Source organism: Nicotiana tomentosiformis, chromosome 4 (genome assembly GCF_000390325.3).
Source record: "Nicotiana tomentosiformis chromosome 4, ASM39032v3, whole genome shotgun sequence".
Lineage (NCBI taxonomy): Eukaryota > Viridiplantae > Streptophyta > Magnoliopsida > Solanales > Solanaceae > Nicotiana > Nicotiana tomentosiformis.
Window position 1 is genome coordinate 129,408,438 of NC_090815.1, and position 144,179 is coordinate 129,552,616.

The window sequence follows — 144,179 nt, forward strand, 5'->3', positions numbered from 1 at the left end:
CAGGAAATACTTCTATAAATTCACGAACAACTGATACTGAGTCCATTGAAGGAACATCCGCACTGGGATCACGAATATAAGCCAAGTAGGCTAGACACCCTTTCTTGACCATACACCGAGCTTTCATATAAGAAATAACCCTGCTGGCAGAATGACCAGGAGTTCCTTTCCACTGTAACCGAGGTAACCCCGGAATGGATAGGGTCACTGTCTTGGCATGACAATCCAATATAGCATGATAGGGTGACAGCCAATCCATACCCAAGATGACATAAAAATCTACCATATCGAGAAGTAGAATATCCACACTAGTCTTAAAACTACCAATAATAACCACACACGAACGATAGACATGATATACTATAACAGAGTCTCCCACCGGTGTAGATACACACACAGAAGCACTCAGAAAATCACAAGGCACAACCATATATGATGCAAAATAGGAGGACACAAAGGAATAAGTAGATCCTAGATCAAATAGAACTGAAGCATCTCTATGGAAAACTGGAATAATACCTATGATCACAGCATCAGATGACTCGGCATCAGGCCTAGCTGGAAAAACATAAAATCGGGGCTGAGCCCCACCACTCTGAACTACGTCCCTGGGACTACTTCTAACTGGCTGGCCTCCACCTCTAACAATCTGACCTCTACCTCTAATGGCCTGACCTCCACCTCTAGCTGCCTGACCCCTACCTCTAACTAGCTAAGCAGGCGGTGAAGAAACCGGTGCCGGTATGATGGCACACGAATCCTGCCGAGATCTGTTATTCAAACACCTAGGGCAATATCTCCTGATGTGACCAATGTTCCCACACTCATTTTGATGTCGTGGCTACTGAAGATGAAGCAGACCTGAACGGGTCGATTAACTACCGTAGTGACTCCGGAGTGGTGGTGCACTGATAGGGGCTGAATGTGCATTAAATGTCGGCTACCCAAAGTAAGGCATAATAGGATTGTGACTCCCTGAAGCATCGGGAGATGCCTGAAGTGCTGAATGAAATGGTCTGGGAGGATGACCCCTACCAAAATTACCCCTGCCTCCAATCGAGGCACCACTGAACCACCAAACTGACGAGGCCTCTTATCAGGCCTCTGCCCTCTCTCCTATGCAAGAACCATCTCGATCCTCCTCGCGACATTAGCAGCCGCCTGAAAGGAAATCTCACTTCCGGTCTCCCTGGTCATCTGAAGCCTGATAGGGTGAGTGAGTCTCTCAATAAACCTCCTCACTCTCTCTCCCTCATTAGGTAGTAAAAGGATAGCATGACAGGCTAAATTCACAAAACAGGACTCATACTGAGTAACAGTCATACTGCTCTGTTGTAGACGCTCAAATTGCTTGTGGTAATCCTCTCTCAGCGTGATAGGAAGAAACTTCTCCAGAAATAGCTGAGAGAACTGCTCATAGGTAAGTGCAGGCGATCCAACTGGTCTGGTCAATGTATAATCTCCTCACCACCTCTTTGCAGAACCCCGTCATCTGAAATACAGCAAAATCAACCCCATTGGTCTCAACTATACCCATATTTCGCAGCACCTCATGGCAACGGTCAAGATAATCTTGTGGGTCCTCAGAAGGTGTACCACTGAAGTGTACTGGAAAGAGCTTAGTGAACTTATCCAATCTCAGTAAGGCTTCAAAAGACATGGCGGGCCTATCACCGGTCTGTGCTGCAATAACTGGCTGAACTACCCCAATTGGCGGGGATGTTGGAGCCTGATTCTGGGGAGCCATCTGCTCCGGAGCGGGAGTAGTGGGAGTTTGTGCTCCTCCCCCAGCCTGTGAGACGGCTGGTGCCACTGGAAATGTACCATTCTGGGCCACGCCCTCCATAAGACTCACCAATCGGACTAGAGCATCCTGAATCACTAAAGTAGCTATGAATCCTTCCGGGACCTGAACTGGTCCAACTGGTACATTCTGAACTAGAACCTCCTCTGGAAGATTCACCTAAGGTTCCACAACAGGTGTTGCTGCTCGAGCTCTAGACTGAGCTCTACCTCTGCCTCTACCTCGACCTCTAACACGACCTCTACCCCTGGCCATAGTAGCCACCGGGGGTTTTAGTCCTTGTCCATCGATAGATGTATTACGTGTTCTCACCATCTGCGAGAGAATAAGAGTAGAATGGTTCAATCATCGATGATAGAATAAAATCGCACGACAGGATAAGAAAGAAGTGATATTGTTCCTAAACTTCATAGCCTCTGAAAGATAAGTACAGACGTCTCCGTACCGATCCTTCAGACTCTACTAAGTTTGCTCGTGGCTCGTGAGACAAATGTAACCTAGTGCTCTGATACCAACTGTCACGACCAGAAATTCCTACCTTCGGACCATGATGGCGCCTAACATTTCACTTGCTAGGTAAGCCAACGTTAGAATAATATTATCCATTTTAAAATAATTTTTAAATTTATTAATAACAAAGAACCAAATGCGCAAGTAAAGTCTGAAATGTAGTGAATAATTCATAAAAATAACGGTGTCTAAATACCATCCTAGGATTGGTGTCACAAGTGCATGAGCTTCTAGAATAATACAAATAAAAGTTTGAATTAAATAAAGTTGTCTGAAAGCAAACACATATCTAAAAATAAGGTAGACAGAGACTTCAAAATTGCGGACGTTGTACAGTTATACCTCAAGTCTCCTATGGGTAGATGAAATCCGAGCAAGTCTATGGTAAGCCGTTGGGACCAACTCCGAAATCTACACAAGAAGTGCAGAGTATAGAATCAGTATAACCGACCCCATATACTGGTAAGTGTCATGCCTAACCTCGACTAAGTAGTGACGAGGCTAAGGCATGTCACTTACAATAACAAGTACGCAATAATAGTAATAAAAACAATAATAGAAATAAATCAGGTAACTCATTTTAACAGTTGAAGCCAATTCAACAGTCATACCAATTAATATTTTCATCAATTTCCGTTGCAACGTGCAACCCGCTCTTATAACATATTCATTTTCAATCCTAGACATATTTATTTTAATCAAGTGTATATACATATATATATATATATATATATATATATATATATATAGACTTTTAAATAAGTCTGTTGCGGCGAGCAACCCGATCCCCTAATATGGACTTTTAAACAAGTCTGTTGTGGCGTGCAACCCGATCCCCCAATATGGACTTTTAATAAGTCTAATGCGGCGTGCAATCCGATCCCCCAATATGGACTTTTAATAAGTCTGTTGCGGCTTGCAACCCGATCCCCCAATATGGACTTTTAATAAGTCTGTTGCGGCGTGCAACCCCATCCCCCAATATGAAATTTTAATTTGTCTGATGCGGCGTGCAACCCGATCCTCTAATCTGTTCATTTCAATCAATTCTGTTACAGCGTGCAACCCTCTCCTTTAATATATTCATTTACCAATTCTTATCAAAATAATTTGCCCTAATAAATGCAATAATTAATATAAAATTATAAGACAACAAGCATACAATAATTATAATTTAATTATGAAACAACAATGACAAATAGCAATTTATTATGAAAATCAAGGAGAACATAGGCAGTTTAATATTTAATATGCTAAATGTCAAGTAGCAATTAAGATACATAAATCAAATAAACATATAACAATTATTGCAAGAATTCAGAATTAATATTTGACAAAGAATAGGAGAGAAACAATTATTATGATAATTAATTCGTATCTTAAAACAATTTAAGATGTTTAAATAATGAAGCAACCAATTAAATTGACAAAGTATAGGCACTCGTCACCTTGCCTATACATCGTTGCACATGAAATTCACATAGCAAATAATTCAGGGGTTCTATTCCATCAAGTCAAGGTTAACCACGGCACTTACCTCACTTTGTAATTTCAATCAATTACTCGACCACAACCTTTCCTTTTAAATTTATCTCCAAAAGCTTCAAATCTATTCACAAACAATTCGATATACTCAATACGAATCATAGAAATTAATTCCATATGAATTTACTAATTTTCCGAATAAAATCCGAAATTCACTTTAATAATTGACAATGGGGCCCACGTTTCGAATCTCGGAAAAACTTACGAAATTCAAACACCCACTCCGATACGAGTCCAACCATACAAAAATTATCCAATTCCGATGTCAAATGGAAATCATAAATTTTTATTTTTGGAAAGTTTTATAAAAATTTCAATTTCTACCATATAAATCCGAAATAAATGATGAATATAGATATGGATTTATGAAATATAATCATTTTTGGTTATAGAACACTTACCAAGTTCAAAGTCAAGAAAAATCGCTTTGGAATCGCCAAAATCTGAGACTCAAATCTCAAAAATGAGTAAAAATGGCTAAAACCTGATTTTTATGTGTTATGTCCAGCATTTCTGCTTTAGCGGAAATTTGACCGCATTTGCGGTTCCGCTTCTGCAAAGAATTGACCGCATGTGCGGTTTCCGCTTCTACGGAAAATTGACTGCGGGTGTGTGGCTAAAATTTTAGATTTTTCCTTAAGTCCAAATTTTGATCCGTTAACCATCCAGAATCCACCCGAGCCCTCGGGTCTCCAAACCAAACATGCACCCAAGTCCTAAGATATCATACGAACTTGCTCGCGCGATCACATTGTCAAAATAACACCTAGAACTACGAATCGGATACCAAATCAAAGGAAAATTTTCAAGAAAACTTTAAAACTTATATTTTCACATCCGGACAACCGAATCACGTAAAATCAACTCCGTTTCTCACCTAATTTGGCAGACAAGTCATAAATATTATAGTTGACCTATACCAGACTCCGAAACCAAAATACGGACCCGGTGTCAATAAATCCAACATCAGTTAATTTTTCATCAAAATTTCTTATCTCGGGCTAGGGACCTCGGAATTCGATTTAGGGCATACGCCCAAGTCCCAAATCGCGATACGGACCTATCGGAATTGTCAAAATACTGATTCGAGTCCGTTTGCTCAAAATATTAACCAAAGTCAACTCAGTTAAGTTTTAAAGCTCTATTTCACATTTTAATCCATTTTTCACACAAAAACTTTCCGAAAAATTATACGGATTGCGCATGCATGTGTTGGAATGATAAATAGTGATTTTCGAGGTCTTAGAATACAGAATTATTTATTAAATTGAAAGATGACACTTTGGGTCATCACAATGATAAATTCTAGTCTTCTAGATAAACATAAAATAAAGGCAGAATAGCCCTGTACTTGTTCCGCTTTATTATCCTGGTGCCTATAATTCTCCGAGTTTCATTCGAACACTTGTACCCGATCAAAATGAATGATTTAAATCCCTCTAACCGTTGACCAAGCTTATGTGGCATTTGTTTTGTGTATGCACGCGTAAATAGAGCGTGAGCCTACAGTTTATATATTTTTTAAAAGCAAAACTCAAATATAATTAAATAAAAAGTTAAAGAAAAATAGAACAATAAAAGTAAAAAGAAAAACACCCCCTCCTCCCATCTTCAAACCTATCCAGCACCCCAAAAAAGTTACACTACCTACCACCACCTTTTATATTGAATGAGGTAAATGTGACCAACGTTGGGTTTAGCAATTAGGGCTTTTTTTCCTTTCTATTCTTTGACTTGCAATGTTGAAGGAAATGCAAATTTCAATGAGTTACAATTACAGCATTATAAAACTAAAAATTCAAAAATAAAGAATTCGTGGATTGATTCATTGAGCGACTAATCTTGAGAGCTAAGAGGCATTGGTTCTGGCGGATGAGTTTGCGGAGAACGGCAATTAAACCATTCTTGAGCAAATGCATGATTTTGCCATTAAATATTTGCTTCGATGAAGGTCAAGAAGACGATGATGATAGCTATCAGATTGTATGAAAAATTGGGACCTCTTTGGGTAAAAAAACTGTGGTTTGAGAGAAGGAGTTGGGATCTCTCTGCTGCCTTATTATTTATGCAACCATTTCCTTAACCCAAAAAATTTAAATCCTAATAGTTTCACAAGCAGTAGTCGAGAAAAAGAGAGAAGAACTTCAAGCAAATGAATTTGGAGGAGAATTTTCCTGGAGGTTCTGAAAATAAAGAGATAATTTGTGAAGTTGAAAAATGGCGTGGAGGAGAAAGAGAATCTAGTATTAGTAAAGAAGAAGATGATGATGTGGATATATGTATTTCACGTAGATGTGGATATATGTATTTCATGGCAAGTGAGACTCACCCATATTAGGAGGGTTTAAATAATTTATTTTGATGAGTACAAATGTTCAAATAAAACTTCGTGAAGTAGAGGGACCGGGATGAAAAACAAACAAACATGGGTCTACTAGGCTATTCTGCCCAAAATAAAACTAGGCTACTACACTTGCCAAGTTGGAGTATTGAAGTACCACTGGATTTCATTAATTGAAGGACTGATTCTCAACTTTATGCCTAATGACTTCAAAAATGGTGGGAGTATTGAAGTACCATATAAAACAAAAATTTTATTACGCAAACCACCTTATACGGAGGCAAAAATATGAAAACGGTAAGCATAACTTCTCCGATATGCAAAAAATGCTACCTTAACAATGTATAATCAACACAAGAAACTGAGAAATCACAAAATACTGCTTGTATTATGAGTAAAAATAAAGAAAGAAAACGGTAAAAGTACTACGACTACAGACGACAATAATAAAGAAAATAAGGCTAGTTTCTAAACTTCTCCTTCTATCGGGAAAACACTTGTTTGCATTTTGGTTAAACAGTCAAGTTCCATTATCACCATGGCGCATAAGCAAATACATAACAAGTACAAAAATAAAAAGAGTAAAGGGATAACAGCAAAATAAGGGAAAATGTTAGGTGGAATTTTTTCAACTCCGATCACTACTGCGAATAAAGAGATGAAACATAGCGAACCAAAAACAAGCGCTAAACACTCATAGACATGCAAAATCTTCTCACGATCATTAGGAAGAGCCATAGCTGTATATAATGATTAATATGACGAATATCTCAAGTATAATATATATAGGAGTTATAAAAGGGAAAGAACCCATGTATATATATAGTCCTAGTTGAATTAAATAACTGACAAATGGAATATGTAGGAGGACTTCTAATCCTAGTTGAACTCCAACATGTTCTAATAATTCTTTAAAAATCAAGAACCAAACAAAAATGTAAGATTTTCTTCTTTTTTTAAAAAAAAAAAAATACTAACTAAAGGATTTTGAAAGAAATTAGTAAAGCACGACTCCTCCAGACAGAGAGTAATATTTTTATTCTTAAAAAGTACGCTAATATTAACACCAAAGCAATCAAGTGGAGAATAAAAGGATTTCTACTACTACAGGACTCCAAAGTCGTGCTAGCTGAGGGGAATTTTGTTTAAGATTAGTTTTAATTGCCCTTTGTGCTGATCCACAATTCTTTATTTGCAATAAATTACATTTGATATCTCTTTTATAAACTTTAAAAAATATATTTTAAAGTCAAAAGTGACATTGTAAAATCAAATCAAACTGTGTTATACTGTAATATAAAATAGACGAGAAGTATACGTTTGTTATGTAAAATTTTTATGTGGCTACTAATTTTGCGATACCAATTGAATTTGGACCCACTGTTTTTTAAAAAAATAATTGATACCCAATTTTTGGATAACTTCATATACATATACTTTTGTGATGTTGTTTTCTTCTTCTTTGTGCTTCGAGTTTTTTCTCCTTGTTCTTAATTGCAAAATGAGTTTGTTAAATTTATTATTATTTTGATAATTTAATGATTGAAATTTGTTCTTTATGATATTTGAAAGTTATATTTCAAATTTGAGCTCATTTGGAGTAGATTTGGACATTGAATCGTGTATTGGATTGTTAAAATTCGAAGAACAAGTTTATGTTTTAGAACTTAAGATTCAAAATCTGAAGTTGCATTCAATAGATTGAATTACTTAAGATTCGAATTTCCAAAGTTGCATTTAAAAGATAGAAGAACTTTAGATTTAATTTCTAAAGTTGTATTGAAGAGATTGAACGACTTTAAATTCGAATTTTTGAAGTTGCATTTGAAAGATAGAACAATTTCAGATTTGATTTCTGAAGTTGCATTGAAACGATTGAACAACTTCATATCGGAACGAGTACACTTTGCAAAATTTTGTGTAGTGTAAGTATAACTTCAATGGTAACCAAAAAATGAGTGTATATGAAATTGTCCCCTTTTTCATTCACGCGTGCGTGTGAGCATTATTTATTAAATAAGTATACTTGCTCCATTCTTTCACTCTAATAGCAACAGTGAGACAATTATCATCAAAAGGAAAATAACTAAATAAGGCCATCTTTTATGTTAAAAATTTTCAATTTAAATGTTTGAGTAAATAAGGCCACCTTTTATGAATTTTGATGGACACCAATATGCGAGCAATTCAACTGTATTGATTGTCGACTTTTTGCCTAATGAATTCACAAAAGGTGGGGACAATTGAAGCACCAAACAAAAGAAATGTTTTACTACCCAAACCACCTTATATTGAGGTTAACTATATCCGATCCCTATTAACAAGCTAGCACTCATATCATTAACTGTTTCTGTAACACTCTATAGTAGTAGTATTTTATAGCCGCCCACCTAATTTTGTAAACTAAAAATAGCCGTCAAATGTATAATATATGTAACATTTATGTATAATATATATGTAATTGTGTATAATTTATGTATATTGGCTAAAAAAAATAAACATTAAATCTCGTAGGTTATTTGTGTAAAAATACCCAGCTTCAATCCATATGAATACGATCATATCTCATGTATATTCATCAAAGTTCATGTAAGGGTGTATTTAATTTGTAATGTCAAGAAATATTCTTGTAAAAGTAGTTGTCTTCTACATAATTCTCATATAAAGTAGTTTTTGAAAAAAAATAACTTTTAATATTCAGTTTATGAGAAGTATTCTAACCGTAAGCATGAAGCAGAGTCTGATCTCCTCCACTACTTCTCTATACTATCTTATGTTTGTGTCATTTGACCATTAATTATTTCTTAAAATCTTATAAAGGCAGGATGTGGATATAACTCGAATATGCATTTAAATTGTTCAAGGCAAGTAGAATTTTATTACCAATAATTGTCTTCACAATGATGCAGGATAATCTGCTGCTTTTTTCCCCAAAGAAAAAAAAAAGAAAGAGTAGTGATGGTGAATCATTTGTATATTTTTTCACTTTATTGTAAGATAAAGTGGATTTCATGTTCAAAGTACACAAAGAACTGTTGAAGTTAAAAATATTTCTTTCTCAAGTAGAACTGTCCAAAGCAAAATATTAATGAAGAGTCACCAGCCTCTAGAGTATTGAAGTAAGAGATGCTTTTGTGGCTTACTGATGCTCTAACGCTTGATAAAAAGAATTATGTACCTTACTACTTTGATCAATCTAGTACCTTTTGTGAGCAGTACTACATTTGTCTACTATATATATTGTAGTCTCTCCTTAAAGGAAACATGAAGCATAATACATTAAGACACAACATAAAATCAGATGACTCAACTAGAAAAGGTAAGAAAAACCAGCAGATGTCAATAATACTCGGTCTTTCAAAAATTTTCAATGCTTGCAGATCGTCATTAAATTCAACTGTCTTTACCATCTTTTCTAAAGTATTCTTTTCTGCTTCTCTTCGTTTATGCAACTTTAACTTCTTTGCCTCTTCAATCCTTTCTGCTTTTCTTTGTTTCTGCAACTTTAACTTTGCCTCTTCAATCCTGACTTTCTTTAATTCAAGTTGCTGCTGCTTTTTCTGTAGCTTTTTTCATATTGTAAAATCACCTTTAAGAAATAATTAATGGTCAAATGACACAAACATACGATATTAACTTAGCACCACAGTCATCGTGGCATTAACCGACGGTTCCATTTAGATGTCACAAGTAACCTTAAGTCAATGAGGAAGCAAGGTTTTTAACTTGTCCATTAAAAAATATTAGAAATTTGTCTTCAAAACATTGTTTGGTTATGCATCGGACTGAACTTTTTTTATATATATTTTTTTTTGTTCAAGAGAAGTTTCAACTTTAAAAATGTGACTTTCAAGTAAAAATTAATTTTGTCAGAAAATTGAAAATTTTCTAAAGTAAAATACATATCCCAACATAATTTCAAATTCAAAGTGTTATTTTTTAATTTAACTCCAAATACTATTTTTTTTCTTCAAAACATCACATTTTTATGTCCAAATACATAGTAAAGTCCATCTAAACTTGTTGCTCAACCGGGGGGAGGGGATTACTCTTATTTAAGAGGTGTGATGTATATTATTTTCCAACCATTAAAGAATTACGTGAAATTTACTCTAAATATATATTATGAGTTGTTTGTAATAAGAAAAAGTGATATTATCGCGATAATATATGGAATATCTAAAAAAAAATTGATTGTATTTTTCCCAATATAATCAATATCAGGGCTACAACTAAATGAAAAACTGTTAATTCTTCAAAAATCTTTTTCAGAAGTTCTTTAAGAAACTCAAGGCTACAAGTAGAAATATAAAATATTTAAGTTTATCATTTTTAAAATCAAACACATATTTGTATTATATTGCATATATTGTAGTTTTATTTTAATGAACCAAATATTTTCTAGTAAAAGTATAATTGCTTAATAAGTAATTCTTTTATTATGTAATCCTGATAGTAGTATTATTCCCACATTACAAAATTCGATAAAACTTGTTTAAAAATCGACAACCCCAATGACACCATAACTAACCTTTGCATCTTCATAATATAACACGCAAAGTAATAAGCCTAGATCTCCGTTGTCATATGACTTCTGTTTCTCCCGTTACTCCTATCTCCTTCGTGGCTAAGCTTGGATAGCAGATACACAGAAATTAAATTAAGGAGTGATTTTTAGTTGTTGAAGTCGATGTATTTTGACTAAAACTTATTCCCTATATGTCACGATCCAACTTTTCCCTTCGTGAGATTTCGTGACGGCACCTAATCTCTAAGGATAGGTAAGCCTAACAATTGCGGAATAACTAAAATAATAAAAGAAATAACGACTAAATTTCAATAGACATATAGAACTGAAACTGCCGCTCGGCATGTACAAGTAAAATCAACAACTCCAAGTAAAACAACTCCCAAAACCCTTTGTAGTCACAAGCCACAAGCTCTAAGGAATGTACTAACTGCCTCTATACATCAACATATAAGAGAATAAAGAAAAAAGACAACATAAGGATAGAGGGGGATTCTGAGGTCCGCGGACGCTGGCAGATATACCTTGAAATCTCCAGGCAACAGCACACACACTCTACTGATATCGGGGTTGTAGGAGATACTTGGGTCTGCACACAAAATATGTACAAAAGTAGTATGAGTACACCATAACGGTACCCGATAAGTGCCAAGCCTAACGTCGGTAGAGTAGTGACGAGATCAGGTCAGGGCCCTACTGGAATATAATAATTTAGAGCAGAAGATACAGTGATATAATGAAAAGGCCGAGAATTTAACAATGAGAAAATTACAGAAAAATAACAACAGAGCACATAGGGGTAAACAACAAGGGCGCTCCCGAGCTACCGCCTTGTAGTTCCAAAAGTAAATACTCAACAGGGGAGCTCCCGAGGTACCGCCTTGTAGTTCCAAAAGTAAAATTGCAACAGGGTGAGCTCCCGAGATACCGCCTCGTAGTCCCAAAAATAAATATGTACCTTCTCGTAGTCCCAAGAGTAAACACACAACTTGTAACCGATGGAATAACGAATTTACCCCAAGAAATCCTACAGTTAAAGACTAAATAAAAAATTAAGGAAAACGGGAATTCAAGTAAGCATGTTGCACAGATTTCAAGTAAGAATTTAGACACGTAGACATGCGACATTAGGCTAAACATGATAACTACATATGCTGGAATAATTCATTTAAGATAATAACAGGATATTACTTAGCAAAAATCGGATTTTCAATATTTAGCCTGTGTACGCACTTGTCACCTCGCGTACACGGCACTCACATATCACAAATTGTTATAACAGTACCAAATCCTAAGGAGATTTCCCCCACACAAGGTTAGGCAAGTCACTTACCTCAAACCAAGCTCAATCAGTCAATAAGAATACTCTTTCCTCGACTTTCCGACTCCGAATAGCCCAAATCTATCCGAAAGCAATTTCATACTATAATATAACTATAAGAATCTAATCAAATTAATGAAATCAAGATTTTAACAAGAAATTAGAAAATCGCCCTAGAAAGTCAACCCGAGCTCACATCTCGGAATCGCGTAAAAGTCACAAAATTCAAACACCCATTCAACCACGAGTCCACCCATATCAAAATTATTCAAATCCGATATCAAAATCTCAATCAAAACTTCAAAATTCGACCTAAGAACTTTCTCTCAATTTTCCCCAATTTTACACCCCAAATTACTATATTAATGATGTAATCAAAGTCATAATCATAAAAATTAACCAAAACTAGGTAAGAATCACTTACCCCAAACACTCACATGAAAATCTCTCCAAAAAACGCCTAATTCTGAGCTCTCAAGTCCAAATGGTAAAAAATGACATAAACCCTCGATTTTGAACTTTTAAAATCTGCCCAGGTATTTCCTTCTTTGCGAACGCGGAAGCTTCCTCGCATTCACGAAGCACAAAAGGCAACTGGACAAAATTCCCTCTTACGCGAATGCGAGGGTCCACTCGCGAACGCGGTGAACACTACCCCCAGACCTTCGCGAACGCGGTGCTTCACTTGCGAACACGTGGGCTTAAAGCCTAAGGTCCACTCATATGCCACTCTTCTTCGCAAACACGTGGTCCCATACACGAACGCAAAGAGAATTCTTCACCTGCCACCCAGAACCCCTTCGCGAATGCGAGTCCCCTCTCGCGAACACATAGAAGGAAACCAGCATCAGAAGCACCAGTGATTTTCTGCAATCCAACAAGTCCCGAAATATTCCGAACATGATCCAAATCACACCCGAAGCCTCCGGAACCTCAACCAAATATACCAACAAGTTCTAAAATATCATACGAACTTAGTAGAGCCCTCAAATCACATCTAACAATATCACAAACATGAATCGCACTTCAATTCAATCCTATTAAAACTAAAAAATTCTAATTTCTACAAACGACGTCGAAACCTATCAAATCACGTCCGATTGACCCTAAATTTTGCACAAAATTCACATTTGACATTATGGACCTATTCCAACTTCCGGAATCATAATCCGACCCCGATATCAAAAGTCCACTCCCGGTCAAACTTTTTTAAAAATCCTCAAATTTCCAATTTTCGCCTAATGACGCCGAAATGACCTACGGACTTTCAAATCAACATTCAAATGCCCTCCTAAGACCAAAATCACCATACATAGCTATTGGAACTGACGAAACTCCATTTTGGAGTCATCTTCATACATGTCAAACTACAGTCAACTCTTACAACTCAAACTTCATGCTTAGGGACTATATGTCCCATTTCACTCGGAAACTCTCCCGAACTCGACACCAAGCACCCCGAAAAGTCGAGTAAGCATAAAATAAAACAGAGGGAGTAATAAATAGGGGTATGACCGGCCGGGTTGTTACATCCCCCCTCTTAAAATAATCGTTTGTCCTCGAACGAATATAGAGACATACCTGAAGTGGTGAAAAGATGAGGGTAATGGCTGCGCATATCATACTCGGTCTCCCAAGTCACCTCCTTGACTGGCTGGCCCCTCCACTGAACCTTCACTGCAGCAATGTTCTTCGACCTCAACATTCGAACCTGCATGTCCAAAACGGCCATTGGCTCCTTAACATAAAACAAATCCTTGTCCAACTGGACTGAGATGAAATCTAACACATGAGACGGATCGCCGTGGTACTTCCGGAGCATAGAAACATGGAATACTGGATGAAATCCTGCTAGACTTGGAGGCAAGGCAAGCTCATAATCAACTTCCCCAACTCGCCGCAATACCTCGAACATGCCAATAAACCTTGGGCTCAGCTTGCCCTTCTTCCCGAACTTCATAACACCCTTCATGGGGGAAACCCGGAGCAAGACCCGCTCCCTAACCATGAATGCAACACCGCGAACCTTACGATCTGCATAACTCTTCTGTCTGGACTGAGCTGTGCGAAGTCGATCTTGAATCACTTTAACCTTTTCCAAAGTATCCTGAACCAAGTCTGTACCCAATAGCCTAGCCTCGCCCGGCTCGAACTAACCCACTGGAGATCGACACTGCCTACCATACAAAGCCTCATACAGGGCCATCTGAATGCTCAACTGATAACTGTTGTTGTAGGCAAACTCCGCAAGTGGAAAGAACTGATCCCAAGAACCCCCAAACTCCATCACACATACACGGAGCATATCTTCCAGTATCTAAATAATGCGCTCGGACTGTCCGTCCGTCTAAGGGTGAAATGTTGTGCTCAACTCAACCCGAGTACCTAACTCATATTGTACGGCCCTCCAGAACTACAATGAAAACTGTGTACCCCGATCAGAGATGATAGAAATCGACACGCCATGAAGCATGACAATCTCGCGGATATAAACTCGAGCCAGCTGCTCAGAAGAATAAGTAGTCATCACTGGAATGAAATAAGCCGACTTAGTCAACCTATCCACAATCACCCAAACTGCATCAAACTTCCTCTGAGTCCGTGGAAGCCCAACAACAAAATCCATAGTGATCCGCTCCCATTCCACTCTGGAATCTCTAACTTCTGAAGCAATCCACCTGACCGCTGATGCTCATACTTCACATGCTTGCAATTTAGACACTGAGTTACATACTCTACTATGTCCTTCTTAATTCTCCTCCACCAATAATACTGCCTCAAGTCCTGATACATCTTCACATCACCTAGATGAATGGAGTACCGCGAACCATCTATATTAGGCACACATAGCCTGCCCGGCATCCTCAATGCCCCATCATCTCCAATAGTGACCTCCTTGACATCACTGTGCCGAGTTGTGTCCCTAAGGACAAGCAGATAAGGGTCATCATATTGACGCTCCCTAATACGATCATAAAGAGAAGACTGAGAGACCACACAAGCCAAAACTTGACTCGGCTCAGAAATATCCAATCTAACAAATTGATGGCCAAGGCCTGAACATCCAATGCCAATGATCCTCCCGACTCTGGGAGTACACCAGAATGTCATCAATAAACACAATGACGAATGAGTCAAGATATGGCCAGAATACGCTGTACATCAAGTGCATGAATGCTTCTGGGGCGTTGGTCAGCCCAAATGACATCACAAGAAACTCGTAGTGACCATACCGAGACCTGAAAGCGGTGGCTCCCGAATCTTTAACTGGTGATAGCCTGAACGCAAGTCAAACTTGGAAAACACTCTGGCACCCTGTAACTGATCAAATAGGTCATCAATACGAGAAAATGAATACATGTTCTTCACTGTAACTTTGTTCAACTGGCGATAATCAATACACATGCGCATAGAACCTTCCTTCTTCTTCACAAACAAGACTGGAGCACCCCAAGGCGACACACTGGGCCGAATGAAGCCTTTATCAAGCAACTCCTGTAACTGCTCCTTTAACTCCTTCAACTCGAGTGGAGCCATACGATATGGAGGAATAGAGATGGGCTGAGTGCCCGGCAACAAATCAATACCAAAATCAATATTCTTGTCGGACGACATGCTCGAAAGATCCACTGGAAATACATCTGGATAATTCCTCACTACTGGAACTGACTCAACGGTAGGGGTATTAATACTGACATCTCTGTCATAAGCTAGATACGCATAACACCCCTTGTCACCCATTCGCTGAGCCTTTAGAAATGAAATAACTCTGCTAGGAGCATAATCTAAGTTACCTCTTCACTCTAACCGTAGTAATCCTGGCATAGCCAGCATCACGGTCTTAGCGTGACAATCAAGAATAGCATAATGGGGCGACAACCAGTCTATGCCCAAAATAATATCAAAGTCTACCATACGGAGTAATAATAAATCGACTCTTGTCTCAAAACCACTAAGAACAACCAAACACGACCGATACACACGGTCAACAATAATAAAATCTCCAACAGGTGTAGACACATAGACATGAGAACTCAAAGAGTCACGAGATACACCCAAACACGGAGCAAAATAAGATGACATAGAGGAATAAGTGGAGCCTGGATCAAATAAGACTGATGCATCTCTATAACAGATCGGAGCAATACCTGTAATGATAGAGTCGGATGCAACTGCCTCCGTCTGAGCAGGAAGAGCATAATATCTAGCCTGACCACCCTCTCTAGGGCGACCTCTACCTGCCCGGCCTCTACCTCGAGCTGGCTGAGCAGGTGGAGTGGTAGCTAGTGCTGTAACCATAGCCCGAGGACGCGGTGGAGCACGCAGTGCCTGAGTAGACTGGGGAGGTGCACCCCTACCGAGTCTGGGGCAATCCCTAACCACATGGCGAGTGTCACCACACTCAAAACAAGCTCTCGAATGAATTAGTTCTATAAGAAAATACTACATTTTTTAATAAAAATCCGAAATTAACTAAAAAATGGCCTGTGGGGACCACGTCTCGAAATCCGGTGAAAGTTACGAAATATGAACGCACATTCAACCACGAGTCTAACCATACCAAAATGACTAAATTCTAATAATGATTCGACCCTCAAATCTATCCAAAAGGGTTTTCAAATTTTTCCAATTTAAATCACCAATTAAATGTTAAAAACAGTGATGGATTCGGGCAACCTAACCAAGATTGAGTTAAGAACACTTACCCCGATATTTTCTCTAAAAATCTCCCAAATATCGCCTCAATCCGAGCTCCAAATCGTTAAAAATGGAAAACGGGATGAAGTCCCATTTTCAGAACTTAAACATTCTGCCCAGGCTTTTACTCATCGCGGTCGCGAACATCCACACACGATCGCGAAGCACAAATTACCACTACCCAAATTAACTCTACGCGATCACGTATATCCTCACGTGATCACAGAGCACAGAGTTCCCAGCTCTACGCGTTCGCGAGTCACAAGGTCTCAAAGCTACGCGATCGCATCCTGCTTCACGCGATCGCGAAGCACAAAACTTAGTAACCCTCAATTAACCTTACGCGATCGCAAATAATGCCATGTGATCGCGATGCACGGCTTGCCAAACCTACGCGATCGCGGTTGACCTCACGCGATCGCGAAGAATAAAATTAACACTATCTCAACTAAGCCTACGCGATCGCGTCCCAATCTTTGCGATAGCGAAAAAGGTTTAAAATACCAAAAATCAGCAGCTACCAGCAGTACCAAAATGAAGGAAAATACTCTGAATACCATCCGAAATACGCCCGAGTCCCTCGGGACCTCAACCAAATATACCAACAAGTGCTAAAATATCATACGGACTTAGTCGAGTCTTCAAATACATCCAACAACACTAAAAATACGAATCACACATAGATTCAAGCCTAATGAATTTTGAAACTTTTAATTTCTACAAACAACACCGGAACCTATCAAATCAAGTTCGATTGACCTCAAATTTTATACGCAAGTCATAAATGACATAACGGAGCTATAAAAATTTTCAGAAATAGATTCCGACCCCGATATCAAAAAGTCAACTCCACGGTCAAACTTCCAAACTTAAATTTCTATTTTAGCCATTTCGAGCCTAATTTCACTATGGACTTCCAAATAAAATTTTGATCGCGCTCCTAAGTCCAAAACCACCATACGGAGCTGTTGGAATCATCAAAATTTTATTTCGGGGTCGTTTGCACATAATTCGATATCCGCTCACTATTTGAACTTAAACTTTTTTATTTTTTATCAAAATTCCATATCTCGGGCTAGGGACTTCAGAATTTGATTTCGGGCATACGCCCAAGTCCCAAATTACGATACGGACCTACCGGAACTGTCAAAACACTGATCCAAGTCTGTTTGCTCAAAATGTTGACCAAAGTCAATTCAGTTAAGTTGTAAAGCTTTAATTCACATTTTAATCTATTTTTCACATAAAAACTTTCTGAAAAATTTTATGGACTGTGCACGCAAGTCGAGTAATGATAAATAGTATTTTTTGAGGTCTTAGAACATAGAATTAATTATTAACTTTAAAGATGATATTTTGGGTCATCACATTAGATGTGTATTATTTGGTATAGCGGGGCTCTGTCCCGACCTTTATGACATTTCTGTATCCTTAGAGGCTTGTAGACATATGTCGTGTACGTGAAAGATTGTACGGCCTTGTCGGCCTATGTTTTGAGTTTATAAATGATCATGTTGGCCTATTAGGCCCGTATGTCATGTGTATATGATGATGTAATAAGAAAGATACGTTACGTTGGTACTCGGTTGAATAAGGTACCGGGTGCCCGTCGCGGCCCATTAGTTTTGGTCGTGATATAAATGTCACAATAGCTTGCTAGTAATCATATTATAAGGCCAAATACATAGACTGCCCCTTAATGTTGACAGCAAAATCCATTTAAACACCTCAACTAACCCCTGTACTTATTAGACGCTCAAACACTCACCGAAGTGTACCTATTGAACCCTTCATGCACATGTAGCACAAAGAGTGAGTTTCACAAAGAATAGCTGAAATGTATTTTTTTTTTTTATATTTACTATTATCTTTCTTCTTCTTCGCTCTCATTTGTCGCCTGAATCAGTCATCTTCACATTTTCAAGCTTCTCACCAATTTTCTTTTTAAATCCTCTAGATAACATTCTTCTTCACAAAAATTATAAAATTTACACAACTCAAAAATTATATACAATAAAAAATAATATCTTGAAATTGATAACAACATCAGTCTCTCCGCCACGACCAACCACCCTTGCTTCGTCCTCACTCCACTCTCACCAAATATTTCATCAATATCTGCTCCATCTGGGAAGAACTCAGAAGCAAAAATATTGGACTATTTCTAATTAAATCCAAAACTAAGTGCAACATATCTAAAAAATGTCAATTGACCCAATTAAATTTTAAAATTCAATACAACCCACTTCAAATCAAGCGTTATTTTCTTCAATTTCCTTGTCTTCAAGGAGTTTGGTGTTTGATTTGGAACAATTAATTTATTGGAAAGCAAGTTGAGACTCATTGAAAGACGATAAGCTTTGTTACGGGAGGAATCCAAGGAATCATCAGTATCGATTTTTATCGCTGGTTTTCTTCATTTGTTGAGGCATTATTATAGTTGTCATTTGTTTAGGTGTTGCAAAACAAGAACTTGGTCGTATAATATGAATTCTAGCATAATTTGGTCTGAAAATGAGGAATACAAACATACTAGTGCATGATTGGGTAGTGTGGATCTTAAAAAGCAAAACAAGAACACTAGCCAAATATAGTCCTAGAGTTGAATTATATTACTAACAAAAAGAATATGTAGGAGGACTTCTAATCCTAGTTGAACTCTATCAACTGTGAGAGAATAAATGGTTTGTGTTGATTAGATTGTAATTGGTGTTACTTAATTTGAATATACGAAGATTCTGAAGAGAGATCTAGGTAACAATAAGTAACTGAACCATGACTATTAGTATTAATTATATACATTGCATACACCACCTTTGTTAACCCAAATAATAGTATCGCATGGATGATTTAAAATATATTCAACTTATTTTATAAGATACCCTGTTTGATATAACAGGATTAACATATACGGTCAAACCTCTTTAACATCCTCATTTGGCCCGTTTGATATAACACGATTAACATATACAGTCAAACATTTCTATAATATCCTATTTTATATGATACCATGTTTGATATAACACGATTACCCCGTTCGATTTAACACAATTAACATATATAGTTTGATCCGACTAATTTTTTCTAAGAGTATAATACATCTTGGAAAAAACTGATCAATTCTAGTCTTCTAGATAAGCACAATTTAAAGGGTAATTAATTAGAACTAATCTAATACCAGTGGCGGAGCTAGAAGCCCGCCTACGAGTTTAGCCAAACCTAGTAGCTTTTGCTCAAATTGTATATTTATGTTAAGAAATTCATTAAAACTGAACAAATATTAAATTTAGAACCTAGTTGTTAGTATTTGACGTAACCCATAAAGCTGAAATCATGATTCCGACTATGTCTAATACACTTTGCACGAGTTGGAGTACCTGACAGGACTGGAAGTCCTTTATCTATTTTTATCTCTCGAGTTTATGCCTAATGAGTCAACACAATACGCAAAAAATGCTACCTTAACAATGTATAATCAACACAAGAAACTGAGAAATCACAGAATACTGCTTGTATTATAAGTAAAAAACAAAGAAAGTAAATTAACGACAATAATAAAGAAAATAAGGCTAGTTTCTAAACTTCTCCTTCTATCGGGAAAACACTTGTTTGCATTTTGGTTAAACAGTCAAGTTCCATTATCACCATGGCGCATAAGCAAATACATAACAAGTACAAAAATAAAAAGAGTAAAGGGATAACAGCAAAATAAGGAAAAATGTTAGGTGGAATTTTTTCAATTCAACTCCGATCACTACTGCGAATAAAGAGATCAAAAATAGTTGGTGTCACATTAGTTCTAACGTATAATTCGTACAGACCGTAAAATTTAAGATGGATAGTTGGGTTAGTCCGAATTGATTCAATAGCTTTTCAATCTGTAGGCAGAAAAATCACATCTCTTTTATCTAGAAGAAAAGCGAAACCAACATTCTTAATTAATAAACTTTAGATGGTAGAATCTTACTATTTACCAATTTCATCCACCATAAATTATGTAACGAGACATAACAAATGCAAAAGAAGCATATACATCTTTAGATTAACTTAGTGTTGATTTGGCGCCCGTTTGGATTGGTTTAAAAAAGGTTTTACACATTTATCCATTTTTAACTATTATTTTAAAAAATAGCATCATTTATTGCTTATTCCATAAAGAGCACTTTTTTTTTCATTATTAGCATATTACAAAAATTAAGCCCAACATTCATCTTCTTCACTCCATTTTTTAAAATCTGATGCATATGTGAATGCCACCTAAATTCAAGATGTATTGATTTATATGTCTTTTATACTTTGTATACCAAGTATCACTTTAATTCAAAATATATTTTTTTATATATAATTTTTATATATTTATTTGTGAAGTGCCATCTTATTTTAAGATATATTTTTAACGTATATTTAAAATATATTTTATAGGTCAAGTGCCATTTTAATTCAGGATGTATTTTATATAGGATGTATTTTATATATATATATATATATTTTGTATATTTATATGCCATCTTAATTAAATTTAAGATATATTTTTATGTATATTTCACATGTCTAAGTGTCATCTTAATTGAAGATGTATTTTTTATGTATATGTTTTGTATATTTATATGTGTTAATTCAATATTTTTTTTAATATACATTTTGTATATATTAACGTATATTATTATCGAAGTAAGATCTTGATATTAAGAAAGGAAGGAAGAAGGAAGAGAAAAACTTAAGAAAGATAATTAAAAAGAAAACGAATGGAACAAATTTAGAAAATATATTGGCTTCGGTAGAAAATAAAATTAAGAAGATGAAGAAAAAGAAGGAAAACTAGTAGATAAAGAGAAAAAAATGCATGATTTTTGTACAAAGAATTATTGACTTTCCATTCAAATTGCTTATGTTTAGAAATTAATAATTAATATTCCTATTTTAATGGAACTGTGTGCTATAAATATAAATATTTTTCTGCCACAATTATAATATTGAATTTCATGCTACGAATTTATTATATTTCTTTTAAATTGTAACAGTTATGTTTAGTTCCCTTTAAGTTTTTATGTTTATGTAATTAAAAAACAAACTACTGTATTTCAACTGAATTACAAAAACTGTCACGTGATACTCACGTGTCATGTGGCTCTCTGGTTTTAGGGTTTTAGCATACAAAAGCGTCTCTACGGCTAAAAATCAGAGTTCCAACATACTCTCTGTGCCGGAGATTACTACTTGTGTGTAATCAATGGGGAAGAAGAAGTTCATCGACAAGAAGAAAGCAGCTACATTCCAGTTATTCGCCCGCGATTCCTCGGATCCGGTTTACGAATCCGGACCCTCCGCCGCCACAGACAGAGTATTCGTCAGAGTTGACAACAATAACTACTCAATCGAAAACTTTGACGCCGATGAACACAACGGTGATGACCCGAACTCAATCTTCGCGGATGCTCCGGAAGATGAAGATGGTTGGGCCGGGTTTTCGGGTACCCGAACTCAACTACCGGATGATGTTAGAAAGGAGATATTGGAACTTGGGTTTCCCGACGATGGGTATAATTATTTAACTCACTTGAGGGAGATTAAGAATACTGGTGGCGGCTCTGCTTATTATGAGAATCCCAAAGCTAAGCTTAATGAGCTTCCACATGATGTTAAGGTTCGTTAATTCTATTGAATTATTGTATAAACGCATTTGACCTATAAAATTAGGACGTTATATTTTTTGTTATTAAAGCTTCACTTTTACTTTTTCTGCCTAAATATGTTAGCTTTGGTTGAATATTTAGTCTAATTCATTAGTATATATAATTATGCAGAAAGAATTATAGATGAGTTTAAATGGAGTAACATGGTTCATATATCCGACCCCAACTTGTTTGAGACCGAGGCATAATTGTTGTAGTAGTATTGTTCTGTCTTATGTAATTGTACAGAGTTAGTAATGAGATGTCAGCTTTGATTGAATTAGTTTGATTATACAATTAAGTATCCCTCAATTGCCATTTGATTGGCACGTGGATATATAAAATCCTTTATACCATTCTGCTCTATTTGAGGTTCTATGAATATTATACTCATCAAAATTGTACCTTTCTCGGCCTTTTGGCTCGGATCTGGGTAGTATATGTTCTTACCAGTATACTCATCTAAAGGGAGAAAAAGCAAAGAATGTTTAATGAATTTTAAAGGCGTTAGCTTTGTGGCTTGTTATTTTAAGTTAACAAATTTTTGGTTTTGGCTAGGCATATGATGCTTCAAAAGTCGAGGTTGCGAAAGTGAATGATGATTACAACGAGAAGTCTGTATACAATGTGGCAGCCAAGACAGTAGGGGTAAGAGTTCAGAAGGCATTGGATCCTGAAGTTGCTGCCTTACTCGATGACAGTGATTTGTCACATTTTGGGTCTGATGTGGAGGATTTAGAATTAGAGGAAGATTTTATGATTAAGGCAAACCTACACGATGGGGCAGTTAATGTGGAACTTGATGACAATTTACGCTTGCCAGAGAAATCGAACCTTGACAAAGTAGGACGCAATGATACAGCTGGGCATGTACAGAGAAATGAGGCCAAATTTGCAACTTTTGAAGAGAAGCCAAGAGCACGCCGCCTTCTGGATGAACAGTTTGATCTGGTAAGCAGTTTGTTCTCCTTTTTTACCTGTACAAATACGCGAGGTTATTATTTTACTAGCCTGATCACAACTTACAAGAGAGCAATTACTGCAAATAAAGCTAGCTAAAGAGACCATAATTATGTTATAAGAGGACCTCAGCCCGTGTTAAATGTTCTAATTGGTATAATTTGCCTTTTCTCTGATAATGTGGTTCCGGGCCTTCTGGAATGGTGCTCATCTTGATATTCATTGGGTTACTTTCTAGATACTACCTCGCACTAGCACAAGTATTGAGTAGCTTTTCCCACGATGTCTTAGTTAGATGGGAAGAATTTACCTAGTTATGGTGGGAGGCTGCAGGGCATTGTAGAATAGTGGAGGTGCGCTGGCTCGGCAATGCGAAAAGGAAAAGAAAAAAGAATTTACCCAGTATTGCCTCTGAGGCGTTCAAATCTTGATTCTTAAGGTTGTTACTCCAACCCTTTGACCGTTAGGCCCGCTCCATTAGGTATAAAATTTCAGTATCTGCCTTAAGAGCATTTTCCCAAGACATTGTTTCTTTGCAAAGTTTTATTTCTCCTTTGTTCGTTTTGCTTACTAATAGAGGCAATCTAAGCAACCTTTTGTCTCTTATCATGGTAATTACTTGTAGAAAGATTTTTTATTATCCTTTTTCAGCATCAACTAATACAACTTCAGATACATACAAATGACATGTTTTCAGCTGAGATTGAGTTTATATTTACATCTGTGTTTATACGTATTAGGTATTTCCACTAAAGCTCTTATCTTCTTCCCTCAGACTGTACTTCTAAGTTCTAATTAGTACATCCTATTAAGGTTTAAACTGTTACTATTTGAAACTTGAAATAGTATTTGGAAGTACTGCTGTTTATGTTTGCTTAACACTATTGTTTTTCAGCAAGCTGTTAGACTCATTCCTTGACCATTTTTGTTCTGATGACTGGTTTCATATCACAGTGTCTGTTCATTGGGCTAGAAAAAATCGTAAATCGTTTAGTGATGGGCTGAAAGAGGAAAATAAGATAAAATAGTTTGTTTGACATCATTGAAGCCATAAGCATGTACTGATTTGTAGGTTTAGCTTTACATTTTATTTTCATTTCTAAGTTGCTTCTAGGTTTTTGCGTATTTGGTTAAGCTTATGGTGTGTATAGTAGTTTGGTCATTTTCTATTTTTGTAGTAATTTAGCAGAGTTTGCTTCATTTGGATTTATATGACGTTTCCTTGTTTAAATTTGGAGTCTACTTGCTTTTAGGTAGGAGAATAAGAATAATAATATAGTCTGCTTCGTAGGCCTCCTTGTAAATTTAACAAAAGTCTTGAGGGTCCTTAAGTCTCTTGTAAGTTTTTAATTCACTAGTGAGTTGATATTATGTCTGCCTATTTAAGATAATGTCTGCTTGTTCTCTGATATTGTTTAATTATCTTATCACTGTCTTGCATCTCACCTTTTCAGCTTGAACTTCAAGAGTATGGCTCCAATACCGAAGATGAATATGATGATGATATGATTGAGGACAATGAGTGTCAAGAGTCCCTTGCAGAAAAGCTTAATCATGCATTTAAGGAGTGTGCCATTGATGGCATGGAACTTGATAATAATGGACCAGATGATGGGGAATTGCTTGAACCTGCAGCTGATGTCATAAGCCGGTGCAAAGAATATGCTGAAAAGTATGAAAATGAAGGTCCAGAGGAAGAGGCGGCTGTTTTAGATGAAAGCAGCAGCAACTCAGAAGTATGGGATTGTGAAACTATAGTGTCAACGTATTCAAATCTTGATAACCACCCTGGAAAAATTGTAGCTCCTGGAGCGAGGAGAAAAAAGTTGCTCCCTGCTATTTCTGAAGCCTCGCCTATAATATCCCTAAAAGGAAAAGAGAAGCTTCCGGTTGACTATTTGCCAAGCAAGGGTAAGCATGCCGTGCAAAAGGAGGATAAGAAAAAGCAAAGTTCAGAAAAGGAGGAAAAGGATAACTCAAAGTTAGAACAACTCAAAAGAAAGCAACATGGTGAAGAGTCAAAGGAGGAAAAGAAAGAAAGAAAGGTCTATGGTTGTATATCAATATTATTTATTGTGGAATCTCATTGCTCGATATATATTGCACTTAGGCGGATATCTCTTTGCTGAGCTTGTTCTTCACTTTGCCTGCGCCTTCTGCCTTTCTTTTATCTTCGCTTTTGTGCATAATGCAACTGATATACTGTTAACATTAAGGTTCTACCTTTGCAGGCTGCTGTGAAGGAAGAACGGCGTGAGGCTCGTCGTATGAAAAAAGAAATGAAGGGGCTGTATAAGTGTGAAGCACAGCGTGCTCAGAAGGTTGCTGCTTTTACTGGTCCATCTGCCATACATCTCATGTGAGTATCCCTTCAGAATTTGTGTGTCAAGTTCTGGCGACGTACACATGCCTGTATACTTTTGTATGTCAGAGTTCAAGGGGAAGTAATGTGCATCGGTGGCTTTTTAAGTCTGATGGAAAACATAAAGGGCGGTGCATGAAGTTTTGGTTGGATCCTTGGTGCTTTGTTCAGCCTTAATTTAGGGTGCATTACTAGTCCAATCTCCTATTCTTAGAGAACTCTCCCTTCTTTCTCCTATTAAAATCTAAATTCTTTCTAATAAATTCTTCTACATCATCATTGCTGAAATTACTGTTAAAATTGCTCTCCCTGAGTTGGTGTTCACAATCCCTTCTCAAATCTGGGCTTATTTATTTGAAATTTTGTTTGGTTTAAAGCTCATTGTTTTCCCACAATTGCAAAAAGGATTACCTCAGGCTAACTCAACAACTCCAATTAATCCAGCTTCCCTGTTTACTGGTTCTAAGCCAATGATAATTGAACTCTTCTACAGCATTGCTGTTTCTCTGTAGACAAACAAAAAGAGCCTGAAATTTGAAATGTTCAATGTTAAGAGCCATAAATAACCAGACTTTAATATTATGCAGTTTTGACATGTCACTTTACAGCTAGCTAGATGTTCACAGTTAATATTTCGTCTAGCATCCGATTCCTGGCGGGAATCATCAACTTTATTATGTTTTAATAATGGTGTTCTTCCTATCTTCCCTAAAAGAAATAAGTAAACGTGGACTCGAGGAGGCACTAAATATAATTATAGTTGGCTTCATTATTTTGATTTCATGATGGCAATTTACTTGTGAAATATTTAATGTTTTTTTTCAAATTTAACAGTGGAGTAGCTTGTGGTTTGGAAAAAAAAAACTGAGAATCTTGGTCTGTTTATTCTCTCACAGGTGACATTGTTTTGCTTCTGTTCTTCAAAGTCGAGCCTTAGCAGCTGTAGTTGGATATTCAAAAATAGGAGCTTTTGGTTGACTCATGCTCTTCAATTAGACGATATTCGAAAGCTTTTATCCTCTTAGATGGTATATAATACACGATAGATCTTCAATACAGTTCTCAGCTACGTTAATGGATGTGCATGGTCAAGCAGAGTTGCAGCTTGATGCAAGTTTTTGTTTATTTATTGGTGGAATATGCAAGAGTGTTGACATTCTAGATAAGCTTGCTTACAGTTTATGATGCTACTGGAGTTTTAACCTTCCCGTTAGTTTTTGAACGGTTTGCAAAATTTGTGCCTTCCGTTTGTTTAAAATGAGAATCATTTCTGTAAAGTTTATGATTGTGGATTGGAATTGGATCCTTGGAATTCCGTATAAAGGTACTGGATAATTTGAGTTACTTTGCTAGGACAAGTCAGCTGCTCAAACTGAACCTTCAGGTTTCGGTTCTTGAGTTCTTCTACTGCCCGGCTATAATTGCAATATGGTTTTTCATTATAAAAGTTTTCGGAGCTGCTCACAACTGAAACTTATATATGTCTCATTTATTGCTTTTGTTGATTCTTTTTCTGCTGCGAGGAATAAATTGATCATAAGCTAATGGAACCTGTATGTCGTGTTTTAGATTACAGATACTGGTTAATCTTTAATAGCATCCTTGAGAATGGCTATCTGAATCAAACAGATTACAACTCTTACTTACATCATAGCCTCATATCATGTATGCTTTATAACCTAAGTAAGTTGACATAAATGTAAGTGTACCTAAACGAAACGATGATTGCAGTTACTGAGTACTCGTGTGAATTATAGTCTAATAACTGCGTTCAGATCAGTTTGCTTTTTGCTCCTTTGGTTTATGGTCCTTCCCATGAGGAACAGGAGCTGGGTCACCTCCGCCAAAGTATGGTGCAGGATCCCAGAAACCATAATCTTGATACTCTTGTTCTGTCTGAGATTGAGATTTTTCGACGTCTTTGAGCTTGTTTAGTTGTTCTTCCTGGATTGAGGCGTAATTGTTGTTGTGCTGTAAATCCTGGAGTTGGAATATCACCAATGCTGGTGAAGCTGATGACGATAACGGCGATTTCTCTGCATATGTAGGAGGTAACATCTTGTTTGGTACTATAATAACCAACATGCATAGAATTTGCATGAGTGACCTTACAGTAAAGATTGACATGCGTAACTGATGTATTATATTGTGCCTAAACTGCGCCTTGTTTTGATTATATATGTGCTTATATTAGCAGAATTGTAGGATGAGTTTTGTCAATTTATAGAAATAAGAAGTTTTTAAGGAAAAAAATGAGACTCTGTTTTGATGTTTAAGTTGAAGTTGTTTTAGTATTTGAGGGTTTCATGCATGGCGAATGACATAATCACGGTTCTTGCATGCACGATTTTGGAAACAGCTCATGTCGTCACAGATCCAAATTCTTTATAATGCTAATTTTCTTGTTTGTGTATTACTAAATACATACATGAACATGACAAGAGTGAGTTACTCTATTGGTTTATCGGAAACAGCCTCTCTACCCTAGGGTAAGGGTAATGTCTGCGTACACACTAACCTCCCCAGACCCTACTGTACCTTCTATTTTTTAGTTAAGGGTTCGATCCCGTACTCTTTCTTCTTTTGAATTATATATTAATGTAATAAACAAGGTTAAATCCCCTGCCGCTTTTTCTAGTTAAACATACTATTTTGTTTCCTTTTTTTATTGGTTACATGTTTTCTTTCAGTTAATTTTTTTTTTCATTCTCTTTCTTTCATCTTTCTTGGAAACTCAGGTGTCATGGTACTCTATCTTAAAATTCTGGATATGTAAAAATAATTCATCGATAAAGTAAGTGTCATGTAATTTAAAGCTGTAGAGTTCGATATTCACCAAATATTACCTTTGCTTTGAACTCTCCCCACCCAATTGAAGATAAAATAGAAATAAAAAAATTGAACAATGCTTGATTTGTTTTTTTGCTAAAAGCTGCCAAAACCTCAATTTTACGTTTCTGAACTATAGTTGGCTCTGATAATGTTACTGTTACTACAATTACCAGTTGATGATGTTAATTAAATCCACCATAGCAAATTTCTGGTAAAAAACTAGTTCTTCTAAGCGACTCTCAAAAATATTACTCCCTAAACAAGTTGTAAAAAACTTTGAAAAGACAAACGTCCATTTGTTTATTTATTTAATTTAGCAACGAGAAAAAGCTAGTGTAAATTTCTTATCCTAAACTAGTTCTTTATAAGAGAAAATTCAAAATGCTACGTAGTTTGCGATTAGGTTGAAAGTTTTAGCAGGCGAAAGTTTAAAAGACGAAACGTTCATTTATTAATGCATTTTGGAAAAAGTAAAAAGGTAGAGGGGAAATTTTAAAAAGTTAATTCCGTTGCCGGGACTTGAACCCGGGTCTCTCGGGTGAGAGCCGAGTATCCTAACCACCTAGACTACAACGGAGTTGTTATTTATTTAAGAGCATTTTCCTTATAACATCAAAAGTATATTACAAACAAAAGTAATCAAATTTGCTCCTATACTATTCGAAATTGAATATAACTTGCCCCTTTGTTAAACTTTTGATCTAATATTGCCTCCGCCATTAAGAAAAGTTTCACTTTTGCCCTTGACCCCTAACAAAGCACCAATTCTTTAGTAATTTTAATAGTTTGTAGAAGAATTTGAACACACGGAGACCTCTCATTTCATGTTAGAACAAAATCGACACGATTAACTAACAACAAGGATATTGATGTACCAAAAGTTTAACGGGGAATAATTAAGCAATCTTAACTTGTAGGAACAAATTTACACCTTTTCCCCGAGAATGCCTTATAGACATTCGCAGATGCGGACGTACTTTATTAGTACATGTTTAATTGAACTCATAACTTTCGACGCGGAACATAAATTTATTATGTAAAAATTTATTAGAATTACAATAAATAGTAAAATTTTATTCATATAATTTAAATTCTGAACCTCCCGACATTTGTGTAAGCCTTAAAGTAAAAGACTACAAAGAGATGATGAATCATCATGATTCATAATGAGAATGAGGTCCCAGTCGAGTTTAATACTCGTGTGTATTATTTGCAATTATTCCACTATAATACTAGAACTACTTTAAATGGCAGCAAATCATCATTTTAACGTATGAGCATAGATATTCCAGCCAATTAACAATCAAATACACTTTCCAATCTAGGTGCAGCCCTTGGCCAGATACGCCAATCTTTAATCTAAATAAATACTAAATTACTAAATACCATTTGCCTTTTCATGTCCTTTTCTCTTCGTTTCTTTTTAAATTGCGTAGAGAAATAGTCTCGGCATTAAAGGGATTTTCCAGCTAACCACATTCCGAAATAATAAAAGGGATGTTAACTAATTAATGTTCCTAGTGATTGGATCAAAGAATTTGCATTTGTGCATCTACTTCATCATTGTCTGATTGCTTAATTATTATAGCTTCAGACTTACCATTTCTTTAATGCCAAGATTCTCTTTTTTCACATGATTTGTGCAGTCCAGACCGGCTAAACATTTCACCAACATTCCCTTTTAATTGATTAGAGTATTGCTTGCTATATACACCTGTCAGGCAGTCGCAGAGTCGCATGGACCCAAGAGTGGTCAATTCAATCATTTTTGTCCAAAAATATAGTTTGGTTCACTAGACTCTCGTTATGCGCGCAGAAACATATCCGTAACTCATTGTATGTGGGCACGTAAATCCATGATCTTTACGCCAAACTAAATATTTTATGTAGATATTTTTTAAAATTGATCAAATATTACCTACTAGCACCCATGATCCAAAAAGACTAAATGGTTCACTTGATTGAATGCTAAGTTATTTACTTAAGAGGAATAAAGATCAATTCTCACTTAATACTTTTATTTTTTCCCCTTTTATAATGGGGCACCCATATTATAAAAATTCTAGATCCGCCTCTGTATGCGCGGGGTTCGGACAAAGGACCGGACCACAAAGGTCTATTGTACACAAACTAATCTTGCATTTCTCTATGTCTTCAACATTTTTCTTCTACAGTGCAAAAAGACTGTTCTTCCAAATCATAACTTAATGTTTTCTATTCATTTTCAACTAGCTCACTGGCTTTTTGGCCCTAAATAGTGTAGTTATAATCAGTTAATTCCAAATCACAAGAAGAAAGAAGGTGAAAGAAGGGAATACCCAATATGACCTGTGTAATTGAACAGCCAGCTACAAATGAAACTTTGAAGTTAGTTTCTCTATTTCTAACAAATTTATTTTCAGCACGAGGGTAACAATAGTTTGCAAAAGGTAAGTTCAAGAATGAAAGGAATCATAAGTCCCATGCCCTTAAGCTTTTCTAAAAGTCTAGAAACAAACACTCTTGTGCTGATAACTGGAATCAATTGTTGGATAATGCAATGCACTCCCATCCATAGCCACAAATACTACAAAATGAACAAATCAAGGGGAAAATAGAACTTTACACTGATGAACTTACATGAGATACAACACCTAAAAGGAGTCAGAAAACAAAGATGAAGGCACCCAAAGAACCAACAAGTCTCTACAATACTGCCTTTAAACAAAGAATTGATGGTCACAGCTCGAAAGGATTATTGTACAAAGGCATGACGCCCACAGAACATGTTTCATATGCTAATATAATTCACACCCTGAACATCTGAGATCTTAACACTCGAATAGCTAGGAAGCAGCAGCAGGCGAGGAGGAGCCTTTAGAATGGATTCCAAACCACATGCACTTATCTTTCACTGCCTCAGATTCAGTAGCATATTCTTTAAATCTATACTCTTCTTGCTTGCTGGTTGGTGGTACTTTTCCTTCACTGTAACATTGACTGCACAAACTGAAATGCGATTTTATCTCCTTAAAGCGAGACCCTATAATGGGGTAGCGGCAAGTTGCACAAACATGGCTACCATGACGATTCCTATCCCCATATTCAAGCTTCAGTAAAGTGGACATAATACCAAAACCCCAATCAGGATCATCAAACATCGCCGTGAATTCTGCTAAAGACACCAATGATGTGTCCATCTGCCCGTGAATTTCCAACATTTCACTTGCTCCATGGGAAGGAATATAAATAGCTCTTAGCAGCTTGATGTACCTCTGAGCATCAGTTTTCCTTATCTGGTTGCTACCTTCATTCACAGGACGCCACAAAAGCGCCTCATATGCTATGCGTTTTCTTTTGTCTGGTGATCCTCCACAGACAGGAGCAAGAACGGCAAAAAACATGCCAAGATCCACCCTACCTGATTCTGACTCATCTAAAACAGAGAGAATTTTCTGGTTAATGGCTTTAACAGCTCCTATAAATGTCTCTGGCTTCAAGAATTTAAGCAATCTGTCCAGAATCTCCTCCAGTGAAGCCTTGCGTATTGACTTTTCAGCTACACCACCAGAATAAGACAATGATACATCAGTCTCACCTATTTCCTTCTTTATCTGATCAACATCACAACGATTAAGACGAGTAATCCTCTGAAAACTTCTAATATCAAGAGCAGTGGATAAATCTGGTCTCAATGTGGTCTTCTCACCCATGGTCTTAAACTTTGAGGGTTCAACAATGATAAAGGCCTCCTCCCCATTACCACTTCCATTCCCCTTCAACCTCTTCTTCTGAAGCTGTTTCAAGTGTGCGATTGCATCATGCAATTCCACTCTGTTAGTCATCTTCAGAGCTTCTTTCAAAGCTTTCTTAGCTTCCTCGGTTTCCCCAGCCCCCAATAAAGCGACAGCCTTATTGAGCTGCGCTCTCCAATGATTCGGCCAAACACTTAGTACCCTCGTGTACATCTCCGAAGCACGCTGGTATCTACCCATATCCATGTAAAGTCCACCTAAATTATACAACGCATCAACATGACCAGGTTTCAAATCAATAGCTCTCTGAAACTCCTTAATTGCATTATCATCATCGCCCATCGCGTGCAATGCAGAAGCAAGATCACAATGCGCATCGGCGTAATCACTCTTCATATAAATAGCCTCTTCTAATGCCTTAACAGCTGCCTTATACTCACCCACACCAAAAAGCGCACTACCCAAAAGTTTCAAAGCTCTAAAATGAGTGGGACACAAGATAGCAGCCTCTCTATAATGTTCACAGGCACTAATAACCATACCTTCACCTTCAAGAGCAATACCCAAATTCACATGAATCTGAGGAAGCAAATAAGCCCACTGACTACCACCAGCTTCAGCAGCCTCCAATGCAAGTAAGAACTCCTCTTTTGCCCCACGATGCCTCGCGAGCACGTACAAACAATTTCCAGCCCGAAAATGTGGCCTAACATCAGCAGGCTGCAACTCACAAGCTCTCTTAAAGCTAACTAGTGCTTCCTTAAACAAATGCTGATCATACAAAACTCTACCAATTGCCATGTGACCATCAAAAGCTTCTTCCCTCGACCTCGACCCGTCTGCCCTCGACCTCAACACACCCAACTCCTTCACAAACACACCATAGTCATGCCCAGTCTCCTCCCAAACCACCCGTTTATCTGAAATCTCAGTCGAGGGACCTAATTCTCTCGACCAACCTTCCGAGTACACATCAGAATTATCATTCTTTAACTTCCCATCTTTAGCTTGTTTTGATTTAAGCCTCTTGATCAGTATTTCAATGTCATCCACAAGCTTCCACGTGTCATCAAACACAATGCCGTGATTTGGAGAGGCTGCCCACGCAGCAGTCCGCAGTTTCTTGTGAGGCTCCATCACTCTCTCATCATCCACAATTGACGATGATGATGCTTCTTCCGCTGCAGCTATGGAACTTCCAATATTGTCCTCCGGCTTAAACTCCAGCCCAAGCGCGTCGAAGTCACGATCCACGTCGCCAGCGCCGTCGTCGTAGGTACGCAAAAGGCCGTCGTAGGTGAGGCCCTTCTCGCTGTCGATAAACTCGCTGTACGTACGGAAAACCTCATCGAGAATAGCGCTGATTTGCTCATCGCTGAATTTAACCCTAGGGTTTACGGCGACCACTAACGCTGCCATTTCCTCACGGTTAAGACCACCGTCACGGTTAACGTCGAATTGCGTGAAGATTCTCTTCACCTTCTCCGATCTGCTTCCCCTTGTAGCCATTGTCCTAAAATTTAGGGTTTCAAACGGACAATTCAAGCTCAAATTCCTAAGTTTCTCGAAATTGGCTGTGAAAACCCTCAACCAAAAAGAGAACTTGGTGAATTGAGGGTAGAGAACTTGTAAATTAGGGCTTCAAACCGACAATTTAAGTAAAAATTCTAACTTTTTCTCGAAATTGGGTGTAAAACCCCTCAATCAAGAAGAGAACTTGGTGAAATGAGGGTAGAGAATTTGCAAATTAGGGTTTAATAGTGAGAGCAAAAAAAGGGGGATTTTTAGTTTTAAGGTTTCAGATTATGAAATGAGGGGAATTGGAATTAGGGAAATGAGAGGGAGAGAGATATATGGGTTTAAAGTTGAGATTTTGTTGCATTGGATCTGGGGAAAGAAAATGGAGGAAAGAAAATGGGGAAAGATTGAATGGGTAGAGCAAAAGAGACAACTGTTTTTTTTCTGTTTACATTTTCCCCCTTACTTCTTCTTTCTTCTGGTTGTGATTATGGAGTGGTGGGGCAGAGTGACTGGGGACTTTCAAAGATCATAGACTTTGTTTTATTTTCTTTTTCAATTTGTTTGGCTAAAATAAGAAATCAGTACCAGGAAGTTCCAACTGTCAAAAACAGGAGGGGGGGAATTAATTAAAAAGAATTTAAAGTTGAAAGAATGCATTTTGAGATTTTACATTTCAATGAGTGCGTACATGTGACTTAATCATGATTAGTAATAAACACAACACATGTTATGCATTTTTTGTTTTGATGCATATATTAAGTCGTAAAGTATATTTTTTTGCCAAATGTTTTATGAATCATATTGTAATTTTAAGGCATTTCGGCTTTAATTATTTTCCTGATAAGGAAATGATTTGATGAACTAGTTGTAAGCTCCCGTATAATCATAAAATTTGGATTATTTTTTAAAAAATTTGCTTCTAAATATCTGTTTGTTTATAGATTTTAACCATTTTTTGACAGATTTTGAAAATAAAATCTTCGAATTCCAAAAACAGCTCTAGAGTAATTTTTGAAGTTTTCTACTCGCAGAACTTCAAATTCTTTCCAAGTAAAATGCATGTCCAAACACAATTTTAACTTTCAGAAACTATTTTTCATCTCATCTTCAAAAATTTATTTTTTCCAAGTTTCAATCAAATCTATGTGCAAAAGGTAGCTAATAGCCTGTTTGGCCAAGCTTCTCAAAAGGCCAAAAGTATTTTTTTTTCTCAAAAGCATGTTTTTTCCTAACTTGAGGTGTTTGGCCAAGTTTTTTTGGAAAAAAAAAAGTGCTTTTGGGAAGAAGCAGAAGCAGTTTATGAGAAGCAGAAAAAAATAGCTTCTTCCCAAAAGCAGAAGCAGAAGCAGTTTTGACTTTTTTCTTACCAGAAATACCCTTAACAAAATATAGTATATATCAAAATAACCGTAAAACCTAATACTTAGGATATTAATGTATAAATATTTCTTATTATTTTTAGGATAACTTTCTAATATATAGTGACTTTAGAGGTGAATGCTTTTATATTTGTTGAATAATTTTTAATATATTTAACTTATATTAAAATAATTAAGTACTTTTAAATTTTATTTTCATATTTTACTTAAATAAAATAAATTTTTTTAATTATTGCCTGTAATAACAAATTTAAGATTATTTACTTACTTATAATATTAATTATTAATTAAATCTATTCATGTCCTTATTCGTAATTTGATACTTAAAAGCATTTTCTGAAAAGCTTGGGTTAAACACAAATTATTGCTCAAAAGTGCTTTTCAGAGTGATTAGCCAAACACAAACTGCTTCTCTCCAAAAGTACTTTTTTTAAAAATACTTTTGAAAAAAATACTTCTCAAAATAAACTGATTTCTCCGGCTTGTCCAAATAGGCTATAAGTCTCCCTGGGGTATAATAGTGCAAATGATGGTATGTGCAAGCTAAGTCTTCCTTGGGTACAATAGAGCAAATGATGGTATAATAATAAATATAGTAGCTATGAATTGATTTGATTTGTTCAGCTTCACTATCAAAAATTTAGAGGTCATTCAACTGAGATTTATTGGCAAGATGGTATATATTTAATAGATTTATCAAATTCTCTCCTTTGATTTTAAAACACTGGGTCTAACTAAGAAGTTTATTTTATTTTGAAAAGAGAAAGATGTCTACGAGACTATGCCATCATTTGCTTGGAAAGTTGGATTTTCAATTTCTTCTTTTCATAAGTTTTGCCCTTTGCACTTATTTGAAAATGACAAGGAAGATTTGAATCTGATACACAAAATAAAATAACAGTTCCAACCCTTGTTTTGAATTGATTTTATTGTTTAAAAAATGAAAGTCAAAGTTCAGAGTGACATATAAAGATAAAATATGTACCTTTTCCTTGAATTTTACATTGAATGTCATAACTCATAATCTTGTCCTTTTTGTGTTTTTTTTTAATTCAAAAGCCTTGTTGTTTACTTATCCTAACTTCATGGCTAGCACTCGTCTTATTGCTAACTTTTAATCACTTTTGATGAAGCACAATTTTAGATTTAAAACTCCTATATAGTGTAAAATTAGACATGTAAACTGAAAATAAAACTTCAAAATTGGATACACATAAAACCAAAGGTACTATATGAAATCTTCAACCAAAAAAAGAGGGTTAATATACACTAAAATGATTTGTTTGGTGGAAACAAAGGTGAAATAAAACATTTGCTCAAACGCTTTTAGTTCCTTTTTTCCCACCTTAACCCGATTAGCCGTCCACTCAATCGCTTAAGCTAAAAATAGCCGGCAGAAATATAATATATGCATAGTTTATGTTTAATATGTGTATAATCAATGTATAATCTATGTATATGGCTAGAATATATAAACTATGAATATGACCGGCTACTTGTGTAAAATTCCCTTCACGTATTGGCTATCATGAACATACAACTTTGGGCTTTAGCTTACCATTAGCCCAAATTGCAACAGGCCAACTTCAGCCCAACACAGACGCTAAGCTTTGCTTGGCCCACAAATGATTTTCCATCTGATTACATCTTATCCAAATTCTCAATTAATTAATGAAATTACTCCACCTTGGGAGATTAGTACTGTATTAGAATGTGTGACTTTTAAGAGAATCCTTTAATATTGTATTTTCTTCTATTAGCATAATGAGCCCGACTTCTTTTTCATACCACTAGTATTAGTATTATTCTCATATTTTCTTATTCTTATATATTTATTACTACTTGTTGTTACCTTTTCTTATGTTATTTTATTATCTTGTTGTTGTTATAACTGCTTTCTTTTTCATGATTTCTATACTATTGTATTTCCTTTTTAATGCTATCGTAATTATATTTTTTTTGAGTCGAGGATCCATCAGAAACAACATATCTACTTGCACAAGATAGGGGTAAGGACGAACCCAGTATCTCTATTCTTTTTTATGTATATTTTATTTTCCCTTTGATAATCCAAAAAAAGAGTTAAGGGTTCAACAACAACAACAACCCAATAGAATTTCACTAGTGGGGTTTGGGGAGGGTAGAGAGTAGGCATACCTTACCCCTATCCCAGAGGGGTAGAGATGCTGTTTCCGAGAGACTCTCGACTCAATAGAAGAAAGAGTTAAGAGTTCATATTTACTATTTCTTATATTTTTAAATAAATTTTTATATATATTTTTTACGCATCAAAAGTACTGAATTTATATGAACCATTAGTGTAACACTGCATTTGAGGAATAAACAAGAGTGAGAAGGTAAAAAAATGAAAAGAAAAAAAAAGAGTTAAGAGTTCATATTTAGTATTTCTTATATTTTTAAATAATTTTTTTAATATATTTTTTACGCATCAAAAGTACGGAATTTATATGACCCATTAGATTAACACTTCATTTGAGGAATAAACAAAAGTGAGAGGGTAAAAAAAATATATAAAAAAAATAAAAATAAAAAGGTAAAGCATAAAGGCAAAATGGGTAAAAATGGAAGTTTCTCCTTACAAACGGTGAAAATTTAATTCCTTACATACTGTTGGTAGTTGGAATTAGCGGTAACTGTTTTATTTCAAAGTTCCGTACAAACCGCTTTCTTCTCGAGATAGTAAATCAGTTAGCGTTGCAGAAAATTTCTCTTCTAAAATTATTGCATTTCTCCACCACCATAAATCTCTCAAATTTCGAGTTTTTACCCTTTTTTCAGCTCACCCCATTTTCTTTACAACCGCAAATATCATCTTCTCTTTCCCAAAATGTCATCACATTAGCATCTCATTTTTCTTCTTTTCTTGTATTACCATACAAATTTTAGAAGCTGTCCTTTTTTGGTTTTACCAAACCAAATTTCAAATACCATTGATACACAAAGGTGAGCAGGGTGATAATAATTCTTGGGAACAGTGGCAATAATTAAAAACAAAAAAAATAAGTTTGTGGGGTTAAGTTTTTTGACATAATGCTCTCAAAAATTTAAGGGGAGCCTTGGCGTAACGGGTAAAGTTATTAATCAGGATGTCACGGATTTGAGCCGCGGAAACAGCCTCCTGCGGGACTGCAGGGTAAGGCTGCGTACAATAGACTCTGTGATCCGGCCCTTCCACGGACTCGCGCATAGCGGGAGCTTAGTACACCCGGGCTGCCCTTTGCTCTCAAGAATTGGATATTTATGAGCTAAAGTACTCATTTTTAGGTGCTTTTCATTACATTTTTTCTGAAGTTTTGTTTTCTTGAATTTTGACAGATAAGAAGATAACGAGGTTTTCGATCAAATTAAGCATACAAAGAGGGTAGGAGGTGTTTATAAGACAGTTCAGTTCCTCTCTTTTTAACATAAAGAGAGGGACCATATGAATTCATTGATATAATCTCTTTGCTGTTCCTCTTCAAGTGCATTAAAAAAGAGAGTGCTAAAAAATGAGCTCAGTATATGGAGAAGAGACATCTCAATGTGGTGATGATCAAGGATCAGGTGCACATGAAGAGAAGATCTTTGTTGCTGTTAGATTAAGGCCTTTGAATGAGAGGGAAATTGCGAATAACGATGTCTCGGATTGGGAATGCATCAATAACACCACAATTCTGTATAAAAATGCTCTATCTGAACGTTCATTGTTTCCAACTGCATGTGCATATGGTAAGTGTTTTTCTTTCCATCTTTTTTGAGTCTAGGGTTTGTCGGAAACAGTCTCTCTACCCTCCCAGGGGTAGGAGTAAGGTCTGCGTACACACTACCCTTAACAGACCTCACTTGTGAGACTTCACATGGTCTATTGTTGTTGTTGTCGTTTTTTATATATTTTTTAATCGAAAAGATTATTTCCTATATGCATGAAAAGGGTGTCAAGTAACCAAGATTTTACTCAATTTCATTGTAGCAATAGCATGAATAAATTAGGGCAAAATACAAAATTGGTCCGTGGGCCAAAACTAATTGCATTCGCTAGCCAAAAAGTGTATAAAGTATGTATATTATATGTATATAATACACATATAAACAAAAAATATACGTTTTGTTGGCTATTGTTTTCAGAAGCGGCTAAAAATATACATTTCTCTAAATTTTATTGAATCCTCTAGCACCAGGAAAAGAAGTTAGTTATGTGATTTTCTAGGAAATATTCTTTTTGAGTTCTTTCTTGAAAATTTTCAAGTTTTTAACACTAAGCAAAGCATCTTAACCTGTATCTATCATGAGTTTTTTTGCAATAGTTTCTTCCGTGCTATTCTTATTCCATGTTTTTCCTCCTTAAAATCGGTATATTCAATGGACAGACAGAGTATTTAGTTCAGAATGCTCCACAAGGCAAGTGTATGAAGAAGCTGCTAAAGGAGTTGCTCTTTCAGTTCTTAGTGGTTTTAATTGTAAGTATTAATCCTTGTTCATTGTCCATTTTCTGTCCTAAGTCATGTCGTTGCAGCAATAATTTTTGAAATGCCTTTGCAGCAAGTATTTTCGCGTATGGGCAGACAAGTAGTGGAAAAACATATACTATGTCTGGAATCACTGAATACACATTAGCTGATATATATGATCATATAAGCAAGGTGTGTAAAGTTTCCTATGCTCCTATGTCTCCTATGCAATTCATTTACAAACTATGTATGTCATTCGGAGTGTCTGATGCTTAAGGTGCATTTTTATTTTCCAAATTTTTTTAGAATGATGACCGAGAATTTACACTTAAATTCTCGGCAATGGAGATATACAATGAAGTTGTTAGAGACCTTCTTACCCCGGATGATACTCCACTTAGACTCCTCGATGATCCAGAGGTAAATACTACTATATGTTTTAAGCATGATCAACTTTTGTTTTATTCACAAACGATATTATGCAAGAAATTGTACTCTTTGTTTTGCAGAGAGGGACTGTAGTTGAAAAACTTACAGAGGTAACATTGAAGGACTGGAACCATCTAAAGGAGCTGTTGTTGGTATGTGAAGGTAAAAAGACTCATAGAGTGCATATTGGTAGTGTTCCTGCAAAAAAGATTACATATAATATAACTTAAAATTTCACCATTCTTGTAGCTCAAAGGAAAATAGGAGAAACTGCTCTAAATGAAATGAGCTCAAGATCTCACCAGATTCTGCGTTTGGTGAGTATAACGGTTACAAGATTGCTTATGTATCATAACATAAGGATATACATTATTTTCTTGACTTGGCCAAACAAATGATCTTATTGCAGACAGTTGAAAGTACCGCTAAGAAATTTGTTGGCTTTCAAAATTCAAGTACTCTGACTGCTGCTGTGGTAAGGAAAATTACCTCTGATATTATTTCCTATTAAAATGAGTGATGGACAACATTTTTGTTATCTTTCCTGTAGAATTTTGTTGATCTTGCTGGAAGTGAGCGTGCTTCTCAAACCTTATCGGCAAATGTCAGATTGAAGGAAGGCAGCCACATCAATCGCAGTTTGCTAACTCTTGGAACTGTTATTCGCAAATTAAGGTTGATACATAACTACAGTTTCCTAGTTAAAGCTTCAGATAATTTTTCTGTTAATTAACTTAGTCTTGTATTTGGATCAGCAAAAAAGGAAATGGACACATACCTTTCAGAGACTCGAAGCTGACACGCATACTGCAGAATTCATTGGGAGGCAATGCGAGAACTGCCATCATTTGCACCATGAGTCCTGCACATAGCCACGTTGAGCAATCGAGGAACACTTTATTGTTTGCAACCTGCGCCAAGAACGTCATTACTAATGCTAAAGTCAATGTAGTAATGTCAGAGAAGGCACTAGTGAAACAATTACGAAAAGAACTAGCTAGATTGGAGGCTGAGCTGAGGAATTTATCGGCGCTTGCTGCCTCAGGTGGATCTGCAGAAGCACTGAAAGAAAAGGAAGCTCTGATAGAAAAGGTAGTAAGCAATTATCTAACTTCAATTGCTTGAACTTCGAACTACGTATAACGTCTTTAGTTCAAGACAAGACATCTATAACCTAGTCCCTATTTGAATGATGATGCAGATGAGCAGAGAAATAAGGGAGTTAACCGAGCAGCGCGATCTTGCTCAATCTCGTGTTAACAATATGACAAGTTCAGGGTCATGGGTATGTAGTTAGTCTTGAAATAAGGTCATAAACTATTCAATACATACTAATATATCAAAAGGAACTTAATCGTTTTCTCTTTCTCCTGTAGACTGAACTGAGTAGTGTGTCATCTCCTGATAAAGTCCAGTGGATGGATGACTATGCAGCATCAGAAGTATCAGAATGTGTATATCCTTTTCGCTCGGACGGATACGAAGGCCTTAATAATTCTAACAAGCTAAGCGAACAGATTCCTGACCCTCCAGAAGATCAGTTTCTCTGCGATGACACCTCACCGAGGCTGTTTATTGAGAAGTATTTTGGACCAGATCCATGTAAAGGATGGGAAAACATTGCTCAAAGAACTGTTCCAAATTTGGAAGATAACTGCAAGGAAGTTCAATGCGTTGAAGTGGATTCTAACGCGAACAATACAATCTCTGATAAACATTCATCACCTCGAAAGGGAGATCAGGAATCAGGTTCCATTGACATAGACCACAATCTAGCCGGCGGCGAACAATCTTCTTCTTCCGATACAGATTCTTCTGACTCAAATAACATACCTAGGAGCAGAAGCAGTGAAGCAATAATCGTTAACGTGCCAGTAGTAAAAGGGTCTGAAATAGCGAAAGAAAATGGGGACATATCATGCGAATCTGAGAAAGAGTTATGTACGAAAAAGAATGATCTTGAGGAGAAGCCTTCTCAGCCGGAGGTTGCTGCTGATAGTGTTAAGGTGTTATCAAAAGAACAAAACCATTGTTTTACTATTGAAGTAAAACTCAAAATGAAAGGTGATGATACTGAGAAGATTTCTGCTGAGGAACTCAAAAAGTCGGGTGAAGATAGTGAAAACATTTGTACTGAGGCTGAGGTTGCCAAATCTGTGCCTGAGAAGCAATCAGGTGATACTTTGGTGAGTATCTAACTTGCTGCTTGAGCTTAATATCTAGAATTGCACATCTCCCTTAAAACAAAAGGCCTTAAAACTTCTTCTGATGTAATTCTTGATCAATACATACATACAACAATAACAACGGCAACAATAACTACGCCTCAGTCCCAAACAAGTCGGGTCGGCGATATGAATCCTCATGTTTTTCACTAAGCTCAAGTTATATCATCAACATTACCAAAATGTAATAAAAGTGAACCTGGAAAATAAGATAATATATATACATATAAATAATAGTAATGATAATAATAAATAATAGCAATAATATTATGAGGATTCATCATAAATTGGCAAGTTTTACACTGGTTGTCAGCCTACCGCAACTCTCCTCCTTTATTCGGGATTGGGACCGGCAATGTGAGCAAGCTCACACAGGCGGAGTTTTCTTGATCAATACATACTTCAGTAAATTTGTTAGAAATCATAAGAACAATTTAGGATCTGTCTGCGAACAGGTTGGCTTAATTCTTTCAACATTAACCTCGCATTTTCACTTACTATAGAATTTATTTTCTCTTGCTGGGTTCAGGATAATGAGCCAATCTCCAAAGAGTTGGGAAACTTTATAGGTGATTCCGTGAATTCAGAAAACGAATCGGAGTTATCTCCTTCCAGACAGTCGACGGAATTTGAAAAACAAAGGCAAGAGATAATAGAACTATGGGATGCATGCAATGTGCCCCTAGTTCACAGAACATACTTTTTCCTACTCTTCAAAGGGGATCCAACTGACTCAGTTTACATGGAAGTGGAGCTTAGAAGACTTTCCTATTTGAAGAATGCATTCTCTTTAGGAGCTAAAGTTGTGAAAGATGGTCAAATTTTCTCACAGGCAGCAAGGTACTCATTATACCTTTTTATTTCCTGCAGTTTTTGGAGATTTCTTGCATGGGCTGCTGTGTCTTGAGTTCTTGTTCCAATTTCACAAGCAAGGAGACAAGACAAGCTGTAGGATAATCACTCACTCTTCTTCTATCTGAAATATCTTAATTTTACTCTCCATTTACTTTAGGGTCATTCATACCCTTCCGTTAGCAAATCATCTCGTATTTGCCCTTGACTATAATGGAGCTCCAACTTAAGCATAACAGAGGATAATTTTAAAACATAGCTAGTCAAAAAGGTAAATTGGGACCTTTTTCCCGAAGTATTTTGACATGTGGAGTCGACCTAGTCCAAAGTAGACCTCCGTTAAAGTCAAGGGCAAATACGAGATAATTTGCTAACGACAAGGATACCGATGACCCTAAAGTATAACGGAGAGTAAAATTAAGATATTTCGTATAGTAGAAGGGTAAATTTGGATGTTTTCCCTTTAATATATGTCAACCATGTAAATTTCCTCTATCTGAAAGTAGTAAAAATTGATGCAAATGTATTCTTATCCTTTGAACAGTTTAAGTGCTTTGAATCGCGAAAGGGAGATGCTGAGCAAGCTGCTTCTTAAGAAGTTTCACTCAAAGGAGAGAGACAACTTATACCAGAAATGGGGTATTGATCTAAAAACTAAAAAGAGAAGACTCCAACTGTGCCATAAGTTATGGAAAGATACCAAAGACATGGATCACATTAAGGAGAGTGCAGCACTCATCTCAAAATTAGTTGGATTCGAAGCACAGAACGAAGTTCCAAAAGAGATGTTTGAACTTAACTTCTCACCAGGGCCAAAAAATCTCAGGTCATTCAGCTGGAAACCAAGAAAGCCTATGTGATCAAAAGCAAATATTTTAAGGATTATTTGAAGCATTGTAGTAGCTTCAAGATGAATTGACCCCTCAATTCATGTACATTTTAGAATTTAACCTCCCTATAGTATCTAAATATACACAAAAGGTGTCCCATACATATACTTAATTAACCCTCCCCCTACTCGTTATCGAGCTTTATTAATGTACATTATGTAAATTCAATCCACAACCTCGAGATCTCAAGTTCAGACAATCATCCTTATATGTAGATATATATTGCAGCTTATATGTAAAAAAAATAAGGAACTCAAAATCATTGGGACAGTATAGGAGAATTGTCTTCAAAAGAAATCTTATCTGCAGTTTTTTGTTCTGGTTGGAATATAAACCCACGTAACATTCTTTTCTCTTCTCCTTATCTGTTCTTTTTGGTAAAGAGAGCCTCTTAGAGCAGATAGCTCCAGTCATCTGTATATGCAGGCTCCCTTTTAAATATTTGACTCTAACTTACTAAATAATATTATATGTGATTCTGTAACTACAAACTTAGTGATACAAAATAGTATTATGTCTAGATATACTATTCTGTAACTATATCAGTTTTTTGAAATTCTTTTGAATTTCAGCAATTTTCCATGTCTTAAGCATTTAAAGATATTAAAACATAAATATTCGTTAGGCGAAGTCCCGCAAATTGGAGCTTACACACACCCCATGATAAATAAAAGTCGTACGCCACTGCTTCTTAAAAAGGTGGTCAGCCCTTGGGAAGTATATCATTTATCTCACACAAATCCTGGTCATTTTCCTGATCCTGACAACACTAAGCAATTCTATGATCCAAACAAGATACATTATAATTGGCCAACACTAACCATTTACCGGACTTTTGAGAGTAAAGCAAAATAAACAAAAATAATGCACTTTACACGTAATTTTGTCAACATATACATCCATTATCGTGATTTAAGAACGGCTCCTTCCACAATTTTCCAACCAGAGTTTGCCCAGGACATCTCATACCTAGTTGTATAGGTAGTACTGTATGAGTCATTGTGCTCCGGGTGGACTATATCAGTTAAGCTTGCCGATTCCTCAAGAGTAGCTTCCACAATAGCACGCCGGCCATCAACTGAGACAGTCACACTATCAATGGTAAGGTTTAAAAGCTCATAGTCCCAAAACCAACCGTGCTGGGCAATTTCTGTTGCACGATCTGTCCAAATCTTCAGCATCTGACCATCCAAAACCTGGCAGTTTGAACAATAATGTCAGGCCAACCGCAAAGATGACGCCAGATATTGCAAAAAAAAAAGTGGATAAACTGCAATCGAAATACAGCCAAAATAGTATGGCGACCATGTACAAAAAGATCAAACTACAAAAGAAGTGCTGAGGTAGTTCTCCATAGAGCCACTAAATAATTATTTTTCTGCTACGCGTATATCATTTGTACTGCAAAAGAACTCAAGTGGAACAACTAAGGGTGTGTTTGGTACGAAGGAAAACATTTTCCGGAAAATGTTATACAATTTTTCCATGTTTGGTTGGCTTAAATATTTTGGAAAATATTTTCCTCATGAACTCATTTTCCTCCAGTGGGTTGCTCTAGTGGTGAGCACCCTCCACTTCCAACCAAGAGGTTGTAAGTTTGAGTCACCCCAAGAGTAAGGTAAGGAGTTCTTGGAGGAAGGGAGCCGAGGGTCTATCGGAAACAGCCTCTCTACCCCAGGGTAGGGGTAAGGTCTGTGTACAAACTACCCTTCCCAAACCCCACTAGTGGGATTATACTGGGTTGTTGTTGTTGAACTAGGAAAATGTCTTCTCCCTAAATAAAAATATTATTAATAGTACTTTCTCTTCATGTTATAGATAGATTTTTTTTTTCATTTCAACAAATGAGTATTTTTTTTCATGATATAAAAAAGTATTTTTTTTTTATTTTAACAAAATAAAATACTTTTTTTTCATGTAGAAAAAATATTTTCTTTCATTTCAACAAAAAAAAGTATTTTCTTTTCATGATGTCAAAAAAAGGTTTTTTTTTTTCATTTCAACAAAATGAATATTTTCTTTTCACGATGTAGAAAAAGTATTTTCTTTTATTTCAATAAAATGAGTACTTTATTTTCATGTTGTAGAAAGAGTACTTTCTTTTTCAACCAAAAAAAGAGTATTTTCTTTTTAGTTATAGAGCACAAATTTTAACATTTTTTTTGCGTAAAAAAGTAAAGCAGCACATTAGTTCCTTTGGGTTTGTGTGAATTTTTAGAGACTTGGGGAAGAGAGAGGTTGAGGAAAGTAGCATAAAAAAATATTTTCTACTCTCTAACCAAACACTATAAAATATTTTTCGGAAAACGTTTTCCACTCACTAACCAAACAAGGAAAAATAAGTGATAAAACCATTCATTTTCCATGGAAAACATTTTGCTTCATACCAAACACACACCCTAAGTTCTACAAGAAATCATTTGGCGTTAAGCAGATAATGCGATAACATTGAATAGAAACTGAAATAGAGGAACCAATATACAATCCTACCCCTTGCTTAGGCAGGAATTGAAGTCTATTCAGAATTATTCCTTCAATTTGGTGGTTTAGTTATTCCAAAATGATTCAATTTGATTCTAGTGGCAATCTAGTTTCGACATTAGCAAACCCAAAATATAAATCCTTGGAATCTAGTACTAAATTGTAGCACAAAAAACCAACCTAATTCTAACCTATATATTGCTTCAACAGAAAAGAAAAAAAAAAGAAAAAAAGAGAGGAATATATCCATGTTACACATTCTCAGTATCTCATTAGTAAATATTCATACAAGTTAACGAGAGGAGGAATCATTAGTAACTTTGAAGACTACTCAGAGATTAGTGGTGGAGGTAAGAACCATGGATCATTGTCGGTTGTCGCCCAATTATAAACAGCGCAACCAATTGATCCTTAAGTCTGAAACAAGGAAATCCAAAGGAGAACGTTCTTGAGCCAGCTTACAACCAAATGAAGGGCAGAATCAACAGAGTCAGATGCATACTATTTGGACACATGCCAAACCACAAGTCCTCTCTTCTCAAGTTCTTCCAACATTTGGAGACTTGTATTATTCTTTTGCAAACCAAGACGTATTATTCCTATTAGAGTTTTCGAAAGAGCAAATTCAGTCCTTTAACATAGACATTTTATGAGGAAGCTGCAAGACTAGTTATAGACAATTGTTTTTGTTTCTCTTTTTATTTTTGTTTCTTCTTTTTTTTCTTTGTTTTGAGAAAAGTAACAGTTGTGTTGTATTTGTTCTCTTATTTAGTAATTTGATCTTCCAAAGAATTTTTCTTGGTCTACATTTTGGATGGGTTTTTATATGTTCTATTTGGTTGTTCATAAACATAAATTTATTTTTTGTGAATGGGTTCTTCATAAACATAATTGTGGGAAGACTATGGGTGACACATGAATTGTACTAATTGGTGTCCTTATTCATGTTATCCGCTAATTTGCAGTCTTACTCATCTCTCATGCGATGCCATAGCTGGTGACTGAGTCACTTAGGTAGCGGCAACTATTATAAACAATGTCACAGATTGCTGCACTCCTCCTGGCTGAGGTTCTCAGTGAGGAATCTGTTCAATTATTGGCTAATGAAGCCTAAGCCGGACGGAAAGAAATGCGGTAAGGTTTGATTAAGGCGAAGTGGCGAACTAGGCTTTTCAGGCAGCCGCATCTAGTGGAGTGTGTCTGTCAGGAAGGCCTATTGGCTTTCAGGTTTCGTTGTCCTTGCATGTCATTCTAGCAAAACATGAATCAACACTATAAAAAGAAAGGTATTATATATTCATTACCTCTGACAATTTGTTGAGACAATGATCAGGTCCAAGAGACTGGGATTTGATATTCTGCCACATCCTAACCATACTTTCTGCAAGCCTTGCATCCATTCTAGGAACCTCAAGAGGATTTTCAACTAGTGTGGCACCTGCAGTAACAGGTAAAATTTCTGATATCCAAAAGAAAGGGAAAGTTGGAGGAAGAAAGCAGGAGTGCTTAGCCCCTTACTCAGAAAGTGAAAAGAAGTCCAGGATTAAGAATTTATAATACTAATAGAAGAAGATAACTTTTATATCTTTATAAGACAGCTTTACAGCAACCGCTTATAACATATTATAAAGAAGATATTTCCTCTCAAGTCCAAGCTGTTGAATGTCGCAGCAGAGAAAAAAAAAAGAGAATGGCACCATGGGTCATATTTTGCCAACTATGAGAGTTACTAAGAACAAAAAGTGATCAGTGAGTCATACCCACATTGATGACATTCGAGGCAATAGCTGAACCAATACCATTACGTCGAACTGAAGACCCATGTTTAAAGGAAGAAAGCTTCAATCCAACCAAAGTCAAGAATCCAACTGCCACCCCAGCACACATAATCTTCATGGTTGCATCTTTTATTTTGTCGGTTATCATATCTTGCTCCTGATAACCAGAAGGAATTCTCTCAGGATCCTCAACTGACGTGATAAAATTATTTTGATCACGAAGCTCTACAGGATCCTCAAATGGCTTAGCGATATCAAATTCGTTCATCTCATTGTCGCCATATCGTCTTACACTGCCTTCCCCATCACCAGCAGGAAAAACTTTCTGTAATGCCTGAATAGCACTAGCCTTAACACTATCTAGCACAGCTGTAGCTTCAGCTCCAATCCTTGCAATAGCTGCTGCAGCAGCTAAAGGTGACGCACCACCGCCTTCCAACCTTTCTAAATATCTTAAAACAGTAGGGTCATCATAATAGTCTCCAAGCTTGTAAATGATATCTTGTGTCTCTCTAAATCTGGGAAAGACCACTTCCATCAACCAGGTCTCCAGAAGCTTACACAATCCAGGGAGCAGATCATTTTCGTTGTCATCCTTTGAGTGTTCTGCAACAAAAGTCACAATAGATGGATCTCTATAGGGTGAATCCTCACTGTCTAGGCCCAACCATGAGCGACATTCATCGACTTCTCCAACAAGAAGTGAACAAAGGCCCCTCTCCAAAGCAAAGTCTATTTCACGGTTTTCTCTAACAGTGTAGACAGACACAGAGCTGCCGTAGGCTGTTACTTTTGTCTGCTGAAGTTGCTGAAAAAGGTTATCAGCATCTTGGATGAGATGAGGTTTTTTCCCAACAAAAGCTTGAGACACAAGTGCAAGCGCCACTCCATAAACTTCAAAGCTTTCTGCAGGAATGTTACTTGGCGTTGCAACGAAAAGGTCCACCTTTTAAAAAGGAAGAGGAAAATGAAGAAAAGGAGTGTAAAAAACAGTTACAAAGAAACTAAAATATGCGAAACATAGATAAGCCAACCTGCTCAGCAGCTGTCATTCGTAGGAAGGCCTCGTTCATGAAATCTTCTCGCGTGAACCCCCCAGAGATTGCAGCTGCTCCACCTCCTCCAACAGCCCACAAAATATTGCGCACACCTTGAAGACCCTCTGCTCTTTTCATTCGGTGTTCATCACCAAGAGGAAAAGCTAGAAGTTCAAGTGCGTAGCGCGGATTTATCTCTTCCAATGTCTCATCTATCTGGGCTTGCAGATCAGGGGCAAGATTACTTGCACCTTCTTCCTGGCAAATGAAGGGCAGAAAGTTCCTCATTATTTGCTCCTCACTGTAAGCTTAGCATCACCCCACCCCCCAAAAAAAGAGTGCATTGAAGAAGACAAGAGGGAAAGAAAAACATTCATGCGTACCCACGCAAATTACAAAACAAACAAACAGAGATGTAATCTGAAGTCCTTGCCTATGACTAATATCTCAGACTATTGAATGATGGATGACCAAGCAGAACATTCATTCTTAGGTAAATCAGAATGAAGAGTCATAAATTAATACAGCAATATAAACCCTCCTCCACCACTAAAGTCTTTTGTGAGAGCCATTTGCAGCCGTAAAACCGGGGCTGTAGTGCATAAACTATAGAAATGAGCTATTGCCATGTTCTTCCCCTTTTGTATAGAATTTCAGAAATACCACCCCATTCACTTAAGTGAGTCATATCATCAGAAGTTACTATACCTGCAATAGCTTAAGCGCTCTCTCAAGCAGTTCACAACCTTTAACAAAATCAGGAGGTGAAAGGGACATGGCATCCCGCGAAAGGTCAACATATGCGAGTGACATAGCTAAGACCACATCTTGCTTGAACGACTTAGGCAACCTCTCTTTCAACAAGCTCTCCCCAATCTGAAGAACTACTTCAGTCTCACCAGCTTCTTGCAAAACACATAATGCTCCAGGAACCTGCAAAATCCATAACATTCCTTTAAATTCTTTGCATCCCACTAAAACTTTTATAGGTTTTATGTTTTATAACCAACAAGGTAAACTTTTTATCACACTACCAGTTAGTTAAGCTTTAAGAGCTAACTACATCTCATTGTCTATACTAAGTTTGGATTGGTAATCTGGAAAAAAAAAAGTAACAAGCTACAACCGGTTAAAATACACTGATCATGTACAAAATCTTGTACTTTCACTATATATAACTTTAGCCAAAACTTTAGCAATTTACCTTTGCCTATAGTAAGTGCAGATTAGTAATTTGGAAAATAATTGATCATGTTGCTCTCACTGTACATATAACTTTAGAATGCAAACTTCTACGATTTTATCGGCAGCTACTTACAATCGGTACTTCGGAAAATAAGATAAGTAACATGCTACAATTGTTAGCTAAATTATACTGATAGAGTTAAACGGCTTAACACTGTCAAAATAAGATTGAGATTAACACAATAAATTTAATAACAAAGCTAAAACATTCATTCAAGTAATTAAGAATGTGAATAGTAAAATAGGAAGTAATGGAAGGTAAAAAGATACTTTATCCCAGGGGACAGGAGTAACAATAGTATCAAACTCATGCTGAGCAAGGCCTTGATTGTACTCTCTGCGAGAAGTAGAGTCAGCTAGGGTTTCACAAGCAGCTTGAAGAATCTGTCGTCGGCCAATTAATGCTTCCTGAGTGTAGCCGTACTGCGGCGGCTTTGTAATTCTAGCATCGTAAGCTCTTCTGATACCGTCACCGAGGAAATGAGATTCAGCACGAAGCACTCTGTAAAAGTCTATCGGCATAGAAATGTGGCGGTCTGGAGGAGGAGAGAGCGGAGGAAGAGTAGTTGCGGTGGCGGTAGAGGAAGTTGAATTTTGGAAATCCGGTGAGTCGGAGGTGGTGGTGGTGGTGGTGGAAGGAAGGAATTGGAAGTCGGCGAGAAGACGATCAGCCCATTTGCTGGCGGAGAAGTTAGTAGGTACACTACTTGCTCCGCCGGTGACGCTACTAGCTCCGCCGGTAACAGCATTGAGTCGCGGTGGCTTCTTACCGGCGGCGGGAAGTTGAAATGGTGGTGAAAGGCGGGGAATGCAAATGCCGAAGCTTAGGTGTGTTAAAGCCTCCATTGTTAGTGGAGCTATACGACTGCAAACTTGAAAGTGTGCTCATAATTTGATTTGTTTCAGATATTTTTTTTCTCACTCATAAGGTATATGGGCCGATCTTTTAATCTGGGCTTTCTTTATGGGCTTGGAAACTGGATCTTATGGCTGGATAGGCCCGTCACGTTTGAACTTTTATGGGATTGTCATACAAAATAGCCAGTTAGATTCAATGTTTACTTTTTCTAACCAATATATAATTATATATACATTATGTATTGATTATATACAGTTATACATATATTATACATTCGCTAGCTATTTTTAATTTAAGAGATTAGGTGGGCGATTATTTGGTTTATTTCTTCATCTTTTATTGAGAAATATATATTTTTAGTCACTCTCAAAAATAATTGCCAACAATATATATATATATATATATATATATATATATATATATATATATATATATATATATATATTATATACTTTTTGGCTAGAAAATGTAATTGATTCAGCCGACCGGTTATTTTTATATTTTGTCCTAACTGTATGATGAAATTTACCAAACATTATAGTATATTAATCCAAAAGAAAAAAGAAAATGAATAGAGAATTGTGTAATATAGTTTATTCGTAATTATTGAAATGGTTTATTTTGGAGGGTTAATTAGGCTTGCAGTTTTAAATTCTAAGATATATTGGATCTTTGCGCTTGGGGCAATGACGCAGCTAGTGAGACACTAACCGAGGTGCATCTATTGCTGGTTGAAAACTATTTCCAAACCCCCCCTTTGGACGTGTTTGGTATGGAGAAAAAAATATTTCGTGAAAATATTTTATCGTGAAAAATATTTTATCTTAAGTGACATATAATTATTATATGTGAAAAGTAAAGTATGATGGTAATGTTTTCGATGCTACTTTTAATATTAAAGATTAACAGTAATATCAATAAGTGAAGGTAGTCGTATTTCTTTCAATCAATTGGAAAAAAAAAAAATCAAATGTAAACGGACATTATAAAACGATTTTATCATTTTGAAAATAGTTTCTAAAAAAAAAAGAACATCTTATTTTGTATTAAAAACACCCATTGCAAAAGTTTAGACAATAATTAATAGTTGTGTTGATGTTTTTGTTTTTAAGATGAAATAGTCTTAAAATGAGGGTGAATGGGAAATGGAGGGAAAAATAAAATTTTTGAGTAAAATTTTAAGTTTTCCCCTCTTGACAATGAGACATTGTCCCATATTGGAAGAGGAAGAGATTTTTGGTGGGTATATATATAATTGCTCTTCTTGTAGCTCTTAAAGAGTTAAGAAGAAAGCAAGCCTTGCGCCGTCGTCGTCGCTCGCTCGGCTTCGGCTGCAAATGATTGATTGATTATTTTTTTGGACCAAATTCATTTGTTAATAGTAAATATTAACATAAGATTATTCGCATTATTGTAACATATTGGAAGAGGAAGAGATTTTTTGTGGGTATATATATAATTGCTCTTCTTGTAGCTCTTAAAGAGTTAAGAAGAAAGCAAGCCTCGCGTCGTCGTCGTCGTCGTCGTCGTCGCTCGCTCGGCTCGGCTACGGCTACGGCTACGGCTTCGGATTTGGTCAAATGATCGATTGATTGATTAATTTTTTGGACCAAATTTATTTGTTAATAGTAAATATTAACATAAGATTATCCGCATTTGTAACTTGACCACAAGGCAGCCGCCTAATGCTCTTCCCACCATGATTGTGCTTGCTCCACAAACAAGCTAATGCTTGCTCCACCATGAAGGGTGGACGATTGTTCTTCTTCAACACTGGCTGCTATATATATGTGCAGCAGCTGTTGAAGAAAGACACACAATACACAACACACAAGACACAAACTGAAATCGCTCAACAGAATTGGCTATACATTGCACTCCTTCCTCTCAGCATTTCCATATGATTTTCTGAGTTTCTACTCCCTCGTTCTGCATTATTTTTAACTTCAAACAAAGCAACTGTAAGTGTGATTTGCTACCGAACTTTGTGTTCGCTGAAACACTGGGGTTTGAAGTACCGCTACACCAGTGTGTGATTCGTTCTATCTTGGGAGGAAATAATCCATTACCTTGGGTACTAGGAGGGGATTAAATTTCTTAAGGAAACACTGTGAATTCAGTGGGCTCGAATTAATTACTGTTTCATTACGATAACTTATATTTTACAGAATTATTATTTATAAATACACCAATATTGGCGGGACTAACAAGTACTCCTTATCTAAGTATTTTCTTTGACTTCCATAAAAAAGTTCCCCTTAAATTTATTATTGTTTGCCTTCAGAAAAAGGACAGAATAGAGCTTTAGAAGTTACTTGCAATGTCGGACCAATTCTACAACTTCATTTGACAAACACAAAAAACCAGATGGCATGGAACATATCGCCATTGACAAAACTTGAAGGCAATTTCAATCTAACATTCTGCATGTACAACAAGAAAAAGGACAAACTTAATTTCCTAAATCTTTATCATAATGTTTTTGCAATGCTTAATTATGTCGTGCCCAATTTTGCGCACCTTCTCTAAATGTTTTAATTTGTGTTTTGTTTCCGGTCAAATTTTCCTTTAGATAAATAATGAATTCATTAATACAGAAGAAATGGACAAGTAGCAAGTGTTCACAAAATCACTAGAGATTGCAATTTTTGTATTGCTAATCTTCCTAATTAGTGGGTTGTCCCATTAATTAGCATCACTATCTCTTTTGTCACGTGTCTTGTACTGTTCCTAATTAGGTGTGCTTTCTCTCACTTTTATTGGTCCATAATGGACTTACCCTCGAAAAATAAGAAATAAAGTACCTATTTTATCATAAAACCAATGATAATGATAATATTTCAAAAGGTTTTAAGAAATGATTTGTGGAAATGAATAGTTAATGATAAGGATAAAATAAGATTTTTTTAATCTTTCTCTTGATTTGTTAAAATGGACAAGTAAGAATGAAAAAATATTTTCAATATAATGGACAAGTAAAAATAAACATAGGCAATACTTTGATTTAAGGACTAATTATGCCCGGGTGGTTATGATGTAGAGGTTGTTTATGTGGTGCTAATCAATGTATGAATTAGTTATGCAGTGAATAATAATATAGAATTGACTAATTGTTATGTGGAGATTAATTACTTAGAGCGCTATTTTGTATTTAGTTACTCTTATCTATGAATTACTAGCTCATACGCGTATTCTTATTCCATATTTTATCATGCATAAAATACTACATCAATACATAACTTATACAAATATTATCAATATGAGTTCAATAAGACAACCCAAACACTGCACTAACCTATGATATGATTATATTTTCTTGTGCATCCGACTAAACATGGTATTACTTATAGAAAACTCTATATGGACATCATTTTTGTTAGTGTGTCAAACCAAATGACCCCAGTTGACTAGAGAAAATCTGAAAAAATAACAATAATAATATATCTAGTATAATCTCACAAGTAATATCTGGACTAGAAAGGACAGAGAATATTATTATTATTGTGATTTGGTTTATTCGAATTGATTAACTATTTCGAGAATAGTAGACATGACATCAATTTATATCTTTGCACTAGTAACTACATCTATGTATACATTAAACCAACTAAAAATCACATATCATAACCATAGGAATCGAGTGGGTAATAGTGAAAAGTGGTCCAAGAATTAATCTTTTTATTGGTATTGAACATCCTCACGACTTAAAGGTGATGGAGTTGAAAAATGCAATGACTAAAGAGTAATTGGACACCAAGATGCCCCCTCCTATTCATGATATTGATTACTAAAATGAAAAGAAAAATGCCTTTTTTTTAATTAATCAATCAATCCCAACTTTAAAGAACAATAATCAGCAATCAGGCTAAAGGAGTGAACTTCGGCTTTAATGGGACTACATTTGTTGAGTTGTTTTTCCTTACGTGACATTCAACAAGAAAAACACAAAGAATCCAGTCGCATTTAATCATTGCCTATGCCCTTTTACCTCATCCCCATATTGTCAATGGATGAAGGAATAACACAGTTTTTGTCAAAAGCCGCACAAAGGCGTGACCCTTCTTTTCAGACCCTTGAACACGCCCACTTTTCTATGCTAATAATAATAATCTCTCCGTTTCATTATTAATTGGATCTATTTAATTGAACACACAATATATATAAAAAGAAAGACAAACTTGTAAGAATATGTAGTCTTTAAAAGAAAATATTATCATATAAAATAGAATGAGTGAATGATATCTATTAGGTGTGTGAACAAAATTTCACATTGGTAACTAAAAAGATTGGGAGCATACATATAAAGTATAAAGATCTCTTAATGGTGCGAGATCTTTTGGAGAAAACCGTGCGCGTTTAGCTCAAAGCAAATAATATCATATCATGTAAGAGTATTTTGGGGCTGATTTAGCCCAACAACTCGTATTTGAGTCTAGGTTCAACAGGATGAACATGGTGATGACAAAGTGATGGTGCGGGGCCAATTTGTTTACCCTTACGAGTTTGGAGACGCACACACAAAAAGAAGCTAGTTGTGGGCTTTGGTTGCCATAAATACACTAATGATGTGGGTGGTACACATTGAATCTTGAAAATTGACCCGTGGATTGTGATAATGGCCACGCGAAACTAGTTCAAGGGAAAAACCTATGGATCGTGGTAGTAGGCTACGTGGAACTTAGTTCGAGTATGAGATTGTTAGGTGTGCGAACACAATTGGTAGCTGAAAAAAGATAATGTGTAGAGATCTTTTAAAGATGTAGATGCTTTTGGGAAAAATCGTGCGAGCTTACCCAATCCGAATAATATCACACTATATAAGAGTATCCTAGGGCTAGTTTAAGCCCGAAAAATACAAATATTACATTAATGGATATTGATGAAACTCAAGCCTTTAGTGGGCGTTTGGACAAAAGAATTATAAAATTTCAAAAGATGGGGAATTTTTTTTTCAAGTGAAAATGGTATTTGAAATTTAGAGTTGTATTTGGACATGAATATAATTTTGATTTTTTTTTTGAAATTTTGTGAGTGATTTGAATGAAAATTTTGAAAAACAGCTTTTTGGAGTTTTTTAAAATTTTTGAGAATTTTCAAAATGTATCTTCAAGTATTTCTTAAATCGGCACTCAAAAGATTGGAATTTGAATCCTCTGATTGTGGATATAGTATTCAATTACCTCATTATCTTGCTGTTGTTAATGTGTTTTTTTTATGGCTTCTACATTTTCGTATTTCTTTATAAAAAAAATGTTGTGACTATATTTTTATTGAGCCAAATGTCTACTAGAAATAATTTTCCTACCTTCACAAGGTCCGTGTATATAATACCTCCCCATACCCGAGTTATGAATTACTCTAAGGGCTCGTTTGGTACGAGGGATAAGGGATAATTAATTTTGAAATTCAATTGAAGATGAGTTTACCCATGTTTGGTTGGGATAAAATCACGGTATAACTAATCCTCATATTAATTATTCTGGGATTGTAGTGTTTTTCTTATCCCTATGAAAAATTAGGATAATAATTCTACTGATCCCAAAATAATTAATCTATAGATAATATGTTTCACGACCATACGACCCCTTACTATATTATTGTTGTTGATTATGAATAGAAGGCTCGCATTCATCGTAGGTAAATATAAATAATCTCAATTCTCATCAATTCACCCTATATTCCTACTGTTGCGAATAAAAACAACTTTCAAGGGAAAACGGACCAACACAAACGAAAAAAGAAATAATAAACAAAATTACCAACAAAGCCACAGTGCACAGCGCAACACATGGCGTTAGTCTTGTCAGTAGTGCTTCTTCTTCTCTTTGTTCTGAAACAACAATTTTTACGCTCCTCTCTTCCCCACTCCCAAAACATACTCCATTAGCAGCAGCGCCACCTCATTCTCCCCCATGTCAACGGCTACTTTTCTTCTCTCTCCGCCGGTAGTGGTGGCAGCAGCATTTACATTTACATTGCTGTGTGTTAGCTTTTTTTCCATGGCGTTGGCAGATAATGTAACGGAAACGGAAATGGCGGCGTTAATGTCATTCAAAAGGAATTTAGAAGACCCGCTTGGTGCATTAGACGGTTGGGATATTTCAACGCCGTTAGCGCCATGTGATTGGCGTGGTATTCTTTGTGACGGAGGTAGAGTTCGTGAACTCCGCTTACCTGGACTACAACTCAGTGGCCGGTTAACTGACCAGCTTGCTAACTTACGCCAGTTGCGTAGGTTAAGTCTTCACTCTAACAATCTTAATAGCTCTATCCCACGCTCTTTAGCTCAATGTGCTTTGTTACGCGCCGTTTACTTACATTACAACTCTTTCACCGGCGAACTCCCGCCGGCGATTTCCAACCTCACTAATCTTCAAGTATTAAACCTAGCTCACAATTTTCTCTCTGGACATATCTCCGGTAATGTCCCCGCCAGTCTCCGGTTCCTCGATCTTTCTTCTAATCTCTTCTCCGGCGGCATTACGGCTAACTTCTCCGCCGGTTCTCAGCTCGAACTCTTAAACTTGTCGTTTAACCGGTTCTCCGGTGAGATACCGGCGAGTATCGGAGCTTTACAGAAGTTAGAGTATCTCTGGCTTGATTCTAATCAACTTTACGGGACAATACCTTCAGCAATAGCCAACGTATCCTCATTAATACACTTGAGCACTGGTGATAATAATCTGCAGGGATTAATCCCCTCTACAATCGGTTCACTTTCGAGTTTACAAGTAATTTCGCTGTCGCGAAATCAACTGTCTGGGGTGGTCCCTGCTTCATTTTTCTGTAATGGGTCATCAGTCAATTCTCCTCATGCTATTAGGATCATTGAGTTGGATTTTAATGCGCTCACGGGTTTAACTAAACCCGCGAACGCAACGTGTTTAAGTGCTTTAGAGGTTTTGAGCATTCACGGGAATCACATTAATGGTGTTTTTCCTGATTGGTTGATGAATTTTTTGTCATTGAAGGTTCTAGATTTGTCTGGGAATGCAGTTACTGGAACTTTGCCTAATACTATGGGGAATCTGAAGTCTCTTGAGGAGCTTAGATTGGCTAACAATACCTTAACTGGTGAAGTTTCTGTGAGTGTAATGAATCTTGCTTCATTGGGGGTGCTTGATCTCGGTGGGAATCGGTTTTCTGGTTTGATTCCACAGTTCTTGGGTAATTTGACAAGCTTGAGAATGCTGTCTCTTAGTGGGAATAATTTTTCTGGGCTGATTCCGGCCAGTTTGGGGAGTCTTTATCAGCTTGAGTTTTTGGATTTGAGCATGAATAATTTGAATGGTAGTTTGTCTCAAAACCTTGTGCCGCTTAGCAATTTGACTACTTTGAATTTGTCTAGTAACAGGTTTTCTGGTGAAATTCCTAGGGGAATTGGTAGCTTTCATGGGTTAGAGGTTTTAAATGTTAGTAATTGTGGGTTTTCGGGGAACATTCCGGGTAGTATTGGGAGTTTGTTGAGGCTGACAACTCTTGATATGAGCAAGCAAAACCTATCTGGTGAATTGCCCTTTGAGATTTTTGGGCTGCCAAGTCTAAGAGTTGTGGCTTTACAAGAGAACATGTTAACTGGGGATTTTCTTGAGGGTTTTAGCAGTTTATCTGGTTTGGAATATTTGAATCTGTCATCTAATGCCTTTTCTGGGCAGATTCCTAAGACATATGGGTTCCTTACATCCTTGGAAGTGCTTTCTATGTCGAATAGTGGTATTAATGGCTCAATTCCAGCTGAATTGGGCAACTGTTCTGGCCTTCGAGAGCTTGAGCTTCGAGGGAATCATTTAAAAGGTCAAATTCCGGAGGATTTCTCACGTTTATCTCGTCTAACAAAGCTTGATTTGGGTGAGAATGGACTAATGGGGGAAATCCCAGAAAACATATCTAATTGCTTGTCTTTGGATACTCTCTTGTTGGATTCGAACCACATCTCAGGCCACATACCAGAGTCATTGTCAAGATTATCAAACTTGGAAATGCTGGATCTTTCTTCAAATAATTTGAATGGATCAATTCCTTCAAATCTGTCTCTAATTCCCAGCCTGAAGTACTTGAATGTTTCCCATAATCATCTCGAGGGTGCGATTCCAGAGGCATTGGGTTCACGGTTCAATGACCCTTTTTTGTTTGCTGCAAATAAAGATTTGTGTGGAAAGCCACTAACGGAGTGCAATAAAGGCAAGAGGAGAAGAAAGAAGTTGATTTTGTTCGTTGTATTGGCTGCAGTAGGGGCTTTTCTAGTAGCTGTATGTTGCTGTGGGTACATCTACGGGCTTATACTTTGGCACAAAAGGTTAAGAGGAGGTGCATCTGAAGGGAAGAAGCGAAGCCCAGGCCGTGCAAGCTCAGGAGGAGAAGGGGGTCGTGGAAGTGGGGAGAATGGCGGTCCAAAGCTTGTTATGTTCAACAACAAGATCACTTATGCAGAGACTTTGGAAGCAACGAGACAATTTGATGAGGAAAATGTGTTAAGCCGTGGAAAGTATGGCCTAGTATTCAAAGCCACTTACGCAGATGGAATGGTTTTGGCTGTCCGTCGCCTTCCTGATGCATCAATTGAAGTGAACACATTCCGCAAAGAAGCTGAAGCCCTTGGCAAGGTGAAACATAGGAATCTGACTGTCGTTCGTGGATATTACGCAGGACCACCACCTGATGTCCGGCTTGTTGTATACGATTACATGCCTAATGGAAATCTTGCCACACTTTTACAAGAAGCATCTCATCAGGATGGCCATGTACTCAACTGGCCAATGCGCCACTTGATCGCTCTTGGCATTGCTCGTGGCTTAGCTTACCTTCACTCAGTTTCTGTGGTTCATGGGGATGTAAAGCCACAAAATGTATTGTTTGATGCTGATTTTGAAGCCCATCTTTCTGATTTTGGTTTAGATAAACTAAGCCTAGTAGCAACACCAGCAGAGGCTTCGACATCATCCACCCCAGTCGGAACTCTAGGCTACATAGCACCTGAAGTGACATTAACTGGAATACCTACAAAAGAAGCTGATGTATACAGTTACGGAATCGTACTATTAGAGATACTAACAGGAAGAAAACCAGTAATGTTCAACGGGGACGAGGACATTGTCAAATGGGTGAAGAGACAACTACAAAGAGGCCAAATTTCAGAACTGCTGGAACCGGGGTTGCTTGAATTGGACCCTGAATCATCAGAATGGGAAGAGTTTTTGTTAGGAGTTAAAGTTGGTTTGCTTTGCACAATGCCTGATCCTTTAGAAAGACCATCAATGACTGATGTTGTATTCATGCTTGAAGGTTGCAGAGTTGGTCCTGATATTCCTTCTTCAGCTGATCCTACAACTCTTCCTTCACCAATGTGATGAAAATTCAAATTCTTTTTTCCAACTAAAGGAAACTTCAAGATCCAATGAATCAATTTCAAGAAAATTTCCTTCATTTGCTTAGTTCAATGTTCATGTATCTCTTCAATGCTTATTCATTGTCATTAAGTTTTTTTCTTTAAGAAAAACAAAAGTTTGTACATTGTTCATTCTAGAGTGGTTAATTAATCATGTGCACGTATTAATTGAAGTTCAGTTCCCCAAGGGCGCTTGCAATCGTTTGATCCTTTTGTGTTTACAAAGAAAGAGCTCACCTTGCTTCAACCGATTGTTAGTAGAGCTGCAATATTAGCTACGAATCTAGTATTTGTATTAGAAAATCTATTAAAATGTATAATTATTTAATTGCAAAATCAGTAACTAAAACGAGTTACGATTAAGCAAGTTCAGAACTCATAAATTAAAATGTATAATTATTTAATTGCAAACTCAGTAACTAAAACGAGTTACGATTAAGCAAGTTCAGAACCCATAAATTTCAAATCATGACTCCATCTCTATCAATAATCCTAAGGTTTGTCTAAGGTCGTGTTGTTTTATCTCTTTCAAACTTGCTCCACTTTTATTTTTATTTTACACCAAATTATTAGTGCGTCCTTGAGTTGAAGGTCTTGGGGAAATAATATTTCTACCTTTACGAGTCAGGGGTAAAATTTGTGTATACATTATATTTCCCAAAACTCACTCATTATATAAAGAAAAAAAGAGTAATTAATTGTACTCCTAATTATGTTATGTACTTTTTAGATAGTATTACGGATTTGGGGGAATATGGTAGGACCAATAAATGAATTCCCGCCAAAAGAGTGAGGGATTTAATGAATAGAAATTAGAGAGAATAAAGTACAAGTGGGCAAATATTGAAAAGTGGGAAAATAAGAAAGTAGCCGTTAATGTGACAGTGAAAACTGAAAGCAGTCGTCTTTTTATTTTTATTATGGGAAAAGGAGATTTTGAGGGAGTGGGGTCACAGATTCCCAGGCGTTACGATCCGTGTATTTGTCGTTATTAGTTTGGGGAGTAATAATATTATTACTTTATTTATTTGGTGAGTAATGCTACTGCTATTTGGGAATTGGTTGGTCCAAATAGGAAACCACGTCAGATTTTAGGGAAATAAGCTACCGCTTTGACCAGTTGTGTGGTCCTCTATCGTGTCTTACATTGTGATAATTAATCTTTCCATCTTAATTAGTACAAATATTTTATAATTGTATGTGTATATGATATATTTTATAATTTCATTTTCGTATGATATTTATTATCATGGTAAAGCATAAACTTACGAAATTGATTTCAGTTGAATGTGAAAGAATATCTTCTTTACAGATTTATAAAAGTGATTGGACTTTAGGGGAAAAGAAATGTCCCTTTTGTAGTATTTTTTGTACTTCAATCACGTTAAAGTTTAAGAAACCGTATCCTCTTTCTTTTTACAACTTAATAGTACATATCAACAAGCTATAATAAAAGTAGCATTTTATAGTTGTTGTGCATAAATTTAATTGACATATGTCTTTCGTAGGATATTTAGATGATTGCCAAGTTATTCATGGTGTACATATGCAAAGAACACAATTGTCAATTTTGATATATTAACAGTTACTGAAATAAAAATATTAATTAATGTATATAAATTATAGTTGCATGTACATGTAATCTTTGGCCGATTCATAATTGTGACTCCTTTCATTTGTCAATTTAGCAAAATAAAGTTAGTTGTACTTACATATATAATTGCATTACGAAAGTTAATACGATAATCACGTGTCAAATATTGGTTGTGACTCCTTCGATGGAATGTTTGATCTTAAAGGGGATCTTTCATAATTTCGTATCTGAGGGATTATTTCTAGGTTTCGTCTTATATATATCCATTCCTATAGCTACAACATAATGTAATTTAGGATAAAATGAAAAGTTTAAAATTATAAATTCCCAGATATATAATGTGACATTTACAGAGCTTCCGAATATATAATGTGACATTTACAGAGCTTCAGAATATATAATGTGGCATTCGTTTTGGAAGACATTAAAAAAACCATATAAATTGTACAGAAGGAGCAACTATTACTGTCTTGAATAGTGAAATGGCATTTTTTTGGAATTCCTAGTGTATGAGTCAAAGTCTATCTTTAGTTGAAATGGTATTAATAAAACATTCTTGAGACGCCACGTGTCAAAGTAACCTAATTATTAGCGAAGGTCGTGGTCGAAGAGTCACCAAGACTGAAGTCGTGGAGTTGCATCGAAGCCGAGGTCGAACACCCTTGACAGAGTTATAATGGCTAGTGTCAAGATAGGACACAAGAGAATATTTTAGTAGATATTCTCTGCACTTGTACTATTATGATTTTTAAGAACATGTTCCCTATAAATAGAAAAAGACACAATGATATAGGGCATGTGATATTCATTTGTAAAAATACACTTTGATTTTAGAGAGAGAATCGAGTCTTATTGCAAGCATACAAACATCATCTTTTCACTAAGATTCTTGTTCACACATTTCTACTGGATCCGAGAATAACTCAGATATTCAAAGGATTATCCATCACTCATCATTGTAAAAAAAACATTCATCGATTCTATCCTTTCTTAAGTGACTCACTCGTTCTATTTACTTGAATGTCATTTATTGTTATTCATCAATATTTAATGCTACATTATTTTTTTTTACTTCTTAAATATTGTTGTGTGCTGCCACTGCCATTAAAATATTCTCACATAGTATTTATTGCACTTCTGACAACTTCATCTTTGAGATATTATTGTTAATTAAGATTAACCTTTATTTATATAAATTTAATTAGTTGAACCAAAATCTATATTTTTTGGTGAAATATCTAGTATGATGCTTTTATTTTAAAAAGATTAAAACGATCTCAATGGAGTGCCACATAAAAAATTAAAGATAACAGAAAAAGTACAATTTGAAGTCTAATACGGATAAGTGAAAAGCGAGGGGTAATGAAATTAATCTCATCATAAAGCTTCTCGTAAATCCTTGCATTAAAAAATCTTCACATAACCTATGTAGTGTTTGATTGACGATATTAAATGTATCTTCTTTTTCTTTCTAATTTGTTTCAAAAAAATCTTTCTTTCCATATTTAGTAGCTGTTTTTCACGTGGCATATTTAAGCAACATTCAAGAGTATTTTGGTATATTATATTATCTTTACGTTGAGACCATAAGATTTAAAAATCATTCTTATTTATTTAAATTTCGCACTCGGTCAAACTAAGGCGACAACAACAACAACAACCCAGTATAATCCCACAAGTGGGGTCTAAGGAGGGTAGTGTGTACGCAGAACTTACCCCTACCCCGGGGTAGAGAGGCTGTTTCCGATAGACCCTCGACTCCCTCCCTCCAAGAACTCTCACCTTGCTCTTGGGGTGACTCGAACTCACAACCTCTTGGTTGGAAGTGGAAGGTGCTTACCACCGGAGCAACCCACTCAAACTAAGGCACATAAATTAAAATATATGGAATACTTGATAAAATGCTGAATTACAATATACGCTATTATTAGTACATGGATAAGATTATAGCAAAACAAAAATGCACTTAAAACAAGTAATCATGTTTAGTAATCTCTACCTTACTATTCACTATATAACAATCCTTATATTATTTTTCACCACATAAATAATCTACACTATACTAATACTATTTATTTCTGGCATTTTAGATTCCCCACTCATTTCCCTCTCTACTCTTCTGCAAAATGGACAAAGGTAAATGAAAGAAAAGCAGAAATACAGATAGAGAAAAGCTGAAACAAAGTCTTGTGAATTTCTGACTTCGTCTAAATTATGAGTCTTCAGAAAACAGTCTATAGCATCAGTAAGTACTTGACTGAGGTGATGGGTCACTGTCACATATATTTATATCGCTGTAATTTTTTACCTATGGTGAATCTTTATTGCGTAGCGTATTTAAATTCTCATTCACCACTTTTGATAAAAAGCTACACATCTTTGTCCTTTGAGTTAGATTCTTTACCCAAGTCGACAAGATATTCAGATTGTTACTCTAGAGACACCATCTACGTACGTTATTTTTACTGCTTTTATAGTTAGATACTTTTAATATTCCAAAAAAAAATTAACATTTAAGGTGTCAAGAAAATAAGTGACTCTTGTCTATACATAATCGTGCAGAAGCAGCTAACGGTCAAAACGGCATACTGTAATTATGTATTTGAAGGATTGCGTCAATGAGATATATTTATGTTTCACTTGTCCCCTTGACATGTGTATTCCTGATCAGTTTAGAACTCAAGGTAATTAATACTGCAACAAAGTGTAAATTCAAGTGAAGTATGTAATAATAACATAATGATACAAGTAATTAAGCTTCCTGGTAATGGAGCTTACTATTTGTTCCATTTTATTTGATACTAGTATTTCTTCTTTACGAGGAAATTATCACGAATCCACTTATTTCTGCCGCTTTTGTTATTGTTGCTGGATTGGCCGTAGGTAGTGGCGGGGTCAAAATTTTAATTAAGGGGTGTCAAAAAATAAATAATTAACTAAAAGTCAAGAAGAGTCAACGTATAATAAATATGCATAAAATATAAAAAATTATCTAACAATATAGTATAATTTTTCGGCGAAGGGGTGTCGCTTGCGACACCCCTTAGTTCAATGTGGCTCTGCCACTGGCTGTAGGGCTTGCTTCTATTGGATCTGGAGTTGGTCAAGAGACTGCTGCTGGTCAACCTGTTAGGGTATCGCGAGACAACCTGAGGCAGAGAAAAAAAATACGAATGTAGATTCATTGATCAAGGTTTGATGGAACAACTTTATAAGTTTTCAAAACTCGAAGATATAGATCAAGAAATTGAATTTTAATTATTTGCGGAAACACTTAATTGGTCGAACCTTTTAGTTTATAGAAAAAGGACTTACCTGTATCATATTACACCTTATGGTTGTAACTTGTAAATTTAGCTTTTTACAATTTTGTGAGACCTCATTTTATCTTGCGCTCATCAAACGAACTCCGGCGAAGTGCAAGAGAAAGAAGGCTCTTTTAGGGAGTCTGAGAACCCATTTGTGATTTTTTTGGATAAGTGTGACGAAAATGTGTGTTTAAAAAAAAGAGTAATATTTTTATATATAGCGCTCTTTATATATATATATATATATATATATATATATATATATATATATATATATATATAACGCCACTATAAACCGCATTATACAGGGCTGATAAGACAGCTATTCATAGCGCGATATATAACCGCACTATATATATATATAGCGCAGTTATATACCGCGCTATACATAGATAAATAAACGGTCCCCCTCCTTCTTCCCCACACTCGAACCAGACGCCCCCTCCCCAAATTCAAAATTTTTAACCGACTCCCCTCCCCCCTCCCAAATTTCCTTCTAAAAAAATTGTAGTGGACCTCACCCGTCACACAAAAAGATAAGATTGTAGGTCCCACATCCTAGCTAAGCCTTCTATTGTTGTGGTTTCCTCATTTCGGGCTCAAATTTTCAATTCATCGACTTTCCGAAAAAACATAAATCGAGGTATTCCGATTTAGTTTATGTCGAAACTCGTATAATAATGCATATTAGTTGTTTTGAATGTGTTCCAATGTTGTTTTGTATTATTTTTTTTTTGCGATTAAACTAGTATGTTATTTTTATCTGGACTAAGATATTAGTGTTGTGTTTGTTTTGTGATTAAAATGTATTTATTATTTTTATCTAGTTTAGATTATTTGTTTGCTTAAAGACTAGTGCCCTTTTAGCGTACTAAAATGTAGAGCTTTTTAGCGTAGAATTCCTATAGTTTAAGTATCTTTTATACTGATAGATCAAACACAAACTCTGTCCAATTAAATATGATAAAAATTAATTATTTAATTTATAAAACAAACATACAAAATTATGAAAATATTTAATTTGGCACACATAAGAATTCAGAATAGCTTGGTGCTACTGGGCCTCAAATATCGAGCCTGGAACCCATAGGTATATACTCTGTCCAATTAAATATGATAAAAATTAATTATTTAATTTACAAAACAAACAAACAAAATTACGAAAATAATAAAATTGACACATACAAGAACTCAGGATAGCTTGGTCCTACTGGGCATCAAATATCGAGCCTGGAACCCATAGATATATACTCTGTCCAATTAAATATGATAAAAATTAATTATTTAATTTACAAAACAAACATACAAAATTATGAAAATAATAAAATTGACACACACAAGAATTCGGGATAGCTTGGTGCTACTGGGTATCAAATATCGAGCCTGGAACCCATAGGTATATACTGTGTCCAATTAAATATTGTATAATTATAAAAAATAATTATTTAATTTACAGATCAAACATACAATTAATGTTGTTTAATTTACAGTAGACGACATGGACGTGCCGCCTATGCATTCCGGACATGTCTCCGATGAGCTATTAGTGTTACAGGGCGATCATAGGTCCACCTACGTATGGGAGGGAGAGTTACTGGCCCAGACTCTCCGCGCCAGGAGAGTGGACGATATGTGGGATTTTATGAAGGACAGAGATCTCCATCCCCGTGTAGTCCAGCGCCTGCGGGATACAGGCTTCTACAGAATTTTGGAGATCGGGCGGCTGCAGCTCGACTGGTCTTTGATCACGGCCGTGATATAGCGGTGGCGACCGGAGACGCACACTTTTCACCTGCCCATTGGCGAGGCCACCATCACGCTGCAGGATGTGGAGGTTTTATATGGGATGCCTGTTGATGGACTGCCCGTTGCACTGCCTCAGGCTATGAGAGAGATGACACGTGGGCAGTATTTGGACATGCTGCAGCAGCTCACTGGTTTTAGGCCACAGGATGAGACTGCACACTCAGGGCCAGTCGCATGAGTTTGACAGCTATTCGACAGTATTTGGAAATATTGCACCCCAACATCACCGGGGAGACAGATGATCTGCATATTCACTGGTATACGAAGTTGCTGCTGCTCTTTCTGTTTGGGGGGGGGGGGATCTTGTTCCCGAACACTTCGGGGAAGCTAGTCAGCTTGCGATTTCTTCATCATCTTCAGTTGCTAGATGATTTACCCCAGTACAGCTAGGGTGCTGTTGTTCTCGCCTACTTGTCCAGGCATCTGTGTCGGGCGAGCATGGGCACCCAGCATGACGTATGTGGATTTTTGCCGCTTCTACAGGTGACAACATATTCGAATACTCTGTTCATTCTTTCCAATTCTATCTAGTCAAAAAATTTCTTAAACTTTACGTCAACTTTGTATGTTAGATTTGGGCCTGGGAGCGGTTCCTGCAGTTGCAGCCACCTCTACCACCATTACCTCCGGATGTACCACCTCTGTTTCTCCCTCTAACTAGGAGGTGGGTTCTCCGGCATAGATATGTACGAGATTACGATGCTCGGCATAATCTCCCCCTTTGCAGGGATGTGTTGGATATGCTGGAGGGCGCACAGGTAAATGTGTACCTAAACTTACTTGGTATAGCTTCACATATGTTACGCATACTCACATTTTCTGTTGTTATTTGATAGTTCATCTGGACGCCATACAACGATGACTTGATAGGTGGCCTGCCCGATTATTGCTCGGTCGACCGACTGATTTGGAGCACTTTTGTCCCGCTCATGTGCCTCGATATTGTGGAGCATCATGCCACGGAGCGTGTACTTCGCCAGTTTGGCCGTCCGCAGTATATACCGAGGGGGCCTATATGGGAGGCCACACATTATCACCGGGATGATCATTCCAGGGCGGACGACGCATATGTAGCATGGCTAGAGGCGCAAGTCCATACTTGGGACGATCGAGCTGACATAATTCCCCCCCTCCTCACAGATCCAGAAGGAGACTATTCAGCTCTATATGCCCTGGTACCGCCGCGTTACCCGACTTTTTGTCGGGAATCCCATTCATCAAGCTGGCGGTCGGTACGTTCCATACGCCGGGCGGCATGAGGCCCTGGTATATTTTCTTTTATTATTAATTATACAACTGTAACTTAGTGTTCTCTAGTTTATATTTTATACGTTGTGCAGGCTATTGACCTACATATAGTCTACCAGATGGGACTGCAGATGCAGCAGCATGCCGGCGAGGGAGCGACCGCTTTTCACGATTACGGCCGGCAGGTTGCAGAGGTGGCTGCCCGGACACTGCAGCGAGCTCGAGATGATCAGCGCTTGGGACACGACCCTGCTTATGTGGCGCCAGAGCGGTACCAGCGAGGTAAGAGTGTCGCACGAGGGAGGGGTGCCCCACGAGGCAGGGGTGCCCCTCGAGTTAGGGGTACCTACGAGGCAGGGCTGCCCCACGAGGCAGGGCTGCCGCACGGGGTCGTGGTGGGCGGCGAGGAGGTGGTCCCCAGCAAGGGGGGAGTTGAGGCCCTTATTAATGATGTTGGTGCTGATCTGCCGGGTGACCTACATGAGCCGGACGAGTATCCCACCAGCATGCCGTCATACAGCCTTGGGATGCAGCTCACTCCAGGGACTTCGTAGGTGACCCCGTCAGGTCCGTTATTGATTATGGGCACGGACCTTACCAGAGAGGATTGAGAAGCATACTTCCCAGGGTCATCGACCGCTGCTGAGGATCGGCCGACCCGAGATTTGGATAGTGGGCGCCGGCTGAGTTATGGCTCATCATCATAGGCGCATGTATGTTTTAATTAGTATTAAATTTAAATTTATTTTTTCTTTTCTCATTTATTTTCCATAACTTTATTAATTTTCTTATTAAGGCTTCATCCCCGCTCGTCACGGAGGCCCATTTGTGCGATGCTGACATGGCTACGACGGAAGATTATATTCAGGAGCCCGACAAGACCATGGTAAAATAATTTAAATTATTGTGACTTAATATATACTTTCCTATACTGAGGTGACTTATTCTTCTGTAGGTTTCTACTGGACCGACGGCTCCTTCTACCGATCCTGCCAGCACCACTGATGATCATGCTGCAGCGCATCCTGCTATAAAGAGGCGCCGTGATGAGGATGATCCTGATAGCATAGCCGGGCGGGATGGGATGTGCCTCAGGCCAGCGGCTGCATTGAAGCACACAGGTTGTGGGACACATTGATTTTTTTTTTGTATTTTATGTAAATAATAACAATAATTTTTTTATGTTTACGTAATATGCGCATTATGTTTTTATTTCCCCGTTCCTTTTTTATTTTAAGACTATAACACAAACACAAAACATAACAACTTAACATAATTTAAATTCAGTACAACTAATGAAAATACATGACACGGGATACATAAAGATAAAGTAGTACACTCAACACATACATGTCATTGTTTAGTCACTGCCGCCCATTATTCTATGCTCCAACCACTTAAATTTCTCTTCTATCTTATTTTTTTCTAATTCTGCCTCTTTCAGTTTCTCCTTCAACTCCTCAATTTCTCGTTTATATTCTTTTTCATATTCACACTGTTTTAAGGTCAAGTCATGAAGATACTGCAAAGATCGTTTGTAGCATTCCTGCTTACAGGGTTCATCAATCCATACCTCAAAATTGCAAAAAGGTTCGTCGGGAACCCTATAAAACTTGTCCACACACATCCAGTAGCGGCGTCCAACTTCACCATCATCCCAACAGTCATTCATCAAACATTTTTTGCCGCACTGGCACCTTGGTACATAAAGGCGTTCAGACATTTGTTAAAGCGTTAAAAAAACGTTGCTTTTATGGAAAATTTTGCTATTGGTTATTGTTAAGCGCAAAAAATAACTAGAATGCGCCCGTTATTTATAGGCAAGGCAACACACATAACGTAGTATTTAACCGCGCTATATATATTCACATAACGTAGTATTTAACTGCGCTATGCTTTGCGTGTTAAAGATAATTACGGATACAAAATAACTTTTTCTCAGACGGGCAGCTTTTCAGTTCGACAAGACAATACACATAACGTAGTATTTAACCGCGATATATATATTCACATAACGTAGTATTTAACCGCGCTATGTGTATTCACATATTTATCATAAATCTACCTTTAACTCAACTATTTTTGAACTATATTTATCAACTATATTTATCAAATGTATTCACATATTTTTTCGTTTTTTAATCCAATACTATTTTTGATTATAAAATTTTGAATTTGGGGAGGGGGACGTCTGGTTCGAGTGTGGGGAAGGAGGGGCCCCGTTTATTTATCTATGTATAGCGCGGTATATAACTGCGCTATACATATATAGTGCGGTTATATATCACGCTATTCATAACTGTCTTATCAGCCTTGTATAGCGCAATTTATAGTGGCATTATATATATATATATATATATATATATATTACTCTTTTTTTTAAACACACATTTTTGACACACTTGTCCAAAAGAACCACAAATGGGTTCTGGATTCCTCTTTTAGGGGGCGATACTCTTTTTTTTTTTGTTTTTTTTTTTTGGCTTTATTTTAAATTTTACTATTTTAATTCCATGATTATTAAAGCCTCTGGCCGTCGATCCTACCTGTTTGATTCAAAAGGATAATTAACGTGGATAAAAGGAAGTCCAACCGCAACACTAGCGTGATTAGCCAATTTTTTGTTTCTAATTTTCCAGCAGCAAAAGATTTCGAATCAATAATTTGTTTCTAAGTTCTGCACATAGTTTATAGGAAAGCATTCAAGTAGTGAAGACTTCTAGTCTAGATACAAGTGGCAAGAAGTTACTGAAACTCAATTGTCTAATATTGCAATTTGAACCGTGATATCTTGAGTTGGATCAATCCAAAATTTACCTGGTGAAGCCACAGTTCGAGATAAACATGCACAATTCCGAGTATGAGCTGCAACAACTGAAATATAGTCACCTTCTGGATCTGGACGCCTAAAATCAAGATGCAAATGAATGTTCTTTTATGTCACCTGAATTTTTCAGACTGCAGAAGAGTAAACTACCATCCAACACTAACATGAAGCAGGTAGCAAGGATGGAAGTGAAAAATCTAGAGATAGAGAAGGGCAAGGACCAGAAACAATTACAAATGCTTAAATTAAAGTTGAGATCAAATAATACATGCAACATTTAACAAAAACCCATTGTTGTCACTGAAAAAATGGAGCATCAGAAAAGCTGATATCTTTATTGAAAGATCTAATCTACAGCTGATCTGCAATTAACCAATTCTTCTAGCCACGCAAACAAATACATCATGATCTTGGAGCCCAAAACAAAACAAAATGTGATTCAACAGCCAAACCCACTCGCGTCCAACGAGGAAGAACACACAGATACTACACAATTATGGAACAAGAGGCTCTTTCTCTACTCTGCTCTAGATTGACCAGCACGAGATGAGAGGATGATGCCGACAATAAGGCCGTAAAGAGCCAAGGCTTCAGCAAAAATAAGAATCAGAATCATCCCAACGAAAAGCTTTGGCTGCTGTGCATTAGCTCTGCAAATATCAAAAAGGAAACAACCAACAATTAACTTGGTTTCTCTCTCACCTCAAGTCCAAGGGAAGTTCCATCCACATTGAAGGATAAACAAAGAAGTCAGCAGCACCATTGAATGCTACATAAGAAAGGGGAACATACTACACAAAGAGGCATAATTAAAATGCAGTGAAGTCATGATTTTCAACCCTACATTAGCCAACCAACAAAGCCCACACCATGACTACAACATGAAACTGCAACAATTTAACACAGTGAAGCCACCAAGGCCTAGAAGTCTGATAACCTAGCAACACTAGATCCCCCTTTTCATGAAACCAAAAAGAAAAGTACAATGTTTAAAGGTGAACCCAAGCATGCAGAATTAGCTATAGCCCAAGCTCATCCGAACCCAGTACTTTCGGCACGGAGTAGAAATATATGAGTAAAAATCCATTAAAATTGCAACAAATAGTAGATATGAACCCATAACTTTAAAAAAATAATGGGTTCAATACTAGGAACCGTATCCCATAAAGCTTAAATCCTGGATTTTCTAACCACCATTCTCCAATGTCCTCCCTTTGCACCGTCCCTATCCATTCCCCTAATTAATCCCACATCTGCCACCGGAGTAATGTTATCCAATCAAGCAACATAGATAAGTCTATATATCTTTAAACAGAACAACAATATATGAACTTCAATCCTTCCCGGGCCTATATATTCACAAAAGGTTAACTACTACTTTTATCACACAAAAGCACGGTCAATTACATGCAAATTAAGATCAAGTAATTTCCAATGAGGCCTAAGTTTTAAAGCAGATAGAAACAACCCACAAACTTTGTTATTCTCACATCTCTCAGCCAAAGAACTCATTAAGACAAATCACAAAATAACCTAAAAAAAAGAGGAAACTTTATTTGATAACATAAGGTAATTTAAATAAAAGGGAAATTTTCAATACCGTACAACTAAAAACGAATAAAAGGCATTAAGAATAGACAGATCACTAAAACGGACATTCCAACAGGTAACCAAATGGCACAGAATATACATACATACATACATACATACATATATATACACACATGCAGTGGTTCTGGGCCAGCTTAGATACCGGGACCAAGGCTTAGGCAGCATGCCCATAAGATTTATTCCAGTAGCAGGATCGAATTTAACACAATCAACCAACCAACTACGCAATATCAAACTAGTTTGGATTTGCTAAATGAATCATTTACATATCTGTATGAATCCTCTGTATCCAATACCTCATTATCTATATAGTTCATTCCAATCATAAAATTTGTATTTTAACATAACACGACGATTAAACACAATCGCTAAAATTAGCCGAAGAATACGAAAAGATACCTAACACCAGCATCGCCAACAATTCCAATAGCCATACCAGCAGAAAGGCCAGCGAGACCACAAGCAAGTCCAGATGAAAGGTGAGCATATCCATCAAATAAATAATACGACTTTGTTTTAGGGTTAATCCCAGTACTAATAATCACAGCTATAATTAACCCATAAATACCCAAAACTCCAGCCATAACAACTGGCACAATTGACTTCATCACCAATTCTGGCCTCATTACACCCATCGATGCTACCCCTACTCCACTTTTCGCTGTTCCATAAGCTGCTCCCATACCTAAATAACAAAAAGAATAGAATTAGAAATAGAATTAAGCAAATTAAACACTAGATCTAATGGAAAATTGAAATTGGAGGCGAAGAGTACTGTACAGGAGAAAACTAAGGCAGCTGCAGCGCCGAGGAACCCGAAGAACGGTGCCGTTTCATCGCCGCTAAAAGTCGACGCCATTTTGGATTCGCGATCTGAGAGAAAAAAAAATAAGTTTATTGATCGGAATCTGAGAATTTCTGGTCCTTACTTTACGATTGATCTTAATATTGGTCTTAAAAAGAATCGGAGCAACTTCGATGGTCAACTACCGGGTCTGGAGGATTGGGCCTTAGGCCCGTACTCACTCTTTTGGCCCAACACTAGTCTAGAAGACTTCTCCACCAATTATTTTCCAAGCCCATCCTTGATAAAAAAACCTATATATGTGTTTACATGAATGATCCTGATATATTTGATACTGGCTAATTTTTAAATAGTAACCCTCCAGAACGTCTTTTCTATTATACATTTTGAGGGAAGTGAGCGGCTATTTAAGTTAATTTCTCTATATTATTTTTACTTTAATTTTTTATTCTTCAAGCTAAAAAGCTTGGTTAGTTTGAAACACCGAGTGCAATTTTGAATTATCACTCTACTCTATCAATTTTTAGTTTTCTTTTTTCTCTTTTGCCTTTTTTATGAACTAATTATTAAATGAGTTTAAGTTTCATTTATCGATAGAGTAAAACAAATTTATATGGTCGTGTCACTTAAAAAAATTCGTCAAGTGCTTACAACATACATGAGTTATTGAACTAGAGAAAAGATTGAGTAACCAACTGCAAGTGACTAAATTACTGCAAATGATTTTCACTTACCTTCCTTTTTAAACGTTGCGAATGATTTTCACGTCTCAAACAACATCTAACTTTAGATGTTGGTTCAAATGGTACCACTAGGAGTGGCAAATGGGCGGGTCGGATCGGATATGGTTCGGGTCGAAAACGGGTAATAAAAACGGATAAATTATCCGACCCGACCCATATTTAATACGGATAAAAAACGGGTTAACCGGCGGATAATATGAGTCCATGACTTCTTGCATATGATCACTTTTGAAAGAATTCTTAGTACCCCTAATTTGAGGAACCCTCAATTTGAGACTTTACAAATGTAAAAGTTAAGACTCATTGGTTATCCATTTTCTAAATGGATAATATGATTCTTATCCATATTTGACCTATTTTTAAAAAGTTCATTATCCAACCTAATTTTTAGTGAATAATATGAGTGATTAACTGTTTTCTTTTAACCATTTTGTCACCCCTAGATACCACCACTGCTTTTTCCTGCCCTTCGAGCTGCATCGAATACCAATAAAATAATGTCCTCAGGCATTTAACTGAGTTGAAATACCAGTACTGTTTGATTTTATAAACTTCAGTAATCACTCTACTTTATAGCCATATATGTTAAAACAATAGTGCGCTATCTGATTCAAGGAGGAAGAACAAAATTGAAATCCAAGAGAACATACAGAAAACATCCCTCTACATTCCGGAAGCAATATATATTGGAATGTGCTATGGAGCTAACCTAACTTGAAAACAAACTCACTGGTGAAAGAACCAAAATTGAAAAGCTGAATTTATCGGAAAAATTAAAAGAACAAAAATCTGAATAATGAAGTAAAACTATTTACAAAAAGAAATCTCGCCTCAACTTCAGTAACCACGTTTAAGCCTCAACGGGAGCGATTCTTCCTCTGCTCTAATCTTCAACATCGATACCCATTATCACATGGTTAGTGCATGCTGTCAAAATAAGTTAAAATTTCTATAGTGCATCAAGAATAAACAGACATCACAGATGCAAAAAAAACTAAGGGAGAAATGGAGATAATACCATATAACCAGTAGAGTCTACTGAAACAATGAATCCATACAGCTGCAATTAGTATGAAGTTTCTTCTCATCGATTATCTTGTAACAAAGATCTTAACTAGCAATTAAGTGCTTGTGATCATCAACAGTAGACAAAGGAACTAGGAAATCAATTTGCCAGAATATCTATGTGCACTTATCAGTTGATTGAGTAAGACAACAAATATAGGAGGTAAGGTTATGAACTGCAGTGTTCCCTAGGGCAAAAATAAGCATGAGTACACAACCATACATCGGACATATACAGGAGTATTTGAGAAACGAGCTACTACATGCTCAGAAAATTATGGAAAAGCTTTAATGATTAGACTTTCACACTAGTACAAGAAAAATCTGACTTCGAACTAAATAACGGAAGCAGAAATAGTTACCTTTGCAAAACAGAGAGAATAGCTAAATAAAAGACCATAAAGTCCACTACAATTGGGCAGTAAATGATGGAAGTGGAAAGAGTTACCTCTGCAAATAACAGATAGATTGGCCAACTAAAAGACCATATAGTCCACTACAATTTGCAGTAAAGTGTATAATGAACAATGACCATTGGCCTCACATGAACATCCGAAGACTTGATACCAAGTAATCCCAAAAGGAGGGGCCTTGGACATTTGGAAAAAGATTGGATGCTAGCAATCCAATTACGAACCTCTTCCCCCGTCTCAATGATAGTACAATCAACAGCATTCTACACTGAACAGCGTAGAGCTGACATTTTCATCTTTATTTACTGCCAGTATTTCATTCCAAGATGTTCAATATGATAAGTAATATGTATGCTTCTGCGAAAGTGTATATGATCAAATTCACCAACCCAATCCGAGGATATACTTCTCGCCTGATGGATAGGCAATCTCCTCGAAACCTTAGAGAGAGACAGAGTGACACAATAAGAGGAGAAATAAACACAATTTCTAATTGATAATACCAAAAATGTAGCAGGCCCTCAAAAATAATAGATCTGGAACATACAATGATCCCAATGAACCCAAAGACTCAAAGAAATAATAATAATAATAATAATAATTAAAAAATAAAAAACAGAGCAACGGATAAGGACTGGAAAAGGCAAGTCCAAAGAGAAGACTCTCCTCCTGTCAAGTATTCTCTCAGCCACATGCTTAACCTGACAATAAAGGAAAAAGTACAAGATCAGATAGCGTACGTGAGAAATCAAAAGACTACAACCGCAAATATGCATAAAATGCCTGCGTGCAACTCTTCATCAAATGCAAACTTCTAATGCAGAATGAAAGTGCATTTGAATAACATAAGGTGCATTTAAATAACATAACATTTCTGTTGAAAGAAAATGAGTACAAGGGGAAACAATCACCTCACTTTCAATAACAAAATGGCATGTAAATCCCCGAAGTTCCAGCACTCACCTTTGGAGCGAATAAAGACCATTCATCCCACTAGGGGGCAAGGAGAGGAAACGGAAAAGATATAGAAAACTCACTTGTGTACTCCCTTTGCTCCCTTTTCTTTTTGCCTTCTTCACTGAATAATGCATAGGAAGTAGGAAACATCATGAACCAAGATAAAGCCACTTGGAGAAAATTGCCAAAAGCACGCAGCTCAAAATGTACTTTTGATCCCATGGAGCAGTTCCACAGATCAGAGCAAGAAATTTGATATAGGATCACTAAGAGATTCATCTTCAAACTTATCAAACAAAAAAAAATTCATCTTCAGTAAATAAATTTCTTTAAGGGAGGGAAGATAGAGAGTTTTGTTTTACTTATTCTGAGAAAAATCAAGATTTCAAAATGAAGGAAGCATATGATGCCTCAAAATGTCATGTATATTTGTTGCAACGATAACAATCCTAAGCTGTACACATACCAAAACTAAAGAAAAGTCAGAAGTGATTCAAAAGAGAACCCTGACTGAAAGAAAGAAAGAAAGGGCTACTTTATCCCTAAATAATACAGCTTCAAATCTGACTACCAATTGTAAACCTAATCTTGTTGTCTCCGAAGGAATTCACGTCTATCAGCAGGAGTAGAAGTATAACATTCACATGGCAAAATGTTTATCTTTTCAACCGCCTTTTCCACCTTGAGAATGTTTTTCTTGCAGGCACACTGCTACAGAAATGTCAAAAGTGCCAAATTTATAGCAGGACAATTAATCAGTCTCTGACTATAAACAGATCCACAAGATGCTCAACAAAACGGTCTTGTCTTTCTCGACTGCAGCTCTATAGACAACTAGCTTAGCAAGGATCATTTTTTAATCAGGAAGACATTCCTCACTCGTCAATGATTGTTGTACCCACTAGTGAACAAATTGATCGGACTGATCACCCTGTGGCAAAGCATCAAAATAAGGATGATTATTCATCCGTGGTCCATTATGATTTTGCACCCGGCTTCATCAGCATATACCTTTCTATCAACTTGTCTACGAAATCTCTAATCTGCAGATTTACCAATACAACAAATCAAAGGCAGAGAAGCAACAAAAAGAGAAAATAAATATCAAGCACATTGAGCAAGTGCTATGAAAAATACAAGTATTTCTTTCGAGTAAATCTCCAAACAGATCCATATAATTCTTAGTCTTTTTTATTTTATCATAATAATCCTTGGTCATATTTTGATCCCAACTGTATCCATTGTTCTCATTTAGATCTCATTTAGACCTACAAGCATTCTTTTTTAAAGGCGACAATCTGCCCATTACCGGCAACAGTAGGGAGCAAAATGGGAGGTGTTGTCTAAGTGGCAATGGAGGGTACAATTTGATGACAGCGTGGGAGAGGGGGGACAGTGGCACTGTTAAGAGTGCGATAGAGGGAGTCAGAAATTGGCAAGGTACAGAGCAGTATGGTTTGGATGGGAAGGATGCTGTCCAGGAGCAAAAGAACAGCAGGCAAGAAACTAGGGAGGAGGTATAGTGTTGGGGTTTTTTTTGGGGGGGGGGGGGGGGGGCGGAAACAAGGGAGGCCAGAAGCAGGGTATGGGATTTGCTGGGAAAGAAGAGTAGACTATAATGCTGGTGGGAGTGGGGTGGTGGAGGTGGACCTGCAACTCTTCCTTCATTTCCTTTTGCATGTTTTTTTTTCCGGAACCTTTTGCTAATAACTATTTTGCCCTGAATTACATCAAAACACTCTCACTGAGGGGTTTCAAATGGGATTTAGATCGGTGCTCTTGAATGATGGGAGATAATCCAACCAGCCTACTGCTTTATCCAGATCAACATGATTGGGCTGATATTGATTCAATGGATTTCCACAGGTAAATACTTTAGTTGCACTGGGTATTTGGGCTTAAATTGACACTACTCTCATGGTAGGCCATGAAATCACATGTTAACATTGGCGATAAACAAATGGACCAATTAAAATCAAGATTGCGACTATGTTATAACAACTCGATTAGGAACAAATTCATGGCTGAGGGCACGGTTAGGGTACTGTTTTGAGATTACTGTTTAATCAAGATTGGGAATATGTTACAACAACCTAGGAACAAATTCATGGCTGAGGGCACACTTAGGATATGGTTTTGTGAATTACTGTTATCGAAAGGTGAAGGCATGGAGGAAGACATAAATAAGAAAACTACTCAACTGAACCTATTAAACAATGTAAAAAGGTGACATCAACTGAGAGCAGTTTGTACCTTGTTTTTACGTTTGAAATCAAGAAATTCGTACACAAGCATTGACTTTTCAGCATCCGTGGCATGTTCCATTACCTAGAGTTTGGAACAAGATCAGTTCACAAAGGATAGATATAAAAAGAGTAAAGAACCCAAAATATGGGGGAAAAAGATTAAAAGAATCCAATAGGCTAGAAAACTAGAGGTGAGACATGACAGAAATCAGACCTTTGTAGCAGTTTTCTTCATTATTGATTTATACCCTTCCTTGTCAAGTTTCCTTGCTTTATAAAGAGGCATCAGCAAAGATCCAACATAATCTACAACAGCCTGCTTGATTCTTTCTGCTCCTCTCGGTTGATCATGCAACATCTCTTTATTTACAGTAATTTGTGAAGCAGAGCTCTCACACACTAACACATCATGCTTTCTCATAAGCATTTTGGAACTCATGTTTGAATCCTCTTCATCAGTGACATGCATCACTGGATCATAGAAATCAGAATTAGCAGCAGCTGCTTGACATTGCCACATTTCAATGGCATTGTAATCCTTTATCCCTATACTACTTGAGCTATCAACCCACGCTTTGGTGAATATACTACTATCTACAGGTGCACTTTCTCCTGAGTGCTCCCTAAAATTAAACTGACATGCATGGTCATTTGAGAGGCTACGCTGCGAGCGATTATCAACAGACATTCTTGAACTGTCAAGGTTCACACCAGCAGCAGAAAAATCAACAGACCAATCCCTCACTCGGCAGTTGCGGGAGTCTATTTCAGATAAGCAATCTTGCCTTCCTACTGCACCACCAGGCCAATTCCTTCTGATGTCAGACTCATCATTTGCATATTGTTCCCGTCTAGCAAATTTGTGAAATGAGGGTATCTTAGGAAGCTGCAGAGGCATGTTACACTTAGCACCAGATGAAGCATAAGCCTGCAATGAAGGGTAATTATTGTACAGCTGCTTAAGAGAAGCCAAGATCTATTTGAGGAAAAAAACATAAAACAGATAACAAAATTTGCAATATAGAGCAGCCCAAAATCAACATAACAAAGAATCCAACATTGTGTGTTTCCCCTTTTTCTAATAATTCACATACTCAGAGGAATAACCCAAAAACCAGTAAAATGTAGCATATTCCCAGATTGAACAATGAATCAATACAATCAATACTAGGGGATGATAAATTATAAGGAACTAACCTCAGCAGCGGCAAGAGCAGCAACACGAGCTGCTTCTGCAGCGGCGAATGCAGCCTTTTCATCCTCAGACATGGGAAAATCTTGCCTTTCCTCAGTGGTATCATTTTCCCTTCCTACTGAAGTTTGAGAGGTTGACGGTTCAACATCTGGAATAGTTTCCAACGTGGCTGGCTTGACATTCAGCTTCTTGTTGTTAGCATTGCGTATTGGTGGTTTTCCAGGTGCTCCAGTGTGTTTACTCTTTGAAGTATCAGCAGCAGTGGATTGCCTTAATAATTTCAGACCACCATTAGCAGCCTTCTCCTTTCGAAAAATTTCTATCCACACATTGACAAGCTGACTTGCTATGGCACGTATGTCACGGCTAGTATGCACACAGACTTTTTCTTTTACAGTTTTCCCGATACCTGAATAAAAGATGACAGGAATAGGATCAATAAAATCAATACAAAGACGAAGCAAATGCACCAGTGATATGACGATTATAACGATCATTAGCAATTAACGGATATACAATGCAAAAACTTTCGGTTTAACGCATAGAAACTCAAATGCAAGAAATGGTTATAGAGAATATAGAGGTTTCCGGTGGCATATGCAAGTAAATAATTGGGAGGTAACAATTAGCTTATATCAACAATATGGGGAAAAAGCTGAACAGTTTCAAAGAATATCACAGAACTGCATCTCCAACCACCAACCCCCGAAATACTCAAAAAAAGGTTAACACAATACATGACTAGAAGGAGGGATTTTTTTTGGGGGGGGGGGGGGGGAGTAGTTAGTTCCTTTTCTCAAAGGTACCTGACAGTCGGACTGCAAGCAAATCAGTTGAAACCTTTACTAGTATACGAACACAATGACGCAAGAGTTGGGTCCCATCTTTGCCCAAGGAGTCCTGTGACCAACAAGCATGAGTCAGACAACAAGCAATCTGTGGTCAACAGATATGACATGAAACTGAAATATGTGAGAAATCGTACCAGCATCCACAAATTAAGTGTGCTAAGGCCTTCTTTAGTTCCAGCAAAAGATCTCAACACTTCTACAGGAAGTTTCAACAGTTCTTTCGCGAGATGCAATCTTCCTGCTGTTGTGTTGGCATTACAGAACAAGTCCCTTAACAAATTCTCCCGGGTCAAGATCTGCACCCCATCCAAAGAGTTCTTGCACAATACACTTGAGAGCTCTACTGCTTCAAGTCTCTTCATAATGTCCCTTATTTCACTCCTTTCAACATCCGAATGCCTCTTTGCATCCTCCATCGCCTCTACTTCTGCTGTGTAATCAGTGCCTATAGTCAATATATCAATTATGCGCACAGCTTCTCGTAACCCACTCATCATTGCACCACCAACTGTGTCAGGGTGCTCCTTGCAAGTAGCTTCACCCGCAAAAAATATACAGTTCTCCACAGGCCTGCCCAATATGTCATAATCTTCTCCAGATGACCCTACAGCCACATAAGAGTAAGCCCCATAGCTATAAGGATCTTTTCCCCAGTTGGTGACCACAGAAGCAACTGGATCAGGTACCCTGTTCTCACCATAAAGCTTGCGCAGAACCAGTAATGAATGCTTTACATGGTCAGAGGAGCTCATGTCCTGGCCATCTATAGCAGCTTTTCCGACCACTAACGCTATAAGAACAGGCGCCCCAACAGTTTTCTTGACATTCCAGAACATAAAGCATCTCCCCCTCTGGTCTGTTTCTTCTGCAGTCGCACCAAAGTAATCAATAGAATCATCCCAAAATACTTCAGGAAACTCCAACACAACTTTATTAAGAACACCAAAGCCGAGCCGTTGGATAGACAAATCTTTCCAGTAGGGTAAAGGTGGTGAAAATTTAATGGTTTCTGCCTTAAGACAACCTAATGGAACTGTAATTAGGACTGCATCTCCTGAAAACTCTCGTCCATTTGACGTGGAAACTTTTACCTTGTTAAACAAGTCATTTTTTGTCGGGATGTCTTCTTTGCAATATGAAATATCAGTAACAATGTGGTTTAAGTGAACGCAAAGTCCCTCGCCTAGTGATTCAACAACGGAGCTGTAGCCGCCTTTAATCATACAATGAGCTCCACCAAAACCTCCATATGCATCATCTTGATTCCAATAAGGAAGAGAGACTTCTTTAAGTAATGCAGCACAACCATACTCCAAGTTGGCAAAATGCCAATCCATTACCCTCCTCTCAAGAGGGCTCAAGATCTCTATCTTAGAACTAAGATTTTGAGAAGTTCCCCCATCAGGAAGTGTCATGGATTCCACTGCTGTTACTGATGATTTTTGTGGTTCATTACCCATATGATTTCTTGCATAACGAGCCTTGCGACGTCTCTTAAGGGCATATTCTAAACCATCCTCCAAAGACATCCGCATCGCATGCTCCCCTTTTTGAGCAACCAACAGTACCATATCATCCAATAAGCTGTTGTATTCTGCTTCCAATGCTTCATCTAGATCTGCTGGCACTTTCTGGCCAGTAGCTACATCATACAGTGGACAATCACTGTTCAACACAGTCAATTCAAGACCCAACTGTGCACAAATCAATGAAGAAGGATCCGGTCTTCTTTCAGTCGCCACATCTGCCTCAATACCGGTAATAATGCTAGCACCAAGGTCAACTGGAACAGAGAGAGATGAGCGATCTGTAAATACACGACCACCTATTCTACTTCTGGCCTCGAGCACGGTAACATGGAATCCTTGGCGTTTCAGGTGCCGCGCTGCGGTTAGGCCAGCAGGACCAGCACCAACAACAATTATTCTTTTTTTCCCTTCTGCATCACAGCATGTGTTTTGCCTCTGACTCCCGAACGAGTCAGGTGGGAATCCACAAGAATCTTCTGAAATCACAAGATGTTTATCGGCTGTTCTACCATCAATCTCTCTATTGTTAGGAGGCAAAAAATCTGGATGTACAATACTCTGTAATTCACTATCCTTAACTTCACCTGAAGGCACTGGACCAACTGAACCTAAATCAAATGGTTGACAGGGTGACTGTATATCAAGATAACCATTTACCCGCAAATCGTCAGCAGGACATTCTCGTTGCTCTGATAGAGTAGATAACTCTATGGCCGGCCTATCAATGAGCTGGCAATCAGTTCCACCGTTTTCTGTCTTTTTCCTTTCATCAGATAAAACATCATTCTTCTCTGGCCTGACAATCTCAGAACTCTTTGACCTCCCAAGAATAAACGAAACTCCATCATCTGTATCAGCAACAGGAGCTCCAGAGTTTTCTACAAATTTTTCTTCCTTCAAAATTTTCAAGTTGTGGTCGACACCATTTTCAGCTTTATCCTTTTCTGAAGCAATTCCAAAATTTATGTAGCCCTGTTTAAAAGTGGTTAAACTGTGAAAAATAATGATAAACTAGCAAGCAAAGAGAAGTTCATGAACCAAAAATAGTTTAACGTAGAAAGATCATATTGAAAAAAGAAGGGCAGATCTCCAGCTTGAATAAGAAAACTCCAATGTGAACTTGGAGGATTGCAAAATACTTACACAGTGATCAAGAAATGAATAGATTTGCCTAATTAAAGAAGCCCGAGGTGATTCATCCGCCAAAGGGGTTTCAGACACTCCACATTCTGAAAGAGGTAAGACACGACTGATGTCTTTATTCCAAAGGCTCAAAATCTGATTCCTGCATCGCAACAAAGATTCACCAACCAACAGAAATCAATAATGAAAATATAAAAAACAACGAAGACTGAACTGCATCATAAAGGAAAGTTAACATGCAGTAAATACCCTGATCCCCAACTGTACGCAAGTTAACAATGGAAAGCGCCAAAACCAAATTCCTTAAGTCACAAAACTCAGATTTCCACGGTCCATTAAGAAATAATAGAGATAATGAAGAAGCTTTCAGGAATAGTTATTAGAGAGAGTTTTTTTATATTACAGAAATCCCCGGTTTTTGGCCTGAGTCAGTTGGTGCACCAGTTAAAAACTCTGGGGTGTAAGCGCCTTCCCCTCTACCGTCGTTCTAAGAGAGAAACCCTGTTAAAAAGAATACCCGGAACAGTATATGAGCAGACACCATCTCTCTTAATTGTAATCTTTGGCCTGCATCCGCTGGATGCTTTTAATGAATTCTCCTTACTTCATCAAAAAAAGAATACCTGGAACAATATTCTAATTGTCTGTGCATGCGCATACATAAATTACCTGCCTAAGAGTGGCTTTAGAATAAATGATATCAGAAGAAGTGAGGTGGACACGTATAAATTACAGTACAGGCTGCAGGTTAGGGTAAGGTGAGAACCCTAAAGACCCATCCACCTGCATTACATTGTAAGGAACTTACATAGTACATTTACTAGAAAACTGGAAATGGTATTCAGAGTACAAGATCTGTCATTACCTGCATTCCAGATATTCCAGGAGTCCACCTTTGCGCTTCAGCACCTCCTTAAACTTGATTCTTTCTACTGGCCCAACTTCACGAGCTTTCAGCCCAACAGATACTGCTGCTACCCCGCCATTTTTAGTATCCATACCAATCAACATAGACTCGAGCTTCTCTCTTGTTCTGAAGGAATGTCTACCATCTCCATCCTGATGACTGAGAAGAAAATCTTGCCCATGCACCAGAATTTCCCAATCAACATCACCCTCGTAGGCCATGTCCCCGTGCCTACGCTTTTTGGTCTTACGTGGAGCACGTTGACCAGAAAAGAGTCTCTGCCCTTTTCCCTCAGAAGCCAGTTGAGACTCAGTTTCTTCAGCAGCGTTTTCATCACATTCTGGTGTAATTGATGGAGAAGATGTGGCATCAGCCTCATCATCTCCAGTAACAAATTCACGACTTTGATGATTTGCACCTTCACAATTCTCATCAGCCAGTTGACAATGATGGAAAGCTGAAGCGCATTTGCGCAATGAGGTGGCAGAATTATCAATAGTCATTTGTTTAGAAGAACCATACGTGTCATCACCATTCTCCATTATTTGGTCCTTGTGCTTCATCTGGCTGGCAACTTTAACTTTCTGATTCCTTTCTATAGCCACGGGAGATAACCCACCCTCAAACACTTGACCATCCTCCTTTGACAACGAAATTGGAGCCCAAGCTCGGTCATCAACAGAATCACCAGAAATTCGCTGCTCATCATAAATGTCACTTGAACGCTTATCTGCTGCAACAAAATCAGGCGTCAAACGAACTTGAGCATACCCACAACCTTCCGCGCCTGTCTCCTCCTTGGCTGCAGGTGAGCCTTCTAACAGGCAGGTGGATGGCATCAAAGTTTGAATAGACACATTTCCAATGCTTCCTTGTGGTTTATCAAGTTTGTTCAATAACTGAACGCTTCTACAAGAACCTGAATCATCTGCTTGGCTTGAAGAGCAAATTTGATCATCTACATGAGTTTCCCGGCTGCTTAAAATTGCATTTGAGTTCACATCCATATCAGCATTGAACTTGGTTTCTGACACAGGATGCTCAAACTCAAGCTTCTCGATATTCTCAGGAGTAATGGTATGTACAGACGAAATATCACGACCTGCTGTCATTGAATGATCACTAAAACCGTCCTTGGAAGCAGACTTTTCATGACAATTAGGACAGTTCTTCAAGACACCCTCATCATGAAGATCCTTACATTTTCCACCCGCAATATCATTCACACTGGCAATTTCCTCTTCACTAAGTTTAATGTGACATTTGATCTCACCATCTAGGACACCTGAGACCTTAATGGAAGATGCATCATCTATCTCATTGCTTGAATTCAACAACTCATCATTGTACAATGCAGAAGAAGAAAGCTCTGGCCATGAAAGGAGTTGGACACATTCTTCCTTTATGGGCATTAACTCACCTGTTGCAATAGGGTTTGAGTTCAAAACATCACATAAAGCTTCACTTTCCTTCCCTCTTTTCAACTGCAAAGGACTGTGGGATCTCTTAATCAAACCAGATTGTGCTTTCTTCAGAAAAGCTGATAGTGAATCTTCTAGAATGCCACCATCAATGCAATTAGGAGAGCTTTTTCCACTCTTTTTATCACATAGCAAGGAGATATCCCCAGATACCTCCACTTTCTGTGGCTCCAAAGCAAGCTTTGGCCTCTTACTCTTTCTCTTATTTCCTTTCTCAAAACCTTTATCGATTGTCCCTTCAGATAGACAATCCACATCTGACCGACCCTTTTCCACAATCTTGGCCATTATGTTCACAGATCCGTCCAGAGATTGCACTGTCAACTTACTTGAACTTTTCCCAGTAGTTGATACAGATCCACTATCCTTCTTAGGACCCTTCAACTTTTTCCTAAAACTAGCTAAGGTATCATCCATGCCAACCAAATCTTCATCCTTAACCGCTGCTTTCCGAACCACAGCCTTGTTACTACCTAATTCCACCTTGACTTTATTCAAGTTCTTTTTGCTTTTTAGCTTCAGTAAAGACCCAATAGGCTCATCATCTCCTGAATCAAATTCCATCTCGACGCGCTTCTTAGGTGCTCTCTCCAACCCTAATTTGATATTCTCTTCCTCCCCCATACCACTAGGGCATCAATCATCAATACACTCCCCTCCTCCACATGTAAACCCTAGCCAAAATTCCTTCAACACATTCAACGTACAACCATTCCAGGATACTGAATCAGCAAAACAAATCCAAAATTCATAAACACAACAACATTCATATAAAAAAAATCTTCTTCCTTTTCCACAAAATTAGAGCCAATGCAAACAATTAATACTATTTAAGTTTTTCAGTTAACTAAAAAAACATTCAAAATTGGAGCCTATGAATTGTTAACAACTACGAACAGCTCAAAATTTAGATGAAACAGTAAGAAATATTAGAAAATTAGGGTTTTTTGAGGGGGCAAAAGGAAGGATCGGACCTGAACGTTGGAGCTCTGTGTGTGTGTGTGTGTGAGGTCGCGTGAATGGAATCTTCTAGAGAGAGAGAGAGAAAAGGGAGGATGCGCCCTTGCGCACGTTAGCGTTCACCGGCTAAAGGAAGAGAAGTTCGGCCACGGCCTAAAGCACACTGCGCCTACTGTCAAGGGACGTTGATATGATATGACGGTAAATTTTTAGGGACTTTACACATAGGCCCGCTTTTTTTTGTGTGTGTGTGTGTAATATCAGCCTTGTTTGACTTTGACCCATAAATGATTAGGGAAAATCGGATTATGCAACTTAGAATGATATTTGATTTTAATTTCTATTATTAACCTGTCATTAGTTCTATAATAGACACTTGTTTGCACACTTTTAGGGTGACTTGCCGATTAGTTTTACTCACTCCATTCACTTTTACTTCAATGTACTAAAAATATATTTTCACTTATACTTGTCCCTTTTAGTGAATCAAGAAAAAGATAATTTTTTTTTCTTTGTTTAACCATTATCAGATAATTTTTTTTTCTTTGTTTAACCATTATCATTAACTACTCATTTCATAATTTATTTTCCAAGACTTTTTGAAATGCAATTATTATTAGGGGTTATATGGTAAAATATATACTACAATTATTATTTCTTGAGGGACGTAAAAAATCCAAAGTGGACAAGTAAAAGTAAACGGATGGAGTACAAGAATAATACAACATTTTTTTGGCATAGTTAAGTTTTGGGTGACCACTCATTAGGAGTGTTTTTTGTCCCCTTTGAGGTGTTTTATGTTAATTTAAATTTATTTTAAAAAAATTGAAGTTGAAAAAGGTCTTTATTTATATACTTCCCAGATTTCGCACGCCATGGCTATGGCCCAACAAACTATTGGGTCAATGCTTTCTTTTGGGACCTCCAATCCATAACATTGGCCCAACAATAAACTATAGTGTCAATGCTTTCTTTTAGCATCACCAATTTAACTCTTTCTTTCCTTTCTGATTGTCTCTGAGTTCCGACATTATAAAGTTCAAGTCCCTAAGTAAAAATGACACTTGATTTAGGGTTCAATGGCTCATAATTTTTCAAGAATTGAAATATACTTAACTTTTTGAATAATTTAAACTTTTATGACGTATATTTGTCAACACTACTGCTACAAACAAGCAAAAATTTAAATGAGAAAAATCTCAACAAACTTCATTAAATGATGTCATCCGTATAAAAACCAAATATAAATATGATTTAGATAAAGCTCAAGCTGGTCAATTTAAAAGAATGCTCTATAGAAATATACATTTTCCAATTTATAGTCTAGCTAAAAAAAACAAACATATCAAGACAGAAAAACCGCTGAAGAAGCATGGTTATATTAGCATTGCCTCGTTTTTTTAATAAATAAATTGCCCTGCCACCACAGTTAATTATGGCAATTAGCATTCCCTCTTAAATTAGCAGATAATTGACATATCTTCAACAAAAGAAAACTACTAGTATAAGATAATATCTTCAATACAAACAATCAAATATGTTTCCATGCTTACAATAATTTTCTCAAAATCAAGAAAAGATTGTCTCCATCACACCTTATTATAAGGCAACCAGTAAATATAAAAATAAATCCTAGTTTTTTTTTTTTTCGTTTTTCGTTTTTCTTCTTTTTGATGGATAGGAACAACATGAATAATAGGAGAGAATGACAATAGAATTCACTATGGCTATTAGATACATCAACAACAGAACGTAATCCCACAAGTTGGGTCAGGGAGGGTAGTGTGTAGTGGCGGACGCACGTGATGGTACTGAACCCACTTCATCAAAAAATAATACTGTATATATGTATAAATTATGATTAAAGCTGCATAAATTTTGTATAAATATTTTATTTGAACCCACTTGACAACTACTATTTTACGACTAAAGTTACGTACTTCTAAGATTGAACCCGCCTGCATAAAATCCTGGGTCCGCTACTAGTAGTGTGTACGCAAACCTTAACCCTACCTTCAAGAAGACAGTAAAACTGTTTGCGATAGACCCTCGACTTAGGACTATGACTATTGGATCTTGACCCAAATTCCCTTACTTGGTATGTCTTGATGAACCACAAATAACATATAGTAACCAGGTGGCGCTAATTTACCAGAACTCGGGAAGATCAAATTGATATGGTAAGTGGACTTTCCAATCCTTCTCACCTTTCCACTTGAAAGCACAAGCATTCTTTGGTTCATAGTATTTGAATGTGTATTAAACCCAGGTGCAACCATTGTTACTTTGACCAAATCTGTGTTTAGTAATCCGGAAACAGTAAATCGAATGCTAACACTTTGCCCATACTTGGTTTTATGACGGGAAGCGAGAGAAATAATCTGTGATCGCAAATTAGCAGATTCCGGATCCAAATAAGATGGTGAGAATGCCTCCAAGCTTAAATCCGTTGGAAAAAGAACTCCAGTAAAGTTGTAAAACTCGTTTGGATTACTACCTCCGGTAAGAACCCGACCATCTCGGAGTAAAATCGCTGTTGAATGGTATATTCTGGGTATGACATTCGAATTTTGTACTTCGAATCTAGAACCAAGTGGGTTATCGGGTCGATAAATCACCGGACTCAAAACCGGTTTCCCAGCGATTTGCCATCCAGCAGTGCCCGCTGCGGCTCCATTGATGATCAAGACATTTCCGTTTGGTAAAATTACCATGTCACCCATTGTTCGAGCTAATGGCATTGTCTCCATTGTCCACTGTGGATTCGGGTCGGTAATTGTAATTCGCCCACACGTGTTTAATGCACCTATAAATTCACCTTTGTCCGCTTTGGGGTATGACCCTCTTGGTGCTCCACCGCACACCAAAACCTCAGCTTGAACCTTTTGTGTCCGCAAGTTCTTTAACGGAAGAAGAACTGCAGAATCCGAACTTGGATAATTTCTCGGGTCGCCACCAGGTATTTGTGGGTACGTTTTCACCACCTTGTTCGCCTTGTAGTCGAACAAGATAGCTCGATCATTAGCGAAAATGAATAGATTTCCATCCACATTGAAAAAACAAACGGGAAAAGATTGTTCTCTTCTCTAGGATTATTAGTTTGCTGAAGAAAGGGCAGGCTAAATACGTTGTTGGTTGAAGCAGTTTTGGGATAAAACTCGTAGTTAAAAGCCTTACGACCACCAATGATAATTTGCCTTCCATCTGGAAGAATATGATTGGTGGAATACCATCGACTCTGAATTAGGTTACTTCCCATTTCCTGCCAGTCACAAGTGCTGCATGGTTTGACTACTCTAACCATACGTTCACCGTCGTTGAAACCACCAGTTTGAACCAAAGAACCGTCGGAGTCGACGGAACCAGAGGAGCACCACACATCGGTCTGGACCATGAGGGGACGCACAGAATTGGTGGAAACATCGTACTCGACAGAGTGAGCAGTGCAGTCAACTTTCAACGCGAGGTCATTAGGGTTGTTGCGACATTTGCCATTGGGTAACGAGATGTTGGATGCGCCAAAGTCAGTACGGTCGTACATTATGACTCTGTCGTTATTGAGGAGTTGCATGTGCATGGCTGAAATGCCAATGTTGGACATCAGTAGCTGCCACTGACCACCCGCAGCGTTAGCCAAGTTCTGGTGAAATGGTAGTAGCAGAAGCAAAAGGAGCTGCCATAGAATGTTAAGAAAAGGAGTTGTTGTTCTAATCGTCATGAGCTATGACTTTAGCTTCTTTTTCCTTTTTCGTTCGGACAATTTTACAACAAAAGGAGGAGGAAGTGAGTTTTTTCTTTAGGAGAGGAGGAATAGTGTTATGAAATTGTGAGATGGGAAATGTCCTTTATATATTAGTTGGGGTACGTGATATCTTGATGGGCAATTATACTATAGTACCAGAAACAAGGCAATAGTTTACAAAAAATAATTCAGTTTTGTGGCAGTTTGTCGGTATAAGAAACTTGGAAAGAATATTAATTGCCATATTAGTATGACATTTCTTAATGCGAAATAGCGCTTAGGAATTAATATTTGAAGGATTTTAGTCAACGCCATCTCCAAAAAATAAAATAGAAAGTCAACTCATACTATTGCACCAGCTAGCTAGTTATCTCTCCTTGTAAAAGATTACATTGCACCTTATTTTCAGCTTCGTATCTCTTTTGTTTAAGTTGTGAGTGTATGAGTGGTGGGTGTATATTTTCGGCACGACAGGTCAATTGAACCATGCAGAGAATGTATATCTTAAGTACTATTAATTTGGTCCAATATCATCCCAAAAAAGAAATAGTAACAATAATATCAATAATAATTTAGAGACAGAATAAGCAGCAATAATAATTTAGAGACAGAATAAGCAGCTTATGGGTTTATCAACTTAATTTCCCATCTGTCAAAGATCTCTCTTGTTATTTCTATAGGTTGTGATAAGCATTTTGTTGTTGTTTAGATATCAAATATTTGTTTATTTAACTTCTTAATTTCTATTCATTCTCTTGGAGTATGTAAATTCATAATATTTATAATTAGACGATTACGATACATAGGATTTTCATCGATAATGCCGATCATGGTGGTTAGTAATGGCTGCTTAGTGCTGATATAATTCAGTATATGCAATTATATCGCTATTATTCCATCATAAGTATAGAGTACTGTATAAGTAATATTTTAGTGGATTACGAAGAAAATTTGAATAATGAAATAAAATAAGAAAAAATGACATTGTACATCCACTTATGAATAATAGCCAAAAAAATATATAAAATTTATATATTTTTTTGTATATATATATATTTTATATGTTATATACAAAAATTATATAAATTTTAGATATTTTTTGACTACTAAATATAAATAATTTCTAGCGCGCACTAAAAGTGATAATACCTCGGTAAATAAACTCTAGCCAGCTAATCAACTTATTTCTCCTCGGACAAAACGGACCGGCGTCTCTCTTTCCTGTCCTTTTCTCTTTTCTTATATTTTCGATCATTTTCATTTTCTCGGTAAAGATATGATCCACGGAATAAGTTAGAGAATGAGAATAACATTAAAATTCCGATCTTGTTATAATAAAAATCAAATTATGGTGGATGTCTACTCTTCCTCCATGATCTTCTCAAATGCTTAATGACATATTCAATGACATATTTCTATACTTAATGACATATTCAATGACATATTTTTCTTCACTTTTCATGCCTATATAAAGACCTTGTAATAAGTAGGAAAATACACACAATTGAAGAAGAAAATCTCTTCCTTCTATCTATCTCCATTTCTTATTCATGTTTTACTAAATTGCTTTTATTTCATAACAACATGTCTTGTTCATGTTTTACTAAGTTGCTTTTATATTATAACACATTATCATCACGAATTGCTCATTTCATGATCTTCTACGTCAAGACTATGTAAATTATAAGCAAACAATGAGATCAAGTACAATGAAAAATGTCTTGGATGATAATACAAAGATAAGTTTTACATCCATCTAAACTCATTCATACTTTCATATCTTTGTATTAACTTTATGTGCAGTGTTTAGTAAAAATATTTTTTTTTTCAATTGTATCCAGTGAAATAAAGAACTGGTAAGGTATGTCTTTATTTGCTACATCTCTTATAGGACAAAGATAATATTCCTACGTATATATATGTTCTGACCTTTTACATATTATGATAGATAATTATTAAGGTAATTTAGTAATAATATTTTTACCATAACATGATATATTTCATTGAAAGCAAAATTGGCATATATCCTAACTAGCATTTTTGTTGCAGAGGAACTATTTCAAGATTGAAATAGTTATATATGTCTTCTTGAAAGTTAATTTACTTATGCCTATAATTATGAAGTAATAATATTTTAAAGGCTCGAGTGCGAGTCCTAGTGAATTTTGGCCTATTATGCCAAAGAATGAGGGTAAGACGATGGGTTCAAGTCCCAACGCACTATGTTGATGAAAAGACGTTGGATTCAAGTTCCAACACATTATGACTTAGCATGCCTTTATATGGGTAAGGCATTGGGTTTGAGTCCTAATACACCATATTGATAATAATAATAACTAAAAAAATAATAATGTAATTTTCATGAAAAAGCATGAAACTTGTCCTACTTGATTTGCTCCATTCTTGAAGTGAATGTGATAGCAGTGCATGATAAGTCTAAATAAAGACAAGTGGTTGACCAATGAATGTGGGCGTGCGAAAGGCCAAAATAATAATAGTTATAACTATGGTAATTATAAAAAGGGAGAAATTCTTTGAAGAGAATGTGACTATGATAAACATTGAGATTGCATACTCATTCCTAAAAGTGAATGTAAAAATATATACATGATAAAGATTATGCATAATAATGTACTTGTGCATAGTTGGATAAATACTACAACTCACCTCTAAGGGAGGTTTGAGACAAAGAAAGATAATGAATATTATTGTATAGTTACATGAATATATCATTGGTCGCATGCATATGATACGCCAAAAATATTTTGTCATGCCTTATGAAAGTTATTAAAAGCAAAATTAGAGCAAGAAATTATTTTGCTTGTGATGATTTTGAACATGATAATTATTATGATATGATTCTCTTTGTGAAAGAGACATTCATTATATGGATGGTGTGACAAAAGATCTTATAGTACAAAAGCAGTTAAGAGCTCTGAAAGAACTAATTTGTTACTACCCGGATGAATGAAATTGTTCATGACATTACTATTATAGTAAGTCTCAAAAGAGATATTTTGATTTACAAATGTATTAGCCAAAGTGGTTGGCATATTGAGACTATAAATTAAAAGAAGATTGAATATCTTTATATTACTATAATCATACCGGGTAAATATGAAAGGTTACCTGACTTTTCTTCTATTTGTACTACACAAGTATAAGCATTATGATGCAATCACAAGCCACAAGTAAACTAGAGGTTTACTGAAATAAATATTAGTTGCCATGACCGGTTGACCATCTCGGTTCAATTATGATGCGAAAAAATTAATTGAGAATTACATTGGCATATATTGAAGAAATATAAGATTCTTCAAGAATTCTCTTGTACTGCTTATTCTCATGATATACCAGTTAAGGTTGGGATTAAATCCCTTGATTTCTGGAATGAATAAAAGGTGATAAATATATGGGCCCAGTCACCTTCCATGTGGACCGTTTACTATTATATGATTTTAATAGATGCATTTATTCTATGGTCACATGTGCATTTGTTATCAACTTGTAGTTTGGCTTTTGCAAGATTGATTGCTCAAATTATTAGAGCACAGTTCCAGAATATAAATTATGATGATTTATCTTGATAATACTGGTTTAAATCCAAGTTGATTTAGCAGAAATTGTATGCCTCAAATTATATCTAAACCATTGGTTATGAGAACAAAATTACCAAAATAAAATTTGGTATGTGATGTATTATTTAATATACAACAGCACTTGTACGCATCTAGCCAAGTTATGAAAAGTTCTCCCTATCACAATCGGTTCAAGGTCAGGAACCAAATAATTTCCATTTAGAAATATGAATGTGCTATATGATTTAATTGTTCCACCACAATACATAAAGATGGATCCCCAAATAAGGCTAGGGATATGTGTTGGTGATCCCAACAATAGGGGGAAAAAATGGACAGCTGAAAAAGTAATGCATGTAATGAATTATTATGAGTACATCGAGATCCTCGTACGAGAAAATGTGAACTTGAAGTTCAAGTGATAATTCATTTGTAAAATATTGCCAGGCATATTTGCTAACCCAAAACTAAATATCATATTCAGCTGCTAATACTCCAAATAAAATAAAGTTCATAATGAATAGAGTCCATGGCATGCATAAAGCATAATAGACTAATCGGTTCCAAAAATAAAACTCCTTGAAGAAGGAAAGGAGCAAATGTTCGAGATGGTCATAATAAGGAGGCAAGTGCTCTAGAAGAGCACCACGATATAATACTTCATAAGACCTCATGGGAGAGGTTTAGGTACCTGAAAATAATAAGATAAAGAGATCTCAATAAGTTATGTCTTTATTGGGTAATAATAGAACCGATATAAAATGATCGTCAACGATATTGTTAATATAATATAGCGCTCAATATTATTAATATTGACGGGGATCTTGAGCTCAAATCCGTCATGAAATTTGGACAGATAAATGATTGGCCAAATGAAAAATATGCAATGAAAATTGATTTCACATGAAAAATATGAAGTTGGACGGATAATCCCAACACCTGAAAGTATAAAGCCAGCGGAGGTATAAATGTGTTCTTGTGCGAAAAATAAAAAAGGTCAAGTCGATAGACATAAAGACGACTTGTGTCACAAGAAGATTTGTAAATATCATGGTATTGATTATATAGAGACATGTTCTCCTGTGGTGGATGTCGCTATTTCAGGTTTTAATCTGGTAATACAAGAAAAACGTGATATGCGTATAATGGAAATTATTGAAGGATTTAAATTGTTCTGAAGCATATTAAGGTTTCCAAGAAATTTATTAAATAAAACTTCAAAAATCCTTATACTGTCACGACCCAAAACTAACCCCCTGTCGTGATGGCGCCTATCGTGGAACTAGGCAAGCCGACTCATTTCCAAAACAAAACGATATTTTTATTTCAAAGATAATTTCAAGGTTATTTAACATAAAAACCTCCATTTAAAGAGTTCAAATCAAAGAAAAACAGAAGTGCGGAAAAGAAAAGCCCGACATCGGGGTGTCACTAGTCATGAGCATCTACTATAATCTGTCTAACAATATCAAGGCTAACTTAGCTTGGATAAATAGCTAAATACTACTAGAGGAAGATAAGAGGGAGAAGAGCAGGGGCTGCGATCGCCAAACAGCTACCTTGCTATCTCCAAGAAAATCTGCAACCAGAACACTCAATAACCGCTACCGTGTCCAGCCATACCTGGATCTGCACACAAGGTGCAGGGAGTAACGTGAGTACGCCAACTCAGTAAGTAACAACAATAAATAAAGACTGAGCAGTAGTGACGAGCAATAAAGCATATAACGTTCATATCAGGAAATTTCAGTAAAATACCACATGCTCTTAAAAATCAGGATTTGAATCAAACATCTCGTTTAAACCCAGTTCCAATAAAAATCATTTTAAAGACATTTTTTTCCAATAGTTTTTCAAACAAAGGCTCAATGCAAAGGTGAGCAAAAATGATGAAATCATAAACAGCCACTCGGGCAAACCTCACAGTCACTCGTGCCACTCGGGCATACCTCACAATCACTCTTGCCACTCGGGCATACCTCACAATCACTCTTGCCACTCGGGCATACCTCACAATCACTCTTGCCTCCCAGTCACTCAGCACTCGGCACTCGCACTCAGTAGGTACATGCGCTCACTGGGGGTGTGTACAGACTCCGGAGGGGCTCCTTCAGCCCAAGCGCTATAATCTACACGGACAACTCACGTGCGATAATAATAAAGTATGCTGCAGGCGGGCAGCCGCGATCCACACTCATCCTCACCAATCAGGCCCTCGGCCTCACTTAGTCACAATTATGCTGCATGCGGGCAGCCCCGATCCAAACTCATCCTCACAAATCAAGCCCTCTGGCATTTCGGTAAAATAGGGCATTCGGCCCAAAATATTTATATGCATCAAAATAGAGTCATAAAACTGAGTTATGCGGTAAATAAATATAAACATGACTGAGTATAGATTTTCAATCGAAAACAGTGAGAGGATGATAAGAAATAGCCCATGAGGGTCCAAACAGCATTGGCGCAAGGCCCAAACATGGCATTCAACCCAATTTACTGAAATTCTTTCTAAAACATATAAGTATCAAATGGTTTCAACAAAGTATGCAACTTTACAGTTGCTACAGGACGGACCAAGTCACAAATCCCCAACAGTGCACGCCCACACGCCCGTCACCTAGCATGTGCGTCACCTCAAAATAATAGAATGATACGAAATCCGGGGTTTCATACCCTCAGGACTAGATTTACAATCGTTACTTACCTCAAACCGGTCAAATCTCTACCCCGCAATGCTCTTGCCTCTGAACTCTGCCTCCAAATACTCCAAATCTATTCACAATCAGTATAATACCATCAATATACGCTAATGGAATCAATTCCGCAAGAAAAGCTTCAAAATTAGACCAAAACCCGAAATTGGCTCAAAAATCACCTGTGGGGCCAACATCTCGGAACATGACAAAAGTTACAAAATCCGAAAGCCCATTCAACCACGAGTCTACCCATACAATTTTACCAAAATCTGACCTCAACTCGACCCTCAAATTTACAAATCTAATTTCCAAATTTCTAAGTTTCAATCTCTGATTTACACCTCAAAATCATGTAATCTAGTCGGATTACTCGATGATAATTCAATATTATGGAGTAGAAATGATCATAAGGGACTTACCTCAAGTTTTCCTTGAAAATATATCAAAAATCGTCTCTCCCCAAGCTCCAATTTGTCAAAAATGGCAAATGGGACGAAGTCCCTGTTTTTTATAATTCTGCCCAGACATCCTCGATTCTGCCTCGATCTTGGCCTTCGATCCTGGTCCTCGATCCTGCCCCTCGATCCTAGTTCTCGATCCTGGGCTCGATCATGGCTTCGATCATGCCCCTCGACCCTGAGCTCGATCTGGGCTTCGATCGTGGCCCTCGACCCTGGGCTCGATCATGGCTTCGATCGTGGCCCTCAACCCTGAGCTCGATCTGGGCTTCGATCGTGGCCCTCGACCTTGAGCTAGATCTGGGCTTCGATATTTCTGGGCAGAAGCAATTTCCAATAGAAGGAAATTGCAGCAGCTGTTCTAGTTCAATGTTTGATCCGTTAACCATCCGAAACTCACCCGAGGCCCTCGAGACCTCAAACAAATATACCAATAAGTCCTAAAACATCATACGAACTTAGTCGAATCCTCAAATCACCTCAAACAATGCTAAAATCATGAATTACACCCCAATTCAAGCCTAATGAACTTTGAAATTTCTAATTTCTACAAACAACTCCGGAACCTATCAAACCGCGTCCGATTGACCTCAAATTTTGCACAAAAGTCCTAAATGACATATAGAGGTATTCCAATTTTTAGAATCGGATTCCGACCCCGATATCAAAAAGTCAACCCCCGGTCAAACTTCTCAAAAATAAAACTTTCGGCATTTCAAGCCTAATTCCTCTACGGGCTCCCAAATAATATTTCGGACACGCTCCTAAGCCCAAAATTACCATACAGAGCTATTGGAATCATCAAAATTCAAATCCGAGGTCATTTACATATAGGTCCATATCCGGTCCACTTTTCTAACTTAAAATTTTTAATTATGAGACTAAGTGTCTCATTTCACTCCGAGTTCCTTCCGGACTCGAACCAACTAACCCGATATAACATAATATAGTTGAATAACACAAAAAGAAGTAGGAATAGGGAAAACAGGGTTACAACTCTTGAAACGACCGGTCGGGTCATTACATATACAGATTGAAACAATCAGGGCGCATGTAGTATAATCGATTGAGTGAGTACCTGTTGAAAGAAGGGTACAAGAATGATTCAATTTGTCCTTGTGTCCTTATAAAAAGATATAGATCTAAATTTGTTATAATCACCGTGTTTGTTGATGATTTAAATATCATTGGAACTCATAGGGAGCTTCCTAAAGCAGTTGAGCTTCCTAAAGTAGTAGACTATTTAAAGAAAGAATTTGAAATGAAAGATCTTGGAAAGATAAAAATTTATCTTGGTCTACAAATTGAGTATATGAAAGATGAAATTTTTGTCCATCAATCAACATACACTAAAATGATTTTAAAGCGATTTTATATGGATAAAGCACATCCATTCCGACTTTATGAAAATAATGAAGAGCTTCTTGGTCCCGACGTACCATATCTTAGTACAATTGGTACACTAATGTATCTTTCTAATATTACAAGGTCTGACATAACTTTTTAATTAATGTCTTAACAATATATAGCTATGCTTCTACAAGGAGACATTGGAATGGAATCAAACACATATTGCGGTATCTAAAAGGGACTACCGGTATGGGATTATTTTATGGCAATGATTGCAGCCTTGATCTTGTTGGTTATGTCGATGCTGGATATTTATATGACCCACAAAAGGTTCGATCTCAAACAAGCTATGTGTTTACATATGGAGGCACTGCCATATCTTGGCGATCGACTAAACAATCAATCGTGGCTACTTCATCTAATCATGTTGAGATAATTGTGATTCATGAAGCAAGTCGAGAATGTGTATGGTTGAGATCTATAATACACCTTATTCTAGACAAATGTGGTTTGAAGTGTGATAAACTACCCACAATTTTGTATGAAGATAATGCAGTATGCATAGCCCAGTTGAAGGGAGGATTCATAAAATGGGATAGGACAAAGCACATTTCACCAAAGTTATTTTTCACACATGATCTTCAAAAAAATGATGATATCAATGTGCAACAGATCCGTTAAAGTGATAATATGACTGATTTGTTCACCAAATCTCTACCGACGTCAACCTTCAAGAAATTAGTGTACAAGATTGGGATGCGAAGGCTCAAGGATGTGAATTGATGCTCTCATCAGGGGGAGTTAATACGCATTATACTCTTTTTTGCTTACAAGGTTTTGTCCCACTGGGTTTTCCTTGCAAGGTTTTTAACGAGGCAACCAAAAGGCGTATTTCTAAACATGTGTACTCTTTTTCCTTCATTAGGATCTTTTTCCCATAGGGTTTTTTTCTAATAAGGTTTTAACGAGGCACATTATCTATGGACATCCAAGGGGGAGTGTTATAAGAAAAATTAAATTATGGTGGATGTCTACTCTTCCTCCATGATCTTCTCAAATGCTTAATGACATATTCAATGACATATTTCTATGCTTAATGACATATTCAATGACATATTTTTCTTCACTTTTCATGTCTATATAAAGGCCTTGTAATAAGTAGAAAAATACACACAATTGAAGAAGAAAATCTCTTCCTTCTATCTATCTCCATTTCTTGTTCATGTTTTACTAAATTGCTTTTATTTCATAACAATATATCTTGTTTATATTTTACTAAGTTGCTTTTATATTATAACAGATCTATGATTAATTAAAGTTTACTCAAATAGTCCACTAAAAAGATTAGAACCCTCGCTTCATTTATCACGAAATATTGAAATCCACGTAATTAATTACATTTGTGAAAAATATAGACTACTAGAAATCCGAGAAAAACCAACCGAGCGATACTGACCAACGTTGGTCGGTCAACAAAAGTGACCAAAAAACATCCAAAACGGATGAAAACTACCAAAAAAATATTTTACATTTTTTAAAATTACATACCGGCCGAAATTGGTCGGTATATTGTTCAAATATTTGACCGCAGTGGTCAGACTTGCTTAGTCAAATGACCTTTTGATTACCGACCAACATCGGTTGGTAATGTGGACCCATATTTTTAAATTTTAATAATTATACTATTATTTAAAATATTTTATAAAATTTATAGTTAAATTTACCGACCAAAGTCGGTCGGTTATTGCAGGGAAAGATTTTACCGGCCAACTTTGGTCGGTAGATGTAATTTATGGAAAATAACTGACCAACTTCGGTCGGTTTATAGGTCAAACATGGTCAAACTTTTGAATCACATTAATATTTACTATCTAAATAATATAAATATAATATGTTAACACTTTTTTTTGTAATACAAATAATGAATGCACTAACATATATTATTACAAGCTATATATAGTTAAAGTAGTACAACGAAGTATGTGTGTGTGTGTGTGTGTGTGTGTATGTGTGTGTGTGTGTGTATATATATATATATATATATATATATATATATATATATATATATATATATATATATATATATATATAGCCGCATCTAAGAATGCGAAGCGCTACAGCCAAAGGGTTGAGTTCTTTTGGGGATAGACTTGTGAAAAGCAATAATCTAATTAGTATATATAATTGATCATCATCAAATATATCTATTTGTAAATTGATTCATCGACTTATAACTTACTTAGATGCATCGATGAATATTAAAAACAAAACGTCTCGACCTATATCGATGAATATTAAAAATAAAACGTCTCGGCCTATATCGATTAATCTATGTCATGCATTATTAGTGATAAATGAATGAAATATAGAAGAATTAATACTAAACATATTTGACATGTATATATGGATCACAAATTAAAGAAACAAAAGAAGTTATTAGCATTAAGTAAATGAGTTAATATAACAATCGACTAAACATATTTAAAATAGAATAATAATATTGGTTTATCAATTGATAAAGTCTTCGTACGTAGTAATGTATGTGATTGATCATCAATTATAATATAATGTGTGTGTGTGTGTGTGTGTGTGTGTGAAATTACTCATATACTGTAACGACCCGACCGGTCGTTTTGAGCATTTACACTTCGCTCGGCAGTTTACGGGCATGAGTAGCTCTGTATGATGCATTATGACTTATGTAAATCGTCGGTTTTGATTTTTTTTTCCAGGTTATTCGGAATCAAATTGGAAGAATTAGATTTCATTGTCGAAGCTTTAAATTGGGAGAGTTGACTAAGTTTGACTTTTTGTGAATTTGAACCCGGAACAGAGTTTTGATGGTTCCGTTAGTTATGTTGGGTGATTTTGGACTTAGGAGCGCGTCCGGATTGTGATTCGAAGGTCCGTAGTGGAATTTGGCTTGAAATGGCGAAAGTTAAAATTTTGAAAAGTTTGACTGGGAGTGGACTTTTTGATATCGGGGTCGGAATTCGATTTTAGAAATTGAAATAGGTCCGAAATGTGAAATGTGACGTGTGTGCAAAATTTGAGGTCAATCTTACGTAATTCGATAGGTTTCGGCATCGGTTGTGGAAGTTGAAGTTTCAAAGTTCATAGATTTCGATCTGAGGTGCGATTCATCATTTTGATGTGGTTATGCGTGATTTGAGGCCTCGAGTAGGTCCGTGTTATGTTATTAGACTTGTTAGTATATTCGTACGAGGTCCCGAGTGGCCCAGATGTGTTTTGGACGAGGTTCGAATCATTTTCACTTCATGTGCAAAGCTGGAGTCTGCTGGTTCTGGTATAATCGCACCTGCGGTTGGTTTGCGCAGGTGCGATGGCCGCAGAAGCGACAAAGGCGTCTCAGATGCGAAAATAGTGTTGGGTGAGGAAGACCGCAGAAGCGGATATTTGGGTGCATATGCGATGCCGCAGGTGCGGCAGCTCGAGCGCATTTGCGGAGTTGGAGGGTGTCAACAGAGGTCGCAAGTGCGATGTTATTTCCGCACCTGCGATGGCGTAGATACGGGCAGCGAGTCACAGAAACGGAAATGGTGAGTAAGCCGGGTAGCGCATGTGCAAGGTGTTTCCGCAAAAGCGGTGGTCGCAGGTGCGACGAAGTTTCCGCAAATGCGGATGTGCTGGGAAGAATGTTATATACAAGGGTTCACGATTTTGGCTTCATTTTTACAACTTCAAGATCGGATTGAGGCGATTTTTGGAGTAATTTTCACAATATGAATTGGGGTAAGTGTTCTCTACTCGGTTTTGGTTATATTCCATGAATCTATCTTCGATTTTAGCTTTTGGTTGATGAAGTTTAAAAAGAAAATTGGGGGTTTTGGCCTAAAGTTTCATAATATGAATTTTCAAGTTTTGAACATCGAATTGGAGTCGGATTTGAGTGAAACTAGTATTGTTGGACTCATAATTGAATGGGTTGTTGAATTTTGTAAATTTTTTCGGGTTCCGAAGTGCGGGCCCGAGTTGGGCTTTTGGCCGATTTCAGGCTTTTGATTCAAGATTTGATCTTTTTCGATCAGGATTGGTGCCTTTAGCATTGTTTGATGTACTTGAATTGTTTTTGGTTAGTTTCGATCCGTTCGGAGGTCGGAACACACGTGATGGCATCTTTGGAGCACCGGTTGGCTTGTTCGGCAGTGATATTGGCTTGTTCGAGGTAAGTAACTCTTCTAATCTTAGTGCTGACGGTATGAAACCCCGAAATACATGTTATGTGATTGGTATTGAGGTAACGCACATGCTAGTTGACATGCGTGTGGGCGTGCACCATGTGAATTGGGATTCTGTTGTTTCCATGGCACTGTATAGTGGTCCTACTTTGTTGATATCCATGTTTTCATCATGAGATAAAGTGGTTGAGCTGTCAATCATGCTAGATATCATGTTTAGGCATTTTGCCGATATTGTTTGGACCCATAGTGGTCGTGTATTACTGTCATCTCACTGATTTCATTGATATTTCGTACTCAGTCATATTCATGCATTAATATCATATCTCAATCTTAGTTATTTATTGATACATCATATCATTATTGTCGGGCTAGTTTCATGACATTGTGAGCCCGTGAGAGAGACTGGAGAGATTGATGACTGAGTAAGGCCGAGGGCCTGAGTGAGAGTGATATTTTGGGATCGGGCTACACGCCGCAGCATGTTATATTGATTATATTTTATGGGATCGGGCTGCACACTGCAACAATATATTGATTAGTGGATCGGGTTGCACGCCACAATAAGCTTTATGTTTACTTATATGATTGGGTCGGGCTGCACGCCGCAATGATATAGCACTTGGGCTTAAAGGAGCCCTCCGGAGTCTGCACAACCCCAGTGAGCATAGTCGACTATAAATAGGGATCGGGCTGCACGCCGCAACAGGTATGGTACAACGCCGAGTGTTTGAGTGTGCTGAGCACAGTGAGAGAGAGAATGCGAGACAGTGAGATTGAGTACTCTAAGAGTGTGAGTACATGAGCTCATCATCAAAATGCATTGCATTTGACATGCGTACTTGAGATACATGCATAGAGGTGCCTTTCCTTCTACTACCCAATTTTGGGGATATTTATGATTTTACCTGTATCTTGACATGTAAGCATAGAGAAGTACCTTCCTCATGCTATCTGAAAATGAAACATCTTATTATTTGTTGAAAGGAGTTTTGGGAAAAATCATAGTTTTCAAACTTACTCGTATATTCGCTTTTCGGTAAAAGATTTGGATTTTCACTGAGATACTTAAAAAGAAATGCCTATTTTTCTGGAACTGTGAACGAACTAAGACTTTTATTTCTGAGATACTCGTTTGTTACTTGTACTATGCTATTATGAACTGTTGTGGAATATTGGTGTTGGACCCGACCCCTTTTTGTTAGCTCGTCACTACTTTCAACTTAAGGTTATGTTTGTTACTTATTGAGTACATGGGGTCGATTGTACTCATACTACACTTATGCACCTTGCGTGCAGATGTTGGTTGCTGATGTTGCTGTGTTCGATGGGAGCTGGATTGAAGATTTACCCACGTTCCGGTTGTAGCTGCCCCTTGTTCGTGGTATCCTTAGATCTATAAATCTCTGTTTATGAACTTTTCAAACAGACTATGTATTTATTTCATTTAGGCTTTGTAAACTCTATTCTTAGAAGCTCATAATTTGTACTAACAGTTCTTGGAGAATGTATTAGATTCAGATATTTCTTTACTTAATTGCTTTATTAATTGTTATTGTTATTGGTTAGTGGTTAGTTGAAAGGTAAACCATTTGTCATTTAGAGTTGTGTACAAAACATTATGGTAGATACACTATAGGCTGTCCGGGAAGAGTTTGGAAATCTCTATTGCACATGGTTGATTTTTGGAAGCTTATATCTCGTAATCTATAAAGAATTGGAAGATGAGCAACAAACAAAAATTATAGCCCTTGGAGTCTAGTTTTCAAAAAGTCAAACCATTCATCAATTGGAGTTTTGTACAAAAGGTTATGATCATTATACTAAAGGCTGTCTCATAAGAGTTCGAAAATAACTTTTGAAAAATTTGTTCTTCGCTAACGTGAGGGTAGTATCGCGAACACGAAGAACAAACCCCTGGGCAGCAGAATAAAGTCCAAATTTGTGTCATTCTTCCATTTTTGGACAAAGGAAGCTCGGGTGAGGCGATTTTTCGAGAGTTTTTCATGGAAAACATTGGGGTAAGAATTCCTAACTTCATTTTGGTTAAATTACATGAATCTATTGTTGTTTTTATCACTAAATTAGTGAATTGGGTTGGAAATTTTAGAAAACCCTCTTGGTTTAAATTTAAGATTTGGAGGTCGATTTGTTATTGGAATTCGATAAAATTGGTATGGTTGAACTTGTATCGGAATGGGTGTTCGGATTTCATGAAAATTATGTCGGGTTCCGAGAGGCCGACTTTTGTTGACTTTTTGGAATAAAATTTTAAGTTGACGTATTATTATCCGGAAATGTTTTCGATGAATTTTAATGAAGTCATACAATTAATTTGGATAGATTTGAGCTGTCCGGAGGTCAATTCAAGTAAGAAGGCTATTTTGGAATATCGGCCTAACTTCAAAAGGGTAAGTGTCTTGCTTAACCTCGAGTGGGGGAATTACCCCTTAGGCATCGAGTCTTATGTGCCATTTGTATAACTGAAAACCATGTACGCGAGGTGACGAGTACGTACTTGGTTTATATGTGCAAATTTTATTGAGTTAAAGTCTAGAGCATATTGTGTAGTAAATCGGATAACTGTTGGCATGTATTTAATCATCTACTTGTCGTGCCTAAATCCTTGTGCTCTAGGTTCATAGGTTCTATAAGTCATGAGCAAATGTCTAGTAGAGTCTTGCGGATCAGTATGATGACGTCCATACCTATCTTCGAGAGGCTACAGGACATTTAGGATATACTTCCCATCTTTCATTCCTTATGGTGCGACATTGATTCAGCTTGAAGCGTAATTTTTTGAATTCCTTCCACGCATTCGTATGCGCATGTGAGCGCTCGGTATCGGATATGCACCGACGGCTTATGATTCCATGGTTGAGGTGCGAGATGTGATCTTGGCGTGCTGATGATGGGCCAGTCTGGAGGACTTTGGGCCGGGTTTCGACTGTAGCTTGAGCACGGAGATTTCGATTGTGTAAGCACGTGCTTTTGGGACTTATAGGTCTGTTGGTGTCCCTATTAGTAGAATTTGTGATTGGATGACTATATGGTGAGTATGATGAGACTGCGAGATGTGTTCAGATTGTTGGAATATGACGAGAAGAGTTTACTTGAGATATAGCAAGGACTATGGGGTGTCTGATTTTTGTCTTGATTTGGCGTATGGTCTCGAGTTATGGGTATGTTGAGGGATCTCTCATGTTGTTTAGTTATGGAGTGAAGTAGATTCTCATGTCTTGTCGATGAGTTCAGAATCAAGAAGACTAAATGACTGCGTAGTAGTCGTGACTGTGGAAGGCTATAGAGAGATGTCAGTTTGAGGCAGAGCAGGCGGGTTATCTCCTGCGAGGTGTCCTGAGGTTGTGTGGTCCTTATGATGTTTTGTAGAGAGTTCTCTTTTACCAGTGAATGATATATGTTGCAATTTGTGTTTGGATTGCTTGTGGGAGTTGGATTGACTATTACAAGGGTGAATGCGAGATTTGCAGATGATTTGAGGTATTATATGGTTTGTGTTACATGGGCTTGCGAAGGATTTAGTTGAATTTTAGCGTGGAAATTCTGGGAGCAATAGAGTATGGATATAGTGATATTATCGACTATTTTGTTCTATGGCTTCGAGCCAAGCGGGGGAGTCTGCTATCGACGAGTGGATTGCACGGTTAGGTATTGTATTGGTTTCGGTTTGAGGTATATTGGTGAATCAGTTATGACTTGCAGCAGTTGAGATTGAGAATGACTCGAGTAAGGAAATTTCTAGATACAGGTTGTATTACACTTTATGGGTATATGGGAATCATAAAATAATTGAGTGGTTATTCGCAAAGGATGTAGTGTACATGGAGTTGGAATTTGCTCGGTTGCTTAGGAGTGTGGGTTACTCTTTATTCCCTTGGATGTTGGTGTGCTAATGGGTCACAGGTCGTTCGGTCAGTATGGTCGGTTCAATTGAGATTTGAGTAGAGTGGATGACTCTCGAGAATGGTTCTAATGGATTCAATATTTATATGTAGCGATTTGGAATTTTCAAGATTTATATATGGCTAGAAACTGGGAGTTGCATTGGATGGTGTCGAGACTTATGGTATTTTATATCATTGTGGATTGTGCATTTCAGTATCAAGAAGGTGAAGGAAATAGTTTTAGGTTCACATAAGGCCTCTTTAGAGTGGGTGTCTCGGTTGTGGTGCCTTGGGGTGCTTAAGAGGGGAGTCAACAGCTTATGGGCCTTAGGGCGTTATGATTTTATACTAGGGTCTCTTGTGTGGTAAATTTTGGTTAGAGATCGTGGTGTTCTAGCAAGGAGAAGTATCAATTTGAAGGCAATTTGGAAAGGATTTGGAAAAATAGGACAGCGTGGCAGTAGGTTGGGTTAGCACAGTAATGAGGATGATTGGTTCTCTGAGAACTTATGACGTGGCTAGTGTCTACATGTGTTTTGTGGCAATGCTCTTGGGTCTTGGCAACCTGCGTGGCTGGGTTGAGTTGGATAGATTCGGTTCTGATAGTATGGCTGTGTGCAAATGGGTTTTGAAGAGTTCTCAATGGTTTTTACCACGGTTTGAGGAGTATATTTCCTACCGGCGTGAGGAATATGTTGCGTATTGGGATTTTCTCCGGTATGAGATCAAATGGAAGGTCCTTGGCTAATTGAGTATGTAGTTGCTTGTGACTCGGAGCGGACTATGAAGTTCTCATATTTTTCATATGATGGCATGATATATGCGGTGTGTTGTGTGGGATTGAGATTTACGTGAGCAGGATCACAGTTCTATTTGGAAACATGGACGGTTTCAAATGACTAGGTAAATGATATTACTATTTTCCATGGCTTGATGAGAGTATATATTTCAGAAGGGGGCAATGTGTTTTGATTTATGGATACTTCACTGGTATTGCGGCACTCTTATGGTTGATCGACTGATGATATTCAAATTTTGCTATGTGGCACGGAAGAATTTTTGAAGTATTCCTTGTGGGATGATCGTGTATGAGAGATGAGTTAGACATTCTGGCGGTGGAGTTGGGATCAAATATAGGATTCGTGTGTTATATGGATTTAGAGACTGGGAGTTCTCAAGAGCAGGTTGTTTTCATGGTTGTGGACTGTGAAGTCATGGCCGAAGATAGCTAGATGATAGTAAGCATTATGATTCGGTTATTGTGGGCTTTCGGAGGGTTATTTATATATGTATGGGTGCCCGTAGTTGAGTTGGGGGTCCATTGATAGGCCCAATTAGGATGTGTATTCTACACCGAACCGGATTGGTTGGCTCCATATTGCTATTGTTGAGGGATATGTCATTCGATTGTAGATGAGCTTATTCATGTTCTGTTATGTTCGGTGAGTTACTCTTCTATGCTACGAGGGGTCGTAAACTATTGGTTGTATGCACCCATGGTGCAGTTCTATTGGGGCCTTATAGCGGAATTTGAGCGAGATGAGTATTTGGGTATTGCATGATTGATTGCATATTGGTTATGTCCTTTCGAGTTTTGGGTAGCATTGTGTCATTGGCTTCTCCGTAGTTATGGTAATGCACTTTGGGGACTTGATGTCGAATTGTGCGTGGTTATTGATTTTGAGCATGGTGGCTCGAGGTGTCTCATATGGGCCCATGTTTGGATGGGGTCGCGCATTGAGACAAAGTTATGTTGAGATATGATCCTTTGTGTTAGATTCGTGTGTTATGATTCTACGGTGTGTGATGGGTTCTTAGCATCGCGTTGTGGTGTTACCCGTTGAGCTTGCGGGACGGTTCTCTTGTTTGAGTCATTTTCGTGATTGAGTACATTTGGATTGTTGCTTATTGGTGCACGAATTGTGTGGGTCGTGGCTTCAGATTGTATTGATGTGTCATGTCACTAGAGTGGTCGTGTTGGATGTGGTGAGGTCATTGGACCTAGGATGGATACTATCGGAATAGATTACAACATGGTTGGAAGGATAATATCGAAAGTCGGCTTAGAAATTTGCTATAGCTCTTGTCGAAGGAGAGAGAGTTCCATGACTGATTGATCTGATAAATGGTTATGAGTTTCCGTGTGTTTCTTTCATCATCGATAGTGTACAAAGGTTTTAGGATGAGGTTTGGGTTGACATGAGGTTATTACCGGAATTGGGTTGTTTTGGACAACTGTTGTGATTAAAAATCATTGCTATGAGTATTTGAGTTATGCGGTATATCATGTGATTACATATTGGGTTATGGATATGGCTTGATATAGCTTGTTCAGACTTATACAGAGTGTTGATGCGAGATTCTGATCTTATAGAAAGTTCCAGATGATGGGAATTGGATTCTAAGGCTTATGGGCTAGGTTGAATTAAGGAAATCGCAGTTATGTTATGTTATCAGACCTATATGGGATAGGGTGACGTGAGATCACCCTCGGGTATGTACATGGTAAGGTTATACATCGGTTTGATGGCTTTGAGAACAACTCTGGACACATTCGAGGATGAATGTATGTTTTAGTGGGGGAGTATGTAACGACCCGACCAGCCATTTTGAGCATTTGCACTTCGCTCGGTAGTTTACGAGCATGAGTAGCTCCGTATGATGTATTATGACTTATGTGAATCGTCGATTTTGATTTTTTTTCCAGGTTATTCGGAATCGAATTGGAAGAATGGATTTCATTGTCGAACCTTTAAATTGGGAGAGTTGACCAAGTTTGACTTTTTGTGAATTTGAACCCGAAACGGAGTTTTGATGGTCCGTTAGCTCCGTTGGGTGATTTTGGACTTAGGAGTGTGTCCAGATTGTGATTCGGAGGTCCGTAGTGGAATTTGGCTTGAAATGACAAAAATTGAAATTTTGAAAAGTTTGACCAGGAGTGGACTTTTTGATATCGGGGTCGGAATCCGATTCTGAAAATTGGAATAGGTCTGTAATGTGAAATGTGACGTGTGTGCAAAATTTGAGGTCAATCGGACGTAATTCGATAGGTTTCGGCATCGATTGTGGAAGTTGAAGTTTCAAAGTTCATAAATTTTGATTTGAGGTGCGATTCATCGTTTTGATATGGTTATGCATGATTTGAGGCCTCGAGTAGGTCCGTATTATGTTATTGGACTTATTAGTATATTCAGACGGGGTCCCGAGTGGCCCGGATGAGTTTTGGACGAGGTTCGAATCATTTTCACTTCATGTGTAAAGTTGGAGGCTGCTGGTTCTGGTATAATCACACATGCGGTTGGTTCGCGCAGGTGCGATGGCCGCAGAAGCGACAAAGGCGTCGCAGATACGAGAATAGTGCTGGGTGAGGAAGACCGCAAAAGTGGAGATTTGGGCGCATATGCGATGCCGCAGGTGCGGCAGCTCGAGCGCAGGTGCAGAGTTGGAGGGTGTCAGTAGAGGTCGCAGGTGCGATGTAATTTCTGCACCTGCGATGGTGCAGATGCGGACAGCGAGTCGCAGAAGCGGAAATGGTGAGGAAGTCGGGCAGCGTAGGTGCGAGGTGTTTCCGCAGAAGCGATGGTTGCAGGTGCGACGCATTTTTTGCAAATGCGAATGTGCTAGGTAGAATGTTATATACAAGGGTTCGCGATTTTGGCTTCATTTTTACATTTTCAAGCTCGGATTGAGGCGATTGTTGGAGCAATTTTCACCATATGAATTGGGGTAAGTGTTCTCTACTCGATTTTGGTTATATTCCATGAATCTATCTTCGATTTTAGATTTTGGTTGATGAATGTTAAATAGGAAATTGGGGGTTTTGGCCTAAAGTTTCATAATATGAATTTTCGAGTTTTGAACATCGAATTGGAGTCGGATTTGAGTGAAATTAGTATTGTTGGACTCATAATTGAATGCATTGTTGAATTTTATAAATTTTGTCGGGTTCCGAGGTGCGGGCCCGGGTTGGGCTTTTGTTGATTTCAGGCTTTTGATTCAAGATTTGATCTTTTTCGATCGGTATTGGTTCCTTTAGCATTGTTTGATGTACTTGAGTTGTTTTTGGTTAGTTTCGAGCCGTTCGGAGGTCGAAACGCGCGGGATGGCATCTTTGGAGCACCGCTTGGCTTGTTCAGCAGTGGTATTGGCTTGTTCGAGGTAAGTAACTCTTCTAATCTTAGTGTTGAGGGTATAAAACCCCGAAATACGTGTTATGTGATTGGTATTGAGGTGACGCACATGCTAGGTGACGGGCGTGTCGGCGTGCACCATGTGAATTGGGACTCTGTTATTTCCGTGGCACTGTATAGTGGTCCTACTTTATTGATATCCGTGTTTTCATTATGAAATAAAGTGGTTAAGCCTTCAATCATGGTAGATATCATGTTTATGCATTTTGTTGATATTGTTTGTACCCATAGTGGTTGTTTCTTACTGTCATCTCACTGATTTCACTAATATTTCGTACTCAGTCATATTCATACATTCATATCATATCTCAATCTCAGTTATTTATTGATACATCATATCATTATTGTCGGGCTAGTTTCATGACATTGTGAGCCCGTGAGAGAGACTGGAGAGATTGATGACTGAGTAAGGCTGATGGCCTGAGTGAGAGTGATATTTTGGGATCGGGCTACGCGCCGCAGCATGTTATATTAATTATATTTTATGGGATCGGGCCGCACGCTACAAAAATATATTGATTAGTGGATCGGGTTGCACGTCGCAATGAGCTTTATGGCTACTTATATGATTGGGTCGGGCTGCACGCCACAGCGATATAGCGCTTGGGCTGAAAGGAGCCCCTCCGGAGTCTGCACACCCCTAGTGAGCGCAGTCGACTATAAATAAGGATTGGGCTGCACGCCGCAACGGGTATGGTATAGCGCTGAGTGTTTGAGTGTGCTGAGCATTGTGAGAGAGAGAATTCGAGACAGTGAGATTGGGTACTCTAAGAGTGTGAGTACATGAGCTCATCATCGAGATGCATTGCATTTGACATGCGTACTTGAGATACATGCATAGAGGTGCCTTTCCTTCTGCTACCCAGTTTTGGGGACATTTATGATTTTACCTGTATCTTGACATGTAGGCATAGAGAAGTATCTTCCTCATGCTATCTGAAAATGAAACATCTTACTATGTGTTGAAAGAAGTTTTGGGAAAAATCACAGTTTTCAAACTTACTCGTATATTGGCTTTTCGGTAAAAGATTTGGATTTTCACTGAGATACTTGAAAAAAAAATGCCTATTTTTCTGGAACTATGAACGAACTGAGCCTTTTATTTCTGAGATACTTGTTTGTTACTTGTACTATGCTGTTATGAACTGTTGTGGAATATTGGTGTTGGACCCGACCCCTTTTTTTTAGCTCGTCACTACTTTCAACCTAAGGTTAGGTTTGTTACTTATTGAGTACATGGGGTCAGTTGTACTCATACTACACTTTTGTACCTTGCGTGTAGATGTTGGTTGCTGATGTTGCTGTGTTCGATGGGAGCTGGATTGAAGATGTACCTGCGTTCTGGTTGTAGCTACCCCTTGTTCGTGGTAGCCTTAGATCTATAAATCTTTGTTTATGTACTTTTCAAACAGACTATGTATTTATTTTATTTCGGCTTTGTAAACTCTATTCTTAGAAGTTCATGATTTGTACTACAAGTTCTTGGGGAATGTATTAGATTCAGATATTTCTTTACGTAATTGCTTTATTAATTGTTATTGGAATTGGTTAGTGGTTAATTGGATTACCTAGCGGGTTGGGTTAGGTGCCATCACGACTAGTTAGATTTTGGGTCGTGACATATACTTAATTATAACTTTAAAAAATTAACTTAGACAGATGAATACAAAAGGTAAAACGTCTTGACCGATATTTATTAACTATGTGATTTATAATTAGTTATAAAACGAATGAATATATAAGACGAAATGTGGAATTCCACTACTCATATATATACCTTTATTTTTTTTTATTATGATTGATTAATTATATATATGTGTGAATAAAATATATGCTTATAATTTATTAAAAGTAATTAGTTAATATAATTATTTATAAAGATTATGCTTATAGTTTATAATTATTTATAGTAAATAAATATATGTGAATAAAATAAATGCTTATAGTTTGTAATAATTTTTTAATAAATAAAAACACAAAAAAATAATTCAGTTTTTTTAAAAAAATAATCGACCGAAGGTTGTCGGTTAATGATCAAACACAGTCAATGCGCGGTCACTTAGTGTACCGACCGACTTTACCGCCCAACGTCAGTCGGTAATTCTAATTCTAGATCCCAAATACGGGATTTTCCCCTCATTTCTCTTACTCTCTTCTCAAAATTTTCTAACTTCCCACTCTCTTCTCCCTCACACACACACAACACCCTCCCCCCTCCTTCTCTATTTCCCTCACACAAATCCCATTCCCCATCCCACGTCGCCATTGTCCCACGTCGCCACTGCCCCACGTCGCCACTGCTCCCCTCTACCGTCGCTGCTCGTTGCTACGGCCTCCACTGCTCCTCCCCCTCCACATCCTAAAAATTCTAGGTTTTAATTTGAACTCACATTATTTGTATAATTTTACTATTTTGTTATTTCGCTATGAATTAGTTAATTATTTTTTAAATTGATTGTTTAAATTTGAATTTTATTGAAATCTAGGGTTTAGGTCATGTTAAAATTGAATTGAATTGATTATCTAGGGTGTAAATTCAATGTTTAAGTTTGTATTGACTTGAGTAGTTTAGTTAGGAATTGAATGTTTAACTTTGAATTGAATTGTGTTTTTAGGATTTGTTCTTGTGAATTGAACTTTTAGGGTATGAATCGAACTTTTAGGGGTAAGTGTTGAACCCTTCGGATAGAGCTTATGTTGTGTGAGGTTAATTGAATTGTTTAGGGTATGGGTTAAACTTTTAGGATATGAATTGAACTTTTAGGGGTAATGGTTGAACTTTTTTGATGTTAATTAAACTTTTAGGGATAATTGTTGTCCTTTAGGATGTAATTATTAAAAATTAATTATCTTAATTAACTAAAAATGATTTAATTAATTTATAATTATAGAATAAATTAAGTAGTTGCAATGCTTATGTAAATATCTCTTTTTTTTTATTTGTATAGATGGAACATCATATTTGGATGTACAATAGGAATTATCCTAATCGGCGGGGATTGCAGGAGGATTTTGTAGAAGGGGTTGATGACTTTATTAGACATGCAATGTCACTTTCATCAAACCAAATTGAATGAGTAATTAGGCGCCCTTGTGTCAAGTTTGATTGTGTGAAGTTTAAAAAATCGGAGGAAGTTAAGCTTCATCTTTATAGGAAGGGGCTTATAGAGAATTACTTTGTGTGGACTAATCATGGAGAGATCGATGGTAGCCGTGGAATATTTCATAACATGGTTGTTGGTGAAAGTAGTAGGTCGGTGGAATAGAAATCATGATTCTAGAATTTAGGATATGGTTGCGGATGCTTTTGGGATGCACTCTAAGGGGTGAGCCCAATGAAAATGTTGAACAAACTCCAAATGATGATGCAAAACGTTTTTATGAATAATTAGAGGAAGCTAGTCATCCACTACGTGAAGGAAGTCCGCACTATGAGCCGTCTATTGCAGTTAGATTACTAAGTATCAAATCTGATTGGAATATTTCTCAAGCGGCCATGGACTCTTTTATTGACCTTATGAGTGAACTAGTTGACCTAAATATCAACTTACCTGGTGATTTCTATATGGCAAAGAAATTGGTTTCTAAGTTAGGACTTTCATCGATGAGAATTGATTGTTGTGAAGATGGTCGCATGTTATATTATAAATATGATGCAAATTTAGAAAGTCCTAAATTCTATGAAAAGCCTCGTTAGGCTTTCCAGCGGGAATATGGTAGATGTGAAGGCGATGCATTATTTACCTCTTATACCTAGGTTAAAGAGGTTATATGCGTCGAAGAGTTCTGCTCCTCATATGAGATGTCACTTTGAAAATAGAAGACCACATGATGTTATGTGTCATCCTTCAGATGGAGAAGCTTGTAAACACTTTGATAGGACATATCCAGATTGTGCTAGTGAACCAAGGAACATTCGGTTAAGTTTGTGTGCGGATGGCTTCACACCTTTTTCTATATCTGCGACACCATATTCATGCTGGCCTGTCTTTCTTACACCTTATAATCTACCACGTAATTCGAAAAGTTTGATTGATGTATATTTGCAACCTTTGATTGATGAGCTAAAATAGTTGTGGTATGATGGTGTGTGAAACATATGACATATCAACCAAGCAGAATTTAAAATTACGTGCTAATTTAATGTGGACTATTAACGATTTTCCTGCGTATGGAATGTTGTCTCGGTGGATGTGTAACGACCCGACTTGTCATTTTAAGAATTTACGTTCCGTTCGGTGGCTTAAGGTCTCGAGCAACTTTGAAATGTGTATTATGACTTGCGAGGGTGGTCAAGTTTGATTTTCGGATGATTCAAGATTTAATTGAAAGAACAATTCTTGTTTTGGAAGCTTAAGTCGAAATAATTGATCGAATGGTGAATTATGTATAAACGACTCCGAAATAGAGTTTTGATGATTCCAATAGCTCCGTATGGTAATTTTGGACTTAGGAGCGTGTCCGAAATTTTTTGGAAGTATGTAGTGAAATTTTGCTTGAAATGGCGAAAGTTAAAATTTTGGGAAGTTTGATCGGGGAGTTGACTTTTTGATATCGAAGTCGGAATTCAGTTCTGAAAATTTTCATAGATGTGTTATGTCATTTATGACTTGTGTGCAAAATTTGAGGTCAATTGGAGTTGAATTGGTAGGTTTCGGCATCGAATGTAGAAGTTGGAAATTCTTAAGTTCCTTAAGCTTGAATTGGGGTATGATTCGTGGTTTTAGCATTGTTTTATGTGATTTGAGATTTCAACTAAGTTTGTATAATATTTTAGGACTTGTTGGTGTATTGGGTTGAGGTCCCGAGGGTCTCGGGTGAGTTTCGGAGTGGTTTCGAATCAATTTTAACTGCTGATTTTGTTTTTTTATAGCAATGTGCGAAATTTCTGATGCGCAAAGCTGATTTTGGAAGCTTATATCTCGAAATCTATAAGGAATCTGGAAATTATCAAAACATAAAAATTGTAGCCCTTTTATTCTAGTTTTCATAATGATAAACCATTCATCATTCGGATATTTGTACAAAAAGTTATGATCGATTGACTGAAGCTGGTACTGTAAATTTTGGCTACAACAGTGTGCATCGCCAGAAATTTCTGCTGCATAGGGCTGACTTTGGGAGCTTATATCTCTCAATCTATAAGGAGTTAGGCAATGAGCAAAACATGAAAGATAGCCCTTTGTATCTAGTTTGCAGAAATATAAACTGTTTGGCAGTTGGAGTTGAGTACAAGAAGTTATGGTTGATACACTACAGGCTGTCGGGGAAGAGTTTTGGAAGAGTTTGATGTTTTCAACATAAGCATGTAATGATCCAAAGGTCCATTTTTAGTTTTAGAGATTGAAATTCAATTTCGAGACTTCCTGGATTTTGATAATGAATTATATGAGTGATCTGAAAAGTTTGGTCTAATTTCATCAAGTTGCGATTGGGTTTTTAGCACGAAACATGAGTTAATTATTTAACGAGTGAAATTGATATCACATTAAGCAAATGAGATCCGAATTGAGTTTCGATTGAACGACTAGGTTCGTATTATTATTTTTGACTCATAGGAATAATAATCGTCGAATTTCGAGTTCGTATGATGGAGTTAGAGCCTTTTTAGTAAAAATAAAACTGCTATGCGCACCTTTAGCGACCAGATTTTACGCTTTTAGTGACGAGATTGGACTTTTAGCGACCAGAATAGTGTTTTTTGGGCAAGAACTTAAGGACCAAAAATAGTCATTTTCTTCATTTCGTTTTGGATTTTTGGAGCACGGTTCTTGGGCGATTTTGAGGATTTCTTCAAGACGTCAAACTGGGTAAGTGTCCTATATCCAAAATTGACTATATTTCATAAATCCATGGTTATATTCATCATTTAATTCGGATTTAAATGGAAGAAATTGAGATTTTTGCAAAATCTTTCAAAAATAGAAATTTTAGATTTGGAGGCCGAGTTTTTATCGGAATTTGATAAAATTGGTATGGCTGGACTCGTAATTGAATGAGTTATCGGATTTTGTGAGTTTCATCGGATTCCGAGACATGAGCCCCACAGGCGATTTTTGAGTTAAATTTCGGATTTTGTTGGAAAATTAGTATTGTCATATAGAATTAATTCCTATAATTAATATTGACTGAATTGAATTAATATGGATAGATTTGAGCTGTTCGGAGGTCAATTTTATTGTTGGTAAATTAATAATAGTCTGATTTATGTTAAAATTGGGAGCCTGTAGTTATTGCCAGGCGGATTATGAAATGAAATGTGGGCACAAGGTGTCGTGAGTAAATAATTATGATATTGGCACGTGAACTGTCCGTGCAGTTGTGATATGAAATGTGGGCACGAAGTGCCGTGAGTAAATAATGATGCTATTGGCACGTGAATTGTCCGTGAAATTGTGCTGTGAAATGTGGGCATGAGGTACCGTGGTTAAATGATGATGATATTTGGCACGTGAGTTGTCCGTGCGGTTTTGATAGAGAAATTGGCATGAGGTGCCGTAAAAATATGAAAATGGTCTGAAACCCGTATTTTATGATTTTGAAATGCTGTGTCACATGGTGACTTTTATTCGAAAGAGATTTATTTGAAAGAATTTTATTTGAAAGATATTTATTTGAAGGAATTATATTTGAAAGAGATTTATTTGAAAGTATTATATCCTGAAAATTTCTATTTGAAAAACATATAGGCGAAAGATTTATATTGAAAGGACTTGCTTAATTGGTTGTACTTGTATTCATTATTTGTTACGCAATATTTATGGTGTTCTTGTCACCCTGCTGTGTATATCACTGGTTGATTATTTTTGCCATCATTTTTATTTGTTTTCTATTATTTTTGTATACTATATTGCATAGGTTATTAGACTAGTGAGTGTCTCGACTGTACCTCGTCACTACTCCACTGAGGTTAGTCTTGATACTTACTGGGTACCGACCGTGGTGTACTCATACTACACTTCTGCACATTTTTGTGTAGAGCCAGGTATTGGAGCTACCGGACTCGGACAGAGTTAAAGTGTGATCACAAGGATTCAAGGTAGAGCTTGTTGGTCGTCACAGTCCCTTGAAGTCTTTTCATTTTATTGTACTGTTAATTATTAATCAAACAGTATTGGATATTCGATCCTTGAGATCATTTCATGTATTCAGTTAGAGTTCGTGACTCAGTATTACCGGTCTTGGAAGGTTGTTATATTTGTAATTATTTCCGATATTGGTTTATATATAAAAAAAAATGGCTTGAATTGTTATAAAATCGGCTTACCTAGTCTTAGAGACTAAGTGTCATCACGACGCCTGTGGCGGATTTTGGGTCGTGATAAGTTGGTATCAAAGCTCTAGGTTCATAGGTTCTACGAGTCACGAACGAGTTTAGTAGAGTCTTGCTGATCGGTATGGAGACGTATGTACTTATATTCGAGAGGCTACAGAGTTAGTAGGAAATTTTTTTCACTTCTTTCATTCCTTATCGTGCGGTATTTATTAATCTTGAAGCATATATCTTATATTTTTTTGCATCCACTCATGTATGAAATTGCATACTCGGTATTAACTACGTGCCAACGGTTTGTGATACTACAGAGGGGTTATAAGGGAGCCAAGATTGCTTAACCATTGTTACAACGTGTTGTCCAGATCGAGGATGCAAAAGTATTGAGATATCATTCAGTTGTGCACATGGGGGTGCAACAGGTTCTGACATCTAGTTGATAAGTATGATCTTAAGAAGGTTTAATTAATTACCGAATTGTCACAATCATGGTAGGGTCACGAGGTGGATGTAGATCTGAAGATAATTGGTGGTATTAGAGACTATGTAGTTCGTATGGGATTTCCATTTAGTGAAAGGTACATACTAGTAGTCACGGCACTCGAGGAAGCAATTTTGACTGTCACTAGGATGACATGCGCCCAATAAATGGCTTTATGTGTCTTATGACTAGTGACGTACGAGCGGTGAAGGTTAGTATTTTGGATCATTGGACTGTGTCCTATGACTTCGTGCCAAGTGAGGGGAGTCCACTATCAACGATCAGATTGCGGGGTCATGTGTTATATCAGTTTTGTCCTAAGATGTATTTATGTGGTATTGAAAGGTTCTCTGAAACTTGTATATGATTAAGACCTGAGATTTGTATGGGATGATGCTGGGACTTGCGGTATTCCCGCATCCTTAATAATTCTATATTTCAGTATCAGCGGGGTCATGGAAATAATTTCAGAATACTCGGGGTGTTACAGTAAGTTCTTTTAATGCACCACCGGCACAAGGTTCCTATAATGGTTATTCTAGTTATCTAGCACAAACTCAGTATGAGCAACCAAACCTGCAGAGGGGTTGTTATCAGTGTGGTGATACTAGGCACATCATGAGAGATTTGTCCCAGACTTGGGAGAGGCAGATTTCATCAGAATACTCAGGCTACAAGCTCTATTCCGGTTATTATCCCACATGCACAGTCAATTAGGGGTAGAGGACAAGCGGGTAGAGGTTTCCCTAGAGGGGAAGGCTCGACCCGTTGATATAATTGATATGGTATGGCTCATGCTTCTACACTACATGGTGTCGAGGCGAGTCCTCCTATTATGCTCCACTTATGGGTGAGCTTCGTAATTCCGAAACCTATTTATGTGTTTATCCCTGTTGGGATATTTGATGGTGTTAGCCCATGTCTATCATTTTGTTTTGTACACTACTGAGAGCTATGAGTCTAAAAGTGACTTTCTTTTACTCACTATAGTGGGTTTTGATGTGATTTCAGAATAATTGAGTTCAATTTTATGAATTAGATGCCCTATTGGTATGTGGGTTCATTATGTGTTGTGAAAATTATTTACGAAATTAATTAAAAAGAAGAAAGAAAGGAAATGAAAAAATTGGCACAATATGCAAAATACTTGTGATTCAGAGTTGAGGACGAGATCCTTACATTTTTATATGATGTGAAATATTTAAACTGGGCTACAAGCCGCGATGGAAGTTATATAAGGACGAGGTCCTTGTAATGAAAAATTTATGAGTTTAAATTCTCCCTTTGTGAAATTAAATTTGAACTATAGTATTAATGGGGAGTCATGCCTGTTAGGCTTATTTGATACTTCTTTTATATGTTTTTGTGCATATTTAGCCATATTTGTGCTGTAAACATTGCATTTTAGCCTATAAGGTGAGTGCCTAGGTGGTGTTAAATGCGACTCGTTGATTCGGATAAATAATTATGAGGTCTTCATGACTCGTGTGTTGCTGTCAGTGTTGCGAAAGTTTGAAATGAGATTTTAGTTAATATGAGATTAATTGAGGATGCTGGAATTAATTATAAACAACTATTATAACCAGAGATGTGGTTATAGGCATACGTTGATGTGTGCGTAGGCACGAGTTTCTATAGCTGGTTGAAACTAATACCATGCGTTGATGTGATAATAAGCCCTTTGAAATTAATTGGAGTGTAAGAAGTTGGCTTTGAAGTTTATAAATGAGGATAAAAGAAATATTCTCAACTGAGATGGTGTTGTCAGACCCATGCTAAATTGTGGTGATGTAGAATCACCCGCGAGTATGTGTGTAATAATACACTCAGTAATTTAATCTCCTCAAAATAATTCTTAGCACGTCCGAGGACGAACGTATGTTTTAAGAGGGGGAGTATGTAACGACCCGACTTGTCGTTTTAAGAATTTACATTCCGTTCGGTGGCTTAAGGTCTCGAGCAGCTTTGAAATGTGTATTATGACTTGCCAGGATGGTCAAGTTTGGTTTTCGGATGATTCAGGATTTAATTGAAAGAACAATCTTATTTTGGAAGCTTAAGTTGAAATAATTAAACGGATGGTGAATTATATATAAACAACCCCGAAATGGAGTTTTGATGATTTCAATAGCTCCGTATGGTAATTTTGGACTTAGGAGCGTGTCCGAAAATTTTTTTGGAAGTCCGTAGTGAAATTTTTGCTTGAACTGGCGAAAGTTGAAATTTTGGGAAGTTTGATCGGGGAGTTGGCTTTTTGATATCGGAGTCGGAATCCAGTTCTGAAAATTTTTATAGATCTGTTATGTCATTTATGACTTGTGTGCAAAATTTGAGGTCAATCGGAATTGAATTGATAGGTTTCGGCATCGAATGTAGAAGTTGAAAATTCTTAAGTTCCTTAGGCTTGAATTGGGGTATGATTCGTAGTTTTAGCATTATTTTATGTGATTTGAGGTTTCAACTAAGTTCGTATGATATTTTAGGACTTGTTGGTATATTGGGTTGAGGTCCCGAGGGCCTCGGGTGAGTTTCAGAGTGGTTTCGAATCAATTTTAACTGATGATTATTTTTACAACAATGTGCGAAATTGCTGATGCGCAAAGCTGACTTTGCAAGCTTATAACTCAAAATCTATAAGGAATCTGGAAATTATCAAAACATAAAAGTTGTAGCCCTTTGATTTTAGTTTCCAGAATAATAAACCATTCATCATTCAGATATTTGTACAAAGAGTTATGATCGATTGACTGAAGCTGGTACTGCAGATTATGGCTACAACAGTGTGCATCGCTAGAAATTTCTGCTGCACAGGGCTGACTTTTGGAGCTTATATGTCGCAATCTATAAGGAGTTGGGCGATGAGAAAAACATGAAAGTTGTAGCCCTTTGTATCTAGTTTGCATAAATATAAACCGTTTGGCAGTTGAAGTTGAGTAAAAGAAGTTATGGTTGATAAACTATAGGCTGTCGGGGAAGAGTTTTGGAAGAGTTTGATGTTTTCAACATAAGCATGTAATGATCCAAAGGTCCATTTTTAGTTCTAGAGATTGAAATTCAATTTCGAGACTTCCTGGATTTTGATAATGAATTATAGGAGTGATATGTAAAGTTTGGTCTAATTTCATCAAGTCGCGATTGGGTTTTTAGCGCGAAATATGAGTTAATTGTTTAACAAGAGAAATTAGTATCACATTAAGCAAATGAGCTCCAAATTGAGTTTCGATTGAACGACTAGGTTCATATTATTATTTTTGACTCATAGGAATAAGAATCGTCGAATTTCGAGTTCGTATGATAGAGTTAGAGCTTTTTTAGTGAAAACAAAACTACTAGTGTAAACAGTTCTAGTGCACACCTTTAGCGACCTAATTTGACACTTTTAGCGATGAGATTGGACTTTTAGCGACCAGAATAGTATTTTTTGGGCAAAAACTTAAGGACCAAAAATAGTCATTTCCTTCATCTTGTTTTGGATTTTTGGAGCACGGTTCTTGGGCGATTTTGAGGATTTCTTCAAGACGTCAAATTGGGTAAGTGTCCTATATCCAAAAGTGATTATATTTCATAAATCCATGGTTATATTCATCATTTAATTCGGATTTAAATGAAAGAAATTGGGATTTTTGCAAAATCTTTCAAAAACAGAAATTTTAGATTTGGAGGCCGAGTTATTATCGGAATTTGATAAAATTAGTATGGGTGGAATCGTAATTGAATGGGTTATCGAATTTTGTGAGTTTCGTCGGATTCCAAGACGTGGGCTCCACGGGCGATTTTTGAGTTAATTTTCGGATTTTGTTGAAAAATTAGTATTTTCATATGGAATTAATTCCTATAATTAATATTGACTGAATTGAATTAATTTGGATAGATTTGAGCTGTCCGGAGGTCAATTCAAGCAAGAAGGCAATTTTGGAATATCGGCCTAACTTCAAAAAAAGTAAGTATCTTGCCTAACCTTGAGTGGGAGAATTACCCCTTAGGCATCGAGTTTTATGTACCATTTGTGAAATGTGAAAAGCCGTGTACGCGAGGTGACGAGTACGTACTCGGGCTTATATGTGTAAATTTTATTGGGTTAAAGTCTTAGGCATTATTGTGTAGTAAATTGGATAATTTTTGGCATTTATTAAATCATCTATTTGCCATGCCTCAATCTTTGTTTGTTTAATTTGTTTTTATATAGCAATTTGATGTGACTGTCACTTGAATATTTATGTAAATTCCGTGAGTTTGGTGATTTGATATTTCCTGAAAATAATTATATTATGAATTTTTCATATGCAAATAATTAATGAAATAAGTTTAAACCAAGGCGTTATATAATTATCAAGAATTTGGATTAATGAAGGTGTTGCCCTATACTGAGTATTTTCCATCTCTGTTGTTATTTTGAGGTGTTATACACATTGTGCGGAGCTTTAGGCTATTTATTGTGAAATTAATTAATTTTGATATATCTTTGGAATTGGTTGTGGCCATTGGGCAAATTGTGATATGAATTGATTTTGTTATGCTGCCGTGATAATATTTCGTGTAAATTATTGTGTTATTTGAGTTATTATTTTGAGAATATAAGGGTGGTATTTCACTGTTGATATTATGTAGGTATAAGGGTGGCATTTCACCGTTGTTATGTGTGTTGGGATATTGTCTGGGCGGAGTGATAATGGTAGCTATAGGAGAGATAAGGGTGGCTATAGGAGCGATAAGGGTGGCTATTGATGTTGTCAGGGCGGAGGGATAAGGGAGGCTATTATAGGAGTGATAATGGTGGCTATAGAGAGATAAGTGTGGCTATTGTCAGGGATGACATGTGATGATGTGGGGTTATTGCGTTGGTAATTTTCATGTGATGTTGTGATTTTTCTTGTGTTTATTTTTATACCTTGTGAAATGTGTCTTGTTGATGGTAAATTGATAATAGTCTGATTTATGTTAAAATTAGGAGCATGTGGTTATTGCCAGGTGGATTATGAAATGAAATGTGGGCACAAGATGCCATGAGTAAATAATAATGATATTGGCACATGAATTGTCCGTACAGTTGTGATATGAAATGTGGGCACGAAGTTCCGTGAGTAAATAATGATGATATTGGCATGTGAATTATCCGTGCAGTTGTGCTATGAAATATGGGCACGAGGTGCCATGGTTAAATGATAATGATATTTGGCACGTGAGTTGTCCGTGCGGTTTTGATAGAGAAATTGGCATGAGATGCCGTGGAAATATGAAAGTGGGTTGAGACCTGTATTTTATGATTTTGAAATGCTGTGTCACTAGGTGACTTTTATTCGAAAGAGATTTATTTGAAAGAATTTTATTTGAAAAATATTTATTTGAAGGAATTATATTTGAAAGAGATTTATTTGAAAGAGATTTATTTGAAAGTATTATATCCTGAAGATTTCTATTTGAAAAACATATAGGCAAAAGATTTATATTGGAGGGACTTGATTAATTGGTTGTACTTGTATTCATTATTTGTTGCGCAATATTTATGGTGTTCTTGTCGCCATGCTGTGTATATCACTGGTTAATTATTGTTGCCATCATTGTTATTTGTTTCCTATTATTTTTGTATACTATATTGCACAGGTTATTAGACTAGTGAGTGTTTCGACTGTACCTCGTCACTACTCCACTAAGGTTAGTCTTGATACTTATTGGGTACCGACCATGGTGTACTCATACTACACTTCTAGACATTTTTGTGCAGAGCCAGGTATTGGAGCTATCAGACTCGGACAGAGTTAACGTGTGATCACAAGGATTCAAGGTAGAGCTGCTTGGTCGTCGCAGTCCCTTGAAGTCTTTTCATTTTATTGTACTATTAATTATTAATCAAACAGTATTGAGTATTCGATCCTTGAGATCATTTCATGTATTCAGTTAGAGTTATATTTGTAATAATTTCCGCTATTGGTTTATATATATAAAAAATTGGCTTGCATTGTTATAAAATCAGCTTACCTAGTCTTAGAGACTAAGTGCCATCACGACGCCTATGGCGGGACTTTGGGTCATGACAGGATGACTGCTGGGAAGCTAACTTGTCCTTACTGTATGGAAAATGGTAAAACGTTCACTTTGAAATATGGCCGAAAGCAATCATGGTTTGATTGTCACCGTCGGTCCTTGCCTGATGATCATGAGTTTAGAAGGATGAAAAATGCATTCAAAAAGAATAAAGTGGAATATGATTCGCCACCTCTGATACTTTCAGGTGAGAAAATTTGGGAGAGCGTTCAAAACTTCAGTAAAGTTACTGAGGCTCCACCTTCTAGATTTTCCGGATATAGTGTTACTCATAATTGGTCGAAACAGAGTATATTTTGGGAGTTGCCTTATTGGAAGGATAATATTCTCCAAACAACCTTAATATCATTCATATTGAGAAGAATTATTTTGACAATTTGTTCAACATAGTGATGGATATTAAAGGTAAGACAAAAGATAACCCGAAGGCTAGAATGGACTTACAAAAATATTGCAGGCGACCTGAATTATACTTGCAGACAAAGAACAATGGTAAGGTGTTCAAGCTCAAAGCAAGTTACTCATTCACTTTGAAGGAAAGATAACAAATTTGTGATTGGATTACGAAATTGATGATGCCTGAGGGTTATGCATCGAATCTAGAAAAAAAAGTAGATATTGAGGTAGGGAAGTTGAGCCATTTAAAAAGTCATGATTGCCATGTTTTCATGGAGACCTTAGTGCCTATTGCATTTTGTGGTTTGCTTGAAAGAATCTGGAAACCCATATAGAGATTAGTTTATTTTTCAAAGACTTATGTTCTACCACCTTAAGGGAAGAAAACCTACTTCAGATGGATCAGAAAATTTGTGTAACTTCTAGTAAGATGGAAAAAATATTTCCATGTGGTTTCTTTGATGTGATGGAACACCTTCCAATCCACCTTGTACACGAGGCACGACTTGGAGGGCTTGTTCAATGCAGACGGATGTATCCCCTTGAGAGGTAATATTATAAGTTTGATGTAATATTCTATTTTATTTGAATATTCTTGGCTAACATGACATTATGTAGGACCATTGACAAATGCAAACAATTTGTAAGCCGAGGAATAGGATTGAAGGATCTATATGCGAAGCCTATCTTGCAAAGGAAACTGCACATTTTTGTTCTTATTATTTTGAGAGTAACATGGCATGTTCTAGGAATAGGCCCAATAGGCACACTGTCGAATGTGTGAATGATCTATTATATCCACCAATGTCCATATTCAATCAACCAGGCCGATGTTCTAAGGATGTTAGAAAGAGAAGTTTGAGTGATATGGAGTACAAGTCAGCTACAATTCATGTGTTGCTAAATTGTTCCGAAATCGTACCATTTCTTAAGTAAGTATTAATTTATTAGTTATCAAAATGTAAAATTTACAGTGATTACATATTGATGCAACTACTAAAAATATTTGATGTGTCACAATCACTTCATGGGTCAATTTGGCCATGATGTTGTATATACGAGTTTTGATATGTGGTTCAAACAATTTGTAAGTTTTTCATGATAATGTTCTTCTAAATCTCCCGCTATATATATATATTCGGTTATGCTAACTTATGCATTTTGTTTAACACTATGTAGGTAAATAATCCAAATAATGGCTTAAATCAATTTTTGAAAGATATATCTTGGAGACCTGAGCTTCAGGTCACAACGATGTCTAAGTACGTAGTGAATGGTTATTCATACAGAGGATTGCTCTAAAAATAAAAATAGCAACAACAACGGGATGTGGGTTCAAGGTGGTGATGGCAACCAAGTTGGAGATATTGATTATTATGGTGTGGTCAAAGAAATATTACAACTAGAATATACAGGTTAGCCATATAAGAAATTAATACTCTTTAGATGCAAGTGGTTTGACCCAAATCCAACAAGAGGTACAAGAGTACACTACCAATACAACATAATTGAGGTTAATCATACGAGGGAGTAAGATCGCTATGATCCTTTCATAATTGCATATAATGTTAGGCAAGTATATTATGCTCCTTATCCATTACAGCGGAATAAGTCCGATTGGTGGGTTGTAATCAGATCGTTCTCTATAGGTAGGGTAGAAGTCGAGAATGTGTTAGATGTTGCATATCAAAATGATATCTCCAGTGTTCACCAAATAGTGGACGATCAGTTAGAAATGATTGGGAACATCCTGAACGCATATTGGAAGAAGTTGATATAAATGAAGTAGCAATTATAGAAAATGAGGACGAAGAATCAACTGATGAAATTCAAATAAGTGAGGACGAGGAACAATACGTCGACAAGGATTAAAAAGTTAATTTTAAAGCACTCTCGTGTTATAACTAGTTTCTTTTATGTTTCAATCTAAATATGTATTACATTATGTTGATGGCAGGCAAGGGTCAAGGTAACAATGACCCTACTAGTTCTCGGGGTCGAGAAAAGGCTATAAAGGGAAAGAGGAGGGTAGAATCTGGGGATAATAATACTCCCTCTTTTCCACCCTCTTCAGAGATGCCTATGTCTTATCCTCCACCACACGGCTATACTCAGCTGCCACAATATCACAAGGCCTACACCTTCATCCAGACACCGGGTCTTCCATCATAGGGCCATAGAACTATACGTCCGACATATAGTCCAGTTGCCTCACAACCACGTGGATCGCAGCCATCTGCATCACAGCCACGTGGATCGCAGCCATTTGCATCATAACCATGTGGATCGCATCCCTATATATCACAACCACATAGATCGCAGCCATCCATATCACAGCAACTCATGTCACAACCATCAGTATCACAACCACATAGATCGCATCCAGATATGTCGCAGTCACAGGGATCGTAGCTATCTTCATCATCGACTCCATCTATTTCAGGACTTCGCCTGCGAGACCGTAGCTCTGAGCCCCCTACATCATCTACACATGCCTCTGATACACATGCTGAGGATGATGATCCAGAGGTACTGCATTATGATCGCTATGGCAGGATCATTGTAGTCCCTGAGGGTAACGAATAAGAGTTATTTATTATTTTTGCATTTATTGTTTTATAATATTTTTACTAATATATTCATGTGTTTTTATTATTAAATTGCAGGTTCAGGCCGGATAAGCAGACTACGAAGATAATCACTAATGCGATCAAAAAGCTTTATGATGGCCCTTATGCGAGTTGGACTGATTTCCCATACTCGCTGAAGGAGCAAATTTTCAATCAGTTTAAGGTATAAATATTCTTTTAAGCAGTTTAATAATTTAAATTTATGATGTTTCAATCTAATATTTAACTTTTGAAATGCAGAGCAAGTGTGTATGGGAAGATTGCTATAACGAGAAAGTGGCTGCAAATTTTCATCATAAAGCCCACAAGAGATTGTCAGATCATTTCTCGGATGATAGAAAGAAGAACAAGAGTCCTGACTGGTGTCTGCATCATTTATGCGATGATTTGTTAAGGCAATAGCAGACCGAGGATTTCTTACAGAGAAGCGAACAAGGAAAGAAAGCTCGCTCATCCGAGAAGGAGGCTCATTGCACACTAGGGGTGCTATCAACATCGGGACAATAAGAAGATGATTGGTAATTGCTTAAATTATTTTACTTTTCTAAGTATATCAATTCTATTTATTAACTAAATTAATTTATTTTCAGAAAAAGAAGTATGAGTGTCCAATGAGCCATGATGAGTTATCCAAGGAGACACATATTTTAAAGAAGAAGAAAGAGGGGGATGAAGATAGGTGGGTCGAGGAACGGGCAGAGACTGCATATGTAAGCTTTCAATTTTCTTTAAGTGTTATAATTTACTTTTATAAAAAATTTTAAATACTAATTTAATTTAAAATAATGTAGGGTTGCAACCAAAGTAACGTGGAGGAATTCATTCGTAGTCAGCCAGCTAGTGAATCGGGCGAACCAACCCAACCTTCGGACGAGGATGCTGAAAGAATATGGTTGAAAGCTGTTGGCGGTCCAAAAAGAGGGAAGGTATACGAGCTTCCTGAGAAAAAATTCCATCGCTATAGGTGTGGAATGCAAGGAATTGGGACTTCCTCATAGGGTGAGGAACTTAATAGGGAGAGACTCTCGGCTATGCGGAAGACAGTGACAAAGCTTACATCCAATCTAGAAGCGGCCAAGGAAAGAGAAAAGGCTTAGAGATGCTCAATTCCTTGGTATGCAAGCTCAGATCAGAACTCTCCTTTCTACTGGAGCTTTTTCATTGCCTCGGTCTCGTGAGTCATTGCCAGAGGCTCGGCCTCCACATGATCATTCCTCCCGTCCTCCCCGTGATTGTTCCTCCCATCCTCCCCGTGATCGTTCTTCCCGTCCTCCACAAGATCGTTCTCTATACCGTCTTGTAGATGAAAGTTCATCAGATGGTGATGATGTTGTAGAAAATACCCCTTGACCAATACTTTGATATACTTTGAACTAGACTAATAGAATTAGTTTTGAATTAGACTGAACAATTTTGAACTTGTTATAATTACTTAGTTGTTGCTTGGTTTTGGATTGTGATATTTAATTGAACTTTAATTTCTTAGTTTTAAAGTATTAATTGGATATTTGGTGTTGTTATTGTTGTTGTTGTTGTTGTTGGATGTTTGGTTGGATTTGTGGTGAATTAGGGGTTGTATGTGGTGAATTGGTGGTTATTAGATGTGAATTGGGGGTATTGGTATGCTGTTTTTATTTGGCAGGTGGTGTAGCTACCAAAATAGGCATTTTCTGCCAAAATTAATCCCAGAAAACCGACCAACCTTGGTCGGTAAATAATAAAAAAAAAAATTAATTGCAAATTACCGACCAATTTTGGCGGTTAATGCACATTCAATTCCCAGAAATTCAATATTACCGACCAACTTTGGTCGGTAAGTTGTCTGCCCTGTCCAGATTACCGATCAACGTTGGTCGGTATTTTTAAATTTTAATTATTTATAAAAAAAACATATCTTCCAATACCGACCAAACTTGGTCAGTAAGCAAAATTAATATATTTAAAACACCGACCAACATTGGTCGGTAAAATTAAATTATTAAAATAATATTCCGACCAATGTTGGTCGGTAAGTCAATTAAATTGTCAGATGGTCGTGTAGAGCATACCGACCAATGTTGGTCAGTAATTTCCGACCGACTTTGGTCGGTATGCTCTTTCGACCTTCAAAATATCGACCACACGTTAATGATCGCGTTTTGAATGGTTATTGGCCATTACCGACCGACTTTGATCGATTTTTGTGAACGATTTTTCCCAGATTTCTAGTAGTGAGAGTTTATTATTTTCGTTGTTTATAGGATTTGGTAAACATTTGAGGAACACTAAAAATCACCAAAACGCATTAATTAATGTGTTGCTTAAAGTTGACAATTGTCCTAACAAGGTACTGGAGACAAAGGTAAAATGACTTTCTTGGGCTAACCAATTTTTTCATTGTCAATCAATTTGTAATTTAGAAGAACCAATTTAATCGTTTCAGTAATAGGGTCAACACACTTTAGTTAACACATTCTGAGGATATATACGCCCTAATTTATCTGTATTTGTTTTTATTACATCAGAGGAGAGGGAGGGAGGAAAGGGAGAAAAGGATACTACGTTACAGATATGGTTCGAACCCTCTACCTAACCTGTGAAAGACAGGAAGCTCACAGAGCTAGCCTTCAACCCCTAATAATCGTACTAATTAAGATTACATATTTTTTTATCTAATAAAAATGTTGTAGGCAAATTATTAATTATTTTTGAAACTGCCCTTTGTAACATCATTTGTACAGTGAAAACTCAAGGGAACATGTACATGTTGTCATATATAAGTTATATTAACTAAGATTGATAGAGGAAGAAAAAGAAAAAGAAAATCGAATTCAACTAAAAGCTTGTCCATAAAGAAATTCATTATATATAATAAAGCGATGCCTTTTTCAAACAAATATATATACTTTAGTGTGGTTGCATCTGCAGAAAAGCCAGCAACTGGATATTTTCATCTTTCGGTGCGATGTGATGACATACTGGAAAGAAGAAAAAACCTGAAGCATTTGCCAAAGTTATTTCAGTGTAAAGCATATCTCTTTATCTGATAAATAATTCACTAATTTTGTGTGAATGAAAAGATCCACAAAAAGAAACGAATAACGATGAAAAAGAATTGTCAAAATGACAAGAACAAAATCAACGTGTGCATGCTCGCAAGAGCAGCTTAATAATTATGATTTGCGAATATAATATAATTGCACACTTAATTATTTATAAAGATGGCTAGCTTAATTAACTAATGCATGCATATATATTGTGACAATATAATCCATACACTCATAAAATTAACATATATATTGGCATGAGCAAATGTATGTGGATATGGACGAAACATCAAATCTTTTTATTTAGTATTTTAATTATTTATCTATACTATATTAAAAATTGAAGGCCCTTAGCGAAATGTCGTTCGTCTTTTTTACCCTTTAAAAATATAATTCATATTAGACAAAACAGTCATTTAACTATTATTTAGGAATTTAAAAAAAAAAAACTATAACTTTATTTAATAAATCTTCCCTTATTTGAACTATATAAGAAATCATAATATTTAGGACTTTAAGTTCAAATACGATTTACTTTCTATAAATCATTTACCTTTTAAATTAATGAGCTTTAATTTACACGTAATTCTAAATTTTGAGATTATTGCTATTTGTGTATTTGTTTTTATTTTTTTTGTTAGAGTTAGAACGATTGTGCTCTATAATTAGATATCACAACTAATTTGTTTAGTGATTCAGTTATCACGAACCAATACTTAGGAGTTAGGACAAGGTAAACTATGATTCTACCACTTTAGTTAAAAGATTTTTACGATCCTTCGGTTCAAAAAATAATGTTTTAAATTTCTTAGATCATTTAAACTATTAGTATTTCTTTCCAATACTTTATTTCACAAAACATGGGATTACAACCTAGATTATCTTATTCTATTTTCTTTTTAATATGATTGCTTGAGATTAAGCTTTTTTTCTAATATTTAGGAGTTTAAAACAACTTAATTTTGTGCATTAAATTCTTCATTATCTGAATATATAAAAGATTCTCATATTAAATACCTTGTATAAAACTTTTTCTTATTTGGATTAAATAATATAATTTTTTTTTGCAAATATAAAAATAATCTAAAATTAAACGGCAAAGTCCAAGTGAGAACTAACTGTTATTAAAGTCGGTAATATTAGGCGACACTCCTTCAATATTTAAGGATATTTAGGTTCTCAGACTTTAAGTCTTTTGCTTTGTAAATATATACGATATCTAAATTTTTTTTTTGCAAGGTGTTCTAACTCATATCAATTATGGATCTTATTAGTTCATATTTTTTTGCCTATATTTTATAACTATAATTACTACAGTAATAGTTATACTAGCTCAAATGGCTAGCCACCTAAATAGAATCGATATATATCATTTTTAGAAATTTTTATTATTTTTAGTTAATATTTAATAACTCAAACATACTGATTAATAATATATGTATAATTCTTAAAAATTATGCTCATCGATATATATATATATAGGGTACACGTGCAACGCGTGTACCTAAGACTAGTTCTATAAAAAAAACAGAAAGAAGTCAAACATGACATTCATTCCCTTTCAAATTGAATGCCGTCTTTGTTTGACTTTGCAGGGTTGATGAGGACAAGAAATCAAGTTAAATGGTGCAAGTTTAATAATTGTTGGAGAAAGGTTTAGGAGAGTTATATTTTACTCGGTTTTTGGTTATTGAATGATGGATAATACGATGTGAGTAACTAATTGGGCGCCTTTAATTATAGTACAAAGAATTAATATATGTTGTACCATAAGTTGGGTACAAAATGAAAACATTTAGCAGGAACGAAGGCAAAATCAATTGCATAAATGCTTGAGGCAGACAAACGGTAATTGATATACTGATTCCACTAATTAAGCCTAGGGAATAAAATTAATATCTTCCATATTAATATTGCGAGAATACTCTCTACGTGTAGCGGAGCAGCACTTATTTGTGTTAAGTTTATCCGCTTTATTCATTTGTGCTAAAAGGAATATATAGAAATAGGGGAAATTATAGAGGACATAGAAGAGCCGTCCGTCCAAAAAGATTGATACTTTTCGAATTTAGACAGTCAAATGAGTTGTTATTTGATCACGACTTTTTTTTATATTTTTTAAATATTTTAAATTATTAGTTATTGTGATTTATAATACTATTTATATAGTTTCCAAATATATAAATTTTATTTAAAAAATCTTAAAGATTCTATGTTAGAAATTATGGTCAAAGTCAAGAAGATTGAGTTTCAAAATTCGAAAAGTATTATCCTTTTTGGGTTGAGGGAAACAAATGGAATACATTGACATCCCCTAAATTTGTTAGCATATTTCACTTATACACTCGGACTAAGTCTAGCTCTTATTGAGCACGAATGATTTATGATAAAAATGATTTATCATGTGTTTATGTCACGACCCAAATTCCCTTCGTAGGATGTCGTGATGGCACCTAGTCTCTAAGACTAGGTAAGCCTATCAATGCGGAATAACAATTGAAATATGAAATAAATAAATCTCCAATTCACATAATTACAATTCTCGAAACTCGGTAGAAATAAGTGAGAAGCTTCTAAGAATTTATCCTCAATATTTCTATATATCAGGGTCTAAGAAAAATAAGGAAGCAACATAATAATGATAGAAGGGGACTCCGGAGTCTGCGGACACTGGCAGATATACCTCGAAGTCTCCGTACACAGGTAGCTCACTGATGTCTGGACTGATAGGATGTACATGGATCTGCACAAAAAGATGTGCAGAAGCGTAGTATGAGTACACCAGAACGGTACCAAGTAAGTGTCAAGCCTAACCTCGATAGAGTAGTGACGAGGTCAGGTCAGGCCATACTGGAATAATAAAAGACAAGGTGAAATGTTTAACAATATAATAAAAATAAAATGACAATGGAAATGAATCAAGTAAGTAGTATGTCACCAATTAACTACGCAAAATAATGGCAAATAATATCTCGTGGAAACAAAACAGAATTCTTTTCAACTTTAAGAAAATCACAACAATAATCAAAGGCAACTGCGACCATAAATCAATATCAACAAGGGCACTCCCGAGGTACTGTCTCGTAGTCCAAAATCATAAATAAATTCACAATATCTCATTTTCTTATATCACCGCGGGAGCCTTCACATTTAATTTTAAAGAAAAATATTTTTTCCGAAATAACATCCCGCGTTTTAGCCACCCTTATCACATCGCATGACTTCTAGTAGTTCCCCTACAAGCCACCAAGCCACCCTTATCTCACCGCATGCATTTCAACACCCAGACCTTATACCACCGCATGCGTATCAATATCACAATATATCACAATTTGCACCTCAAGTGCCCAAATAATTCAATTTAACAAAATAAACAACATCAATAATACTTTCCACAACAGAGAGCTCACGACTCAATCACAATGAGTATAAAATCTCACAAAATATTCGGGAATAAATAACTTTGCAAAAAAATAATATTTAAATTTATTTTATATGTTGCCTCAGTTCCAAATTTAAAATATCAAATACTTCATATTAATAATATTTAAATTAAAGAAATTCACCTTCAAATAATGCACAGAATAAAAGAAACCAAGTTTTAGCTAAATAGGTAAAAATAATTAGCAGGAGAAAGTCAAGCAAAATTTAAAGTATATAAATCAGATCAATGATGGAGAATATAACAAGATTTAATAATTAAATTAATATGCAACAATGATCTACACAATTTAAAACATAATCTTTCACATTTAGCCTGTGTACACACTCGTCACCTCGTGTACACGACTTTCATCACATTACAATTATCACATCAATACCAATCCTAGGAGAAATTTCCCCCATAGAAGGTTAGACAAGTCACTTACCTCGACTTGCTCCAATTTAATCAAGCAGTATGCCTTTTCCTCGATTTTCCGACTCCGATCGACTCAAATCTAGTCATAATTAATTCGATATAGTCAACAAAAATTATAGAATCAATTCCATAAGAAAATACTATATTTTTCAATAAAAATCCAAAATTAATTAAAAGTAATCGTCTGTGGGGCCCACGTCTCGCAATCTGGCGAAAGTTACGAAATATGAACGCTCATTCAACCACGAGTCTAACCATATCAAAATGACTAAATTTCGATAACAATTCGATCCTCAAATCCTCAAATCTATCCAAGAGGGTTTTAAAAATTTTCCAATTTAAATCACCAATTAAATGTTAAAAACAGTGATGGATTCAGGTAATCTAACTAAAATTAAGTTAAGAATACTTACCCCGATGTTTTCTATGAAAATCGCCCAAAAATCGCCTCTTCCCGAGCTCCAATCCGTCAAAAATGAAAAATGGGACGAAGTCCCATTTTCAGAACTTAAACTCTCTGCCCAGACATTTGCTCTACGCGATCGCGAAGTACAGTTTACCACTGCCCAAGTTTAACCATACACGATCGCAAGCAATGCCACGCGATCGCGATGCACAAGATTCCAACTCTACACGATCACATCCCACTTCACGCGATCGCATAGAGCAAACGCGTGGCCCAGCTTCCTCTCAAGTTTCCCCTACACGATCGCAAACAATGCTATGCGATCCCGATGCACAGACTGGCCAAACCTACGCAATCGCGGTTGACCTCACGCGATCACGAAGAACAAAATCAACACTGCCTCAACTAGGCCTACGCGATCGCGTCCCAATCTCCGCGATCGCAAATAAGGTTTGAAACACCAGCAAACAGCAGCTACCAGCAGTGCCAAAATGAAGGAAAGCAATCTGAATACCATCCGAAACACGCCGAGCCTCTCGGGACCTCAACCAAATATACCAACAAGTCCTAATACATCATACGAACTTAGTCGAGTCTTCTAATCACATCCAACAACACTAAAATTAAAATTCACACCCCAATTCAAGCTTAATGAAACTTAAGAATTTTTAACTTCTACAGCCGGAACCTATCAAATCAATTCCGATTGTATCTCAAATTTTGCACACAAGTCATAAATGATATAACAGAGCTATGACAATTTTCAGAACTGGATTCCGACCCCGTTATCAAAAAGTCAACTCCCCGGTCAAACTTCCAAAATTAAATTTCTATTTTAGCCATTTCAAGCCTAATTTTACTACAGACTTTCAAATAAAATTTCGGACATGCTAATAAGTCCAAAATCACCCTATGGAGCTGTTGGAATCGTCAAAATTCTATTCCGGGGTCATTTGCATATAAGTCGACATCCGGTCACTATTTGAACTTAAGCTTTAAAACTTGGAACTAAGTGTTTCAATTCATTCCAAAACCTCACCGGACATAAACTAATTACTCCGGCAAGTCAAATATTAGTTATAAAGTACAGAATGGGCAGTCAATATTGGAATAGGGCTACAACTTTTAAAACGACTGGCCGGGTCGTTACATCCTCCCCCTCTTAAAATAATCGTTCGTCCTCGAACGAACATAGAGACATACCTAAAGTGGTGAAAAGATGAGGATAATGGCTGCGCATATCCTGCTCGGTCTCCTAAGTCGCCTCCTCGACCGTATGACCCCTCCACTGAACCTTCACGAAAGCAATGTTCTTTGACCTCAGCTTTCGAACCTTCCTGCCCAAAATAGCCACTGGTTCCTCAATATAAGATAGATCCTTGTCCAACCGAACTAAACTGAAGTCTAACACATGAGACGGATCATCGTGATACTTCCGGAGCATAGAAACATAGAATACCGGATGAACTGCAGAGAGACTAGGTGGTAGTACAAGTCTGTAAGCCACCTCTCCAACTCTTTCAAGAATCTTAAAAGGTCTGATATACCTCGGGCTCCACTTTTCCTTCTTTCCGAACCTCATAACACCCTTCATAGGCGAAACCCGAAGCAAGACCCGCTCACCAACCATGAATGCAACATCACAAACCTTCCAATCCGCATAACTCTTTTGTCTAGATTGGGCTGTACGAAGTCGATCTTGAATTAATTTAACCTTTTTCAAGGCATCCTGAACCAAGTCTGTACCCAATAGTCTAGCTTCGCCCGGTTCGAACCAACCCACTGGAAACTAGCACCGCCTACCATATAAGGCCTCATACGGAGCCATCTGAATGCTCGACTGGTAACTGTTGTTGTAAGCAAACTCGGCAAGTGGTAAGAACTGATCCCAAGCACCCCCAAAATCTATCACTCACGCATGAAGCATCTCCTCCAATATCTGAATAGTGCGTTCGGACTCCCCGTCTGTCTAAGGTTGAAATGCTATACTTAACTCCACACGATTACACAACTCTCACTGTACATCCCTCCAAAACCGTGAGGTAAACCGTGTACCCCGGTCAGAGATGATAGATACTGGTACGCCATGTAGTCTGACAATCTCGCGAATATAGACTTTAGCCAACTGCTCGAAAGAATAGGTAGTCATCACACGAATGAAATGAGCTGCCTTGGTCAGCGTATCCACAATCACCCAAAATACATCAAACTTCCGCTGAGTCTGTGGAAGCCCAACAACGAAATCCATAGTGATCCGCTCCCATTTTCACTCTGAAATTTCTAACTTCTGAAGCAATCCACTGGCCGTTGATGCTCATATTTTATCTGCTAACGATTGAGACACCGAGCTGCATACTCTACTATGTATTTCTTCATCCGCCTCCACCAATAGTGTTGTCTGAGGTCCTGCTTCATCTTTGTAGCACCCGGATGAATGGAGTACCGCAAACTGTGAGCCTCTTGGAGAATCAACTCACGCAAACCATCTACATTAGGCACATACAGCCTACCCTGCATCCATAATACACCGTCATCTCGAATAGTGACTTCCTTGGCATTATCGTGCAGAACTATGTCCTTAAGGACAAGCGGATGGGGGTCATTATACTGACGCTTTCTGATACGATCATAAAGAGAAGACTGAGAAACCATACAAGGCTAAACTCGGCTTGGCTCAGAAATATCCAACCTGACAAACTGGTTGGCCAAGGCATGAACATCCAAGGCTAAATGCCTCTCTGCTACCGGTAAATATACTAAGCTGCCCAAACTCCCCGCCTTACGACTAAAGGCATCGACCACTACATTGGCCTTCCCGGGATGATAGAGAATGGTGAAATCATAATCCTTAAGCAACTCCAACCATCTCCGCTGCCGCAAATTAAGATCCTTCTGTTTAAACAGATGCTGTAGACTCCGGTGATCGGTGTAGACCTCACAATGGACACCGTACAAATAATGCCGCCAAATCTTCAAGGCATGAATAATAGTTGCTAAATCAAGGTCATGGACCGGATAATTCTTCTTATGTACCTTTAACTATCTGGACGTGTAAGCAATCACCCTACCGTCTTGCATCAACACTGCGTCGAGACTAATACGCGACACATCACAATACACAGTATAAGACCCTGAACCTGTAGGTAATACCAATACTGGGGCTGTAGTCAAAGCTGTCTTGAGCTTTTGGAAGCTCTCCTCACATTCCTCGATCCACGTGAACGGAGCACCCTTCTGGGTCAATTTGGTCATAGGTGCAGCAATAGAAGAGAAACCCTCTACAAATCGACGATAATACCCTGCCAAATGAAGAAAACTCTGGATCTCTGTAGCTGAGGACGGTCTGGACCAACTCTGCACTGCCTCAATCTTCTTCGGATCTATCTTGATCTCCTCGCACGAAACTATATGGCCCAAAAATCCCACCGAATCAAGCCAGAATTCACACTTTGAAAATTTGGCGTATAACTTCTTTTCTCTCAAAGTCTGAAGCACAGTCCTCAGGTGCTGCTCATGATCTTCCCAACTCCGGGAATACACCAGAATGTCATCAATAAACATAATAACGAAAGAATCAAGATAGGGCTGAAATATATTATTCATTAAGTGCATAAATGCTGCTGGGGCATTGGTTATCCTAAACGACATTACAAGGGACTCATAATGACCATATCGAGTCCTAAAAGTAGTCTTCTGGATATCTGGTTCCCGAATCTTCAACTGATGATAGCCTGAACGCAAGTCGATCTTAGAGAACACTCTGGCACCCTGAAGTTGATCAAATAGGTCATCAATACGTGGAAATGGATACTTGTTCTTCACTATAACCTTGTTCAACTGGTGGTAATCAATACACATCCGCATAGAACCATCATTCTTCTTCACAAATAAGACAGGATTACCCCAAGGCGATACACTAGGCCGAATGAAGCCCTTATCAAGCAACTCATGTAACTGTTCTTTTAATTCTTTCAACTCTGCTGGGGCCATACGATATGGTGGAATAGAAATGGGCTGAGTGCCCGATAACAAATTAATGCCAAAGTCAATATCCCTGTCGGGTGGCATACCCGGAAGATCCGCTGGAAATACATCAAGAAAATCCCTTACTATAGGAACTGACTCTACGGTGGGAGTATCAACACTAACATCTCTCACATAGGCCAGATATGCACCGCACCCCTTCTCAACCATTCGTTGAGCCTTAAAAAATGAAATAACCCTGCTAGGAACATGATCCAAGGTACCTCTCCACTCTAGCCGCGGAAGACATGGCATACCCAATGACACCATATTAGCGTATCAATCAAGGATAGCGTGATAGGGCGACAACCAGTCCATGCCCAAAATAATATCGAAATCCACCATATTGAGCAATAATAAATCAGCTCTGGTCTCAACACCACTGATAATAATTAAACATGACCGATACACGTGATCCACAATGATAGATTCACCCACGGGTGTAGATACGTAAAAAGAAGAACTAAAGGAATCACGAGATACACCCAAATACGGGGTAAAATAAGATGACACATAAGAATAAGTGGAGCCTGGATAAAATAAGACTGATGCATCTCTATGACAGACCGAAATAATACCTGTGATAACAGAATCAGATGTAGCAGCCTCTGTCCTAGCAGGAATGGCATAATATCTAGCCTGACCTCCCCCTCTAGGGCGACCTCTATCTGTCCGACCTCCACCTCTAGCTGGCTGTGCAGGTGGAGTGGCAACTAGTGTAGTAACCGTGACCTGAGAAGTCTGAGGGCCCTGTGGAATAGGTGGGGCCTGAGAAATCTTTGGAGGTGTACCCCTCCTAAGTCTGGGGCAATCCCTCATGATATGACAAGTGTCACCACACTCAAAACAAGCCCTCGGAGGACGTGGCTGCTGGGACTGGCTCGGGCCTGATCTACTAGACTGCCCGCTGAAGGCACCCCGTACAGGAGGTACAGTAGACACTGGCAGTGCATAATATAGAACCTGAGGTCTGGGAATAGCTAGAATACCACTGGAAGCTGGAAGGGATACATGAATAGGACGGCTTACATAGCCTCTACCATGACGGGCTGCAGCTGGGGCACGGGAATTATTATATGTGCCAGAATCTCGGGGTCTCTTAGCTTCCCTCTCTTCTCTCTCCCGAGTCCGCATACCTTCCAATATCCTAGCAATTGACACCACCTGTTGGTATGTGATGTCCATCTCCAGTTCTCGGGCCATACTGGATCTGATACTAGGGTGGAGCCTCTCAATAAATCCGCGAACCTGCTCTCGAACAGTAGTAACTAAGGTTGGTGCTTGCCTAGCTAAATCACTGAATCAGACTGCATATTCCGACACGGTCATAGAACCCTTGCACAACTGCTCAAACTCTGCATGCCATGTATCTCTAAGACTCTGAGGAACATACTCCCTTAAGAACATATCTGAAAATTGAGTCCAAGTGAGTGAAGCTGCCTCAGCCTGACTATCCAACTCATATGCCTGCCACCACTGGTAGGTTGCTCCTCTAAGCTGGAATGCCGTAAAAGAAACCCCACTGGAATCCACAATACCCATAGTACGAAGGATACAATGACATTCCTCCAGAAAACCCTGATCATCCTCTGAAGCTAAACCGCTGAATGTGGGAGGGTGGTACTTTTGTACCTCTCGAGCCTGAGCTGCTCCCTCTCTGAAACTGCTGCCCTAACCTCGGGCCGAACTAGGACAACTGGTTTCACTGGTATAACCTCTAGGGCATGGTCAACCTGGGCACGTGGATCTGGGGTACGGGCGGCGGGAGTCTGTGCTCCTCCCCCGGCCTGAGATGTGGCACGAGCAAGTGTAATTAACCCTGCCTGAGCTAGAGTGCCAAATATGATAAAAAACTGGGCAAGAGTCTCCTTAAGTGCATGAGTAGTAACAGGCGTCTCAGGTGCCTGTTCTCCAACTGGAGCTACTTGTGGTTCCTCTGCAGCAGCTCGTGTAGGTGCTCTGGCTGTACCACGTGGTCTTCCTCGACCTCTGGCTCGGCCTCTGCCCCGACCCCAGCCTCTTGCGGCTCTAACACGGGGCGCGGGTGTCTGATCATCAGATCTAGTTGTGTGTGTCATCACCATCTGTGAGGGAATAGAAAGAAAATGGTTTAAAATTTTTAAGTCAACAAATGCGCACGATAAGGAATCAAAGAAGTGAATATTTTCCTAACAGTTCCATAGCCTCCCGAAGATAAGTACATATGTCTCCGTACCGATCCGCGAGACTCTACTAAACCTGCTTGTGACTCATAATACCTATGAACCTAGAGCTCTGATACCAACTTGTCACGACCCTAAATTCTCTCCGTAGGATGTCGTGATGGCACCTAGTCTCTAAGACTAGGTAAGCCTATCAATGCGGAATAACAATTGAAATATGAAATAAATAAATCTGCAATTCACATAATTACAACTCCCAAAACTCGGTAGAAATAAGTCACAAGCTTCTTAGAATTTATCCTCAATGTATCTATATATCAGGGTCTAAGGAAAATAAGGAAGCAACATAATAATAATAGAAGGGGACTCCGGAGTCTGCAAATGCTGGCAGATATACCTCGAAGTCTCCGTGCACAGGTAGCTCACCGATGTCTGGATTGATAGGATGTACCTGGATCTGTACAAAAAGATGTGCAGAAGCGTAGTATGAGGTCACCACAGCGGTACCCAGTAAGTGCCAAGCCTAACCTCGGTAGAGTAGTGATGAGGTCTGATCAGACCTTACTGGAATAATAAAAGACAAGGTGAAATGTTTAACAATATAATAAAAATGAAATGACAATGGAAATGATTCAAGTAAGTAGTATGTCACCAATTAACTACGCAAAATAATGCCAAATAATATCTCGTGGAAACAAAACAAAATTCTTTTCAACTTTAAGAAAATCACAACAATAGTCAAAGGCAACTGCGGCCATAAATCAATATCAACAAGGGCACTCCCGAGGTACTGCCTCGTAGTCCCAAATCATAAATAAATTCACAATATCTCATTTTCTTATATCACCGCGGGAGCCTTCACATTTAATTTTAAAGAAAAATATTTTTTCCGAAATAGCATCCCACTTTTTAGCTACCCTTATCACACCGCATGACTTCTAGTAGTTCTCCTACTAGCCACGTGTATCAAGCCACCCTTATCTCACCGCATGCATTTTAACACCCAGACCTTATACCACCGCATGCGTATCAATATCACAATATATCACAATTTGCACCTCAAGTGCCCAAATAATTCAATTTGCCGAAATAAACAACATCAACAATATTTTCCACAACAGGGAGCTCACGACTCAATCACAATGAGTACAAAATCTCACAAAATATTCGGGAATAAATAACTCAGCAAAAAAGTAATATTTAATTTTTTTTATACGTTGCCTCAGTTTCTAATTTAAAATATCAAATACTTCATATTAAAAATATTTAAATTTAAGAAATTTCACGTTCAAATAATGCGCAGAATAAAAGAAACCAAGTTTCAGCTAAAAAGGTAAAACCAATTAGTAGGAGAAAGTCAAGCAAAATTTAAAGTATATAAATCAGATCAATGATGGAGAATATAACAAGATTTAATAATTTAATTAATATGCAATAGTGATCTACACAATTTAAAACATAATCTTTTACATTTAGCCCGTGTACACACTCGTCACCTCGTGTACACGACTTTCATCACATTACAATTATCACATCAATACCAATCCTAGGGGAAATTTCTCCCACGGAAGGTTAGACAAGTCACTTACCTCGACTTGCTCCAATTTAATCAAGTAGTATGCCTTTTTCTCGATTTTCTAACTCCGATCGTCTCGAATCTAGTCATAATTTATTCGATACAGTCAACAAAAATTATAGAATCAATTCCATACGAAAAACTATATTTTTAATAAAAATTCGAAATTAACTAAAAATAATCGCCCATGGAGCCCACGTCTCGCAATCCGGCGAAGGTTACGAAATATGAACGCCCATTCAACCACGAGTCTAACAATACCAAAATAACTAAATTCTGATAACAATTCGACCCTCAAATCCTCAAATCTATCCAAGAGGGTTTTCAAATTTTTTCCAACTTAAATCACCAATTAAATGTTAAAAACAGTGATGGATTCGGGTAATCTAACCAAAATTGAGTTAAGAATACTTACCCCGATATTTTCTCTGAAAATCTCCCAAAATTCGCCTCTTCCCGAGCTCCAATCCGTCAAAAATAGAAAATGGGACCCATTTTCAGAACTTAAACTCTTTGCCCAGACATTTGCTCTACGCGATCGCGAACAATCACACGCGATCGCGAAGTATAGTTTACCACTGCCCAGGTTTAACCATACGCGATCGCAAGCAATGCCACGCGATCGCGATGCACAAGATTCCAACTCTACGTGATCGCACCCC

The 144,179-nt window shown here is 37.1% G+C and overlaps 8 protein-coding genes and 2 non-coding genes across 11 annotated transcripts; 4 read left to right on the forward strand and 6 right to left on the reverse strand.

The window, feature by feature from the left end:
* The first annotated feature begins 21,927 nt into the window (after positions 1-21,927).
* LOC104085516 (uncharacterized) lies at positions 21,928-27,085 on the forward strand. Its single transcript, XM_009589571.3, has 5 exons — positions 21,928-22,391; positions 22,978-23,370; positions 24,834-25,424; positions 25,611-25,738; positions 26,638-27,085. Exons 1-5 carry the CDS (start codon positions 21,978-21,980, stop codon positions 26,639-26,641), a joined length of 1,530 nt encoding a protein of 509 aa, XP_009587866.1. The 5' UTR covers positions 21,928-21,977; the 3' UTR covers positions 26,642-27,085.
* Positions 27,086-29,077: 1,992 nt separating this feature from the next.
* Positions 29,078-29,150, reverse strand: TRNAE-CUC (transfer RNA glutamic acid (anticodon CUC)). Its single transcript has one exon. It is a non-coding gene; the product is annotated as a tRNA-Glu (tRNA).
* Positions 29,151-31,147: 1,997 nt separating this feature from the next.
* Positions 31,148-34,344, reverse strand: LOC104085517 (uncharacterized TPR repeat-containing protein At1g05150-like). Its single transcript, XM_070200243.1, has one exon. It carries the CDS (start codon positions 33,814-33,816, stop codon positions 31,399-31,401), a length of 2,418 nt encoding a protein of 805 aa, XP_070056344.1. The 5' UTR covers positions 33,817-34,344; the 3' UTR covers positions 31,148-31,398.
* A 3,669-nt stretch (positions 34,345-38,013) lies between these two features.
* On the forward strand, positions 38,014-44,409 carry LOC104085519 (kinesin-like protein KIN-7E). Of its 2 annotated transcripts, none has more exons than XM_033653239.2 (14): positions 38,014-38,171; positions 38,544-38,936; positions 39,575-39,664; positions 39,747-39,847; positions 39,962-40,075; positions 40,165-40,246; positions 40,334-40,401; positions 40,494-40,559; positions 40,635-40,759; positions 40,840-41,176; positions 41,286-41,369; positions 41,461-42,270; positions 42,839-43,149; positions 43,706-44,409. In XM_033653239.2, the coding sequence occupies exons 2-14, from the start codon at positions 38,717-38,719 to the stop codon at positions 44,019-44,021; spliced, it is 2,724 nt and encodes a 907-aa protein (XP_033509130.1). In that variant the 5' UTR covers positions 38,014-38,171; positions 38,544-38,716; the 3' UTR covers positions 44,022-44,409. The 2 variants fall into 2 exon arrangements, with proteins under 2 accessions (XP_033509130.1, XP_070056345.1); XM_070200244.1 differs by lacking the exon at positions 38,014-38,171 and adding an exon at positions 38,208-38,361.
* Positions 44,410-44,739: 330 nt separating this feature from the next.
* Positions 44,740-51,490, reverse strand: LOC104085521 (protein ACCUMULATION AND REPLICATION OF CHLOROPLASTS 6, chloroplastic). Its single transcript, XM_009589577.4, has 6 exons — positions 50,863-51,490; positions 50,056-50,280; positions 49,345-49,605; positions 48,293-49,256; positions 47,837-47,970; positions 44,740-45,247 (listed from the first exon to the last, which is right to left on the reverse strand). The coding sequence occupies exons 1-6, from the start codon at positions 51,436-51,438 to the stop codon at positions 44,954-44,956; spliced, it is 2,454 nt and encodes an 817-aa protein (XP_009587872.1). The 5' UTR covers positions 51,439-51,490; the 3' UTR covers positions 44,740-44,953.
* Positions 51,491-52,119: 629 nt separating this feature from the next.
* LOC117274023 (U4 spliceosomal RNA) lies at positions 52,120-52,272 on the forward strand. Its single transcript, XR_004504084.1, has one exon. It is a non-coding gene; the product is annotated as a U4 spliceosomal RNA (small nuclear RNA).
* A 4,884-nt stretch (positions 52,273-57,156) lies between these two features.
* On the forward strand, positions 57,157-60,990 carry LOC104085520 (probable LRR receptor-like serine/threonine-protein kinase At4g36180). The gene has a single exon (XM_009589575.4). The coding sequence runs from the start codon at positions 57,364-57,366 to the stop codon at positions 60,796-60,798; it is 3,435 nt and encodes a 1,144-aa protein (XP_009587870.1). The 5' UTR covers positions 57,157-57,363; the 3' UTR covers positions 60,799-60,990.
* A 10,847-nt stretch (positions 60,991-71,837) lies between these two features.
* On the reverse strand, positions 71,838-74,180 carry LOC104116289 (V-type proton ATPase subunit c2). The gene is made up of 3 exons (XM_009627113.4): positions 74,011-74,180; positions 73,630-73,915; positions 71,838-72,269 (listed from the first exon to the last, which is right to left on the reverse strand). Exons 1-3 carry the CDS (start codon positions 74,087-74,089, stop codon positions 72,137-72,139), a joined length of 498 nt encoding a protein of 165 aa, XP_009625408.1. The 5' UTR covers positions 74,090-74,180; the 3' UTR covers positions 71,838-72,136.
* Positions 74,181-77,596: 3,416 nt separating this feature from the next.
* Positions 77,597-87,719, reverse strand: LOC104116290 (lysine-specific histone demethylase 1 homolog 3). The gene is made up of 9 exons (XM_009627115.4): positions 87,540-87,719; positions 85,043-87,287; positions 84,178-84,319; positions 81,640-84,006; positions 81,461-81,554; positions 80,657-81,063; positions 79,674-80,387; positions 79,467-79,541; positions 77,597-78,256 (listed from the first exon to the last, which is right to left on the reverse strand). Exons 2-9 carry the CDS (start codon positions 87,187-87,189, stop codon positions 78,191-78,193), a joined length of 6,012 nt encoding a protein of 2,003 aa, XP_009625410.1. The 5' UTR covers positions 87,190-87,287; positions 87,540-87,719; the 3' UTR covers positions 77,597-78,190.
* Positions 87,720-89,343: 1,624 nt separating this feature from the next.
* LOC104116292 (aldehyde oxidase GLOX1-like) lies at positions 89,344-91,243 on the reverse strand. Its single transcript, XM_009627116.2, is given in 2 exon segments — positions 89,344-90,580; positions 90,583-91,243. Coding segments are annotated over 2 exon segments (1,650 nt in total). The 3' UTR covers positions 89,344-89,591.
* Between the last annotated feature and the right edge of the window lie 52,936 nt (positions 91,244-144,179).

Bases quoted from the DNA above. Each gene is read 5' to 3' on its own strand.
- LOC104085516 (XM_009589571.3), top strand. From the start codon at position 21,978: ATGGGGAAGAAGAAGTTCATCGACAAGAAGAAAGCAGCTACATTCCAG. The intron at 23,371-24,833 runs GTAAGCAGTTTG...TCACCTTTTCAG, and splicing joins TGGATGAACAGTTTGATCTG to CTTGAACTTCAAGAGTATGG. The intron at 25,425-25,610 runs GTCTATGGTTGT...CTACCTTTGCAG, and splicing joins AGGAAAAGAAAGAAAGAAAG to GCTGCTGTGAAGGAAGAACG.
- LOC104085517 (XM_070200243.1), bottom strand. From the start codon at position 33,816: ATGGCTACAAGGGGAAGCAGATCGGAGAAGGTGAAGAGAATCTTCACG.
- LOC104085519 (XM_033653239.2), top strand. From the start codon at position 38,717: ATGAGCTCAGTATATGGAGAAGAGACATCTCAATGTGGTGATGATCAA. The intron at 38,937-39,574 runs GTAAGTGTTTTT...TTCAATGGACAG, and splicing joins TCCAACTGCATGTGCATATG to ACAGAGTATTTAGTTCAGAA. The intron at 40,760-40,839 runs GTTGATACATAA...TATTTGGATCAG, and splicing joins ACTGTTATTCGCAAATTAAG to CAAAAAAGGAAATGGACACA.
- LOC104085521 (XM_009589577.4), bottom strand. From the start codon at position 51,438: ATGGAGGCTTTAACACACCTAAGCTTCGGCATTTGCATTCCCCGCCTT. The intron at 50,281-50,862 runs GTATCTTTTTAC...TGGATTTTGCAG, and splicing joins CTCCTGTCCCCTGGGATAAA to GTTCCTGGAGCATTATGTGT. The intron at 47,971-48,292 runs GTATGACTCACT...CTGTTACTGCAG, and splicing joins CTCGAATGTCATCAATGTGG to GTGCCACACTAGTTGAAAAT.
- LOC104085520 (XM_009589575.4), top strand. From the start codon at position 57,364: ATGTCAACGGCTACTTTTCTTCTCTCTCCGCCGGTAGTGGTGGCAGCA.
- LOC104116289 (XM_009627113.4), bottom strand. From the start codon at position 74,089: ATGGCGTCGACTTTTAGCGGCGATGAAACGGCACCGTTCTTCGGGTTC. The intron at 73,916-74,010 runs GTACAGTACTCT...TTTGTTATTTAG, and splicing joins AGCTGCCTTAGTTTTCTCCT to GTATGGGAGCAGCTTATGGA. The intron at 72,270-73,629 runs GTATCTTTTCGT...TGATATTTGCAG, and splicing joins GTTGGCGATGCTGGTGTTAG to AGCTAATGCACAGCAGCCAA.
- LOC104116290 (XM_009627115.4), bottom strand. From the start codon at position 87,189: ATGGGGGAGGAAGAGAATATCAAATTAGGGTTGGAGAGAGCACCTAAG. The intron at 81,555-81,639 runs GTACGATTTCTC...TGTTGGTCACAG, and splicing joins CACTTAATTTGTGGATGCTG to GACTCCTTGGGCAAAGATGG. The intron at 78,257-79,466 runs GTACAAACTGCT...GTAAATCTGCAG, and splicing joins ATTTCAAACGTAAAAACAAG to ATTAGAGATTTCGTAGACAA.